This window comes from Haliotis rubra, unplaced genomic scaffold (assembly GCF_003918875.1).
Source record: "Haliotis rubra isolate DU_JTF1 unplaced genomic scaffold, ASM391887v1 Scf559, whole genome shotgun sequence".
NCBI lineage: Eukaryota > Metazoa > Mollusca > Gastropoda > Lepetellida > Haliotidae > Haliotis > Haliotis rubra.
This window is the reverse complement of record NW_025767256.1, coordinates 69237-189463: the sequence shown is the minus strand read 5'-3', so window position 1 is coordinate 189463 and position 120227 is coordinate 69237. Positions and strand designations below refer to the sequence as shown.

Here is a 120227-nt window from a genome sequence, read left to right as displayed (position 1 = left end):
AGTGATGCGTATCTCGATCCTGGGGTCACGATACAATGCGTATCTCGATCCTGGGGTCACCATATGATGCGTATCTCGATCCTGAGGTCACGATATGGTACATATCTCGATCCTGAGGTCATGACATGGTGCTTATCTCGATCCTGGGGTCACGATACGATGCGTATCTCGATCCTGAGGTCACGATACGATGCGTATCTCGATCCTGAGATCACGCGATCGACGAGGTCGCGTATCTCGATCCTGAGGTCACGATACGATGCGTATTTCAATCCTGAGGTCAAGATATGATGGGTATCTCGATCCTGAGGTCACAATATGGTACGCATCTCGATCCTGAGGTCATGATATGGTACGTATCGCGATCCTGAGGTCACGATATGGTACGTATCTCGATCCTGAGGTCAAGATATGGTACATATCTCGACCCTGAGGTCACGATTGGATGTGTATCTCAATCCTGAGGTCAAGATAAATGCGTATCTCGATCCTGAGGTCACAATATGGTACGTATCGCGATCCTGAGGTCACGATATGGTACGTATCTCGGTCCTGAGGTCATGATATGCTACGTATCGCAATCCTGAGGTCACGATATGGTACATATCACCATCCTGAGATCACGATATGGTACATATCTCGATCCTGAGGTCATGACATGGTGCTTATCTTGATCCTGAGGTCACGATATGGTACGTATCTCGATCCTGAGGTCACGATATGGGACGTATCTCGATCCTGAGGTCATGACATGGTTTGTATCTCGATCCTGAGGTCATGATATGGTACGTATCTCGATCCTGAGGTTACAATATGGTCTGTATGACGATACTGCATTTCTGACATTTTGAGTGGAACAAGCAGCCATTTCCTGGATGGCAAGTTGATACGCTGTGGCAACCATAGTTCCAATCCCCACATGGGTACAATGTGTGAAACCCATTTCTGGTGTCTCTCCCTCCTCCTTTCTCTCTCTCTTCCCCTGTGGTTTTTATCAGAAGAGAATGGATATGTAACATGCACATGAATATGCAAAGGCCTTGACATATGGAGCAGCCGATGCTGAAATTTGATATATGTGAAACTATTGTTTCAGGTCGCCGAGACAAGCAGCTAGGAATAATTGTTGGTGTCACCATCGGCATCGTCTGCATCGTCATCTGCATTGTGGTCATCGTTTTTCGCAACAGGTAGGCACGCAAGTCTTTTGGCAGCAAGTTAGAGCTGTGTCACGACATGACAGATAAAACAGAAATCATCTAACATCTGGATCACTGGGTGACATGTGTCCTGTCATGTTGCCATGACATGACATGATGACAAAACTGAAAAACCCTTCAAAGCAGCATTAGCCCATTCAATACCATAGGAAGGTAAACCAGCCAAGATCAAGGCGAGATTAAACTGACTCAGTCAGTGTATCTCGTCAGTGTATCTCTGTTCCCTACACCTGTGAAGATCCGGGATCAAATTGGTCTTCAGCAACCCATGCTTGTCTCCCCATGAAGATCCGGGATTTAATTGGTCTTCAGCAACCCATGCTTGTCGTAAGAGGTGACGTAAAGGATCGGGTGATCAGGCTTGCTGATTTACTTGGTTGACACATGTCATAGTATCCCAGTTGCGTAGATTGATGCTCATGCTGTTGATCACTGGATCGTCTGGTCCAGACTCCATTATTTACAGACTGCCGCCATATAGCTGGAATATTGCAAAGTGCAGCACAAAACTAAACAGTCATCAACAGCATGAGATTTTGTAAGAATATCTGACTATTCTGCAGTATAACATTTCTTTGTGTCAACTTTATTTACATTCCTCACTGACTGGACGGTTTCTTTAAAGGTGTTTCAGATCCCGTGAACCTCCGCCCATTTACCATGGTAACGGCCACCTTCCAGGCCATGGCAATGGTCATGCTGTTCACGTGACGACCAACCGCCTCTCGGTGCAGAGTTCGGACATCGAGGCGCTCACGCCCATGTTGAACTCACTGCAGGAGAACACAGAGTCAGATTCTAAGGTACGATCAGGAAGTCGGGCAAGTCATTCAGTGGGTTCCTAAAGATAGTTGTCAGGACGGCAGCATTTTATGTCTCTCACATTTTGGACAGGCTATGAAGATTAAATGTCATGAAAGCATGATGGTTCCATTTTAATGATCTGCACAACAAGCACTGTTATTGGTGAATAATAGTGACACACATTTCATGTTCTGTGAGTAACGTTGCTCTTTGAGAGTGGACCCGTGAAGATCCGAGTTGGAATGGATCTTCAGTAACCAATGCTTGTCGTAAGAGGCGACTAAAGAGATCGGGTGGTCAGGCTCACTGACTTTGTTGACACACATGTCATCGTATCCCAATTAAGTATATTGATGATCATGCTGTCATCACTGGATTGTCTGGTCCAGACTCCATTATTTACAGACTGCCGCCATATAGCTGGAATATTGCAAAGTGCAGCACAAAACTAAACAGTCATCAACAGCATGAGATTTTGTAAGAATATCTGACTATTCTGCAGTATAACATTTCTTTGTGTCAACTTTATTTACATTCCTCACTGACTGGACGGTTTCTTTAAAGGTGTTTCAGATCCCGTGAACCTCCGCCCATTTACCATGGTAACGGCCACCTTCCAGGCCATGGCAATGGTCATGCTGTTCACGTGACGACCAACCGCCTCTCGGTGCAGAGTTCGGACATCGAGGCGCTCACGCCCATGTTGAACTCACTGCAGGAGAACACAGAGTCAGATTCTAAGGTACGATCAGGAAGTCGGGCAAGTCATTCAGTGGGTTCCTAAAGATAGTTGTCAGGACGGCAGCATTTTATGTCTCTCACATTTTGGACAGGCTATGAAGATTAAATGTCATGAAAGCATGATGGTTCCATTTTAATGATCTGCACAACAAGCACTGTTATTGGTGAATAATAGTGACACACATTTCATGTTCTGTGAGTAACCTTGCTCTTTGAGAGTGGACCCGTGAAGATCCGAGTTGGAATGGATCTTCAGTAACCAATGCTTGTCGTAAGAGGCGACTAAAGAGATCGGGTGGTCAGGCTCACTGACTTTGTTGACACACATGTCATCGTATCCCAATTAAGTATATTGATGATCATGCTGTCATCACTGGATTGTCTGGTCCAGACTCGATTATTGACATATAGATTGTGATGACAAGAGCTGAGGTATATTTCAGCGGGGTGGTACCCTGATTGTGATGACAAGAGCTGTGGTTCGTTTTGGAGGGGGGGGAGTGTTACGCTGATCGTGATTACCAGTGCTGTCATTTGTTATTACATGCCAGGGGGATATAGTCGACGCCTCATCTGTTGCTCTGTCTGTCCGATCTTCCGTAATAATTTTGTTTTGAGCAACTCAAAATTTGATAGATACTAAAGTGGTGCCTTTTGCTATTTTCAGATTTTTGTCATTTGCATTTTTCTTGGTTTCCATGTCAACGTTTTGGACTTAGTCTCAAAAGGTAGGGGTGGGCTTTGTTTAGGGTCCTACCCTAAGCATGATGATGAAAGCTGTGTTTTGTTTCAGGGGGGCGGTACCCTGATCGTGACGCCAAACGGAGTGCGAGTGAACGGGATCAGTCACAGTTTGCAGAACGGACATGTGGGCAATGGTCATGTGATTAGGAGGGACGGTAATGTGCATCTTGGCAATCGAGGCAGCTCAGAAGTAAGTACCCCAATTACTTGCAGAGGCTCTGTTACTATGGTTGTGAAGCACATCGTCCCTAATGTCACACACACTGCTGTTGTGCAGTGTTGCCCCTTTAGTGTGCTACAAACCTGTGATTGGTTCGAATCCCAGACAACCCTGAGTATTTTTCTTGGTTTACCAGTACCATAGCCATGTTTGTTAGTTTCTGCAAGGTGTAGATATCTGCTACAGATATAAATCCAGCTTTCCAATCACACAAAGCTCACATGTTGTATATACTATCCAAAGATGCGTTTGGGAAACTGAATTGTCTAAAAATGTCACCCAGTTTCCTTTAAACTCAAGATACAGTTTGATCAAAATCATTTGCTAATTCATGATTTGTTGAAGTTTATGATTCCTTTTCCAACAGTGAGATTTATTTGATTCAGACTTGCTATATTGGAACTCTAATGTCGACAGGAGATAATGTCTTCCTATCTCTCAGATCAGTTTGTGGAGGGGGACCAATTATGTTAGTGCTCCTAGTGGGATCTTCTTAGCAGGAAGATCGGTTGGTGGAGGGTGACCAATTATGTTAGTGCTCCAAGTGGGATCTTCTTAGCAGGAAGATCGTTTTGTGGAGGGCGACCAATTATGTTAGTACAAGTACTGGGATCTTCTTAGTGTGAAGATCGGTTTGTGGAGGGGCAATTAGGTAAAGTAAGTAATGCTTATTACGATCTTAGTGGGAAGATCGGTTTGTGGAGGGGCAATTAGGTAAAGTAAGTAATGCTTATTACGATCTTGTTAGTGGGAAGATCGGTTTGTGGAGGGGCAATTAGGTAAAGTAAGTAATGCTTATTACCACGATCTTAGTGGGAAGATCAGTTTGTGGAGCGGCAATTATGTAAAGTAAGTAATGCTTATTACGATCTTGTTAGTGGGAAGATCAGTTTGTGGAGGGGCAATTGGGTAAAGTAAGTAATGCTTATTACGATCTTGTTAGTGGGAAGATCAGTTTGTGGAGGGGCAATTGGGTAAAGTAAGTAATGCTTATTACGATCTTGTTAGCACTAAGTTTGCTTTGTGTAGGGGGACCAAGGTAATGTCATTAACTGGAGTAAGATCACCTTGGCACACAGGACCCTGGTCCATGTGGTTCCTAACCTGTGAAGATCTGCTTTGTGTAGGGGGACCAAGGTAATGTCATTAACTGGAGTAAGATCACCTTGGCACACAGGACCCTGGTCCATGTGGTTCCTAACCTGTGAAGATCTGCTTTGTGTAGGGGGACCAAGGTAATGTCATTAACTGGAGTAAGATCACCTTGGCACACAGGACCCTGGTCCATGTGGTTCCTAACCTGTGAAGATCTGCTTTGTGTAGGGGGACCAAGGTAATGTCATTAACTGGAGTAAGATCACCTTGGCACACAGGACCCTGGTCCATGTGGTTCCTAACCTGTGAAGATCTGCTTTGTGTAGGGGGACCAAGGTAATGTCATTAACTGGAGTAAGATCACCTTGGCACACAAGACCCTGGTCCATGTGGTTCCTAACCCATGAAGATCCGGGTTAGAATTGATCTTCAGCAACCCATGCTTGTCGTAAGAGGCGACTAACAGACTTGCTGACTTGGTTGACACATGTCATTGTATCCCAATTCTGTAGATCGATGCTCATGCTGTTGATCACTGGACTGTCTGTTCCAGACTCGATTATTTACAGACCGCCGCCATATAGCTGGAATATTGCTGAGTGCTCACTCACCCATGTGGTTCCTATTAACAATCTGGGACTTCAGTTGCTACAATGTGTCTGTTTGTTTCAGGAGCATCACGGGCTCATCGCTGCGGTCCAGGCCTCATCTGGGAGTAGCCCTGGCTCTGCGGGTCGAGAGATGTCCACATATGCAGGGGAAAGTCTAGAAGAGATTGATGGGAGTCTGGAGGACGAGAGTCACATGACCTCTGTTGTCAAGGCACCCAATGGGGAGGCAGCCATGTTGAAGGTGACCCCCAGTGAAGGAGGAGACACAACCCGGATCTCTCCATCTCGCCGCGGGGGCAGCAGCGGCGGCGACGACGCGGCGGCATAGGGCCAGCTCAGGCAGCATCTTCATCCCCAACCCTCAGGAACAACGGCAGCGGCGGCAGCAGCAGCAACGCAGCTGACAGCACTACCTCATCTCACCTGCCAAGCAGCAACACAACCTCGAGGCGGGATCAAGGTCAAGGTCACAAGGACCTACCTCCCACCCCTCCTCCACCTCTCGAAAGCAGCAGCAGCACCCAGAGCAGTACCTCAACTCAGGAATCTCCGGTGGGAGCCGGGACACATGTTGACAGTCTGCCCCCTAGAGTCGGGGCAGGGAAATTACCTCATTTGTTTGTACGTGATGGAACATGGGGAGGTTTAGAGCAATCGGACTCCGTGGTGTAGTGGTGCTACACCACACTGCTAATGATAAACTTGTGTTGTCTACAAACTGACCTCATTCATAGCGTGGCTGCTGCCCACACACCCACTTTCCGTCTCTCCGTTACCTGCAGTGGCAGGATACATGAACAGACGAATGGAGCGATGGATGGTGGGTGTGGTGCCCTGGGGCCACGATGCGGTGTACTACTATCTTCCTGTGATGCGGGTATTATATACACTTTTTTACTTCTCCTTTTAAGAGTGATCAAGTGGCAAACGTGAACAGATGATACCTCATTTTTAACTACCAACAACTTCTGGAACTGTTGCTATGGAAACAGATCATCTCCTCAGAGACTTGTTTTATATTGTACCTCTTTAGCTGTTTCCATGACAATGTGTCATGGTTCGGCCAACAGCAATTCATTTGGACTGAGGTGCAAAGGGTAATGTTGCCAATGGTGTTGCTATGGACATGATGGGTGTTGCTAAGCTCAGGTCAACTGTTGCCATGGAGACTGAAGGTATAGTGTGGACTAAGTGATGCATGAGGATGGAGAAAGGCAGCTCCTCCTTGACACAGCTACATGTTTATGGATCAGGACCAGCACTCCCCGTGGTCAAGGTCACGGGATGTTCAGGGTCAAGGTCACAGGATGTTCAGGGTCTGTGGTCAAGGTCACTGAAAGTTCAGGGTCTGTGGTCAAGGTCATAGGATGTTCAAGGTCTGTGGTCAAAGCCTCGGAATATTCAGGGTCTGTGGTGTCCACACTACACAATCACCGCCAGGACCACGGTGTTCCCATGCCACACTACCATCGGACTCAAGCCACTGCTGCTAGGATCTGCAAAGAGACGTACGGCGGCAGCTAGCGATGTCGTATCCCATGTGTTTTTCGTCAACGGTTATAGGGAGAGGATGCTGCCACTGATCCCTCTCCTCCAGACAAGACGGCAGCTCATTGGGGGACTCAACTCATAGTTGTAGTGTATTCCATTTTTGCTATATGACAGTATTTTACTAAACAAATCATGGTTAAATAAGGTCTAGTTGTCGCTGCTCCCGTCAGGATTGATTCTGCTCTGTGTCGTCGTGTGCGAGGACTCGTCAACCTAGGAGCCATCATTGTGTTTTATGTGTCATGTCACTTCTCAGGATGTGGCTGCACTTTTTTTTGTGTATGATGTCACTTCCTGTGTGGAACTGGTACTACTTTTTGTGTATGATGTCATGACTTCCTGTGTGGAAGCTGTTTTATGTGTATGATGTCACTTCCTCCAGTGGGACATGCTAGTTACCTCATAAGTATCTACCTCACTTCTGCAGTGGCGGCGATGTACAACGGGCGAGCGGGGAGGGAAAGCAGCGATGGTGACAAGGTGGGAGCGTTGTCTTGAACTCGGTCTATCTCAGGGAGTATCTAAGTCACTATAAACCGCGAGTCAAAATTTGACGCCTCACTTTGTCCACAGCTGCAGCTGCCACAGGTCGTCGCCATGGCAACTTGGCTGATTAGTCACCGTGCACCTGATAAAGGTGGAGGTCAACTAATAGCCAGTGTGTACCTCGAAGAGACTGACCTGCATCTGGACGCCGACCATGACGGATGACTACAACATCAACAGCAACATCTCCGGCTGACGCTGTTGTGAGCTGTCAAGTCAACCGCCTGCTGATTTAACCGGAGTGGGTCAGAATCGCTAACTATACCTCGGGAGGGGGCGGAATGTTAGTTTTCATGGTTTATGTACTGTCATACCAATCTGTATCAGCGTAGCCATCATAGGGGGACAAGCACGAGGTGGGAGCCAGGGTGGGGATGGGGTTTGGTCTGAAGCAACTACCTCTGGCATACCTACCGGTTTATTTACAACCATGGTATGCATGCTAAAAACCACATGCAAACTCACTATAGAACCCAACATTTTTCGAGTTAGATACAGCTAACACAGACGCCCTCACCATGTTGGTTTAGCGTAGAAGATGAGGGAGACTGTATGGCTGCAGCATCGGTCAGGGCAAGGGAGGGTGGGTTTGTGTTGTCAGTAGCGGACGGAAGACTTGCTGTTGTTGGCAGAATCGGTGTTCCAATCGGATCATTCATGCTCAAGAAAACTACCATTAGTGTCTTTATATTAGATTATGAAAAACTAAAGTTTTATAGAAAACAGTTTTCTAGTTTCTATGGCAACTGTATTTTAGGGGGAAGCTATCCCTGGGGAAACTGTAGCAACAGCAAGGCATTCAGACTGATGACCGACATACAGACATGGCCATATATGGCTCTCAGTTTCCTTAAACATGGCAGCATTTCTCATCTTCAGGTCTGTGTTTTTAAACAAACGGCGATGCAGTTTTTAATTTTTTTTAGAAAACTGATAATTTTCTAATATGTTTACCATTATATACCTCATCACTACTCGGGTTTCATAACCCTTCACCCCTTGGCTATGTTACTGGTACAGTCCTGGAATATTAGAGGGAGCGTACACTCTAACATAGAGGGGTGATAGGTAACTCATGGCAGGAATTGTTGGTTATTTTCATTAATTTATGATTTCACATCAGTGATCCCTGGCTCCGCCCCTCGTGTGATTCTGTAAATAACCTCGTCCCCCTTGTGACGTTGCTGACGACAACGGAACTGCACCTGATATGCATGTGTTGTGTGTACTGTGCAGCAGTAAGGAGAGTGGGCGTGTCTTCCGATCTCTTCCTCCACACACTACCCGCCCCCAAGGGTAGGTGGATGGGAACAGAGAGGGGCTGCCGCCATTCATACCTCAGCTGGGAAAGGGAGGCAACTCTATATGAACTGAAATGTACATGTTGTATGAGAATATGCCAATATCTTCTTCAATTTGTGTTTTCACCCTGTTTTTGTCCAAGCATATTATTCCAATCTGACAAATGTTGGTTAATTAGATGCAGTTGCCTCCCCTGCCAGAGATCCGAATTTAAATGTGTCTATTGTAGGATTTCTATGTAAAGTGTGTACGGTGTTTTAACATATTGTACAGGCACTTGCTAGGATGATTTATAATAATAATAATAATAACAATAATATTGAACTATGTACGTGGTAAGACAGTAATATATACATTCTTCTCCGTTTTCACAATCCCTTCTGTCTATTGCTTGTGATAACTCTGTGCGAGACCGGTGAATTCTCTGTACCATTTTTCCCTTGATAACAAGCGTAGTGAAGTTCTGCATCTGATGTATTTGAACAAGTGACAGGTAGTTATCAGTGTGGTCGAGATGGTTACACGTTAAGAAATGTTTGTTGTAGGTAAACGCCCCGTGGAAAGCATCCAATATTGTCTTGCCACCAGTGTGTGTTGACCGTGTAGGGGTTGGCATGACTCCAGTCAGTGGCTGTAATGGTACATCATGGTGGGTGCTGCCCCCTGTTGGTGGTTGAGAGAGTTTACGGGGCATATATCATCTGCACTCTGCTGAATTGTACTGTGTCTTCAGAGCTTAAAACATTATAGTTCCTTCCCGTGTTATAAAAAAAAAATATATACTGACACATTTTGAAAATGTATGGTTGATGTTATTTTAATAAGGCCACATAAACTATGTTCTTATTTCTCATCACTTTTTAACAAAAGTATTGGTCAGGCAGGCGGGTTCTATTTTTACATTTTATTTTATTTAATTTTTTGTCCAAAACCCATGATTTCTGTGGAAATATACACCTTTCCTCCGATAGAAAATCAAAACATGGAAGTGTGAAAAATTCATGCACATTCTGAGAGTCAACGTTGCATTTTCTTTAGTGTAAAAAATAAAAAAGAATCTTAGGGCCGAGTTAAATTTAGTGTTGGGCGGTAATGAGAAACAGAAATATTTTTATATATGGCCTAACTGGTAAAATAGTTGCAGTTTTCAAATTAAGTTGCTCTGTGTACTTAGATATGAAACAATCACAACAATGCTGTTCGGTTCAAATCTCATTTGATGTGGTTCATGATCAACTAGAGCAAAAACAACACATCTTGTCAGAAGCTTGAAAACACCATGATTCGAGCTTGGTGTTGGTATAGAGCATAGAGGTTGGTAATCATTAACTAAATATTGATCGATCATCGATAAATATCGATCATCGATAAACTTTCAGCAAGAATGCTAAAAACGCCTGAAAGGAATTAATATATTTCTCATCACTGGTTGTGACATGTTTATGCATGGAGTATCTCGTTCGATGTGTTCCATGATCAACCAGAGTGAGTGAGTAAGTTTAGTATTAGGCCGCTTTTGGCAATATTCCAGCAATATCACGGCAGCGTGACACCAGAAATATGCTTCACACATTTGCCCATCTGGGGAATTGAACCCAGGTCTTTGACGTGATTAGGGGCAGTGGGGTAGCCTAGTGGTTAAAGCGTTCGCTCGTCAAGCCAAAGGCCCGGGTTCGATTCCCCACATGGGCACAATGTGTGAAGTCCATTTCTGGTGTCCAACGCCGTGATATTGCTGGAATATTGCTAAAAGCGGCGTAAAACTAAACTCACTCACTCCCACAATTCGACGTGATTAGCAAACACTTTAACCACTTGGCTACCCCACCGCTCCTGATCAACCAGAGCAAAAACAACACAGGTCAGAAGCTTGTAAACACAATGATGCATTTTCATCAAGTGTCAGTATGTTTATACATCAGATTGAAAATGACAAAATGAACAGCAAACCAGAAAACAAAAATTTATAGTCTCATAGCATGGAGAAGAGTTTGGTTTTGTTTCGACAGAATAAGAAATCTATTCACAAGTGTCAATTATTTTACAAAGGTATTAGGTACCCTCAGCTTAACTTTATATGAATCAAGAAGTGTGTTTTTCTGTCTGATAGCATCTTCTCTACCCAACCCAACTAGACCTACATGCTCTGAGGAAACTTTGTTTGAATGGCATCCAACTCTATGATGTACCTGTTGTCATGGTTACATTTCAGCAAATACAGTTTTAAAGAAAAAAGAAAAAGCAACATTGAAAACCTGTCCAAGGGTTACTATGAATTGATTTTAAAATCTCTCTTCAACTGATTTTAGTGTTATAATGAACTTTTTAATGATGCTCCGCTATTGGGGCTTTTTTTATACACATGCATTTGTACGGGATGTTTTGGCATTGAGCAGTGGATGCAGAGTACCTGTTTCTATGGAGACACTTGGATCAGTCCATGGAAATAATGGACTGATCCAGTTGGATCAATGGGGGACATTGTTACTCAGATCATCAAAACATAGTGCTATAGATATTTAACTTATACGAGTAATAGTTTTAAACTATTATGTTGATATTATATTATGGAACCTTTTTAACTATTGTTCCCATGGTCCTCTGTTTGATTATGTGAAGTTATTGTTGATATTTGTCTTCAGGAAGATATTGTTGAGCTAAGATAAACTGTCTAGCTTGTGTCTATGTTATTGTAACAAGTATTGACAATTGATATGGTCAGAGTTGTCTCCCTTATCTGGTTTCTACAATGTCAAGGTTACTAATGGATTTTGAATCAGTAGTACAGGTTTTGACTAAATAACTGCATATTTGTGTGACTATTTTTGAAACAAAAGAGCATTTACTCTTTGTGTGGGCAAACCTACAACAATCAGCTGGACAACACGTTTGGACAAATGTGATACTACCTCCATTAAATACTTGTACTTTATTTTGTTTTGACTCGGGAAACCAGAATCTTGACTTTGACTGGACTTTATATACATATGTCTTACCTCTGCTGGTGACATATACAACTCAATGTTTGCTAAGGACCACACATTTGACTGAATATGACTATTTTGTTCCTTGGCAGACACCGAGTTGTGTGTCTTGCCTCCAGAACTCTCCTATCCAATTAGCAAAGGAAACAATTTGAAGACTGACTTTTGTTAGAGTATACAATGTGCCATATTGTTGATGTCTTGCAGAGAGGAAATCAGGATCTGTGGTTGAATGATTGTTTGTATGCCAGCTGATAGTATTCCGGTGAATTCTTCCCTCAAATTCTTCCATTGTAAGTTGTTGAAAGTCTCCCAGCAAAGCATACACTGAAGTAACAGATGCCTTGTGTGTCACCCTTAAGATATGTCCATATGGACAACACTGCTGAACCTGTTCCCTGCTTTCCTCTCTGTTAGAGATAAAACACATTAAGGAGTAGAACCACTGGTGTGATACAGGAATTATCGATCTTGTATCGTCCAGTGAACTGCTGCTTTATTTCTAGTGCTATAGAGATGTTTAAAATGAAACTTAGCTAAACGGGCAATTATATTTTGCTACTGTGGAGTGAGTGAGGGAAGGGGATGCTCTGCTCTTATCTATATCAGTAATGTGTCTACCTACTACCTCCTCTTGCTTGTAACTATTTGGTTTAATCTCACATGCACTGATAAAGATAAGGGCTCGGCATTTGCTGGTGCGATCGAGGCCAGTTTAATAATCTTTTTCTTGTGAAGGAAGGAAACGTAAGATATTCTTCTGTTGTCGGGTGGTTTAAGGAATTTATGCAGCAATAATAATGTAAGTGTGTGAAACTGATGATACCAGATTTGGCAGGGAAACAGGGATATTTCCACATTTCAACACTGAGTACAGTTTGTCGAGTATCATTTGCTGTGACTTGCCATCAGATCCTATTTATCAAAATGAAACTTTTACAACTTAAAAAAGTAAACAAAGGCTCAACAAGTGACCTAGTTCATCTGCTAACAGAAATTTCCTGATGAGTTAAAGGATATTTGAAACATGTTGGCAATAATTACTGGTACTAAATGCCGAGTTACACCTTGAAAGGAATGTCATTAATCATATGATTGTGGACAATAACCGGTCTTGGCATGAGTATAATAAACGTTCCTCGCCCATTCCACAGAAAGCTCTCTTCCAGCTCTCCCCTTAGCTCCTCCACAAAATGCTGATTTATGTTCTAGTTGGTGGTTTATCTCCCTTGAATATGTCAGGACTGATCGGAATTCTTCTCAACGCATTTATTTGAAATCGTTAAGTGATACATTTCTAGCATTACCTCTGAAATCGGCAAACAATAAAAAAGCTGGAACCTCCCTCTGTTGTCCTTTATTGTACAAGGGGAGATAAGCACGCTTGTGTTCAAGTGGGGAAGCCATTGCCTCTATGTAATTTCTTCAAACCTGTACCTCAGGCAGTCAGCGGAGGCTGAAGTGCTGAACCTTGACGGACGGACGGACTTACGTCGACCGACTTCAATTTGTAGTCGTACCTAAAGAAGGTGAAGTTGCCGGTGACGTCGTGACAGAACTGGACTGGGACTCGGCTATGACTGTGTGATCAGCCCACCTGTTACGTCGTTACCGGAAGCCATAAGTTCCTGTATTAAAGGAATACTCACGTACACAAACACTCGTTCTGTTGTCTTTTTCAATCAGTTTATCGGCTCCAGTACACACTTTCCGTATATACTGTCGGAGAAAGGTTAAGCCCATTTCTGGTGGGCCCCGCCGTGATATTGCTGGAATATTGCTAAGAGCGGCGTAAAACCATCCAAACTAACTCACTCACTCACTGTCGGAGAAAAAAAACTGTGCTTACTGTGAAGAGTCGTGAATGTTTGAATCTTGGAAATGAGTGAGTTTAATTTTACGCCGCACTCCAGCTATATGGCGGCGGTCTGTAAATAATCGAGTCTGGACCAGACAATCCAGTGATTAACAGCATGAGCATCGATCTGCGCAATTGGGAACCGATGACATGTGTCAACCAAGTCAGAGAGCCTGACCACCCGATCCCCTTAGTCGCCTCTCACGACAAGCATGGGTTACTGAAAGCGAATCTTGGAAATGACTTAAAATATTTTGTCTTTCGTCTGATCAGTGTATCATCGTCACAAATTCATCGGTAAACACGCATCTGGTAACAGAAGAGAGGCCGAGATGTACAACATTCCACAGTAAGTTCCTCGAACCGAGGATCAGGGAGAGTTCCGGTACCTATGGCGACCGTTTCCAGGTTAGCCATAAGATACAATCAAGAACACACTGCTATTTAAATATCTAGCATATTATGTAACAGTTTGAATAACGTGGTCTTACCTGCTCTATAAACTTACTTGAAACGTCCTTCAAAGGAACGGCCACTAACGCTGAAGGGGTCGTTGTCGGCACCCAAGCCCAAGAAAATGGCTTCACACTTGGTGCCCGTGTGGGAAATTTACCCGATTTTTCGGTGTGACTGGCGAACGCTTTAGGCTACCCCTTGTAATGGGGCACGAAAATGGGAATGGTGGCACCATCCTGAGCTACGTCATACCAGAAGACGTTCAAATATGGCAGTTGTTGTTACCTTGCCCTGGGGCTCAGATAGGACTGGACACTTGAGTCCAGGTAATAGTCCGTCAGTGAGGTTCACATGTTCATTTGAGAGCAACATGAAACCCGCATTAGTCAAGACCAGAACGAGTGTCCAGTGAAAACAGACACACACGTCACTATTTAAGTGCAAAGACGCTGAACAAAAAATTGTTTAACTCCCGTGTTACCTCGCTGTCGAATCAGAGTGAGTGGGTGGTTTTAGTGACATTTTTGCAATATCAAGACGGGTGCACCAGAAATGGGCTTCACTTTGTGTCCATGTTGGAAATCGAACCTGGTTGATACTTTTCGTCTTTTGTTATTGTTTTTCCACCGCGTCTACCCGGATGATATCACAGAACTCTTGACTGGGTTGCGATCTCTGCTGCGCCACCGCAAGCGCAGTTTGTAGTATAAGTGTTACACGCATATCCTTACACTGATCAACAGAGATGAAATCTTTTCTACTCATGAATAATTTCGTGCTTTCAAGTTTACACAGATTCCCGAACGTTGGTTGGTTGAGAGAGCGGTCATGTGATCTAAATTTCAAGGTTCATTACTCTTGAACCCCTCTAATCGTTCATACTTGTGTAAACACCGACAAACGTGTGTGAACGTTTTTCGCTTCGGTTTCAAGGACCCCCAATAATTGGTGATACCAATTTCGCGAACGAACCTGTTTCAAGTCACCCCAAGTTTGGCAATGTCACTACCAAACGGATTGCCGAACATTGTTCCTTTTCACAGGAGTTTAATGTCTCGCAGTTTGCGGGTTCATCCGGCGGTTTTCTGCCCCGAGATCTATTTAACAACTGCTCAATAAATTTCACAATAAACAATCACAAATAAATAGAATACAACAAGCTCTGTTTCCTATTCGCCACGCCGCACAACTTCGAAGTCGGTCAGTGTATTATTACGCGGTCAAACAAGGTATTTACAAGTGAAAAGGTACAATGCCAGTTTGTTAAAATGGTATTGTTATTGCTTCTGATATTTGTTTCTGTTTGATACTGTTATTGATTATACTTATTAAAGCAGTTTCAAACCTCATAACGAATTTGTTGTTATATTTTAAAGATCGAATACTTTGAGAACTATTTCTTCAAGGGTTGGGATACATGTAAAAGAAAAATCGCTGTGTATACAAACATCGCTGCAATACGTACGTTCTTGAACCGAATGGCATTACAACATTTTACAGGTATTAAAACACACTAAACAATGATCATCTACAAGTGGGTGGAAAACGTATGTGTAAACTTCAAAGTGTGAATTATAAGATTGAATGTCAGTTTGTTTGCTTAGACTGAAAATGAACGATGTCAAAGCGTTGTTCAAATTCGCGCGTGAACTCGCTCGTAAACTCGCTCGTTCACACGAGTTTGAACACCGCTTTGACATCGTTCATTTTTCAGTGCAAACACACAAACTGACATTCAATTCTTAAATATTTCCTTCATCATTATTATGATTACAAATGAACACAATTTGAAGTTTAACTTCATCTGCCAGTAATACAAAATATTAGGACCGCAGTCAATGTAAGTCTATATATTTTTGTCTTATAATTGTAACGAAACATTATATTTTCATCTATTTGAGAACTTCATAAAAAAGGACACGATCTGTCCAACACACGCTCTAAGTGCGACCTAGTGTATGTTGTCTGTCTCCTCGAACTTATCGGCTAACCAAAATGAAGTGGAATGATTCTGCTGAATGCTACAACAAATGAGTAAAAATGAAATACAAATATTCAAATGAAATCCGACTAAAGTTATAGCAACAATGTATACCAATGTATAACCTGTTCCATGTCATGTCCCTTTTAACAGCCTAGTGTGGAAAGATTGTTTATAGCATTAGAACTAGTGATATTTTATCAACTAGTCACATGACTTTGTTTCAGGTTTTTCACATTGGTGTATAGCTTCAAAACAGCACACTAGACAACTTCTGCATGATGTCCACCATTCTTTAAAAAGTAAGTTAGTTTGACAGCAATGAGAAATTAATCAACGTATTGGTGATTGATCATTTGAAAGGAAGTACAAGTTCAGAGTCGGAAACATGAGTTGTGTATTTCGTATAAGATGCAGGTACATGGCTTAACACCAGAGTACTTAACAAGATTAGCTCCACAAGACGTGGGCCACAAAACTCACTATTGCCTTCGTAATGCCGGAGATATTCAGCCAGAAAAAACTAGACTAGTACAACACTCTAAATCTTCTTCCATCAGTCATATAAGCCCGGAATAATATTGACGAATCTGTTAAGTCGGCAGAATCATTGTCTAAAATATAAATTATATCTTACTAATTACACTCTTAATACCAGAGCTATTAAATACTTTGACTTTGGCACGCGCTTTTACCAAATCATCATGTCAAAACTGAGACTAGGATGTAGCGATTTAAACTTACACCAATTCGAAAGACCTATAAAAGAAAATAGTTCATGCCAATGTGGCTTTTTAACAGAAGATATCTCACATAAGAAAATAAATGCCCTTTAAAGATTAGATATCTCACACTTCTTTATTTTCTGCCCGCTATAATAGTCATATCAGACATAACCAGTACTTCTACCGCAATGGATTCTCTGTTGCCACAGACAGTTTATTCTCAAGAGAACCCACCAACGGTGGTACATGAGAAAAGCCATTCTATGGCAAAGACATATCCAATACTGACACAGAATTTCTTCTTAAATCCATTTATCATTTCATAATTAACTCCAAACGTTTTGTTAATAACACATAGAATACAATAAGTACTAACTCGTTTTGTTCGGTTTGAAAATTGCCTCATTGAATTTTATATCCATTTTGCACCCTCTTAATTTTGTGTAATTCGTTTAAGTTGTTTTCTCTCGGGAGAGGCATCAATACAGGCCTTGTTCGGTCTGTTTGCCAATCCTTTTTGTTCGTTCTGTGTTGTCTTTCTAATGTATTGTCTTTATTTTGAATAAATACTGTTTAGAAAAGAGTCTGCAAGTCAGTTAAAAGTGAATCCAAATTACTCGCATCTGAAATGTTCCAGTTATGTGGCGTAACCGTACCGTGGACGATGACTAGAGTTTTTACGTGTGATTTCCGCGTAATGCGTCTCTCGCACTGGGGCCCTCCATGTGGTTTAAACATATTTTTATTTCGCCAAAGCAGAAGCCTGGGATGGGCGAACAAGCCTAGTGGCTTGTATAAACGTCGCTCCAGTACATTGTTCAAATAGCTGGATACATAAATGAAATAATTTGGCAACAAAAGAATAATACCATAACGTTTATATGACTGAGTAACAAATGTGTTCGTTGTGGTGTTGGTTATGCCTGGCAACGAAATGGGCTGCTGCGGAAAAACACCTTATATAAAATTTGTCTTACACTGAATATACATGGGTGGATCCAGGGGTGGGGGTGTCAGGGGTTCGGGGACCCCCCCACCCCCACACACTTGAAAATGAGTTAAGACCAAATTGAAGATTTTTTTTGCGTTGGCGGATCCAAGAGGGGGTGGGTGGTTCAGGGGTGTCCTCCCATTACGCAGACAGCCAGTTCGCAGACACCTTAAAACAACAACATTTACGGTTCAATGAACAGATGAGCAACTACCTGTTACCTACACATTATAATGGAATAGTCAAAATAAAAACACAAGAAAAAAATCTAATATTTATTTGATAACAAGAATATAATATTTTTCAAATAACAATGCATAAAAGTAGCACAGTAGCTTCAAGTAGATATATCTTTGACATAGAAATATTTTATCTGTATTAATAGATCTAATTAAAGCTTAGTTATAGCAAGTCCAGTAAAGTTCATGTCTTGTTAGCCAAGTTTTATGAGGTTGGCCACCGCATCTAGGAACAGAAGAGGAGTCTTGAACCTGATCTTGTGGCAATAAGGCAAAAAAAAGATGTAAAACTCTCTTAAGATCTTTCCTCATACAAAGATCAATTGATACTAAAAACAAAGTGAGGAGAGAAGACAGATTATCATTAATCGGCGACCAAGTTCTGTGTAAACACAGTGACAAACCTCTATTCGATAGTAATTGATAGTAAAAACAACTTCGAGAAGAGAAAACAGATTATCGTTTAATCACAACAAAGTTTTATTTACACTCAACCAAACCAAGCTTCTCAATAACGAACCTCAGCCTCCTCCACTCACTAGACTGTGGACTGTTCCATTATACCCGTAGGTGTTACCCTAATTAACCTTCTTGCTCAGTGTCTGCCAACTGGGTGTCTGTCAAATGGGTGTCTGTCAAATGGGAGATAACCTTCTAGCACAACTTTGGTTTTCGCTTTACCGGGAATAGGGAATGTTGAGTTTTCGCTTTCCCGGGCCGACACCTTTTCATTTTACTAATTGATTCATGGAAATAGCGTTAATAGCTCCATCGGGCAATAAATTCCACGACATAATCGCGCTCGGTAAAAAAAATGATTGAAAATATCTTTGCGTTCTACAATTAATAGTTTGAATGGAAGTACTATTTCTAAGATTATAGTTGCTTTGTTCAAGTACTCTACCTGGTACAAGATCGTTCAGATAATCAGGAGTCAGACGATGATACATTTTGTAGAAAGTTATGAGATTAGAGCGATGTCGTCTTTCTTTCAGTGTGCTATAATTAGTTTTCCTGTATATTTTATCGTGACTGGTGCCACGAACCGCACAGCTTATTGTTCTTAAGGCGTCTAAATGTAAATATTCCAGTAAAATCGCCTGTTCCATCGTACAATTGTCCCATATATGACAGCAGTAATCAAATGTGGTAAGATAAAGGAGTTGTATGAAGTATTAAGCATTTTCCGAGATCAACGATATTTCAAACTTCTCAGACAATTAATCATTGGACTAATTTTCTTTATCATGTCACCTACCGTCTCTATTAAGCGCCGGGCCTCTAATAACCGCCGGGGATAAAGCAGTGCTATAAGAAATAGGCGCCGGGTCTCTAATAATCGCCGTGTATAAACCTTTGCATTTTTTCGCAAATGTATTCTCCATTGGTCTAAAAATAACTATATTAAGGAATGGTCCCTTAAATCATAACTTCATGTACTCATCCCCGCTTTTGAAAATACAGGGTATTTTAATAAGCGCAGGGCCTCTAATAAGCGCCGGGTCTGGAGGTCCGTTGAAAAAATAAGCGACGGGGGCGCTTATTAGAGGAAATACGGTATATGAACTTTCCAGGAACAATCGCTTTGAAGTGTTATACCTAAGAGTTTATGGTTATCCACTTCTTTAATAATTTCACCATTCATGAATAAGTTCGGTCTGACATAGGATTGCGTTTTTCGAGTGAATGTTATACTCTCAGTTTTACTAGGATTAAAGCTAACTTGCCACTTTTTAGCCCAATCTGAACTTTTTGCCAAATCATTGTTTATAATTGCTGCTGCTGTAATATGATCATCTATTATAGCATATATCGATGTATCATCCGCAAAAGGCGGATGTGACTATCTATACCATCCACAATGTCATTAATATAGTTGATGAACAAAAGCGGTCCAAAACGGAACCTTGGGGCACGCCAGCTTCCACAAATTTAATATCTGAACTGTATCCATTTATTACCACTCTCTGCATTCTACTATCTAGATACCTTTCAAACCATTCCAAGAGTTCACCCCTTATACCGTAAGCATGAAGTTTATGAGTAATGCCCCTATGCCAAACTCTATCAAAGGCTTTACTTATATCGCAAAATACGGCTCTAATTTCCTTTCCTTGATCTACTGCACCTGCGATGAAGTTATAAAGATAAGTTAATTGCTTTACAGTAGAATCGCCAGGCATAAATCCAGATTGTAAGTTTGACAGAATATTGTTATCTCTAAAGAAGTTGAAGACGTATTTAAAAACGCATTTTTCAAAAACCTTAGCGACACAGCTAGTTAGCGCAACTGGCCTATAGTTTGAACAGTCGTGCTCATCGCCTTTCTTATGAAGCGGATTTACCCAGGCTAATTTCCACGATGAAGGGAAAGTTTTATTACGAATGAAGATGTTAAATAACTTAGCTAACAACGGCGTTAGAGAGGCCCGCCATGTCATTTAGTGTTTGATCGAAAGAGTGAGTGAGTTTTGTATTTACGCCTCTTTTAGCGAGATTCCAGCAATATCAGGGCAGGGACTTCAGAGATCGGCTTCACACCTATGGGGGAATCGAACTTGATCGAAAGAGGGGTGATTTGACCGACCGAATATTATGCAGCCTGAAGGGGGGGTTAGGGTTCCACATACCAGGGTTCCAAACAAGGAAATATTCTCTTTGATAAAAACTTTGGATCTAGATTTTGTCAAATAATCCGTGCTCGCCTCACGTTGGGTTGTAGTGACTTGAACGCTCATTGTTTTGATAGACATATTTCAAATAATCCGAATTGTACATGTGGGCATCCACAGATTCGCTCCATTACTTCTTTTTTTGTCCTTGTTATGACTTAATAAGATCAGATAACTCGGATATCTATTTGCAAACTTCTAAGTTGACAGAAATGACATTTTGTGTGTATTTAAAACAAGTACATGATGGTTTTGCTGTGCATCTACCCGCTGCCTATAATAGAATGTTTGAATGTATAGATGCCGGTTGACATCAGTCAGTACAAACAGGCAGTGGGGACATTTGCAGTCGGGCTACGCTCATGTGCAGCTTGTAAACTAAATATTTTCACTTTTCTATCCCGACATCTTTGCGTTTTCAGCAAATCGGTTAGTATTCTCGCATCTCTTCTAATACTCTGTTGTGGAGACGTACATCCTAACCCCGGCCCAGTACTAAATACTTTAAAGATAGTCCACCTAAATGTTTGCAGTCTCAAAGACAAATTGGATGTCATAGAAGTTGAATTTAATTCTTTTGATATCATTTGCATAACTGAAACGTGGTTGCATAAAGACATTCCGAACGATGATATTCTTATACCGGGATTTCAACCTCCATTCCGCAAAGATCGAGGGAGTCGCGGGGGCGGTGTGGCTATATATGTTAAAGACAATTTGTATGTGGAGCATATGCACCAGCTGGACATTGCTGGACTTGAAGCCGTATGGGTTCATGTTAAATGTAAACATCGTACCTACGTCATAAGTACCTTCTACAGAGCTGACCGGAGCATTGCGTACTGGGAACTAATTGATCAGTCAATTGGAAACGCTGTTGATCTTAACTTATTTACAGTTATTACTGGCGACTTTAATGTAGATATTTTAAATGAAAGCAATCGTAAAATTCAATTATTGGAATCCTTACACGGACTAACCCAAATTATTGACAAACCAACTCGAATCACCCCGCAATCCAGTACTTTAATTGATCTCATATTTATATCCTCTATGCAAAATGTGCAGGATCGCGGGGTGTTAGACCCTATTTGCAGTGACCATTGTCCGATATATGTTGATATCAAATCTGTTAGTGAGTGAGTGAGTGAGTTTGATTTTACGCCGCTTTTAGCAATATTCCAGCAATATCACGGCGGGGGACACCAGAAATGGGCTTCACACATTTTACCCATGTGGGGAATCGAATCCGGGCCTTCGGCGTGACGAGCGAACGCTTTACCCACTAGGCTACCCCACCGCCCCTCAAATCTGTTAGACCCAGGTGTAATACATTTAAACGTAAAATACATGATTATCAACATATAGACGTTAATGGTATGATTTCTGATATTAATAATCTTGACACTAATGCCTTATTCTTAAACAACCACGTGGATGACATAGCAAATAAATTAACGACTATAATTAGGAATACTTGTGACAAGAATATCCCAAATAAAATTGTTGCTATTCGACCATCGGATCCACTTTGGATGAATAACGAAATTAGATCGCAATACGTAAGCGCAATAGACATCATCAGCTCGCTAAGATGAAAAATTCTGTTACCCGTTGGGCTCGATACAGACAAGGTAGAAATAGAGTAATCTCGGCTATCCGAAAAGCGAAAAGAGCGTATGCAAATAAACTAGATGAAACGATAAATCGATCCACTACGGACAAATGTTGGTGGAAATTAGTCAATAATTACGTGAAGAGAAATAAAAACAACTCTAATTTTCCCCCGTTGATTTTGAATGATGTCGTAAGCGATGATTTACAAGATATAACTGATTCTCTAAATGATTATTTTACTCGACAATCGCAAGTAGAAAATCCGGATTCAACACCCCCCAATATCAATATAAAGACAATAAATAGTCTATCAGAAATTAATCTTATTAACAGTGAAGTATATGATATCTTAATGAGTGTTAATACTGCGAAAGCAACCGGCCCCGACGGCATTGGAAATAGAATTCTTAAATTAATCGCTGTCAGTATTTCACCCCTTTTAACGGGACTTTTTAACCTATCACTTCAACAACGCGTATTCCCGGCAGTTTGGAAAGAAGCAGGCGTTATACCGATTCACAAAAAGGGAAGTGTAAATGATTGTACAAATTACAGACCAGTAGCCTTAACTAGTTGTGTATCTAAAATATTCAAACATGTTTTCAATTATCTCAGAGGCAATAACATCTTATCCAATTTACAGTCAGGTTTCATCCCAGGGGACTCTTGCGTGAATCAGTTGACATATTTGTATAATTTCATAGCCAAGGCAATGGAAGAAGGTAAGGAAATAAGTGCAGTATTTTGCGATATCAGCAAAGCTTTTGATCGATTATGACACAAAGGTCTCGTGCCTAAGTTAAAATCATGTATAATCGATGGTTCACTATTACAATGGTTTAAAAGTTATTTAGAATATCGATCCCAGCGTGTAGTAATAAATGGTTATAGTTGTAATATTAAACCTGATAAAAGCTTGCGTCCCGCAGGGTTCTGTTCTAGGACCACTTCTGTTTTTGGTCTACATAAATGATATTGTTGAAGGCATTGACAGTAATATACGATTATTTGCAGATGATACTTCTATCTATGTAATAATAGATGACCCTTACGTAGCGGCGTTTAGTCTGAATAATGATCTACTAAAAATAGCAAACTGGGCAAAAACAAACCTGGAAAATCGATTTCAACCCATCCAAAACTAAAACAGTCTTATTCAGTAGGAAATCAAATTCAAATCCTCATCCAAGCTTGTTTTTTAACGACGTTCGAATTGAAGAAACTTCGAGCCATAAACATTTAGGTATAACTCTTCAAAACGATTGTACATGGGATATACATATAAACGATATCGTTAAGAGAGTCAGCCCCATGATAAATTGCTTAAGAAGCCTTAAATATCGACTAACGTGAAACGCCCTCAATCGTATGTATACGTCCTTTTTTACTTCCGATCTTTGACTACTGTAGTTATATTTATGACAATTGTACCAAAACTCAAGCAACAATTTTGGAAACAAGCACTTAGACGCGTTATGTACGATATGTGGAGCTGTTCGCGGCACCAGTCACGATAAAATCTACGCTGAAACATCATCTGTTTCTCTTCGCGAAAGAAGAAGAATAGCTAAACTAATCACATTTTTCAAAATGTATCATAACAGATTACCCCACTATCTAAACGAACTCGTCCCTCCCTTCGTCTCTCAAGTTAAGAACTATCCGTTACGTAACGCATCGCATTTGCAAACTATTGCCCGCCGTACTGCTCTATATGACAATTCATTTCTACCGGACGCTGTAAGTTTATGGAATGCTTTACCGCAAAATATTAAATCTCTTACAGACATTCAATGATTTTAAATCTGCTTTAAGCCATAGAGCTAAAGACATTCATTTCGATCCAAATATAGGTTCAAGAGTTTGTCAAATCCTCCACTGTCGCTTAAGGTTAGGATGTAGCGATCTCAACGCTGACAAACACAACAGACATATATCAGAGAGAGCAGATTGTTTGTGTGGCCACCCTACTGAAGATGCCCGTCATTATTTCTTTGTATGTCCCAGATTTGATGCTGTAAGAATAAATAAATTTTATTATACTAATGGCTTTTCATTAGAAACAATCTTATACGGAACGTCTTCCATGGACCCACAAATTCAATCACATATCTTAAAATCAGTCCATCTATTTATAATTGAAACTAGGCGCTTTAACTGAGCAAGTCATACACTAAAACCTATAATTCTCAAAGCTATACTACTATGGATCCCGACTGCAGATGCCATGAATGTATACAACCATCATGATTTTAATTTTCCGACTACATGTCATACCATCTACTTTCATTTTAGATATCATCTTTTCTTGTCATGATACTGTTTCATATATCTATGTATATTGGAGCGGTCTTCATATAAGTTCTTTTGAGCTTGTTGACCAATCCAGTTCATGAAAATTCTGTCTTTGCTATTTCATGAAATAAATATGTTTAAACCAAATCAGCTTATTTTTGACTCTGTTCATAAATACATACTACTTTCAAATAGATTCAAATTATTCTAAACTCTTATGCATGCAATTACTATGAACCAATTAATGTAAATTTAGAGACTTTTTCCTGTTATTATGTATTTCATGCCTTTATGAAAATAATTGCTTCTGTACTTTGTTTGAAATTAATTATTGATTGTATGGTATTATATTCTATGGCTCGGCACTCATATAAGCCGTTGGCTTAATCTGCCAATCCATATTCATGTCCTGTTTATATTTTATGAATAAAATATGTTTATAACACATTCATTTTTGTATGGAATGTGAAATTTGACAGAAGTAGGGTGTATTCAGAAGCAGGGTGTATCCAGAAGTAGGGTGTATCCAGAAGTATGGTGTATCCAGAAGTAGGGTGTATCCAGAAGTAGGGTGTATCCAGAAGTAGGGTGTATCCAGAAGTAGGGTGTATCCAGAAGTAGGGTGTATTCAGAAGTAGGGTGTATCCAGAAGTGGGGTGTATTCAGAAGTAGGGTGTATCCAGAAGTAGGGTTCCAGAAGTAGGCTGTATTCAGAAGTAGGGTGTATCCAGAAGTAGGGTGTATCCAGAAGTAGGGTGTATTCAGAAGTAGGTGTATCCAGAAGTGGGGTGTATCCAGAAGTATCCAGAAGGTGTATCCAGAAGTAGTAGGGTATCCAGTGTATCCAGAAGTGGGGTGTATACAGAAGTGGGGTGTATCCAGAAGTAGGGTGTATTTAGAAGTAGGGTGTATTCAGAAGTAGGGTGTATCCAGAAGTGGGGTGTATCAAGAAGTAGGGAGTGTTCAGAAGTAGGGTGTATTCAGAAGTAGGGTGTATTCAGAAGTGGGGTGTATTCAGAAGTAGGGTGTATTCAGAAGTAGGGTGTATCCAGAAGTAGGGTGTATTCAGAAGTAGGGTGTATCCAGAAGTAGGGTGTATCCAGAAGTAGGGTGTATCCAGAAGTAGGGTTTATTCAGAAGTGGGGTGTATCCAGAAGTGGGGTGTATTCAGAAGTAGGGTGTATTCAAGTAGTATCCAGAAGTAGGGTGTATTCAGAAGTAGGGTGTATTCAGAAGTAGGGTGTATTCAGAAGTAGGGTGTATCCAGAAGTAGGGTGTATTCAGAAGTAGGGTGTATTCAGAAGTAGGGTGTATCCAGAAGTAGGGTGTATCCAAAAGTAGGGTGTATTCAGAAGTAGGGTGGTAGAGTGTAGGGTGTATTCAGAAGTAGGGTGTATTCAGAAGTAGGGTGTATCCAGAAGTAGGGTGTATCCAGAAGTAGGGTGTATCCAGAAGTAGGGTGTATCATTGTTTAGTAGGGTTATGAGCGTGTGTAGTGTTTGGTGTGTGCTTGTGTCCAGTGAACACCATTATGAGTACAGTATATAGTAGTTTGGCTGCAAAAGTTGTATGATCCCCAGGGAGTTGAGATTGCCGATTTGCCTTTGAGATTGACATCCATTGATCGAGGGAAAAATACCAGCGTCTTGAGCATGCACTAGTGCGTGGATATGTGCGCTACATAAATATCCAAAGTAGTGGTAGTATACAGTAGTATGTGGGATTTAATTGTGTATGTTCTGTAATGTCGTCTTCGTCATGTCTGTCATTTAGATCTCTTTTCTAGTTTTAGTTTCAGTGGCTTTTGGATTAGATGTTTATAATAGAATTTGAATTTTTGTGGTACTTTGCCAATTTTGGAAAATTCTTTGTTTTGATGGGCTTTTGATTTTGTTTTTAGATGGTACGTTTCAGTTAGCTGTGAGTTTTAGAACCGCTTTGGCTGCTTGAGCGGTGTTCTCCTACTATGCCAGTTTCACTGTCAAGCAATAAAGTTAATGCTGCAAGAAAGGGGATTAGTAGGAGATTAAAACTTAAGTCAGTTCAACACTTTACCAATATATTTTTTCTTACAAAATTTACAAAAAATATATGATTCATGTTATAGATAAAGTTACAGATATACAAAAATAAACAAATTATACATATATATAGTCATGTAATGTTTGTGTAACGTTTTCATCATTTTAAGCAGATGAGCAGTGTTGGTTGAGTTACAGATAAATAAATGATACACACGTAACTTATGATCTGTAATATCATTTTAATGAAATACAAACACAATACAAATATTTAACACCCCACTAAATGGAAGACATGCAGCATCCCCATTCTGGATGACGGTAGAAAGTTCATTTTGAAGGCACCGCTTTTCTTCTTTCTGGGTTTGATACAGGCACCAGCAGCAAGCTGTTTCGTTGTTTCTTCGAAACAGAACTGTTCCTGCTTTATAAAATTGATAATTGAAGCTGCAAATTGTGAACATTTATCATTGAGCTTGTTTTGCATGTAGTGAACACTGTTCATGGCTCACCACGCTCGACAATACCCCGGCCTTGCTAATTAGGGTGTTAATTATACAGATATATATTCGTTAACGGTGGCCGGATTAACTGCTGGCACAGTGGGAGTGAATCAGTTTAAATGCTCCAAGGCAACAGTTGATCAGCTTTACTGAAACAATAGCGTGTCATTTCAGCCATTTTATGTGGACCAAATTGGGAGAGTCATTCAACACTACAAACTGCCAGTTGGATGTTAGGTCAGCTGTAATAACATCAAATTAATGTGAAGTTTATCAATGCTCACAACAAGGCCGCCGGTGAGAGTACTTCTGTTATACACACTCTTCTAACCGGCTTAACAAGATTACAGAAACATGTCAATAACGGGTTTCCATAAACGTCCAATTAACGTCGATTCATGGTCTGCTCTGCTGGTGTCACAAACAGCTTTCCGTACTCGAAGCCGCTCCAACGTCTCGCGTGATTGACTCTCAGCCAGACCACGCCCAACGCTCACAGTACGACTGTTGTCGTTGGAGGGAGGACGGGTCATAGGTCATGACAGAACTCGAACGGGAAACTGGTCATTCAGTACAGACGTAATAAATCGGCGGTAACCTGTGCGACCATGGATTTCTGATTGGGAGACACTAGGAAGGAGGCCACACTCAGGTAAAGTGATCCACCTGTATACGTTGTACAATATCATTTACAGTGTCGTACCGGGTAGATGGTGGGTATGCTACCCGACCTAGTTAGCTCACTTGCGTCTACCCACAAGAAGCCATGCACATGTACAGTGTCTCGCGTCGAGTTATGCTGCATTGTCACGCCGCACGGTCACACGGGCTGGTCCCGGGTAGTGTTATCTGGGGAAAGACTTCCACCCGTAATCCCTCTTAAATTTCTTCTAGTATATTATTTATGTATCTTTTCCAGCATCGTTACAAGTTAGGGGCGATAAGTCTGAAGTCTTACCATATCTGGGTCTTTATACATGTCAGACCTGTGGTATTTTGACCAGTACACGGGTAGATTCTGTTAGATACGGGTATAGTGTGATATAGATCTGCTTATATATGTCAGACTTGTGCTATTTTGACCAGTACACGGGTAGATTCTGTTAGATACGGGTAGAGTGTGATATAGATCTGCTTATATATGTCAGACCTGTGGTGTTTTGACCAGTACACGGGTAGATTCTGTTAGATACGGGTAGAGTGTGATGTAGATCTGCTTATATATGTCAGACTTGTGGCATTTTGACCAGTACACGGGTAGATTCTGTTAGATACGAGTAGAGTGTGATGTAGATCTGCTTATATATGTCAGACTTGTGGCATTTTGACCAGTACACGGGTAGATTCTGTTAGATACGGGTAGAGTGTGATGTAGATCTGTATACATATATGTCAATCAATCAGTTTATTGCATGAAGGCCAGAGGCCCATATACAAAATAAATATGTATGATATGTACAACATATACAACATGCGACACACACGTTACATTGAATCTCTTCTCAATATAAGCGCGTGATAAATAAACAGAGCTACCTTATATTGTAATAGGGATGCTTTACATGAAAGTATTGAATACAGTTTTGTAGCATTAATATTTGATTGTAGCCATTGTGGAAAATACAGTTGCCTTAAAGGTCACATGCAACGTAAAACACAACTTTGCAGATTCTGATACCTTTCGGTATGGACATACCGAAACAAATCGTCAAAAATGCAAAACGGGTTTCAACAGCTGGGCTGCGCTCATAGGACGTGCGCAAGTAAATAGGTTCGCGCAGCTTGGAAGCGGGTTGTCGGGTGAATACTCGGTGAAGGCTTTGGTGTGAGCTATTTTTCTAATGTTTTGTTGATATCTCACAGGCGCGAGCTTTTTATATGTTATGACAGTAAATTAACTGTTTATATAATTTCATTTGTCTATTTCACCACACGTTCTTCTTACCGAGACACTTTCTCAGTTCGATACTTAAAAGCAATGTCATTATTTAGCGTTGACAGAATTTCTAACTGTGATATAGATATGTCGTTGTCACAGACAAAACTCAATGTCTTGTTTTATTGACACCTGTGTGTCTGCCTGCCTGTCTGCTAATGACAATATTCAATACACAGCTGCTATCACTGACCACATGCAATTTGAACTTAACACCAATCAGGCTATACACCATAAACAAAATGCATTGATTTACGGCCCGAGTTCGGTCTCTGTCACATTATGTAATTACACAGAAAGGCAGGTGTGATATTTGAACACATGACATGTTATGATGTCTGTTGATTGCAAAATGTTATACACAAAAATGAGCATGTATTTACAAAACCCATCATCTCTATATATATACACACACAATGAGCCGTGAGGGAATCTGCAAATGAACCAGCCGTTACACTTGAGTGCACACCCACCCGCTCTGACTGGGTTCGGTATCCCGGCTGCTTCGTTTCTTGGGAAGTAAACCGAAGTACACAATTTTGCACTTTCGATTTGCGATTGTACGCTTATAATTTTGTATATATATTTTTTCATAACCAGCAGTGTATATTATATGTCATGAATAAGTGATAATTGTGTTTTAATTATGTTTGATTTTTTGGTTGCATGTGACCTTTAAATAAATAAATAAATAGTGTAATTCATTCTCTACAGTATTACAAAATGGACAGAACCTTTGTGATTTTATAATAGATGAATGTCTTCCTTGATTGATATATAAATCATTTAGGCCAAGTCTCAGGCGTATGAAAACATTACGAAGCTTTTTACTACGTAAGTTGTATAGATACGACTCAGGTTCAAGTAAAGATTTAAACTCACGATAACAATCATATCTTGAATTTTCATATAAAGATGAATGCCAGTCTTAAGCTTGTTTAAAGATATCGATAGCCCTGGTACGAAAGAGTTTGATAAATACATTAACGCCGCCCAGGGTTTGGGATAGCCAAACAAATCCAAAGCCCTATCTAAACAAAAGATTACAAATACGGGTTGCCTAAGTATATTTGCCAATATCATCAAGATGGACAATCATATTGTAGGGTTTTTTGGGCAGACGATGTTCTGGCATATTTATTACTTTATACCAGTACTTTAAACAGCGAGAGTAAGAAATTATGTACAAAGGAAATCCCCCACATTCACCGTACACCATATTATTAGGGGTGGACATCTCAACATTTAAAACCCTTTACATGCAAGAAGGTGAACCTTTTCAATGGCATAAAAATCCTTATTCCCTCAAATTTCAGATGCATAAAGAAGAATAGGCTGTACTTGGGAATCAATTTGAAAAATATATTGGGTCCAACAACCCCCAACTTTGGTATAACAGAGAGCAATTGAAGTAGAGCCCTTTTCCCTCTACTTGCCAAATTGATAATGGATCTATTCAGATTTAGTAGGGTAGATTCTGTCAGAGATACGGGTAGAGTGTAATATAAATCTATTTATGCATGTCGAATGTTTTGTACCGTGTTATATTTGAGATAATGCTTTCTCAGTAAAGTATAGATTGTAGTATCTTTACCTCAAACAATGACAGCGAAGCTCAGATGAGATAATTATAATTATACAATGTCTGTGTAATAAGTAGGCAGCTTGGTTGGAACAGTGAGATCATTAGCTTAGCCATTAAAATACTAAAGGTATGTAATGTAGAAGCTATGTGGAATATATATAAATATCACATGGTGGGCCTCTTTAGTGTAGGCCATTTAGTCGGTGCATATAGGCCATTTGGTCGGTGTGTAGTCAATGTGTACACCCTATATGGCAAGTGTATATAGAAGCTATAATCGGTGTATGTAGGCCATGTTTGTTGGAGTAGACAGTATATAGTCGATGCCGTGCCCTGTTGCCTGCCGAGTACACCCAACTACCCGTGTGAGACACCATGGACCACGCCCACATCCTCACAATGGCGACTCAGTAGTATGGATAAGTTGTGGGGACATAATGTTGTTTCGCTGGACAAGTACCCTGTCGACTTACAACGAGGAAACACGATTGTAAAACAAAATTTACACCCAAACATATTCACGACAGACCAGTTCAGTAGGCTTGTGGTCAAAGCGTTGGCGGCACCTCAAGTCGAAGAATCGTGGTTGAATACCATCGATGGTAACCACCTGCTCCGATATATGTGGAATCAAGTTCAGATGCCAAATCTCACTTTTAACCATAAGCCTTAATTTAGGAGGTGCGTCAGTAGTTCTGTAGGCGTAGTGGGGCTGCACGGTATTACCGATATATCGAAATACGCTTTCAAACGATACGTGTTGCAATATTTTTATGAAAAAAGGCATATAGGGTAAAGAACATATATGAAATTTTTGTGATTATCTATGGTTTAAATTAAAATGTACCGTACACACACTTTCATTCACAACAGATGTTTTCCATCGTTATTCAATGACAAAACTGCATACTGTAACACTATATATTGTATAAAAGAGAAAATCCATGACTATGCAACCTAATTTTCAGATTGCTGTTATCAGAACCATAACATATATGTTTAGGGACTTATAATGTAGAAAATAGGATTGACATGCACAATTAATGCCACTCACTGTCAAACACTAAAGTTCCCAATACGTATCGAAATACGGGTGCCTAAATCGCAATATATTGCAATACAGTTTATTTGCCATACACAGCCCTAAGGCGTAGTAGTCTAGACCCGTCGGTCTCCTTGGACATGAGTTCGAAGGCGGCTTCAAGCCTACTCAGCTGTATTGTTATGAAAGGTAGACATCAACCGCTACACAGAGAATACAGAGCCAAATGTACATGTGACCTACATACGGCATATTGGAAATGACGCTTGCACACGTCACTACGAGCATGTATTTATTCCCATTTTTTCTACTTCCAGGCGTCAAAATGAAGAGACTGGAGGGCAGGTGTTGTTGCTGATGGTGATATCCGCCTTTGTCGTCGTCATCTTCGTAAACCACGTGACCAAGAAAGACCATGTTTCCGTTCAAAGAGATCTGAGCATGCGTGAGCTCAAACAGCTGATCAAGGAACAGATTCAAGCCGAAGAGAGATATTTGTCTCAGGACGGACAGAAACCATCCTCCCAAAATGTGGTCAACATACAGACTGACATTGTACGTCGTAAAAAATCAAAAGAAAAACGCAAAACCACTAAAGAAAACAACACGGGGCCTAAAAAACATGATTCATCAACCGACATCATTACATCTCAACGTTTACGTGGAAGCAAGAAACGTTACATTGTTCATCTATGTGACAGCAGTCGCGCATGCGCTGGTTGGGGCGACAGACAAAGGGGCGTGGTTGCTGCCTACCTGCTTGCCATTGTGACAAACAGAGTGTTTGTTCTTAATATGACGTCACCATGCCCAGTTCGCAACTTCCTTCAACCACACAAGTACGATTGGGAAATCCCCGATTCAGAATTGGTGGGAAAATCTGCCATAACAGTTGGCGGTGTTCGCGCAACAGACTACCACAAGGTTGCTCGCTTCCAGGATTTCAATAAGGTGTATGATTACGACGTTATCTATTTGAGATCAAACAGCGACCTCTTGAACATTATCAAATCAAATCCCCTGTATAAGAACAGGATTCCCAACTGGGCTAAAACATATCGCCACAGAGCTTTCAAGAACGGCTGGGAAAAACTAATGACGCCAACAAATCACATGACGAAACAAATAAACGTTCTCCTTAAAGGCGTCGATCTACAGAAACAGGGGGACCTCGTGTGTGCACACGTGCGGATTGGTAAGAACGCGCAGCTACCAAACGACTCTCCGAACCGGAACTCGATCGAGTCAGTAGATGCATTATGGGAATTCCTTGACCCGTATGTAAAGAATGCTACTCGGATTTTCATAGCAACTGACTCTATGGAGGTTAGAGAACTCGCGAGGAAGAGATTCGGAAAGAAAACTCTGGACAGTGGTGGGACAATCATCCACATTGACAGACAGAGGAAGAGTGGGTCGGCATGCGATGGCTTCGAGACGGCCATCTTGGAACAGCTGATCTTGACAAAATGTCACGTGCTAGTCGTCTCCGCAAGTAACTTCAGCATCAGGGGGGCGTTTCTAAGGGGGACCAATGACAAGCTGTTCATGTTCAGAAACGCAACCGTCAAACCTTTCAACATGGGCACATGATGGGGATTTGTGTAAAGTCAGTCTGTCCAGCTGTCATGTTCCACGTGATGCAATCGTGGGTCTTTATGCATTTTATTTTGATTCATGGTGCGAATTGAACACAATTTTCATTTCTTATAAGGTTTACAATTATTGTTAGTGAAAACGACCATTACAATTTCTGAGGTGAAAGCATACCGTGAAGTGTTATTGAAGGAAGTCCTTCAGAAAAGACGGCTTTGAACAGGTCATTGACATTTATACACGCTGTCCAGGCAGTATTGGAGACATGACGAAGAGTCCTTACATCATGTTGTATCAGGGTATTAAATACATGGAGTAAGGCAGTCGGTATTGTAAATATGTCGGTTTACAGGCAGTACTAGAAACTCCGACCCGTGTGGAAAATGTGTGTCTGTGTACGGACGTGGGTATTGCTGGGATTGTACATATATCTGTTCTGTATCATACATGAGATGGGTCTGTGTATAATGTGTATATATGTGTATATATGTGACATAAACATTCATAATGGACACGTTCCTGTGCAACTGGCTGCTGACGAGTCTCATGACGGCCCGGGGCTGGTGTATATGTGAAATTATAGCATGCTTGGAATGGTTGTATTTAAAATAACGCATACCTGTCATCTTGTGTTTGTCTCAAAGCCTCTTGACTCTAAGCGATTTTTAATTACCCAATCGGTTCTACTCGGTTGATTCCGTGAACTGGACCGAGGTAGACCGAGGTGAAAGTGTGATAGTGATTGCATTCGGGGCATTCTGTGTATATCTTGACTAACTCGTCAGTGGTGACGATCTTTGTCTCAATGGGGAAGTTTTGAAGGAGATGGGTGATTGCGACTACCACTACGACAGCTCTCCACTCCATGTGACGACTGGCTGGACTCAGTTTTGGGAAGAGCACCGCGTTGCACCATCTTTGCACACATTCAAGCCAGTGAGAACCAATGGGTATTTATTGCGGGTTATATTTTATTATAATGAATCATGTGAAATGAAACCCCCGTTTTGTTATTATTTGACATGATATAAAAACAACAACATTGCTTTCACATGGCATCGGTGGGGAGGTGGGGTAGCCCAGTGGTTAAAGCGTTCGCTTGTCACGCCGAAGGTCCGGGTTCGATTCCCCACATGGGTACAATGTGTGAAACCCATTTCTGGTGTCCCCCGCCGTGATATTGCTGGAATATTGCTAAACGCGGCGTAAAACCATACTCACTCACTCAGTATCAGTGTACCATGGTTATGTTGTACAGACAGTATCAGTGTGATAAAGAGGTTTTTTCCTAGCACACACCAATTACCGTCAACAGATGCGATCTGTTTTCAGAGGGGCGGTGGGCTGTTGCGTTTCTTTTGCCCTTGAGTACTGTTCTTATTTTTCTGCGCAATCAAAACCAGCAAGAAGAGCCTTTTATGTTGGAATGATTTATTTGAAGTCGTAGTTGATGGCCTATGGCAGGATGGTGTTGGTTTCACACCTGCAGATGGGGCATCCCTGGGAATCGTGAGCCATCCTCCCTGTTGGGCAATACAGATCGCACAATGCCATCTGGGGGTTGAAGCAGATGGCCTTCTTTGCAGGCTCGGGGGCGTCAGAGGGTTCAGGCCCTGGAAGTAGATGTCATCATCATCATCATAAAAATCACCACACCACCACATCGTCGTCGTCATCATCAAAACATGCAATCATCATTGTAGCACCCCCTGTGTGTGTGTTTGTGTGAGACAACACTCTGCAGTATTCAAGATTTACTACCCATATGGTGAAACATTACCAGTGTCATATATATTATATGTGCACATTTCAGTTTTGCCTAGCAACCATTGTTTCTGTATTTCGTCGTCTATGACGTCATTAAACAATTGAACGTGACGTCAATGAAGAGGGCCGTCACAGCTGCTTACCGTGTTTTACTGCACAAATGTACATGAATAAAATGGATGATAAAGAAATTATTACAGCAAGTGTGTCATTACGACGTATAAGAAGCCCGTGCAAAATAATGTATTATGTCGCTCGGACAATACAAAATTTCGCACTCGTTTGACACACTTACTCGTGTAATAAGCAAATGTACGATAACTCCCCAGTTTTCCCGATATAAGCAGTTCAACATCTGAATTATTCATCCTTTCAGCTCTATCAGATTTCGCAATCGTTTTGAATTTTCAGCAAATTACTATTCGTTTTAAGTTTTTCTTTTATAACTACTTACCATTTTATACCGGCCACTTAATAGGAAGTGCTGTTGAACCATTATCGGTAGCTAACGAGTACTTTAATATATTAATGATAATTTGTTATTTTCAGGCATCAATAACTGTATAATGTCAATAAAATTCAAATAAATTAAGGCTGTTTTGTAGAAGTAAGGCAATACATGTATTTGTTTCCAGAAATCATTATTTTTGATAATTTGTCAATATACTTAATCAACCGTTTTCTGATACCCATAGTAGGTACAGCTTGTTCCAGCTTCAATGAATTATGAATGTCTTTAACTCACCTCTGACTCTATATTTTTATTACATGTTATTTGTTTGCTTGCTGTTTTACGCCGCACTCAGCAATATTCCAGCTGTATGGCAAGTGGTGAGTGTAGTTTTACGCCGCCTTTAGCGATATTCCAGCATTATCACGGCGGGGGGACACCAATAAGGGGCTTCACACATTGTACCCATACGGGGAATCGAACCAGTGTCTTTAGCGTAACGAGCAAAGGCTTTGACCACTAGACTACCCCACCGTCCCTCACAGTCATATACACGTCGGATCAACATGCGGACGTCACTCGGTAAAATTATTGATGTGATGAATTGAGCTTTACATTAAATGCTTGTTTGTTTTATGCAGATTCGTGTCGTTTTTGTAATTCTTAGGGAAGCAACTTGGGTCTTGATTCAGTAGTCCGGACTATTCGCAATCCGGACGAATTTACTGAGAAACGCAACCGTCCGGATTAACGAGGCTTCACTGTACTCACAGTTACACTTGCAGGTGGGGCAGCCGCTGCTGTCGAGGACGTTGCCAAAAGGACAGTAGATCATGCAAACAGGTCCACAGATCTCACTTGGTGCGGCTGGAATTGACAGAAAAACGAAACAAAAGTAGATTTCAACGCTGTGTGTAAGACCTCTACCATTTGTCACTATTTGGGGAAGAAGGAAGAGGGGTTTCCGTCAGAACATGGACTCCGACGTTGTGTGTAAATGCACACAGAGACGGACACACACACACGCGCGCGCGCACACCCACCCGCACACCCCTGCTCACGCACACTCTTCGATTTACTCGTCTGGTAGCTGTATTTGCAAATGCGATACATGATCCGCAACCTCACCTACAAGCATCTTATACTGAGCCGTGAAACCTTTTTTGCCTCATTTTCTCCTTCGTCTTCTCCCAATCTCGTTGTCCCACAATACTCGCCTTTCGGTATTTACCGTTTCCCCACCTTTCTCTGCCTCAATTACCCAAAACTTCATCATCCCCCAAAAAAAAAGCAAAAAAAAAACAAAGCAAAACAAAACAAAACGAAAAAAAAAAACAATAAATAACGTCGAACAAACAAACCAAAGCCACCATTCTCCCCCCTACCATGTAATGTATCTCCATCTCTACCAAGTCCTTCTCCTCATTCCCTATTTTCGCCTTTTTCCATTTTCACCCCGGTCCATCTCACTTCCCCCCAACCAAAAAAACCCTCAACTCAACCCATCCCGCCCTCATCTTACCGGGGCGGTGGGGTAGCCTAGTGGTTAAAGCGTTCGTTCATCCCGAAGACCCGGGTTCTATTCCCAACATGGGTACAATGTGTGAAGGCCATTTCTGGTGTCCCCCCGCCGTGATATTGCTGGAATATTGGTAAAAGCAACGTAAAACTAAACTCACTCACTCACCCACCTCATCTTACCCCACTACACTTGCATTACTTACCAGAGACCGCGGCGACAGCTAGGAGGAGACATACAACGACCTTCATGGTTCTCCGATGTCAGAGTTAGACTACTGGTCGCTGTGATGTGTCCGAGATATAGAACTACCGCAACTACAGCTTAGCACACAAACTCGTTACACTTATTTCACCAACATGATTACTAAAATCGGTTGTCACACTTATACTTCGTAGTTTTTCCATATGATTGTCTTCTTCTTCTGGGATCGTGGGAGCAGGTTCGTGTTACCGGACTTGGTTCAAGCGAATTCTGATGTTTAACTAGTTTGAACAAGTTACTTCTTCACAAACCTCCCAGAATATTTCTTTCCAAGGTATAATTTCATAATTATAAACATTCATCATTGATGTTCTCTCATCAGAAAGGATTTCTAGATTCCTAGCCGCGAAGGCTTCATTGGCCTGAACAGCTTTGCGAGGACAGGTTATTTTTGCCCAGCCCTGTAGTGCTCCACGGCATCAGGTGCCGCTCTCACGACAATCCCTGACAAGGTAGATAAGACCGAAACGTACATGTTTTAGAATACGCTTTTATTGAAATCCTGCCTGTAACATTATCTTCTACTTAGTACATAATGTGTCAAAGAAATATTTATGGACCTTTATCTATCCAACACATCCCTTCAGCAGTATAGATTTAACATTCACACTTTCACAGTCACAAAATAATATTATACATGTTATTCAGTCTTGATCAAACTGAACAATCATCTTACAATATGTTCATTGGAAATGAATATGGTAGAGTATATCATCGAATCATCGATCACTGAATGCGTCTTACATGTGTGACACAGTTTATACTTTTTTCAAACGTCATACAATTTCTTCTTCTCACATGTGACACTGTTTATACTTCTTACATGTGTCATATAATTTCTTCTTCTCACATGTGACACAGTTTATACTTCTTACATGTGTCATACAATTTCTTCTTCTCACATGTGACACAGTCCATACTTCTTACATGTGTCATACAATTTCTTCTTCTCACATGTGACACAGTTTATACTTCTTACATGTGTCATACAATTTCTTCTTCTCACATGTGACACTGTCTATACTTCTTACATGTGTCATACAATTTCTTCTTCTCACATGTGACACAGTTTATACTTCTTACATGTGTCATACAATTTCTTCTTCTCACATGTGACACTGTCTATACTTCTTACATGTGTCATACAATTTCTTCTTCTCACATGTGACACTGTCTATACTTCTTACATGTTCATCTTCTTTTTTCTTCTTCTCACATGTGTGACACAGTTATACTTCTTACATGTCATACAATTTCTTCTTCTCACATGTGACACAGTTTATACTTCTTACATGTGTCATACAATTTCTTCTTCTCACATGTGACACTGTCTATACTTCTTACATGTGTCATACAATTTCTTCTTCTCACATGTGACACTGTCTATACTTCTTACATGTGTCATACTTCTTCTCACTCACATGTGTCATACTGTCTATACTTCTTACATGTGTCATACATGTGTCTTTCTTCTTCTCACATGTGACACTGTCTATACTTCTTACATGTGTCATACATGTGTCATGACACTGTCTTATACTTCTTACATGTGTCATACACTTCTTCTCACATGTGACACTGTCTATACTTCTTACATGTGTCATACACTTTCTTCTTCTCACATGTGTGACACAGTTCATTCTTTTTACATGTGTCATACAATTTCTTCTTCTCACATGTGACACAGTTTATACTTCTTACATGTGTCATACAATTTCTTCTTCTCTCGTCTGACACTGTCTATACTTCTTACATGTGTCATACAATTTCTTCTTCTCACATGTGACACTGTCTATACTTCTTACATGTGTCATACAATTTCTTCTTCTCACATGTGACACTGTCTATACTTCTTACATGTGTCATACAATTTCTTCTTCTCACATGTGTGACACAGTTCATACTTCTTACATGTGTCATACAATTTTTTCTTCTCACATGTGACACAGTTTATACTTCACATGTGTCATACAATTTCTTCTTCTCACATGTGTGACACAGTTTATACTTCTTATATGTGTCTTATGGTGCACACATCTATACTATCCAAAAAAGAAAAGAAACGCATGGGCATTTTGTACTTTTAAAAACAATTGTCAATATGTAACAGAAGTGTTGATAACATGATTTTACACAATTGCACAAGTAAAAAATCGGCTTTCGGAAATCGGCATTTGTTTTGAAGGAGTTTCAATGTCAAATCACTACGCAAAGTCTTGATGCTGCGAAAAGGAACATCGCCATTGAAAGAATGCATGCTGGAGATTACCAATCTTCTGTTGCCAGGCGTCTGAATGTTAGTCTGAGCACGATATCACGGCTTGCAGCTCGTTACAACCAAACAGGTATAACAAATGACCGTTTACCTACAGGCAGACATCGAGTCACCACTGCAGCCCAAGATTTGTATAGCCAGGTACTACATTTGCGTAATCGTACTGCCACGGGTGAGACCACAGCAGCCAGGGGGCCTGGACTTCGGAGGATATCCGGTCAAACTGTACGGAACAGGTTGAGAGAGATTGGTCTGAGAGCAAGGAGACCCGATGTCAGGACCGTGCTACGTTGTCACCATCGCGCTCAACGTCTCCGTTATCTAAAATTATCCACGTGGTTGTATAGACATTTCCTTCTTCTAAACTGATGTAAAAGTTCATGCACTAAAGTCTATTTGTGGAGGAGTTATACATGTTTGAAAATACAACATTTTTGCAACAGATTTCTGGCCTATGCGTTTCTGTTTTGGGATAGTAAAGTACGTGAAATACTGGGCAAACATCCAGCACGTGTGATGCTGGGTAAACTACTCTGTTGTGTGACAACTGTGATACTGTGTATATCTCTAGCACGTGTGAAACTATGTATGCTTGTCACATCTGTACTTTTAACACACATGCTTTTCTGATAGCCCCGAGAATGAATTATGACATTTGAAGGAGCAGATAAATATCTTTCCAAAGAAGTTCACCAATTGGATAAGCTGTTTTTTCGTTTTAGTTTACACTTTACATTTTTTTGGGTGGAAATGATGGATGGAAATGGGACAGTCATGTCATTTTGTGAATATTTGTTTTAGAATTCGAATATAATAACTTTGATAATAACGAACTGAAAGCGACCACTTATTGTTGTAGTGAGTGAGTGAGTATGGTTTTACACCACCTTTAGCAATATTCCGGCAGGGGACAGCAGACATGGGCTTCAGACATTGCAGCCCATGTGGACAATCGAACCGGGTGTTTGGCATGCCAGCTTATTGTTGTAACAGTAGTTCATTATGTGCATTTCATCTGAAATACTAGTATACATGTTGCCAAGAGCGAAACAAGTCGTCTATTTGAGTCAGTTTGTTATTACCGAGTTCCTTAGATGTAGCTTACTGTATTGCCCACGCTTTGAGAATACCATGGCTGTCTGACCTGCATATGTGTGATTGGCTGCTTGGAGAGCATCGCACATTGTCATGTGATTGGAGCATCTCCAGTTTCAGTTAAACTTTATAAACGTAAACACACATTCATTGCAGAATATCACACCCAGAACACGCAACAATCATATTTAGCAAAAGAACATACTTTATTTACAATCTGTTGTCATTGTATATATGAAATCCATTCATCAAATCACAAAGTTAGGACTCACCTAATGGAAGATTCATGCCCAATGACAACATGTTTGGTGTGGAAACACTGACCCCGTGGGAAGTCTTTACATATGGCAGAGGGAAGCACCAGAAATGGGCTTCACACACTGTACCCATGTGAGGAATCAACCCAGGTTTTCAGGATGATGAGCAAACGCTTTAACCACTACCCTACTGCCCTTCCTGGTCCTGTAACATTTACAAGGTCATTACAACTTCTAGTTGAAAAACACTTGTTTGGAAAAATATTTTGTATACACACATCTTATAATGCAGGTCATTAAATGCATTGCATACACGTAATTCATGTCACAGACTAGCAATGTGTCCAGTGTACTTAGCCTGGTCTCCCCTAACTTTCTCAGGCTTGTCGGATTGCCAATATCCATAATATAGAAAGTTGCAATACTTGGCATTCATACCCTTGTGTCTGAGTACCAGCGTTTGTTTGTTTGTTGTTAAATGCCTCACTCATTAGGCCACTTTGAAATTTAGTTCTACGGGTAAAACTTCGCTATTTACATTTAGAAAATGCAGTAAACTGGTTAGTTGGTTTCGTTGCTTACCGCTGCACTCAGCAATAATGCAGCTATATGGCAGCAGTCTGCAAATACTCAAGTCTGGACCAGACAATCCAGTGATCAACGCCACCAGCATCAATCTACGCAACTGGGATACAATAACATGTTTCCACCAAGTCAGCGAGTCTGTCCACCTGATCCCACCTGTCGCCTCTTACGCACACAGCTATGAAGACACAGTCACTGTCTGTGATGTTGACGGAACAGGGGTCTTTTCTCTCTTCTTCTGCTGAAGAGCTCTCTGTCCCTCTAACTGCTGTGAATAAGCATCTCGTAAACACCGGAAAGCTTGAAGTGTGGAGTAGGGGGTTTGTGTGATAGGATCAAAATACTTTGCAGGTTGGCGTGTGATTGGACAGAGTTGTTTGGCAGGTGGGCGTGGCCTCTTCTGGGGGAACACATCCTTGTATGTGCCTTCATCTGTGAAGGTAATAAATGTCCGTTCACATCGTTCCCCCGTCCTCACAACATCCACCTTCCTGTGTCCTCACAACATCCACCTTCCTGTGGGCATCGGAACTGAAGACAGAATCGTTACAGTGAGCAGTATTTCAGGTATTTCATCGGAACTGAAGACAGAATCGTTACAGTGAGCAGTATTTCAGGTATTTCATCGGAACTGAAGACAGAATCGTTACAGTGAGCAGTATTTCAGGTATTTCATCGGAACTGAAGACAGAATCGTTACAGTGAGCAGTATTTCAGGTATTTCATCGGAACTGAAGACAGAATAGTTACAGTGAGCAGTATTTCAGGTATTTCATGAGGACGGAAAACCCAAAGACAATGTGATGTAGTACCATTTTCGCAAAAGCATACTGATAAATCGAGAATCATTAACAGAAAAAATAGGGAATTAAATCTTTGATCAGCAGATGCTTGAATAAGCAAAGGGGGACAACTCATAATCCTTCCCCTTGTCTGGAGAAGTCTTATGAATATCGTATTTCTTAATGAAAATCTCACACCAGTTTGCGATTTTAGCCACAGGTTCAATACATTAGTCTTGAAAAATCCAATTCTGGATAACACTAAAAATTTGTAGTCATCACAAATGGCTAAAAAGTGATGAAATTGTTGACGCATTTGTTTTGGGCACAGATTGTCAGAAATCACTGGCAATGTTGGAGTGTTTTAAGTTTGGCGAAATGCTGATTTAAACAGTATCGTTGTTACATCACAGCATGTCACCTTCGTTTGAGAGCCTGGAGATACTCCAAGGTATCATGGGTTTCTGAAAATATGTCAATCGACACAACATTTCAGGCCACGTAGCCACTGTAAGTGGCACTGAATGACACAGGCCTTTTGCACAATTACATCAGATCATGGCCAAACATTTTAACAAAAGGAGACATGAACTTGATCGGCCAAGAGTGCCATGCCTTTTACAATAATCTCATATTACGGCAAAACATTTAAACAAAAGGAGCTGTGACCATGACGATCTATGTAACCTCTGAATATCCAACCTGTCGTCATCCACGTTGACGTCTGGCTCCGTGACGATCTCCTCCACAACAGGCATTGCAAGAGACTGGTATCTGATGATCGGACCTCGGTACGCCTGCTTTGTTACCCGCTCACTTTCTTCTTCTCAGATTCCAGACGTTCGTACGTTTCTGACAACATAACAGGTGATTCTGAAGCAATGTTTATGTCATGATAGATTGGAGACATAGTACCCTGGATAAAGATGGATGGACAGTGAGCAGCAATGGGCAACTTTCCATGGTAGTTAACACGATAGACTGGAGACATAGTACCCTGGATAAAGATGGATGGACAGTGAGCAGCAATGGGCAACTTTCCATGGTAGTTAACACGATAGACTGGAGACATAGTACCCTGGATAAAGATGGATGGACAGTGAGCAGCAATGGGCAACTTTCCTTCAAGATTGAGAAAGGGCAATCATGGCGGGAAACAAAACCAATACTCGTGTTAGAGGTAATCCATCAGACTTGTCACATACTTTTTCCCCAAACGTTTCCATCACACCTGAAAACAGCTTCGGGAAACGCCACAAATTCACATATTTCAGTAATTATTTTGACCAGCAAATTCTAGAAACAAGTAGGGCTTCCACGGGTACTCGAGCACTCGAGGACGAGTCGGGTTCAGCTGGACTCGAGTCCATTTTCAAGGACTCGAGGACTCGAAAAGGGGAGATAACTCGAATTATTTGACGTTGACAGACTGTCTGTCATGTGCTAAGCACGAGCGACCGTTAACGTCTAATATTAAGATAAAATGTAACTTTATTATCCCGGAGGAAATTCTTATACATCCAAACTGTCTCAAAATGAATATATACACAGTTCACAAAAATATACACAATAATTACATGCTCAAAACGAATGTTATTTACAAAAAAAACTGACATGATATAATTCAATTAACCACATAGGTAAAGAGGCTGAATAATTCTAGTTCTAATCATATGATGGTGATTCAAAATATTTGTTGCATTCACGAATACTTGATGGTATGAAAGACTATCGAGCTCTGTTTGTTTTGAGGGAAGGTAACCTACAGCAGCGTCCAGAAGGGAAGTAGTTCAAAATGGTGAGATCAAATATATCAACTATCAAATCTCATTTTAGCTGCCTTTTTGACAATCTGGCGCTCATAGATAAAGGGAATATACTCGAAAGACACTCCAGAAATTTTGCAAGCAGTATTAACAATTTTGAAATGTTTGTTTTTGTTGCGATGAGACAGATCCCCATACCAACATAGAAAATTGTAGGTCAACACACTTTGAATAAAGGTTTGATAAAAAACTGTCATTACTGTTTTGTCAATGCCTTGACGATAATAATGTTCAGAATCAGAAATTAGGCCAGTAACAGTGGCGTCATCTGCGAATTTCACAGAAAACACATCATTTAATGACAAGTAACAGTCATTGGTATACAAAACGAAGAGTACGGATGAAGGAACACAGCCATGTGGAACTCCAGTAGAGGTTGAGAGAAAAGAAGATTGATAGCCATTGACACTGACATACTGAGTTCTATGTACCCTGAATTCTTTAAGCCATCTGATAATGTTTTCATCAACACCTAGATTAAATAGTTTACTCCTCACACGGTGTGGCTGTATGGTATTAGTTGTTACAAGTCTGCAGATGAGAGTAAATATTATACATCGTTTTAGATTTCACTTCTTAAAATGATTAGGCAACTATCTTGACAATTGATAGACATAGAGAAAGGTAAAAAATAAAATTTATGGGCGTATCTTGATCTGGATAGTGAAAAGAGCAAAATAACCAAATGCCGCCTGTGCGGTATATCACTGCGTTTTGCAGGCAGTACAAGAAGTACGAAGAAAAAAACATTTGTCAAGTAAACATCCAAATACTGATTCTGACCAATAGGAAATGTTAGTCACATGACGATATGAAGTCGGAAAGAAGTAAGTGTTCACTTGTGTGATCGGAACAGGTCATGCAATTTACGCTATCGTTTGCTTGAAAGGTATGAATTTCGAGTACTCGGGTCCGAGTCGAGTCTCACCCCTCAAGTACTCGAGTCCAAAAAAATGGACTCGTTGAAGCCCTAGAAACAAGCAATCTTTAGTCCTTCATGAGTCTGTTAAATTGTCAAAGAAAGATTACATAGATAAATTAAAAAACACCCCCCAACCCCCAACTACCACACCATACATGCTGGTTCTAGGCACTTGAACTTAACTTAGTTTGTTGATGAAAGAAGAAGATTAGGCACTCACTCACAAAATGCAGTGCCACATCAAACCAGCTCAGAATGCCTACAGTCCTATGTGCAGTGTTTATGTCTAGACACGTTTAGCAGTGAGACAGATTCCAGGTGTTTCTGAAGTTTAAAGCAGCAGATGCTTGGGTTGGCAGCTACTGAATGGATGATGTTCACGTTTACTGTCCCGGTGTACTTTCTGGCATTGTTTCCCTACATCACGATTTATCAAATTCAAGACTGGATTAGTCCAAGGCCATTGTCACACACCGCGAAAATATAGACAGTACGAGAATAAACACCAACAGATTCTGTCAAGCACAACTGACTATGCTAAGCACAACTGACTATGCTAAGCACAACTGGCTATGCTAAGCACAACTGACTATGCTAAGCACAACTGACTATGCTAAGCAAAACTGACTATGCTAAGCACAACTGACTATGCTAAGCACAACTCACCCAGACTCTTGAGATTCAACTGTTCTGTGATCTTAGCTTCAGCCAGAAGTTCGTCCTGCGTGAGTCGTCTGACGGACGTCACATTCTTCTTGGCCGCAATCTCCTTCATCATCTTGTTCTTCTGTTCTCGCTCCTGCTCACGCTTGGCGGTCGCCTGGGACTTCACAGCTGTCGAATGGCGCAGCGATTTCCTCTCTACAATACACACAGGCCAGTGGTTTCATGAGTATTTCAACTATAGCGTAACACTGTTGTGTCAAACTTTGACAGGTCCAGTTCACAAGGGTCTGGAGGTAAAACCTTAGTCGTTACCTATTACCTAACTAGCTATTATGTTACATTTATGTTGAAAAGCATCTTAAAATATTTCTGAGGTTCCTCCTGGATAAGGGGCGGTGGGGTAGCCTAGTGGTTAAAGCGCTTGCTCGTCATGCCGAAGACCAGGGTTGGATTCTCCATATGGGTATAATGTGTGAAGCCCATTTCTGGTGTCGCCGACCGTGACATTGCTGGAATATTGCTAAAAGCGGCGTAAACCCATATTCAGTCGGTCAGTCAGTCCTCCTGGGTAAAGCATAGATTGAAGTACTTGGGTTTAGTACCATCAAGGATTCAAAGCCACACTCTCAGAATGAAGCATCTAATCGCCAGCACACAAAGTCAGCAACTGATCCCACTCAACCACTGCACCTTCAGTATGCTATGTTTAGAATTACACTTCCTCGTATCACAGTTACATTGATCGATACTCGTGCTGTTTATCACCGGATTGTCTGGTCCAGGCTAAATCATTCATAGACCGCCATAACATAGCTGGAATATAGCTGAACGCCACAATGAGCACACTTGCCCTTATTATTATGTTTTACAGATAACAAATATCAAGCAGCAGAGAGGGTTAGGGTGATCCTGGCACAGTCAGGCTGATAAGGCTCATCATCAGCTCAGGGCCCTCGCCCCCTCTACACCCAGCCCAGACAGCAAATGGGAGTGTTGTCATTATTGTAATTAATACACAATTACGCAGAAGTTTTTACATGGTCAGTGATATAAAAATATTCTGGGAAGGTGTATCAATTATTTACAACCCACAAACACTGTCGGAGTTTCTTTAAATGGCATTTAGAAGCTGGTATGATGAAAGCGAACGCTTTTATGGATAGACAACTTCTTTATCACAATCGATTTGGCGAGGATGCTAAGATCATCGTTTCTTGTTAGTATCTGCACTGAATATATTGGAATAAAGATGTTGTCTGTCCATAAAAAGTGTTCCTCTTCACTGACTGAGTTCTGTGAGGAAAATTCTACCGTTTGAGGAGTAGATCTGGACGGAAGAAATCTCAGACTTGGTTTTGTGTTTCCTCTTCTCTGTTGGCTTCTTCTCCGTTGTGTCCCTCTTCTCCGTTGTGTCCCTCTTCTTCACTGGTTCCTGGAGAGGAAGGAATGTTCTTCATGCTGTTATAAATATTTTGCCTGTGATTCTGTTGTATTGGATTGGCTAACTATGCAAACGTAACGTCATGCTATATTAACATGTTATATTTGGGATTACACATTCTCAGTAAAGCACAGATTAGTGTTGGTAATTGGTTAAAATCTCATAATTGATGATTGGTTCATTACAATAATGGTTATGGTCATTTATGAAATTTGTTAATGCACATAAAAATAAGGAAAAAAACATAGTTCTTTTGGGGCTTTTTGGCAAAATTTCACGTCTTTAAAGGATGACTAGTATGTTAGGAACATAAATTTCTTGGAGCCTTTAAGATAAATTCAATCATGACTTGAAACGAGCTTGTAGTGCTTACAAAATGTAACAGACAAAACCAACCATGTGAAAAATATTGTTAATGAAAACAAGTGTTCCAAAATTGGTTGTGTTCGATTATGAGAAATTGTGATCGATTGCTTGGTCGTCTAGTCACTACGACCAATCTTCAATTATTTCAATTAATCGGACCACCACTAGTACAGATACTACAACTTTGTTGGTTTAAGTCCCATGCGAGATTTGAACCCATCTCCTCAGAGGAAGGACCTAATCGCCAGCACACAAAGTCAGTTGTCTAACTCATTCAGTCACCATGGTTTCCACTCATGTTAAGGTGAGACGGATAAATTAGATCCTGGGTGTGGGTTTGAATCCCGCATGGGACTTAACCCAACAAAACTACTACAATCAGCATTGTAAACGATAGTTGTATAGGCATCGCTGTCGAGTAACAGACACTGCCTAAGTGTATATGCACTTCAGTCACTGAACAAAGGGAGGTAACAACATTCACCCAGCTAGTGAAACAATGCAAGGATAGTCGATACTGGTTTTCAGATTTTAATTACAAGAACTATTCTTTATCTGAAAACTTTCATATCCAAGCCCCTTTTTTACGCTGTCCTTACCTCAGAAGCCTTCGGATCCATGCCTCACTTTTTACGGAGTTTTTACCTTAAAAGCCTTCATATCCATGCCTCACTTTTTACGGAGTTTTTACCGTATAAGCCTTCATATCCATGCCTCACTTTTTACAGAGTTTTTACCTTATAAGCCTTCGTATCCATGCCTCACTTTTTACGGAGTTTTTACCTTAAAAGCCTTCATATCCACGCCTCACTTTTTATGCAGTTTTTACCTTATAAGCCTTCATATCCACGCCTCACTTTTTATGCAGTTTTTACCTTATAAGCCTTCGTATCCACGCCCCTCTTTTTTCGCAGAGGTTCGTCATCTTCCAAGTCACTTCGGGCTTCGTCATTTTCATCAATGTCAATGTCAGAATCTGTTGCCTCGGACTCTGAATCCTCAGACTGGTAATCATTGTCTTCAACTTCCTGAGAGTAAAACAAAGCATTTCATCATAACGCTCGTTTGAGTAATAGCCATGAAGACCATGGAAAATAAATTCAGAAATGTTACCATGGTTATTAAAATGTTCGGAAAATGTTGATAAACTAATCACAACAAAAATAGTCTTTGGTAATATTGCATACCATAATTATAACATTTACAATACACATTTATACATATTTGCTAAGCCTCTTTCATGCAGTTTCATTTAGTGATCTATCACTCACTGGGTACACTGCTTGTGTCAGGATTTTACAACACTAGGGATCCAGATAATTAATCATAATAATAAATGACAATTAGTCCATTTACTGACAGCATGCTCATAGTGCAGGATTATCATTATCCAAGATAACCCAAGCTGTCAAGGAGGTGCTTGAAGGTTAATAGTCAAATGACATATCCCATCGGGTACCCACTTTCTGCTGGGTGTTACAGAGGCAATTTTGAACAAATTCACTTGCCTAAGGTGAGACCACATGTGTCACATGTGCTTTGCTGTGGGGGGAGCACTGAAGTCCTAGAAACTCTCCGGAGTCAAGCTGCCATAGTGCCAAACACAGCCACACATCCAAAGACTCCCCCCGCTCAACATACCTTAACTTCAACTGATTTGTGACAAGGGCCCCGTTTCACAAAGCTCTCGTAACTTTTCTCGTAGCATTCGTACCTCCTATACTGTAACATAGGGAGTATAAATGCTACGAGAAAAGTTACGAGATCTTAGGCTTACGAAAGTTTTGTGAAACGGGGCCCTGACCTCTGTGCAAAGGACCACAGGATAACCCAAATTACTAGGGGTGTCACGATACACCAATCTCACGATACGATACGTATCACGATTTTAAGGTCACGATACGATACGTATCGCGATACATAATTATCGCGCCTTTTCATACCATTACCTTACCGGCAACGTACGCGTTCGCTGACTGGTCCATCAAAATAGTCTAGCCAATCACAAAAGCTGTTAGTTTCCAACCTATTTTTTAAGTAAAGCTAGCTACATCTATTTATCGGAGCGGTCTGGTATAATTTTACTATCAAGACTTTGACGGAGATGGATATAGCATAAAAATTTGAATCGATAAAGTTTTAAAATAGGAATCGATACACGCAAGCATGTATCGCGTATCGTATCGTCAGTAAACATGTATCGATGTATCGATACATTCGCGTATCGCGACACCCCTACAAATTACCAATTCCATGGTTCCTTACAGGGGGGTTTAAGGGTTCTGTCAAGAAATAACATAGTAGTGTGCTGTACATTAAGATGTAAGATGTATGTCCATAACTAAAACTTTACATTTCTGGCTGGGAATTTGGTACAATGAATGTTACTACTTATGAGCCCCTTTGAACACAATAAATACAGAATGTGAAATAGTTTCCAAATTTTGGTAACCATTCGGCTAGCTGTGACTGAAAGTTACTAGCCCACAAAATAATTCAGAAGCCTGAAATTTGAATGTAGAACCTAAGCCAAAGATTACAAAAGGGTAAAATACCATCAAATACAAATAACAAAACACATGTCTGAATTTCTGAAATATTTTGTTTAGGCTCAAATAACTTAGGTAAGTCACACAGGAATCAGTCCTGTATGTAAAAATAATTATTACTCAAAAAGTTGGAGAGAGTGACATATTTACAAAATGACACTATGAAAGTTCACGAGCCAGTCGGGCCAATGACTGCTGAGATTTACTGGCCCAACTGGATTTCCACGGGTTAACGAGCCAGCCGCTATTTCACACACAATAAACATATTATCTAGAACATTAAATCCCCATACAGGTATTTACTAAGAGCCTTTTTTGAATGGTGATGCAGTTCAAATCTAGAAGTAGAACATTAAATCACCCTACAGATATTTATTAAGAGCCTTTGTTTGACAGTGATGTGGTTCAAATTTAGAACATTAAATTCCCATACAGGTATTTATTAAGTTCCTTTGTTTGATGGAGATGTGGTTCAAATTTATAGAAACCCCATACAACTATTCATAAAGTACCTTTCTTTGATGGTAATGCGGTTCAAATCTAGAACATTAAATCCCCATATAGCTATTTATTAAGTGCCTATTAAGTAAATTCTGAGACCATGAGAAATTTGTAATTGAACATGGGAAATGTAAAATTCATTAGCTGTATGGGGCCAAATAGCTTCCAGGGGCGGATACAGCTTTTTGAGAAAGGGGGGGTGCACACTATTGAGAAAAGGGAGGGTGCACACTTCATTTTCACCCGAGTTCAATGGTCATTTAATAAACTTTCAGGACAAAAGGGGGGGGTGGGTGGGTGTGTGTGCGCAACCCCCTCTGGATCCGCCTATGGCTTCCCCTGAGAAGATGTTGGGAAATCATTCTCGTGATCTTTGATCACTGCTTCGTTATTTCAAGAATGACCGATTTCCACTGCTCCTGTTGCTAATAAATTGAGAAATTCTGTGCTCAGTTAATTTCCCTTGACAGCTGCTGGTAGTGCATGCCATACGATTTAATTGTGTTAACATGAGGCACTGGCGGAAAGGATGTACATCATATACTCATCAAATTTTCTCTCTTAATGTTTGTATTGTAATGTAATGGCGGTGTGTGGTCCTGTGCTCAAAGCTCAGGTCACAAATCGGTGAAGTTAAGCAGCGTCGAGCTCGGAGAGTCCTTGGATGGGTGACCGTGTTTGGCAGCTTGACTCCTGAGAGTTTCTAGGACTTAAGTCCTGCCCCACAATGAAGCACATGTGACACATGTGTTCTAACCTTAGGCAAGTGAGTTTGTTCAAAATTGTCTCTGTTCACCCAGCAGGAAAATGGATACCCGGTGGAAAAAGTCATATGACTATAACCTTCTAGCTCCTAACAGGCAGCTTGGGTTATCCGGGGTAATAATGTGCTGTGCCTTGATTGTTATCGCTATGAGCATACCTAGTGTGGTGTTTGGCGCTATATAAATGGACACATTATTATTATTATTATTAATGTTTCCCATATTATGAGAGATGTAGGTTGGCATGACATACAGTGGTTGGCCATAACTGAGTCATCATTTGTGGAATTTCCATAGACTTACATGTTATTTAACTGTTGCAAGAATAATTTTCATAAATTGAGTAGAAGTCATTTTATTTTGATATTTTGCAAACATCTTGGAAATCATCTTCAGCTACGTGTACATAATTTTCTTTCATCTTTCCATGGATTAGCTATCGAATGACACCTGATTAAGCAACATAAGTACAACTTAATTTTAAACCATCCCATAGAATGATAGCCATGTTAAACCTGATTGGTATGTCAAATATAAGTTGTTTAAATAGTTGCAGTTTTATTAATAATCATTGGAAAATTGAATGGAAATTATGTGTATGTAGCTGAGATGATTTCCCAGCTGGTAGATAAGTATTGAAAGCAATTTGACCAAAACTAAATTTATGAAAATTATTCTTGCAAGAGTTAATTAAGATGGGAATTTCACTAATGACGATTCACTTATGGCCAACTACTGTATGTGTGCATTTGTACTCGACATACCTTCATGGTGCATGTTAATTTCACTAATGACGACTCACTAATGGCCAACTACTGTATGTGTGCATTCGTACTCGACATACCTTCATGTCATTGCATATTGGTACCCTAGAAATTGTACATGTCAGTTCACACACTGGACATTTAAAAAGATTACTCAAGAGCAGATAAAACAAGTGAAGAAAAAAGCAGGTGGTAAACAATCCAACCAATACTGTCTAGGTTACCATGGTTACTGGGTGAACAAACATCAGACATGTGAGATATCAGAGATATTGACATACTTTTCACATTTACAAGATATATAAACATAATGAATTATAATGGAAAGCTCACTTCAGTGTTTGCGTTTGCCTGCTTCCAAGACATTCAAAACAACTTCAGGGTTATACCTGAGCTTTCACTGTTTCAGTATAATCATTGGCAATTTGACCAAAAAACACATACCAGTGATCACTAATAGGCTAATTTTCAAATTCAGTTCAACAGTTAAATATAAGATATTTACATTTACAACATACAGTAAATGAAGCCGAGAATGGCAAACTCTTCACGTGTCAAACATAGAGAGATTTACGAAGTATGAAATTCTTAGCGGTCATTTCACCAATTGTGCTTTGCCTAAATAATATTATATATTATTTAGCACTTTGAGCATCCACTTAGTGATTGGATATAAATTTCAGCATTATTATCATGTATTATTATATCAAGAAACAGAGAACTGGGGGAAATATTAATCCTTTTGGCATCCAGGGACTAATAAAGTTGAGATGATTTGGGTGATGATTGTGGAAAGTTTGATTTAGTATACTGTGTGTTTAGTCTCTGCAGAAAGGGTACATTTCCCTGTAGAACCAAAAGGGTTAAATCTCAGCTGTAATCAGCTACACATGTCCATTCTTCCTTTGTTAAACAATACCAAGCACATGGTATTTGACAAATACTGTTTGTGTTGTATGGCATGAAGCCAGCGTAGTGCTGCTCTGTAATATACTCAAATTAAATGATGAAGTTCTTGCTACTGTGCATTGAGCTGCAAATCACTTAAGTCTCTGAATTTTTGGTCCAGACTTATTTATTCACTGGCTGGTGTAACAAAAGCTGGAATATTGTGTGACAAGTGAGTATCAGAGCACTGAAAGATTCTGTGCAGGAAAGTGAGTAGTCTCACCTCTGTGAAACCCCCGTAAGTCGTCTTATAGAAGTCATCTTCCTCCTCATCGTCAAGGAGACGAGCCATTTTTGCACCAGCATTACTCCTCTTCTCTCGGGTTGCTGCCATTGTTACCTGAACAAATGCTGAAAATGAAGATTTCTCGTAAGTATTTTTTAAGCATTCAGCTATAGTCTGTTTGCAAGAAATATATACAGATGAATTTCACTTTAAACAAAAAAGTAAATCAAATTAAGTGAAATTAAGATTGCGAATCCTCATAATTTTAACTTGCCAAATAAACATTTAAATCTCAGAATTTTATTCAACTTATGATGAAAGTTGTTTAACAAACAATCATTGATTCAAATCGCCATTTGTATTACAAGGGGGTTAGCGCAATAGTTGGAATAGTGAAACAAATGCACGTGCGGTTCGTGATGAGCGTGAACTTAGACCAACCCTACTTGTTCTTGTTGTTTCATTTAAAGTGCATTCCCCCTTGTAATACAAACCAATAATAGTGATTTGAAACTATAATCGTTTGTTAAACAAACTAATGTTTGACAGAAATATATAATTAACTTTTCAACTTGCAGAATACAAGATTCATCCTCGTGATCTCTGTAGACAGGGCTCGGTCTTGTGCTTTGTTACTTGCACTGGTGCAACACAATCTTACAAAGTGCAACCTAGTTATTAGTCTAACTTGCACCAGGTGCAAGTCACTTTTTGAATGGGTACACTTCTTAATAAAACATCTAAATAATGCAATAGCGTATTTCTTTCAATCCATATTGCAATAAAAGCACTTTGCAAATGGAATTTAGCTGGTGCAACTAGGTTTTTTATTTTAAGTTGCATCTGGTGCAAGTAGGTTAACATCTCTTAAATCGAGCCCTGTTAGAGCAAATGACGATAGTGTTGTGTTTATTCACGACTGTCAAGCAACCACCATGCGTGGGGATTTTACAGGAAACTTTAATCACCCTGTGCTGTGTTCACATCCAAATTCCAATCGAGTTGGTTTCAAGGTGATTGATTTAATAAGGGTCAAGCGCTTCACTTAGTTCAAGAGACAGTAGGCTGTCTCTCGTACATGTTACGTCTCTCACTGATGGGGAGGAGAATAGCAGAGGTAATCTGTATGAAGGATGGCTACACAAGGTATTCCATGCCAGTGGTGGTTCATACAATCACAACAATTAATATTGATTGACAACCGTGTGACGATCAAATTGGTGTAGATATGGTGATCATACCTTCAAGCACTGTTAATAATTCTCTCTAATTGCAAGTAAAGTGTTAGCAAATTTGAATTTCAATCTTGTATTTGTAATTTTCAGAGTAAAATATGTCAGTTATGATTTAACAAGTGGCGAACATATTGTAAATTTGTTTTTGCAGCTCTCGGCTATCAACTTGTCAAAGAACACAGTTGTTTGTGTCACATAACAATTAAATTAGAAACCATATACCTTACTCCTTTTCAAATAACTGACGATAGCAACAAGTGGTGCATCAAGGTAATGCTTCTCGTCTAGAGCAGAGGTTAGACTTAAGTCAGTGAATGAAATTGACAAGCAAGCTTTGGCCTTAAATTCTAGTTTAAAACCTCAAAACTAGCCGAGAGACATGATGCGGTCCCATACACAGGTTGGGGAAACCTACCGATAAGCCTATAAATTAGTATTATAGGCCGTTCTGCCTATTTTGCTATAGGCGGATCGGCTATATTTGAACATTTTTCTAATTATTTCATAAATTATCAATTTCCGCACGAAATGGTTATATATGATCATAAAAATGAATAGCTTAAAGATGTCCTCAGCTTGAAAAAAATAATTTTTTGGACAAAATTGACATTTATATCATTTTCAGGAAAAGATGTTTAATTAAGAACACAATTTTGCATAGATTTTCCTTTTGAAAACTAAAACTGAATATCTATGTCATTAATTTTTAGTTAAAATTGTCAAAAATATTATAGACTTATATTTAATTAGAAATTTCAAAACTCCTTTATTATGTGATGAACATTCACAAAAAAGGGTTTGAATGAAAACCTTAGGACATTTATGATTGATTTGATAAATATCATAATTATAGAAAATGGGCAGAACTGCATAACCCGTTTGGGCTATCACAGGCCGATCGGTTGGTTTCCCCAACCTGATACAGTCCACTCGAGAGCTGCAGACAGTGCAGTGCGGTTCATCGGTGCATCGTGATGGGTTAGTATCGCTGCTCTGTGCTACCCCAAAACCACTGAGATCGGAACACTGCAGTCAACATATAATAACACGAGCTCTTGCAACACACCTGTCTCCAGCAATCTTTCTATTCAAGAGATATTTCTACAAATCATCAACACACCCAACACAACACAACCAATGCCGCCACCGGAAGTTTACACTTTCATTCCCTCCACAAACAAAGAGTAATGCTGATTATCTCCCTTGTCTCGTTTTCCAACAGAGTCCCGAGCATCGTACCCCGGGGACAAAGCTGAGGAGAGTCTAGAGCGTAAGGTCATGCAAGAAAACCGAAGACAGTTTCTTGTTTTTATTAAAATGGCCAACACACGAGATGTACAATAAGTTTTCCCCAAAACTTGTTTGGGTAACACCGATATCTTCCTTAATTGGCATTTAGAAGCTGGACTGATAAAGTGGAACACTTTTTATGGATAGACAACTTCTTTGTTGCAGTAGTAAAGAAGTTGTCTATCCATAAAAAGTGTTCAACTTTAACACCGATATGTTTAATACAAATGAACACACAACTCACTGTGAGTCAAAACGTGACCTTAATACTAACCTAACTCTGTGGGAGCGGTGGAGCAGCCTAATAAGCGTTCGCTCGTCACGCCGAAGACCCGGGTTCGATTCCCCACATGGGTACAATGTGTGAAGCCCATTTCTGGTGTCCTCAGCCGTGATATTGCTGGAATATTGCTAAAAGCGGCATAAAACCATACTCACTCACTCACACACTTTATAATGTGATATAGAAACTATGCAGTATTATAACTCACTCAAATGCGAGTTATAATCTACAATCATAACATAACTCACTATTTAAACTGTAGGTTACCACCATATAACATATACACACATAATAGATAATGGATACTGAAATTGAACATACTTTAAAGTATAGCCGATATAACTACCAATTGCATTGAGTGAGTTTTACGCTGAACTGAGCGCTATTCCAGCTACAGTCAAGTCTCGCTAATCCGACATCGTCCGCTGCACATCAAATTGTCGGATTAACGAATATGTCGGATTATCGAATTCTGAGTACAGATCACGTTCATGGTATAAAACAGGACAATTATGATTCATATGAAGCATGTGTATGTGTGTATGTGTGTGCGTGCGTGTGCGTGTGTGTGCGTATGCGCGCCGCGCACAATTAGTGTTGGGAATCGACCTCCAAAACCATAATGGATTATCGACTTTAGATCACAAGTTTTACAGCTAAACAACTCGTACTTCAAAATATTTGTGAGTGTGAAAACTGAGAAAGTAGAACTCCAGATCTACGTGTCGACTTCGATGCAGAAATCAGAATAGATCGAACGCCTAAAGATCTAAGAGTAGATGTAACAAGTATCAATAAATCTATTATTTCCAGCAACGCCTCAGTGGAGTAATGGTTAGAGCCTCCGCCCGGAGAGCGGAAGGTCGCGGGTTCGATCCCCGACCGCGTCATACCAAAGACGTTAGAATGTGGTACTTGTTGGTCCCTGCCTGTCGCTCGGCATTAATGGGTACAACAAGGACCGGTCGGCTCGGAGTCAGTATAATGTGTCTGAGTGGGATATTCATGCTTAACTGCGGCATGGTATCTCAGTGAGCTAGCCCTTCTGCACGTCATCATATGAGCGAAATATTCTCAAGTACGACGTTAAACCCAATTTCACCCCACCTCACCTATTATGTCCAACTGTGTTCGTGAATTCGATGAGAACTGAGCCTTTCGCAAATACAAAAATGTTTTCTTGAAGCGATCACGTGCGGAGAAGCAGGCATTTATTTTGTTGACAGTCTTGTCAGCCAATCAAAGTGCTTGTTTTGATCGTATATGGCGGCGGTCTGTAAATAATCGAGTCTGGACCAGAGAATCCAGTGATCAACATCGTGAGCATCGATCTGCGCAGTTGGGATACGATGACATGTATCAACCAAGTCAGCGAGCCTGACCACTCGATCGCGTTAGTCGCCTCTTACGACAAGCATGGGTTACTGAAGATCAATTCTTCACGGGTAATTGCAGTGAAAAATGCATGCAGTGCAAATTCATTCTGATATTGATTGCGATTTGGCGTCGGTCAATGTGGCCAAAAACAAATGAGAATGTGCTCAAATGCAAACAGGTGAACTGTCAACGGGAGTGTCTCTGCAATGGCAAAACATGCATGCACGTGCATTTCGGGAACTTGGGGATAAGACTGCACCCATGGGTATAAAGCTGACGTTGCTAAAAATTGGTCTGTGTTCCCCTTTTGATTCGGTATGGTGCGTCGACCTCTGAGTACTGAAGATCGTGGAACAGCTATTGGGTGGCGTCAAGATGGAGTTAGCTTCAGAGAAATTGGAAGACGCCTGCAGAGGTCCCCATCTGTAATTCGTCGTCTATGGGAACGATTTCAGGCAACTGGAAGAGTCCAGGATCGATCACGCCCAGGTAGACCAAGATCAACGTCAAGGGCTGATGATCGCTATGTCGTTTTAACGGCGTGAGGGGTTCATCACCGCTAGTGCTCTACGACGACGTCTTCAACAGGCAAGTTGAAGCAACACATGTGAACGTCAGCACACAAACCATTCGGAACCGTCTTCGTGTCGCTGGTATCCACAGTAGACGTCCTGCTGTGGGACCAAGTCTTCTTCCGCATCACAGACAAGCTCGGCGTGCATGGGGTCGTGCCCATTTGCGTTGGAATCGCGTTGGAATCGCCAAGAATGGGGTCGAATGTTGTTCACTGACAAATCCCGCTTCAGTTTAATGTTCCGGGATTGCCGCGTTCGTTTGTTCAGAAGGCGCGGTGAACGCTTCCGGGATGCCAATGTCTGGAAGCATGACAGGAGGGTCGGTGATGGTTTGGGATGGCTTCTGTTTGCCCCACAGGACTCCCCTCTATCACATTCAAGGCAATTTAAATGGTATTCGATACAGGGACGAGATTGTTGGACCCTTGTGATTCCGGCTCTTAACGCCATTGGACCTGGTAGTGCACTTCAAGATGATAATACCAGGCCTCATCACGCACGTGTTGCTACTGACTTTCTCAACCAAAGAGGTGTTCAGAGAATGCAATGGCCGGCTTATTCCTCTGATCTCGCCCAAATTGAACATTTCTGGGACATTTTGGGCCGACGTGTTCGAGAAAACTACCCTCATCCTGCTTACCGCCAACAGCTGGTTACATTTCTTCAACAAGAATGGCAGGCAATACCACAAGCATCACTGCATTTGTCAGATCCATGAGATCTCGCTGTGACGAATGCTTCCAATACCATGTACGGGTCTCTCTCAGTTCATCTCAAATCTAAAATAGACAAAATTGTTAACACTGCAAGTAAAATCGCTGGAGTCAGATTTGAATGTTTATCATCAATATATGAGCTGCAAATCGTGAATCAAGCGGTCAAAATCATATCTGACCGTACTCACTATTTAAATTCGGAATACAACCTTCTCCCTTCAGGCCGCCGATACAAAGTTCCAATTGTGAAAACTAAGAGAGCCCGTACATCCTTTTATTCCAAGTACCATATCTCTCTTAAACAAATGTGAAGATACCTAAATCAAAGAATTTATGTACACATGTATATATGTTTGGTATCTCTCTAATGTGTCAGTAGCTCTGCTGATGTAACACAAATTCCTGAAAAGGCATTAAAGTATTATTCTATTCTATTCTATTCTATTCTATTCTATTCTATTCTATTCTATTCTATTCTATTCTATTCTATTCTATTCTATTCTATTCTATTCTATTCTATTCTATTCTATTCTATTCTATTCTATTCTATTCTATTCTATTCTATGGTGGGCACACTCATTATTAACAGAGTGTTATGACCTGTGACTTTTAAAATGACCTTCTTCCCTTGAAAATCGCTGTACGGATATTGTTTGATGATTTGGTTGTAACTGTTATTGAAAACGGAATCATTAAATATCTTACTACATGTGTATTTCCAATTATACAAAGTTTCCGAGTTGTTTTTAAAGTTAGGAAGATATTCTGGAAATATTGGGTGTCCCATACTTGTTTGAAGGAGTATATGACTTTTCGCTCAAGATGAAGCCAGGAGTTTTCGTTTGTAACGAAACTTCGTTCATTTGTTTCCTGAGCAATGTGAAATATACTGAGGAACAAAAGTAACTATACCTCTCAGATGAATGTATCTCATGTTTTGGATTTTCAATTGAAAATATCTTAAGGGAGCGATGTTATATGAGTCTGCACTCAAAGAAAACTACTTCATGGTTTTATTTTTTAATAATGTAATTTGATTTAAAAGTTTAACAACTTTAAAATGCTACCTCACTGCTGTATGAACGTTTTTGAACCGCGCAAGTTAAATCGTGTAAACGTCGAGGCTTTCGACATGATTAAGTAATCAACATATAGCTTACACTTTAAACAATGAGTTCTATCGCCATTAAATAGTTAACACTTTCAAAATAGTATTTCGTTTTGTATAAACCTTGTTTCGGACTGCAATGTAATTCACGATTTTTCACTTTGCGACACACATACATTATAAATACCCTTATGTTGGCGTGTTTTAAGATCAAGTTGTCTATCATATATGAATAAAATATTGAAATTTTTCATGAGGCTAGCGAGATTATTTCGAATGTACCTTGAGCTTCCTCAAACCCATAATACCAGGATACAGTAAGAGTATTTGCAACGAAAGAGAATTTAGATGTTAAATAATTGGATAGACAGACACATGTTTAAACATATCTAAATAATTTTTGCCTCATGACCTTTTTTATGTGAGGATTCTGACATATTTTAGTTTAAACGCCAATATTAATGTCAAAATATTTTAACTCAGGCCGTCACGTTGTCTTACGTATTCTGTGCAGTTCCCGGAACGATTTTCATAACGCCAGCAAATAGATAACACTGTGACGTCAATGGTATTTTGATCCACCGCAGTTACCTCCCTTAGGTACAGACACAACCAGCGATACGGTCGAAACAATTCGCAATCTCATACGAACGCTGCACGTGATTTATCTCGCGAGGTGTATTGGAGGTACACGCGAGTATATGGGACGGTTTTTTATGCAAGTATGGATCATATGACGGGAGCGTGTTGCATGTACCAAACCCTGTTTAGATCTGATTTATTTTGTTGACGAAGTATGGATGCTTCTCACACACTGATGTTGAGCAATCAGGTCACTGTTATGTCACAGACGGACGAGGTGAAGCCAGGGAAGTTGAAGTTGGTGCTCCTCGGCAACCAACACGTCGGCAAGACGTCGTTGTTGCAGCGGTATGTGAACAACGTTTACAACACGACATATACTCACACAAGAGGTAGGCCAACCGATTCAATATCACTAGCATATCAGATTCCCATGTACTTCCGGGTTAGAATTGGTCTTTAACAAGCCGTGCGTGTCGAAAGAGACGACTAACGGAATCGGGTGGTCGCTGACATGTTTGACACATGTCATCGTATCCCAGTTGCGTTGATCGATGCTCATGCTGTCAATCACTTTATTGTATGAGTGAGTGATCTGACCTGAGGACTTGGTGTCAAACGACCGCGAGTGAGTATAGTTTTACGCCGCTGTTAGCAATATTCCAGTAATATCACAGAGGAGGTCATCAGTAATGGGTTTCACATATTGTACCAATGTTGTACCGATCCGGGCCTTTTGTGTTCGGGAGAACGCTTTTACCACTGTGCTATCCCATCTCCCCTCAAACAGAAATTGCTGTGTCCCCAGCTGTGATATTGATGGAATATTGCTTAAAGCGGCGTAAAACTAAACTCACTCACTCACTTAGACTAACAACTAGTCTCTGAAATGAACATATTTTACTGAAAAAAGTTCATAGTAAAAAAACAAACAAATATAATGAAAAGGAGCCCTGAGACTTTCTTCATTTTCAGAAGCTGAGGAAATCTAGACTTGCCACATTTTCTAGACTTGTGTTGGCTTTCTTGGATATATTTGCTTCAGGGTCTGTACGAGAGACTATCACTCACTCAAACTGAAAAGAATCACAATAGGAAATAGAACAGCACAGCTGTTCATAGTCACTCACAACACGAGGCGTTCCCAGGGCAATTCTCATCAGTTTAGATCCCCAGACAAGGTGGATTGCATGGCCATGGGTGGTGGATTGGATGTCCGGGTTCATTGTGACCGCGCCGTCCGTGTTGGTTTCACCGGGGTAACATATCATGATCGTACATGCGGTTTACACGCTTTGTAAAACCATCGTTCATCGCGCTGTAGTTTGTTGGTCGTAAGAGGCGACTAACAGAATCGGGTGGTCAGACTTGCTGACTTGGTTAACATATGTCATCGTATCTCAATTGCGTGGATCGATGATCATGCTGTTGATCACTGGATTGTCTGCTTCAAACTCGATTATTTACAGACCACCGTGCTTTAGCCATAATATTGTCTCGCCCAGACTCAAAACCATACAGCTGTCATATGACAGGGTTATTGTTGATAGACTAGGGTGCCAAGTTGCACATCGGTTATAAAAAAAAATCACCGGCCGGCTCCGCTTTGCAATAGTGAGGCAAAGTAAATCACGCAAACAAAACTATTGATGTACACAAAAAAGAAGTCTTAAAATAAACAAGAATAACCAAGCCAAAACTGCAGTGGACAAATTTAATATTTGTTTGATAAATGTAAGGTTTTAAAATTAAAACGGTTGATAAGGATAATATCGATATTTCTGGTCACTAAGCTATTTGAATCCTGGTAAACTAGGGCGGTGTGGTAGCCTAGTGGTTAAAGCGTTCGCTCGTCACGCCGAAAACCCGGGTTCGAATCCCCACATGGGTACAATGTGTGAAGCCCATTTTTGGTGTCCTCCGACGTGGTATTGCTAGAATATTGCTAAAAGCGGCGGAAAACTAAACTCATTCACTGCTAAACAAAACTTGGCTCCAAGCCCTGGTGATCGGCCTACCTTTGGCAGACCTGTCAGTGTTGTGCTCCTAGTCTGACAGACCTGTCAGTGTTGTGCTCCTAGTCTGACAGACCTGTCAGTGTTGTGCTCCTAGTCTGACAAGAGCAGATTAGCTTTACAGTATCTTGTGCTTCAAAAACCTATAAATTATACATGTTTTTAAACAAGTTTTATTGTTATCGGACAGAGTGTCTTTTAAATAGGTCTGTTCGTAGAATATGTGTGAAGTTCATTTATCTCTATGTTTGTCTCCAATTATAAGTGGCTGAGGGGATGGTGTAGACCCACCCAGGGTCCATGCAGGTAGCAAAGGCACTGTAGGTCCCCAGTAGGGTGACTTACCTTCAGTTGATCTCCAGCCCGTTTTATATATTGTATTGTCCATAAAATTTGTTTAATTTTACAGTTACATGCTCATGCTAGTTTTAATTCTCTATCTGTGAAAATCTAGGCATTTTACTGTCCCTCGTGAACAGGTTTTCATAGTTTAATTGCGTCATTATGAATTTATAACTTTTATGTCACGATGTGGCCGATGTGACTATTGATCTTAAGTCACTCACTCACTTTTAAATATGACTTATATAGCACAAAACTACTACATGACCGTCGAGTCATCGTTATATTTTAACCCACTCACTCACTCATAGTAACACGTGCCAATCACCGGGGATCGTCTACGTGAGGAGGTTTGTGTGGGACGACGTGATGTCACCCTGACTGACTTTGTGAAGTAGTTCCTACCTGAATATTTCGTGATGATGTTAGTTAAATCTGGCAGTTGTCACAAACCTGCAACTGATTATTCACAGACCACGTGGTCGTTACACTCAAATACTAAGTTGGGCTGGATTCAGCGCACCCCGACTGCGTGAATTGTTGTTTTTAACATCAACCACTGGATTATCTGGTCCCAACTCCATCGTTTACAGGCCGCGACTGCCGTGTTCGAAATAGCTGCTGGCCCGCTAGCCAAACACTAGCTGATTGTGAATCGGGCCAGTAATATATTGTCAAAGCTATCCCGACTGGCTAGCTGAAAATCTCAGATAATTTGTTCTTTATTTAATGCACAGGAATAATATTAAGTCAGTTATTAAAATTTAGTCCGCAAAGGTTCCATGATATTTATTATATCTTGTCACAGGAGGATCGCCATATAAAAAATGTTAATAAAAGAGCAAAGAGGCTAGGAACTATTACAATACAAATGTAACGTTTAATTTGATAGCATTTCGACATTGATACTTGGCAGGACCAGTGACGTATGATGTAAGCTAGCAACATTGTAACTTAACTAGTCCTCCTGGACTGTGACTTTTCAAAATTAATTCACACAAAATTTAATTCACAGCAACCCTTACTTGGGTCGAATAAATGAATCGTTGGTCAGGCTCACTGACTCGGCTGATGTACGTCTTGGTGACTAGTTTTATTTACATGTATAGATGCTACTGAATCAGTCACTGGATTGCCCGGTCTATACCTGGTTATTTTCTGGCACCGTCATTAAGCTGAACTAATTAATGTCGTGTTAAGCTGCGTGTTAGAGACGATAAACTAGGGAGCGTCAGTAATGTACTCACTGATGCCCCTCTAATGACATGTGTTCACGATATCACGGATATATCACGTGCACCCTGGAATTCCCCCGGTGTGCCGGAACAGCGATTGTTCTAAATATAACCATATGCACATAACACCGAAATTAGCAATCGGTATTTACGTGAAGTAAGCAGAGTTTTTATATGTTCTTATAATAAGGGATTGGACATTTAAACCGAAATAAGCAACAGGTATTTACGTGCAGTAATCAGTGTTTTTATATGTTCTTATAATAAGGGTTGGGCATTTAAACCGAAATAAGCAACAGGTATTTACGTGAAGTAAGCAGTGTTTTTATATGTTCTTATAATAAGGGATTGGGCATTTAAACCGAAATAAGCAACCGGTATTTACGTGAAGTAAGCAGTGTTTACGTGAAGTAAGCAGTTTTTATATGTTCTTATAATAAGGATTGGGCATTTAAACCGAAATAAGCAACCGGTATTTACGTGAAGTAAGCAGTGTTTTTATATGTTCTTATAATAAGGGATTGGACATTTAAACCGAAATAAGCAACAGGTATTTACGTGAAGTAAGCAGTATTTTTATATGTTCTTATAATAGGGATTGGACATTTAAACCGAATAAACAGGTATTTACGTGCCGTAAAAACCCGTTTTAATGTGTTATTTTTTATTATAACCATTGGACACGAAATCGAAATAAGCAACTGGTATATGTATTGAGTAAGCAATGTTTTATATGTTCTTATAATAAAGAGTGGGAATGAACCGAAATAAGCAACTGGTATATGTATTGAGTAAGCCATGTTTGATATTATAAGGTCTAAAACTACATCCCCACGCGATGATCTGGGTTAGAATTGGGCTTCAGCAACACATGCTTGTTGTCAGAGGCGACTAACGGGATCGGGTGGTCAGGCTCGCTGACTTGGTTCAAACATATCATCCTATCCCAGTTGCGTTGATTGATGCTCTTGTTGTTGATCACTGGATTGTCAGGCTCAGACTCGATTATGTACAGCCTGACACCATATAGCTGGTATATTGCTGAGTGCGGCGTTAAGCAAACCAACCAAGCACGGGTCTGATGCTGGCGATCCTGCAGGAACGTAAGGACAAAGTCAGGAGCCACGATCTCCCTCCGAGCACTGATAACATTAATCCAAGGGATGTAATAACAACTATAATATACTTCCCATCAAAAGTTTAGATTCGCTTACACTCACAATGTGTTATGTTATGTTGTGTGTGTGTGTGTGTGTGTGTGTGTGTGTGTGTGTGTGTGTGTGTGTGTGTGTGTGTGTGTGTACACATCGAATATATACATATTGTATATTACATCGAATATTGATTTCTCCACTAACTTGGGGGAACCGTCTACAAACCTTATGCAGATAAATTGCACGAGTATCATGCATCAAATTCCTGAAAAGCATGTGCAAATATGGTGCTTGTGAACAGCTGAGTTTTGGTGTACAGTCTTGTTAAGAATTCGCCAATTTCCACTGATTTTTATCATTTATTGAACTCATGACAATAATCTTTTCACCGTTACGTTTTACAAATACATCAGTTCATGTGTAAACAATACCTTTAAACAGTAGGAAGTATTTTGAAAAATTTAGTTGCCTGAAGTAAGTGGTTGTCTTTAAACTAGTGAGTCTAAACTTTTGATGGGAAGTATATGTAGAAATTCATTCTCCCCTTGCCTACACTTACTGTCACATAAAGTATGAACTATGTGTTTTGACAATCATTATGAATATGTCCGTTCTGTGTAACCATTCCACAACCAGTCATATCCGGTGTTCGAGACACGTGACATCAGCCGAGTAGAGTTGTGTTCGTGTGACTATCCTGAGGCCGGAAGTGAGAGGAAAGTAGCACAACTGATTATGAAATACGAAAACAAATGTTTAGAGGTGATTATATGTCAGTTGATTGTGAGGGATTGTATGTCATCATGCCTCGCCACCCTACCCTTATTCCTCCCCCCGTCAGCCTCTACGGTATGTGACGTCACGGGGTATGATACAGAGCCCGCATTGTCACTTCCTGTTCATCATTTACCGTATGTATCCATTCATACAAAACCCAGTAACTCGTGTTTATCAGAAATTTATTATAAAGTACAAGTAAGACTTTAAACAGCGATGGCTTAAATGTGACAAACTGAATACTTCGGGTGTTAAACATACAAATAACATTTAGATTCATAGTAAAGTCAGTCTCAGCTGGTCATGAGGCAGTGTGTAGCCTAGTGGTTGAAGCGTTCGCTCGTCACGCCAAATACCCGGGTTCGATTCCCCACATGGGTACAATGTGTGAAGCCCATATCTGGTGTTCCCCGACGTGATATTGTTGGAATATTTCTAAAATAACGGCTTAAAAAAATCTCAGTCTCTCATTAGGCCAGTCACGATGAGAGTCAGCCTTGGATTCGCCTTGTTTTCACCATTGGCTCCTGTAGGTTTCTACCGTTGATAGTGACCCCGCATTCAGCATGGACAGAGGTCAATAAGCGAACAGATCACCTGGTTACTACAAATGTTAGTGAGTGAGTGAGTGAATATTGCTTAACGCCCCATCAGCAGTTTTGCAGATATTCGACAGACAGATCGATAACTGATTAAACACTTCGATCTACCCTCAAAGAAAATTTAATAAAGCGATGCACGGGTCTTCTGAGACCACCACAGTCGCTGTGCAGGGTTGTCTCCCTTATCCACGCCAGGCTCCTCTAGTTAAAGATTTTCATCATGATAACTGTGCTCGGGGTCTGAGACTCTATCACCTCGGACTTTGTTCCCAGATATAACTGGAATACTGCTGAAAGGTGCGTAATATCCCACTCACTCACTCATCCGTACACTCACCCCCTTCCTCACTCTTTCTTTCAGTCACTCACCACTCACTCAACTCAACTCACTCACCCACTTAACTCACTCACCACTCACCCACTCACTCAAAATCATTCACTCATTCACTTAAAATCATTAACTCAATCACCCACTCGCCAAAAATCATTCACTCACTCACCCACTCACTCAAAATCATTCACTCATTCACTTAAAATCATTAACTCACTCACCCACTCAACAAAAAAAATCATTCCCTCATTCACCCACTCAGTCAAAATCATTCACTCATTCGCCCACTCAACAAAAATCATTCCCTCATTCACCCACTCAGTCAAAATCATTCCCTCATTCACCCACTCACTCAAAATCATTCCCTCATTCACCCACTCACTCAAAATCATTCCCTCATTCACCCACTCAGTCAAAATCATTCCCTCATTCACCCACTCACTCAAAATCATTCCCTTATTCACCCACTCACTCAAAATCATTCCCTCATTCACCCACTCAGTCAAAATCATTCCCTCATTCACCCACTCACTCAAAATCATTCACCCACTCAGTCAAAATCATTCACTCATTCACCCACTCAGTGAAAACCATTCCCTCATTCACCCACTCACTCAAAATCATTCCCTCATTCACCCACTCACTCAAAATCATTCCCTCATTCACCCACTCAGTCAAAATCATTCACTCATTCACCGACTCAGTCAAAATCATTCCCTCATTCACCCACTCAGTCAAAATCATTCACTCATTCACCCACTCAGTTAAAATCGTTCCCTCATCACCCACTCACTCAAAATCATTCCCTCATTCGCCCACTCAGTCAAAATCATTCACTCATTCACCCACTCACTCAAAATCATTCCCTCATTCACCCACTCACTCAAAATCATTCCCTCATTCACCCACTAACTCGAAATCATTCACTCATTCACCCACTAACTCGAAATCATTCCCTCATTCGCCCACTCAGTCAAAATCATTCACTCATTCACCCACTCACTCAAAATCATTCCCTCATTCACCCACTCACTCAAAATCATTCCCCCACTCACTCAAAATCATCATTCCCTCAAAATCATTTCACCCACTCACTCAAAATCATTCCCTCATTCACCCACTCACTCAAAATCATTCCCTCATTCACCCACTCACTCAAAATCATTCACTCATTCACCCACTCAGTCAAAATCATTCACTCATTCACCCACCTCACTCATTCAAAAAATCATTCCCTCATTCACCCACTCACTCAAAATCATTCCCTCATTCACCCACTCACTCAAAATCATTCCCTCATTCACCCACTCACTCAAAATCATTCACTCATTCACCCACTCACTCAAAATCATTCCCTCATTCACCCACTCAGTCAAAATCATTCACTCATTCACCCACTCAGTCAAAATCATTCCCTCATTCACCCACTCACTCAAAATCATTCCCTCATTCACCCACTCACTCAAAATCATTCCCTCATTCACCCACTCACTCAAAATCATTCACTCATTCACCCACTCACTCAAAATCATTCCCTCATGCACCCACTCACTCAAAATCATTCACTCATTCACCCACTAACTCGAAATCATTCAATCACGCACACTGTTGTACAGGCTTGCAGGTGCTACTGACATTACAAAGCAAAATGCAAATTATCAAGCATGCGTCTTTGATACCTATATGGCAGAATATATATCTGCAGTTTACTGAGGGAATGTTGAACAGAAATGTGTAGGGCTATTTAAATAATATGAAAATTTATATTTGTTGTAACGTTTCACGTGAAAATAAATGACAAACTGAAGTGTCAACATTACTGACCCGGAGGTGGCCTAAAGTAGTCATTTTATTGGTTGGCAGCGTTTCCCTTTGCTCCGTGTATTCTCCCTGTGTGGGTTTTTAAAGGCACTATGTCACACCGCACTTCTCTAACAAATAAATAATGCATTTCTCTCAATAATACCAACTATCACCCATCAGGGGAGCTACCATAAAACTTATTCCAAAGACAATTGCGTATTTTAATTACCATATTAACTTAATAATTTCAAATGAATTAATGCAAAGTTGCATTAATTCGACTCTCGTGCCCTCATTCGTAACTACCCACCTCTTTCCGTGACCTACAACGCTTGCCGGAATGACACGAGTAGCTACGTGTGTCGCGCCCTCAACCACCCGAACCATTCGTAACTACTCGTGTCATTCCGGCAAGCCGGATGGCGTCTCTCGTACCCCTCTCGTGGCCATGTTTATGACTGGGCCCTGTCTAAGCGCAAACGGGCATGGAGATGAAATAGTCTAGCATGGAGGAAAAATAGTCTAGCACTATTACCAAGGAAAGATAACTCTGAATTTCCAAACATGGCTCCTAGAATATCCTATATCCCGTGGGCAAAACAGCAATAGTCATTCCCTTTGTAAATGTTTCAGTGCTTCTGGTCCTTTCGCTCAAAGTTTATGTTTAAATTGTGCTTTGCATAGTTTAGCGAAGTTTCAAACTTAAACGGTGCCGCCATTTCCATGCTTCGAAATGCGTTTTACTACGCGCGATTTGATTGGTTTGCCACGATTCTTGGCAAAAATGGCGTACGATAGGGGTACGAGTCTTCTTGTAGGTCACGGAAAGAGGCGAGTAGTTACGAATGCACCCGAACATCATTTCAAGCCATTTGACGAACTCGTGTTATTCCGGGACAAGCCGAATAGCGACTCGTGCCCCTCTGGAAGGATTTCATATTGGCTCATGAACATCAGACCTACAAAAAAACCCTAGTACTTTAAACAGGAACGATAACTCTATTCCTGTTTCATTCCAATGGTACTTAACACCACCGAAGCAATCTTAAATCGTATTGCTGTTTTTGTTTATTTATTTTAAAGAATTAAACCTGTTTGATACAACCAAAAGGAGGAGAAAAACATATTTGTTAAAGACATATTCTGACGTAATTATTATCAGATGTTCACCTTATATTTCCAATTATATTAGTTTTCTAAATAGTGGTTAATAATAACAAATGGGAATTGTTTTATTGAATATGTTAATAATATTCACAAAAAACCAGCTACATTAAATCACAAAGCAGAAACTCAAAAATGACTTAAAAATATTTCTCATGCTGAACATTTGTGTAACCTTGCTGTCATACCCCAAGTTGAATTTTAAATGAATTCACTGAAAAAAATATGAATGACAAAACAAAGCCAGACTAAAATATTCCCAGAGATAAGAAATGTATGCCCAGTGTTAAAGATTAAAGTTCCTTAGTTACATACAGATATAATATTACTGTTTTGAAACTCTTAAAGGTCACATGCAACGTAAAACACAACTTTGCAGATTCTCATACCTTTCGGTATGGACTTACTGAAACAAATCGTCAAAAATGCAAATTCAACTTATAAAGTTGAAAAATAACGCGATGAAAAAAACCGCGCGAAATCGGAGTTCAAACGTTTCACTAATTTTCCCCACACTTTCTGGGGAAAACGGGTTTCAACAGCTGGGCTGCGCTTATAGCACTTGCGCAGTGAAGTAGGTTCGCGCAGCTTGGAAGCGGGTTGTCCGGTGAATGCTCTGTGAAGGCTTTGGTGTGAGCTATTTTTCTAATGTTTTGTTGATATCTCACAGGCGCGAGCTTTTTATATGTTATGACAGTAAATTAACTGTTTATATAATTTCATTTGTCTATTTCACCACACGTTCTTCTTACCGAGTCACTTTCTCAGTTCGATGCTTAAAAGCAATGCCATTATTTAGCGTTGACAGAATTTCCAACTGTGATATAGATATGTCGTTGTCACAGACAAAACTCAATGTCTTGTTTTATTGACACCTGTGTGTCTGCCTGCCTGTCTGCTAATGACAATATTCAATACACAGCTGCTATCACTGACCACATGCAATTTGAACTTAACACCAATCAGGCTATACACCATAAACAAAATGCATTGATTTATGGCCCGAGTTCGGTCTCTGTCACATTATGTAATTACACAGACAGGCAGGCGTGATACTTGAACACATGACATGTTATGATGTCTATTGATTGCAAAATGTTATACACAAAAAATGAGCATGTATTTACAAAACCCAACATCTCTATATATAAACACACAATGACCCGTGGGGGCATCTGCAAATGAACCAGCCGTTACATTTGAGTGCACACCCACCCGCTCTGACTGGGTTCGGTATCCCGGCTGCTTCGTTTCTTGGGAAGTAAACCCAAGTACACAATATTGCACTTTTGATTTGCGATTGTACGCTTATAATTTTGTTTATATGTTTTTTCATAACCAGCAATGTATATTATATGTCATGAATAAGTGATAATTGTGTTTAAATTATGTTTGATTTTTTGGTTGCAAGTGACCTTTAACGATATATAATTACATTTCCTAAAACTGTTGGAAGCGCACGTACAATCACCACAACAAGCACGCAGGATCTTCAGAAATACACACAGTAGCACCCAAGAAAGCCGTTATGTCAACAAACGCACGTTCGTGTATTGGATCTCGCACCGTAAATCGCTTGATTCTTATCAAAAACTTCACATGAGACAGCACAATTCTGTTAGCTTCGTTCCTGGTACTTTCAATATAAACATAATGCCATAAACAATTTTAGTAGTCGGGATTATTTTTGTCAAAGGACCGCAACCATTACACGCGTTCTGATTGGTTTGTCGTATTTTCGCACATAACAAGCATCGAGACGGGGACGAGTCTTCATGGAGGTTACGGAAAGGGGCGAGTGGTGACGACTGGAGTCTTCATGGAGGTTACGGAAAGGGGCGAGTGGTGACGACTGGAGTCTTCATGGAGGTTACGGAAAGGGGCGAGTGGTGACGACTGGAGTCTTCATGGAGGTTACGGAAAGGGGCGAGTGGTGACGAAAGAATTTCAAGCGTACCTCATAGAGTTACCTCCATTGGAGCGGTCCTTACGAATATCCTATAGCTCCTTTGGCCACAGAAACCAGTATTCTCCGACAACACCGCGTGCGACAGTTTTCGATGTACGGAGAAATCGTTTTCATTCCATAAATGGCAAGTGTTGTCTCTTTGGAAGCTATTCGCCCCGGGGTTTCAATTATCGATTTCAGGGATAATAGGGCTTTTATTGCATCAATAGGCAAGTAAAGTTAGTGCATATGCCCCCCATATGTATAATATAGGCCAGAATATTGTCGAAAATGTGACATAGTGACTTTAAATTCTTTTCTCTGTGTATATATTACGTTTCTTGGGTTTTGAGAAACTAAGTCAGGAATATACCTTGCCTTTTAGAAAGTAGTTACTTGTAATATCTTATATTTTGTATTGCATTTTTTCAGAAAATCCCCCAAAGTGGAGAAAGTGTAATCCACATTAGACTGAGTGAGTGAGTGAGTGAGTCGGGTTGTACGCTGCATTTAGCAATCCCTATGTCATATATTACAAAGATTGGTCACTTTGTTTCTTGTGTGACGGTTTTCACATAGCTATCCCTCAATATCTCCTGCAACCAGTTTAACGTTTCCGGTTCAATCTAAGACATATATTCCTTTCGACCATTTAGAACAATAAACCTTGTGTTAAATTAGTTAAAGACTAATTATATATCGTTAATAAAATAAATGTCCTGTAGACGTCCAAAATCTTGGAATTTATAAGGGAATACATTTCACGTTGACCCGAATGCTATGTTCCTTTAGTAGCGAATGTAGTTACATTTTCTGAAAACCCTTGATAATCATGTAAAGTAATAAATTGCCAAGATTTTCATACATTTTTCATAATGAACTGATATATTTTAAAACATATTTAAATAAATAATTGTATCATAAAACGTCGGCATTCTGACTGGGTTTCCCGATGCACAGAAGAACGTTGCTGTTTTATCAGCAAAAAGTAGACACATATCTAAAACACTGAAATGGCCTACTGTGACAGACAATTGATATAACAGAAACTTCATTCATGGCCACAGATAATTCACAATCACAAAAATGGAATTGATGGGACATAATTTGTAAAATCTTGTTCATTAATCGGAATTGGACGTTTCAATTAATGTACCTGTAGCGTCTATAGATCATCTGAATGTTTCAAGTTATAATGCGAGGTGATTTAGACTCAGTACGACATTTTCAGTTTTCATCTCTCAACTGTTCCATGTCAGGACAATGTTGACTAGAACATCATAGGTGGTCAAGTATAAAGAGTTGATATTTGTGCTTTTAATTACATCATGAAGCGTATAGAATAGTACAGAATCGATTCACTTTGGTTGAAAGTCTTCTGGTAATATATATATTGCTGTAAGGCAGACCTGTCACACCTTCCCTTTTCGCATAGTTTTTCTCTATCCTTAGATTTACTTCAATACTCCGGAAACATGTGTAGTTCAGTAAAAACAAATGTAATAAATGCACTTATGGGATTGAAATGGCCAAATGGTATATTACTCAAGCCTGTAGTGTTTATTCAGATATTGTGTTACATGAGACAACACTTTACATTTTAAAGTCTATTTATGATTGACAAATAATCACCACTATCTACAACAATGTGTAGATCACACTCATCATCAATCTCATCATGAACATTGACTAAATTGTCTTGTGAAAACAATTGTTTTTGTACAGACCATGTGAGTTAAGCATTGTGATTGGGGCCTTGTACTATCTAGCTGTATGTGTTCGATAGGTACTGATATTGTGACTTGCAATCACTTGCAGGTACTCATTTAAAATGTTACACAGACATGCTTTAAGAATGTAAAAACTGGAGAACTGTACATGATGCGCACCAAATATCCCTTAGGATAAAACTGAAATCATCTTATCTTATGACTTGTTCATTTGGGCGACATGCAATTACATGATGCACACCATTTCTTGGCCAAGGAAGTGTTTATATAACAGAACAACTGAATTGCCTTATCCTGAATGAGCACAAAATGATACAAGTTTCCGCTAACATTACCTTTCCATTACAAATTCTCCATTACCCGCGTTTAAGACTCTGTGACATTGCTAAAATATCATTTTTGTGAAATTGATGTTGAAATATTGATATAAATGACACAATTTTAGGTGGAAAACTTGACATAATTCGCTGTGAATATTTTGTTCTTCGTTTATCATCGAAATGACTTTCATTGCAAATTATATTATGATAAAAATGCTATCTGTGCTAGATTTATTAAATTAAATTACAAAGTTGCAAGATGCTATTTTGTGTTGATAGGGAAATTTATAGTCTTTAATACCACAAACTATAGCTATAATTACCATTTTTTATAAGCACATGTCATTGCAAAGACTGAGACAAGTCACAAAGACTCCACTCTCACTGTAACCAAGTTCCCATCCAGTGGTTGTGGACAGGTACGTGAGATAGGGACAGCTACTGTCAGCACAGGTAACTGACGCGAAGGACACGTTTTTCCTAAATATAGATACAGTTATCTGATATCGTGATATGTGATATTCACATATTTCTCATGTTGTCACGTAGGTCATGTTGCGGTTAGTCACCTTTGACCTATGACGTCACTGCATCCATCACGTGCTCCCTCGCCCCATCAGTCTTTCCAAGTAAATAGCGTTTTGATACATAGAGAATACTTAACTGACGAGGCCGTTGTATTGAAAGGGGAGGGAGAGTGATTTAGTTTCCTTAGGAGTTGAAAATGATAACATATGCATGTATGTAGGTAAAACAAAATACCCGAAAGAATACTACTGGAGTCCAAATATACCTCGTGACCTTGATTGGCTAGAAGTATGACGAGACGTGAAGGCGCACGTGAAGGCGCTACTGAAGGCGCACGTGAAGGCGCTACTGAAGGCGCACGTGAAGGCGCTAGTGATGGCGCTAGTGAAGGCGCTAGTGAAGGCGCTAGTGATGGCGCTAGCGAAGGCGCTAGGGAAGGCGCTAGTGAAGATGCAAGTGAAGATGCTAGTGATGGCGCTAGTGAAGGCGCTAGTGATGGCGCTAGTGAAGGCGCTAGTGAAGGCGCTAGAGAAGGCGCTAGTGATGGCGCTAGTGAAGGCGCTAGTGAAGATGCTAGTGATGGCGCTAGTGAAGGCGCTAGAGATGGCGCTAGTGATTGCGCTAGTGAAGGCGCTATTGAAGGCGCTAGTGAAGATGCTAGTGATGGCGCTAGTGAAGGCGCTAGTGATGGCGCTGGTGAAGTTACCCTGCGAATGGGGTCGACATACCCGTGACATGTCTGCAGTTAGCAACATCAGCAACCTACACAGAGTCTGGACCATATAATCCAGTGAATCCAGTAACAACGGTCCACGCCGTGTACGATGGCGAGGTCACATGGTCTGTCTATCAGATCTGAGGACACACAGAAGCTCCCAGTCAGTGTTTGATAGGGGTTTAGGGCCCTGTTTCACCAAGCGATCTTAGCGCTACGGCGGTCGTAACTTTATGTTAAAATATAGGAGAAACGAAAGTCGCAGCGTTATGATTGCATTAGCGGATTCAACGGGGTGTTCAGGGGGTTCGCCGCCCCCTCCTCTACAAACATACGGCATAACGTACCGCAATTCTTTTTGCAGAATTATATCCCTTTGGTCTTGGTTTCAGACCCAGGATCACTCCTGTTACATTTCTAGATTTGTCAGCACCAACGAGGTGAACTAATAAGACCCGCATCACTTCGGGTGTTCCTCTCACATTAGGCAGACCTGTCAAACGCGGCGTTAACCACAACTCACATATTGTACATGTGTGAAGATTTATTTTGGATCTGTTTCTTTGTTGCAGGTGGCGACATATTCGAGAAGGAATTACTGGTAGATGGCCGACGAATTCAACTCAACTTTGTGTAAGTTTCACACATGCGGATGGCGTTGCTGAGCAACACTTTTAATTGTCATTTCTCCCTAGCCCCGATATTGGCATGGCATTAAGTATGCATTCATGGTACCGTTTTGCTTATGTGATTTACTTCTATTTTCAAAATCTTGAGATATTGAAAGCTAAACAGACAAGAAAACGGCCACTTTGAACGGATTTTCATGTCTATATTTTACGACATCAGCGGCATATCCTTGATATATGAGCAGACACTTAGGATTTATGAGCAGACACTTGGGATATGAGCAGACACTTGGGGATATATAAACAGACACTTGGGATATATGAGCAGACACTTGGGGATATATGAGCAGACACTTGAGAATATATGAACAGACACTTGGGTTATTGAGAAACACATAAATTTGAATTCCACTTATATGGAACTCATTGCAAGAAACAAGTTGACAATCAATAGAAGTTGGTTTTCCTTTATATATAAACTGGGTGTTACAACCCATATCCGACCACAGTGCTAACTCAACACATATAAACTGGGAGTTACAATCCATATCTCACCACAGTGCTAACTCAACACATATAAACTGGGAGTTACAATCCATATCTCACCACAGTGCTAACTCAACACCTATAAACTGGGTGTTTCAACCCATATCTCACCACAGTGCTAACTCAACATATATAAACTGGTTGTTACAACCCATATCTCACCACAGTGCTACCTCAACATATATACACTGGGTGTTACAACCCATATCTCACCACAGTGCTAACTCAACACCTATACACTGGGTGTTACAACCCATATCTCACCACAGTGCTAACTCAACATATATAAACTGGGTGTTTCAACCCATATCTCACCACAGTGCTAACTCAACACATATAAACTGGTTGTTACAACCCATATCTCACCACAGTGCTAACTCAACATATATAAACTGGGTGTTACAACCCATATCTCACCACAGTGCTAACTCAACACCTATAAACTGGGTGTTACAACCCATATCTCACCACAGTGCTAACTCAACACATATAAACTGGGTGTTACAACCCATATCGCACCACAGTGCTAACTCAACACATATAAACTGGGTGTTACAACCCATATCTCACCACAGTGCTAACTCAACATATATAAACTGGGTGTTACAACCCATATCTCACCACAGTGCTACCCCAACACATATAAACTGGGTGTTACAACCCATATCTCACCACAGTGCTACCCCAACACATATAAACTGGGAGTTACAACCCATATCCCACTACAGTGCTAACTCAACACATATAAACTGGGTTTTACAACCCATATCCCACCACAGTGCTAACTCAACACATATAAACTGGTGTTACAACCCATATCTCACCACTGTGCTACTCTCAACACATATAAACTGGGTGTTTCAACCCATATCCCACCTCACAGTGCTAACTCAACAATGTGTCTGTTGTTTACAGGGACACCGCCGGGCAGGCTGACGTCAAGCTCTCTCATTCGGAGTATATACAGAAACGCAAACGTAAGTCCAGTTACATCTCACACCACAGTGACACCTCCTTAATCCGAACGGTTGGATTTTTCCATGCAAGAGGCGACGGTCAGGTTTGCTGATTTTGGTTGACATATGTCAGAGAATAACACTTTGCGTAGATCGCTTCTCAAGCTGTTGATCACTGGATTTTCTGGCCCAGACTCGATTTTTTACAGACCTCTGTGATATAGCTTGAAAACTGCTGAGTGTGGTGTTAAACAACAAACAAACAAAAGAGTTTAACACTCTAAGTTAGATGCGGTATTAAACAACAAAGAGTGAGTGAGTGAGTTTAGTTTTATGCCGCACTCAGCAATATTCCAGCTTTTATGGCGGCGACAAAGAGTGTGATTCAGCAGATACGGATGCCCCTGTTTGGGATTCGACAGAGAAAGTACCTGGCGTCTTGGAGGACATAAGTCTGTCCGAACAAGTCTGATATGTTGAATGTTGTTTTGTTACGCAGGGCATTATGGTTGTGTTCGACATTACGAACCAGAAGAGCTTCGACACGGTTGGTGAATGGATGGAAAGGGTGACACAGGTGGGTGTTTAAACAGGACAGGATATTAAAGGCGACTGTGGACAGGCGGTATAGGGCTGGGGTCTGAGAGGACTAATTGAGCTAATTCGGGATATAGTTAGCGTTAGTTGGTCAAAAATATTTATCTTGTTGAGAGAAAATGCTTTACGACTCCCACTTTAAATAAGTATGTGTTTATTGATGGTAAATAACTACAGTGTCGTCTAGAATAAGTGTGTGTTTATTGATGGTAAATACTCAACTACAGTGTCGTCTAGAATAAGTATGTGTTTATTGATGGTAAATACTAACTACAGTGTCATCTAGAATAAGTATGTGTTTATTGATGGTAAATACTAACTACAGTGTCATCTAGAATAAGTATGTGTTTATTGATGGTAAATACTAACTACAGTGTCGTCTAGAATAAGTATGTGTTTATTGATGGTAAATACTAACTACAGTGTCATCTAGAATAAGTATGTGTTTATTGATGGTAAATACTAACTACAGTCATCTAGAATAAGTATGTGTTTATTGATGGTAAATACTAACTACAGTGTCGTCTAGAATAAAAGTATGTGTTTATTGATGGTAAATACTAACTACAGTGTCATCTAGAATAAGTATGTGTTTATTGATGGTAAATACTAACTACAGTGTCGTCTAGAATAAGTATGTGTTTATTGATGGTAAATACTAACTACAGTGTCGTCTAGAATAAGTATGTGTTTATTGATGGTAAATACTAACTACAGTGTCATCTAGAATAAGTATGTGTTTATTGATGGTAAATACTAACTACAGTGTCATCTAGAATAAGTATGTGTTTATTGATGGTAAATACTAACTACAGTGTCGTCTAGAATAAGTATGTGTTTATTGATGGTAAATACTAACTACAGTGTCATCTAGAATAAGTATGTGTTTATTGATGGTAAATACTAACTACAGTGTCGTCTAGAATAAGTATGTGTTTATTGATGGTAAATACTAACTACAGTGTCGTCTAGAATAAGTATGTGTTTATTGATGGTAAATAACTAACTACAGTAAATAACCTAGAATAAGTATGTGTTTATTGATGGTAAATACTAACTACAGTGTCGTCTAGAATAAGTATGTGTTTATTGATGGTAAATACTAACTACAGTGTCGTCTAGAATAAGTATGTGTTTATTGATGGTAAAATAACTACAGTGTCGTCTAGAATAAGTATGTGTTTATTGATGGTAAATACTAATCAACTACAGTGTCGTCTAGAATAAGTATGTGTTTATTGATGGTAAATACTAACTACAGTGTCGTCTAGAATAAGTATGTGTTTATTGATGGTAAATACTAACTACAGTGTCATCTAGAATAATGTGTGTTTATTGATGGTAAATACTAACTACAGTGTCATCTAGAATAAGTATGTGTTTATTGATGGTAAATACTAACTACAGTGTCATCTAGAATAAGTATGTGTTTATTGTGTTTATTGTGAAAAGTCAACTACAGTGTCGTCTAGAATAAGTATGTGTTTATTGATGGTAAATACTAACTACAGTGTCGTCTAGAATAAGCATGTGTTTATTGATGGTAAATACTAACTACAGTGTCGTCTAGAATAAGTATGTGTTTATTGATGGTAAATACCAACTACAGTGTCGTCTAGAATAGGTATGTGTTTATTGATGGTAAATACTAACTACAGTGTCGTCTAGAATAAGGTATGTGTTTATTGATGGTGAAATACTAACTACAGTGTCATCTAGAATAAGTATGTGTTTATTGATGAAAATACTTAACTAACTACAGTGTCATCTAGAATAAGTATGTGTTTATTGATGGTACATTAATACAGTGTCGTCTAGGAATAATTGATACTAACTACAGTGTCATCTAGAATAAGTATGTGTTTATTGATGGTAAATACTAACTACAGTGTCATCTAGAATAAGTATGTGTTTATTGATGGTAAATACTAACTACAGTGTCATCTAGAATAAGTATGTGTTTATTGATGGTAAATACTAACTACAGTGTCGTCTAGAATAAGTATGTGTTTATTGATGGTAAGTACTAACTACAGTGTATCTAGAATAAGTATGTGTTTATTGATGGTAAATACTAACTACAGTGTCGTCTAGAATAAGTATGTGTTTATTGATGGTAAATACTAACTACAGTGTCGTCTAGAATAAGTATGTGTTTATTGATGGTAATACTAACTACAGTGTCATCTAGAATAAGTATGTGTTTATTGATGGTGAAATACTAACTACAGTGTCGTCTAGAATAAGTATGTGTTTATTGATGGTAAATACTAACTACAGTGTCAAGTGTGTGTTTCAGAATAAGTATGTGTTTATTGATGGTAAATACTAACTACATTGATGGTAAGAAATTAACTACAGAAGAATGGGTATGTGTTTATTGATGGTAAATACTAACTACAGTGTCATCTAGAATAAGTATGTGTTTATTGATGGTAAATACTAACTACAGTGTCATCTAGAATAAGTATGTGTTTATTGATGGTAAATACTAACTACAGTGTCATCTAGAATAAGTATGTGTTTATTGATGGTAAATACTAACTACAGTGTCATCTAGAATAAGTATGTGTTTATTGATGGTAAATACTAACTACAGTGTCATCTAGAATAAGTATGTGTTTATTGATGGTAAATACTAACTACAGTGTCATCTAGAATAAGTATGTGTTTATTGATGGTAAATACTAACTACAGTGTCATCTAGAATAAGTATGTGTTTATTGATGGTAAATACTAACTACAGTGTCGTCTAGAATAAGTATGTGTTTATTGATGGTAAATACTAACTACAGTGTCATCTAGAATAAGTATGTGTTTATTGATGGTAAATACTAACTACAGTGTCATCTAGAATAAGTATGTGTTTATTGATGGTAAATACTAACTACAGTGTCGTCTAGAATAAGTATGTGTTTATTGATGGTAAATACTAACTACAGTGTCATCTAGAATAAGTATGTGTTTATTGATGGTAAATACTAACTACAGTGTCGTCTAGAATAAGTATGTGTTTATTGATGGTACAGTGTCATCTAGACTAAGTATGTGTTTATTGTGGTAAATACTAACTCAGTGTCGTCAGAATAAGTATGTGTTTATTGGATGGTAAATACTAACTACAGTGTCGTCTAGAATAAGTATGTGTTTATTGATGGTAAATACTAACTACAGTGTCATCTAGAATAAGTATGTGTTTATTGATGGTAAATACTAACTACAGTGTCATCTAGAATCAGTATGTGTTTATTGGATCGATGGTAAATACTAACTACAGTGTCGTCTAGAATAAGTATGTGTTTATTGATGGTAAATACTAACTACAGTGTCATCTAGAATAAGTATGTGTTTATTGATGGTAAATACTAACTACAGTGTCATCTAGAATAAGTAATGTGTTTATTGATGGTAAATACTAACTACAGTGTCGTCTAGAATAAGTATGTGTTTATTGATGGTAAATACTAACTACAGTGTCGTCTAGAATAAGTATGTGTTTATTGATGGTAAATACTAACTACAGTGTCATCTAGAATAAGTATGTGTTTATTGATGGTAAATACTAACTACAGTGTCATCTAGAATAAGTATGTGTTTATTGATGGTAAATACTAACTACAGTGTCATCTAGAATAAGTATGTGTTTATTGATGGTAAATACTAACTACAGTGTCATCTAGAATAAGTATGTGTTTATTGATGGTAAATACTAACTACAGTGTCGTCTAGAATAAGTATGTGTTTATTGATGGTAAATACTAACTACAGTGTCGTCTAGAATAAGTATGTGTTTATTGATGGTAAATACTAACTACAGTGTCATCTAGAATAAGTATGTGTTTATTGATGGTAAATACTAACTACAGTGTCATCTAGAATAAGTATGTGTTTATTGATGGTAAATACTAACTACAGTGTCATCTAGAATAAGTATGTGTTTATTGATGGTAAATACTAACTACAGTGTCATCTAGAATAAGTATGTGTTTATTGATGGTAAATACTAACTACAGTGTCGTCTAGAATAAGTATGTGTTTATTGATGGTAAATACTAACTACAGTGTCGTCTAGAATAAGTATGTGTTTATTGATGGTAAATACTAACTACAGTGTCGGTCTAGAATAAGTATGTGTTTATTGATGGTAAATACTAACTACAGTGTCATCTAGAATAAGTATGTGTTTATTGATGGTAAATACTAACTACAGTGTCGTCTAGAATAAGTATGTGTTTATTGATGGTAAATACTAACTACAGTGTCGTCTAGAATAAGTATGTGTTTATTGATGGTAAATACTAACTACAGTGTCATCTAGAATAAGTATGTGTTTATTGATGGTAAACACTAACTACAGTGTCGTCTAGAATAAGTATGTGTTTATTGATGGTAAATACTAACTACAGTGTCGTCTAGAATAAGTATGTGTTTATTGATGGTAAATACTAACTACAGTGTCGTCTAGAATAAGTATGTGTTTATTGATGGTAAATACTAACTACAGTGTCGTCTAGAATAAGTATGTGTTTATTGATGGTAAATACTAACCTTCACAGTGTCGTCTAGAATAAGTATGTGTTTATTGATGGTACTAACTACAGTGTCGCCCAGAATAAGTATGTGTTTATTGATGGTAAATACTAACTACAGTGTCGTCTATAGAATAAGTATGTGTTTATTGATGGTAAATACTAACTACAGTGTCATCTAGAGTATGTGTTTATTGAGTAGTGTCGTCTGCTGAATAAGTATGTTTATTGATGGTAAATACTAACTACAGTATCATCTAGAATAAGGAGTATGTGTTTATTGATGGTAAATACTAACTACAGTGTCGTCTAGAATAAGTATGTGTTTATTGATGGTAAATAATTAACTACACAGTGTCGTCTAGAATAAGTATGTGTTTATTGATGGTAAATAATTAACTACAGTGTCATCTAGAATAAGGTATGTGTTTATTGATGGTAAATACTAACTACAGTGTCGTCTAGAATAAGTATGTGTTTATTGATGGTAAATACTAACTACAGTGTCAGTTCTAGAATAAGAGTATGTGTTTATTGATGGTAAATACTAACTACAGTGTCGTCTAGAATAAGTATGTGTTTATTGATGGAAAATACTAACTACAGTGTCAGTTCAGAATAAGCATGGTTTTTATTGATGGTAAAATACTAATCTTACAGTGTCGTCTAGAATAAGCATGTGTTTATTGATGGTAAATACTAACCACAGTGTCGTCTAGAATAAGCATGTGTTTATTGATGGTAAATAACTAACTACAGTGTCGTCTGAGAATAAGTATGTGTTTATTGGATGGTAAATACTAACTACAGTGTCATCTAGAATAAGTATGTGTTTATTGATGGTAAATACTAACTACAGTGTCATCTAGAATAAGTATGTGTTTATTGATGGTAAATACTTAACCACAGTGTCAGTCCAGAATAAGTATGTGTTTATTGATGGTAAATACTAACTACAGTGTCGTCTAGAATAAGTATGCGTTTATTGATGGTAAATCACTAACTAAAGTGTCATCTAGAATAAGTATGTAGTTTTATTGATGGTAAATACTAACTTCACAGTGTCGTCTAGAATAAGTATGTGTTTATTGATGGTAAATACCAACTACAGTGTCGTCTCAGAATAAGTATGTGTTTATTGATGGTAAATACTAACTACAGTGTCAGTCTAGAATAAGTATGTGTTTTATTGATGGTAAATACTAACTACAGTGTCATCTAGAATAAGTATGTGTTTATTGATGGTAAATACTAACTACAGTGTCATCTAGAATAAGTATGTGTTTTATTGATGGTAAATACTAACTAGCAACAGTGTCATCTAGAATAAGTATGTGTTTATTGATGGTAAATACTAACTACAGTGTGTCTGGTCAGGAATAGTATGTGTTTATTGATGGTAAATAATTAACTGCATGTAACATCTAGAATATGTGTTTATTGATGGTAAATACTAACTACAGTGTCATCTAGAATAAGTATGTGTTTATTGATGGTAACAATTAACTAGTGAGTCATAGTCTCAGAATAAGTATGTGTTTATTGATGGTAAATACTAACTACAGTGTCATCTAGAATAAGTATGTGTTTATTGATGGTAAATACTAACTACAGTGGTGTCATCTAGAATAAGTATGTGTTTATTGGATGGTAAATCACTAACTACAGTGTCATCCTAGAATAAGCATGTGTTTATTGATTGGTAAATAACTAACCACAGTGTCATCTAGAATACCAAGTATGTGTTTATTGATGGTAAATACTAACTACAGTGTCAGTCTAGAATAAGTATGTGTTTATTGATGGTAAATACTAACCTACAGTCATCATCTAGAATGATGGTAAATAATGTATGTGTTTATTGATGGTAAATACTAACTACAGTGTCATCTAGAATAAGTATGTGTGTTTATTGATGGTAAATACTAACTACAGTGTCATCTAGAATAAGTATGTGTTTATTGATGGTAAATAATTAACTACAGTGTCGTCTAGAATAAGTATGTGTTTATTGATGGTAAATACTAATTAACCGACAGTGTCGTCTAGAATAAGCATGTGTTTATTGATTTGGTGCAAATAACTACTGGTGTCATCTAGAATAAGCATGTGTCTTATTGATGGTAAATACTACAACTGCAGTGTCATCTAGAATAAAGCATGTGTTTATTGATGGTAAATACTCAACCACAGTCCAATCATCTAGAATAAGCATGTGTTTATTGATGGTAAATACTAACTACATATGTCACTTCTAGAATAAGTATGTGTTTATTGGATGATGGCAAACACTAACTACAGTGTCGTCTAGAATAAGTATGTGTTTATTGATGGTAACAATACCACTACAGTGTCATCTAGAATAAGTATGTGTTTATTGATGGTAAATACTAACTACAGTGTCATCTAGAATAAGCATGTGTTTCTTATTGATGGTAAATTAACCACAGGTCATCCAGAATAAGCATGTGTTTCATTGATGGCAATACTAACTACAGTGTCATGTAGGAATAAGTATGTGTTTATTACGGTAAACTACCAACTACAGTCGTCATGGTGAATAAGCATGTGTTTATTGATGGTAAACACTAACTACAGTGTCATCTAGAATAAGTATGTGTTTATTGATGGTAAATACTAACTACATGTCGTCCAGGAATAAGTATGTGTTTCATTGATGGTAAATACTAACTACAGTGTCATCTAGAATAAGTATGTGTTTATTGATGGTAAATACTAACTGTAAGTGTCATCTAGAATAAGTATGTGTTTATTGATGGTAAACGCACTAACCACAGTGTCATCGTAGAATAAGTATGTGTCTATTGATGGTAAATTAATTAACTACAGTGTCATCTAGAATAAGTATGTGTTTATTGATGGTGCAAATACTAACTACAGTGTCATTCTAGAATAAGTATGTGTTTATTGATGGTAAATACTAACCACAGTGTCATCTAGAATAAGCATGTGTTTATTGATGGTAAATAACTAACCACAGTGTCATCTAGAATAAGTATGTGTTTATTGATGGTAAATACTAACCACAGTGTCATCTGTGAATAAGCATGTGTTTATTGATGGTAAAATACTAACTGACAGTGTCATCTAGAATAAGTATGTGTTTATTGATGGTAAATACTAACTACAGTGTCATCAGGAATAAGCATGTGTTTATTGATGGTAAATACTAACTACAGTGTCATCTAGAATAAGTATGTGTTTATTGATGGTAAATACTAACCACAGTGTCGTCTAGAATAAGTATGTGTTTATTGATGGTAAATACTAACTACAGTGTCATCTAGAATAAGTATGTGTTTATTGATGGTAAATACTAACTACAGTGTCGTCTAGAATAAGTATGTGTTTATTGATGGTAAATCACTAACTACAGTGTCGTCTAGAATAAGTATGTGTTTATTGATGGTAAATACTAACTCAACAGTGTCGTTCCAGAATAAGCATGTGTTTATTGATGGTAAAAATACTAACTACAGTGTCATTCTAGAATAAGCATGTGTTTATTGATGGTAAATACTAACCACAGTGTCGTCTAGAATAAGTATGTGTTTATTGATGGTAAATACTAACCACAGTGTCGTCTAGAATAAGTATGTGTTTATTGATGGTAAATACTAAACTACAGTGTCGTCTAGAATAAGTATGTGTTTTATTGATGGTAAAATACTAACTACAGTGTCGTCTAGAATAAGTATGTGTTTATTGATGGTAAACACTAACTACAGTGTCATCTAGAATAAGTATGTGTTTATTGATGGTAAATACTAACTACAGTGTCATCTAGAATAAGTATGTGTTTATTGATGGTAAATACCTAACTACAGTGTCATCTAGAATAAGTATGTGTTTATTGATGGTAAATACTAACTACAGTGTCATCTAGAATAAGCATGTGTTTATTGATGGTAAATACTAACCACAGTGTCATCTAGAATAATTATGTGTTTATTGATGGTAGAAAATACTAACCACAGTGTCATCTAGAATAAGCATGTGTTTATTGATGGTAAATACTAACCATTACAGTGTCATCTAGAATAAGCATGCCGGTTTATTGATGGTAAATACCAACCACAGTGTCATCCAGAATAAGCATGTGTTTATTGATGGCAATCACCAAACAGTCATCATTCGAATAAGTGCTGCGTTTTTATTGATGGTGAAAATACAAACTGTGTGGTGTCTAGAATAAGCATGTGTGTTTATTGATGGTAAATACTAACTACAGTGTCGTCTCCAGAATAAGTATGTGTTTATTGATGGTAAATCACTAACTACAGTGTCGTCTAGAATAAGCGTAACGTTTTGTCTGCATGATGGTTCCTGCATGTTGGCGATGGATATTGGCAACTGTTTTCGTTACTTTCAGGAAATTGAACCCTGCAGCCACATGTGATACTGGTCGGAAACAAACAAGACCTCACAGCCCACAGGGAAATACCCATAGGCCAAGCCCGTGCGGTAACTATACACGTGGGGGGTCAGGAAGAGGGTGGGTCAGTGATGAGAGTGGGAGGGACAGAAGGAACAGGGTGGAGTCAGTGAGAGGGCGAGGCAAACAAAAATTTCAGGAGGGGACAGGATGGGTCCAGGAGAAAGGGAGGTCAGTGGTGGAGGGGACTGAAGAACGAACAGGGTAGGAGAGGGTCAGTGGAAGTGCTGGGACAGAAAGGAAGGCAATGAGGTCCAGAGTGTGAGGATAGGTGGCCAGGGAGGAGGGGGACAAGCGGTTAGGGTCAGGGAAGAGAGGGGACAGGAGGAAGAGGAGGGCCAGGAAGAGAGGAGGACAGGAGGAAGGGGGAGAGGGGCCAGGAGGGAAGGAGAGGACAGGAGGAAGGGGAAGGAGGGTCAGGGGAAGGGAGGACAGGAGGAGGAGGAGGGGTCAGGGGAAGAGGAAGGGAGGGCAGGGAGGAAGAGGGAGGAGGGTCAGGGAAGGGAGAGGACAGGAGGAAGAGGGGAGGGGTCAGGAAGACAGGAGGAGTCAGTGTGAGGGGATGGAAGGGTATCAAGAAAGGAAGACAGTGTTCAGGGAAGAAATGGGACAGGCTTGACAGACCAAACAAGAAGGAAGACACCCGACTTGACAGACCCAAACTGCCCTGATAAGTATATATATGTTTCCCTGACCATTTAGTGTAAAACAGGCTTCCTTCCTTCCATTCAGCCAGTCCTAACCATCCTTTTAACATATTTCCTCCACATCATATGTATCATAAATACATACACCTTTTGTTAATTTATTACATTAACAAAACATTGATATATGTAACGGAAGGTGTTTGTAACTTGTGTTTTCTCCTGCCACAATGTCACATAACACAGCAGATACATCTGATAGAGTGTAACCATCAAATATATACTCTAAGGCAGAGATGCTAATGTTGAAGCTAATGAGTGGAGCTATACTGCCTAGCACCGACTGACCGAGTTGGGGGTGATCAGGAGCTCGACTGTGGGGTTCAGGAAAATTTATAGATTTAGCATGATACAAAAGGAAGAGGGTTGGGCGGAGGGGAAGAACGATTTGATATGCCACGAGTGGCGCTTAAAATGTTGAATTAAATATATTTTACGTGAGTAATAATTCAATATGAGGTTGGAAATCTGAGAGCACAACGCTGTGAGGATGGTGGCGATATTCTATTTTGACATAAAAATATTTTTCGAACCGAAGCGAGGGAAGAACGTTGTCAACCTTTGCTCATTTCGCTCGCAAACAGGAAGACTGGTAATTTTTCTCTCTGTTGCACAATCTTATTTGCGCTTTAGTTTGCCTGCGGTTGAGGTGTCAGCAATTAGGGTGGTACACTGCCTAAGATTAGATGCCTTTGTAGACATTATTATCTGCATCACAACAGACATGATCCGTGTTACGTCATTTCTTACAGTGGCAATATGTGGTGGGACATTTCGCACTGGGGAGCAGCGGACTTGTCTGACATTTAAGTCAATGTAGGAATTGTGACTGTGTACAGCCCAATATATTTCAGTACGTATCTTCGTCTTGTGTTTCCAGAAAGGAGATTTTACAGTACTGTAGTAGTTAGCCAATATATCCATATTATGACGTCAGCGCAAAGACAGGTGACAATGTCAAGGAGGCATTTGAGACCTTCATCCGTGAGACCTGGCGGAATATACAACCGGTAAGTGGAGTGAGTGAGTGAGTGAGTTCTGTAGTAGTTAGCCAATATACCATCGGTAAGTCTGACGTGGGACAAGTGAATCGTTCTGTAGTAGTCAAGTACCACCGGTAAGTCTGACGTGGGACAAGTGAAATATACCTGTAGTATTAGCCAATAAAGTCTGACCAAGTAAGTCTGACGTGGGACAAGTGAATCGTTCTGTACTGGTTAGTCAATATACCACCGGTAAGTCTGACGTGGGACAAGTGAATCGTTCCGTAGTAGTTAGTCAATATACCACCGGTAAGTCTGACGTGGGACAAGTGAATCGTTCTGTAGTAGTTAGTCAATATACCACCGGTATGTCTGTGGGACAAGTGAATCGTTCTGTAGTAGTTAGTCAATATACCACCGGTAAGTCTGACGTGTCTGACAAGTGAATCGTTCTGTAGTAGTTAGTCAATATACCATCGGTAAGTCTGACGTGGGACAAGTGAATCGTTCTGTAGTAGTTAGATCAATATACCACCGGTAAGTCTGACGTGGGACAAGTGAATCGTTCTGTACTAGTTAGCCAATATACCACCGGTACGTGTCTGACGTGGGACAAGTGAATCGTTCCGTAGTAGTTAGTCAATATACCCACTGGTAAGTCTGACGTAGGGAGTCTGACGTGGGTGAATCGTTCTGTAGTAGTTAGTCAATATACCACCGGTATGTCTGACGTGGGACAAGTGAATCGTGAGTGAGTAGTAGTTAGTCAATATACCACCGGTAAGTCTGACGTGGGACAGGTGAATCGTTCTGTAGTAGTTAGCCAATATACCACCTGTAGTAGTTAGTCTGACGTGGGACAAAGTGAATCGTTCTGTAGTAGTTAGTCAATATACCACGGTAAGTCTGACGTGGGACAAGTGAATCGTTCTGTAGTAGTTAGTCAATATACCACCGGTAAGTCTGACGTGGGACAAGTGAATCGTTCTGTAGTAGTTAGTCAATATACCACCGGTAAGTCTGTCGTGGGACAAGTGAATCGTTCTGTAGTAGTTAGTCAATATACCACCGGTAAGTCTGACGTGGGACAAGTGAATCGTTCTGTAGTAGTTAGTCAATATACCATCGGTAAGTCTGACGTGGGACAAGTGAATCGTTCTGTAGTAGTTAGTCAATATACCACCGGTAAGTCTGACGTGGGACAAGTGAATCGTTCTGTAGTAGTTAATCAATATACCACCGGTAAAGTCTGACGTGGGACAAGTGAATCGTTCTAGTCAATAGTAGTTAGTCAATATACCACCGGTAAGTCTGACGTGGGACAAGTGAATCGTTCTATGCTGGTTAGCCAGAATTCGGGGCGTTTGGGTAGCCTAGTGGTTAAAGCGTTCACTCGTCACGTTGAAGACCCGGGATCAATACCCCACATAGGTGCAATGTGTGAAGCCCATTTCTGGTGTCCCCCCGCCGTGATATAGCAGTAATAATGCTGTGGGCGGCGTAAAACTAAGCTGACTCACTTTAAATCTTCCCATCTATCGTTACACTGTCAGTTACAGAGTAACCACTGGCTGATCAAGCATAATATTTGAAAACTACCAAGGTGAATGTTTACGTCAGAATTTAGTTACTCCTGTTTATTTAAAAATACATTGATAGTCTCACTCACTCACTGTTTCAGAATTCGGACGCGGGATTTGAGAGATCTATCCACATTGAAGAAACCGATGGAGAGAACAAAGAAAGGTGTTGTACTAGCTGACGGCGCCGGGATCACTGTGACCTTCACCTTCATTCCACACACAACATCTCACCGGGAACCGTCATCTGTTGGTGCAGTGGCTTAAATCAGAGACGCGATCAGAGACATTGCACACCTTCGAGCAGGCTCGTCGTGAAACAAACAATTTTAGAGCAAGTGGACATCATGGTGGCAAATCCACACTGTCTGCACGTGCAGACCCAGTCAAATTAGCTAGTCTGTTGCGGATGGTTTACAGTCACAGAACACCAACAGTTGGAACACTAAACTGTCAAATATGCAACACCCATGTGAAGTTAAAAATACCGGATCCTGGCTTTACGGATCTGCTGCAGTGATGAATGAGTGAGTTTAGTTTTACGCCGCTTTTAGCAATTATCTAGCAATATCACGGCGGGAACACCAGAAAAAGGGCTTCACACATTGTACCCATATAGAGAATCGAACCCAGGTCTTCTGCGTGACGAGCAAACACTTGAACCGCTGCCCCCGCAGCAATGAATTTAAATTAAGAATCACGTGATCAGTAACACCTTTGGGAAATCGATGTTGCCCTCCATTACAAACTGACCTATTAACTGTGTTTGTTTCTTATTGCTGTTCTTCCTTGGTAATTTCTCCACCCGATGTTGGCAAAGTATCCGCAGTAATCTTATACCAGTGAGTCTTAGCTGACAGTCGTCTTATCATGTGATAACGTTTTTGTATGTATAGGTTAAAGCCCTAAATGCCTTTCATTTGATAATATGTTGCACGAATGACATCGTCACGTTTTGCTATGTCAATTCGTTATTACTACAACACAATAAAGTATATACCTTGTCAAACCTCTTCGATGTACAGTGACTTCTTTATTAATGCGAGTCGGTAACAGTTTCACTCTCCGAGGCGTGATGTATTGGTTATCAGGGCGAAATTATATTTATCATCAGCCATATAGAGCCGTTTTAGTGTTTATTACCCACGAGGGCGAAAATATCGGTGTTCATATTTTTTCATACAATGCCCTAGGGAAAAATATCACTTTGTCATGGTGACGTGAGGTCATGAACAATGGTATGACGTCACGTTTCTTCTATGACGTTGCGTGCTTCATGATGCGACGGCGGATAGCCAGCCTATGTTTGAAAGTAGATTTGGGTTTATTTTTAAGCACTCGTGTCGTAAAGATAGTATGACATGGACACTCATATGATATCCTCTATATTTAGGCCGATGTGACGATAAATTTGAACTCACTCACTCACTCTCTGTATATAGGGAAGGTCTTTTAGCATGTCAGACCAGACAAACCAGTGATCAACATCATGAGCATTCATTACTATACATGTATATGCACAACAGGGTTGCTCAGTCAGCCATTCTAACGCTACAGTTTTGTTTGTTGTCTAACGCCGCACTCAGCAATATTCCAGCTATATGGCAGCGGTTTGTAAATGATCGAGTCTGGACCAGACAATCCAATGATCAACAACAAGAGCATCGATCTACACAAATGGGGTACAATGACATGGATCAATCCATGACATGGATCAATAAGTGAGCCTCACCACCCGATCCCGTGAGTCGCTTCTAACAACCGATCAATTCTAACCAGGATCTTCACTTGATCGTAGTGTCATGGTAGCCCGTGACGTCATAGTGGTCTGCAAAATGGTTCCTAACTACTTACATGGACATTCATATACTATTGCACCCCCTCGCAGGAAATAAGGCAACACAAGGTTTGATACTCACACAACCTCATAATACTTTGGGGCACCCAGAGCACTGACTGTACTCTACTCAATATCAAGAACGCATTTTATAGAGTGCGTACCTTCTAGAAATAAATAATTTGATTGTGTTGCGTATTTGTGACATTATGGGATCCGGTGTTGTGTGGTCCTGTGCACAGAGCGCTGGTCACAAATGAAGTTAAGCAACGTTGAGCGTGGAGAGTCCTTGGATGGGTAACTCGTGAGACTTTCAAGGACTTCAACCCTCCCCCACAACGAAGCACCTATGTGGTCCTAAGGCAGCTGCCTCTGTTCACCCAGCAGAAAATGGGTGACTTTAAACCTTCTAGAGCCTCACTGGCAGTTCGTATTATCCGGGGTAATGATGTTGTGCTCTGAGCATCCACGTTGGGAATGGAGTTTAGCGCATTATGTATGCACTCATTAGCATTATCAGGGGCGTAACTAGGAAGATATCAGTTTTAGGCACAGCTTACGGTTTTGATGAACGATTACCGCAAACTGACTAAAACATCAGGCGAACCAAACGAGCAGGTTCTAACAAGCATTATCTGGAATAATAATAACGCAGTGAAACAAATGGTAACTATTTCAAACACTGATGAGCATGAACCGATAAAGTACACGTACAATAAACCACAAAACAATAAACCCGGAACTCTCAGAAATACATGAACGTTTTAAAGGGAAGAAGAACAAGGAGAGCTAAATCAATTATGAAATTGATTGAAACAGTCAGGAACAGTTACACCAGAGAAAAGCAGATGAAAGGTACATGATACGATCTGGACATTGAAACTAAAACATCAATGACAACAAGTAGTTGATATTATGTCCAATGCTGTGACGGTATTCAACTCTGTTACCACCAGTAGCGTGCTTGCCTGTATTCTACACTATCCTGGTGATAAATGTCTTGATAAAAAACTTCAGGTATTCAATCAATTTCTCAGTGTTATATGCAGAAGATCAACATAACAACAGTGAACGTTGTGTCTGACACTGTGTATGTGGTAATGTCTGTACAGCTAAACAGGTTCACGGGAAGCCTGCAATTCCGAGAATCGCCGTATTGTTAACGTATGTTTGTAGTCACATCTATAAATACCCCTTCCTCTGTTTAGTTATTTATTCTGTACGATCAAATGCTATATATAAAAGCATTATTACTGAAAGTATTGGAGATATACATGGTTGACGAATAATAACAACACGGCCATACATTCAAGGATAAATCAATATTACAGGGTTTTGTATTAACATCTCATTTAGGTACGACACACATGACGTCATATTCATATTTAATACACTACATTATTAGCAGACCGTTGTCTGTCGGCCTATTGTGATATTATAGAACTCTGTGACGCTCAGAAGGTAGCCATTTTGATTAGTGACCAAGACCTGTAAAATCATTTTAACTGTTCGCACTCTTCGAATATTAACATTTTAAATGTGCTGCCCGTAGCCAAGAGACAGAAATAAAATGTAGCATCACGAATATTAACATCTTAAAAGTGCTGCTTGTAGCCAAGAGACAGAAATAAAATGTAGCGTCACGAATATTAACATCTTTAATGTGCTGCCCACGAATATTAACATCTGCCATGTGCTGCCCGAGCCAAGAAAAGAAATAAAATGTAGCATCACGAATATTAACATCTTTAATGTGCTGCCCGTTGCCAAGAGACAGAAATAAAATGTAGCATCACGAATATTAACATCTTAAATGTGCTGCCCGTAGCCAAGAGACAGAAATAAAATGTAGCATCACGAATATTAACATCTTAAATGTGCTGCCCAGAAATGAGAAACGGAAATGTAGCATGCCAAGAGACATTAACATAAAATGTGCTGCGTTGCCAAGAGACGAAAATAAAATGTAGCATTAACATCTTAAATGTGTGCTGCCCGTTGCCAAAGAGACAGAAATAAAATGTAGCATCAGAAATAACAAATGTGCTGTAGCCATCACAAGAGACAGAAATAAAATGTAGCATCACGAATATTAACATCTTAAATGTGCTGCCCGTAGCCTTAAATGTGCTGCCCGTTGCCAAGAGACAGAAATAAAATGTAGCATCACGAATATTAACATCTTAAATGTGCTGCCCGTAGCCAAGAGACAGAAATGAAATGTAGCATCACGAATATTAACATCTTAAATGTGCTGCCCGTAGCCAAGAGACAGAAATAAAATGTAGCATCACGAATATTAACATCTTAAATGTGCTGCCCGTTGCAGAAATAAAAAGAGACAGAAATAAAATGTAGCATCACGAATATTAACATCTTAAATGTGCTGCCCGTTGCCAAGAGACAGAAATAAAATGTAGCATCACGAATATTAACATCTTAAATGTGCTGCCCGTTGCCAAGAGACAGAAATAAAATGTAGCATCACGAATATTAACATAAAATGTAGCATCACGAATATTAACATCTTAAATGTGCTGCCCGTTGCCAAGAGACAGAAATAAAATGTAGCATCACGAATATTAACATCTTAAATGTGCTGCCCGTAGCCAAGAGACAGAAATAAAATGTAGCATCACGAATATTAACATCTTAAATGTGCTGCCTGTAGCCAAGAGACAGAAATGAAATGTAGCGTCACGAATATTAACATCTTAAATGTGCTGCCCTGTAGCCAAGAGACAGAAATAAAATGTAGCATCACGAATATTAACATCTTAAATGTGCTGCCCGTTGCCAAGAGACAGAAATAAAATGTAGCATCACGAATATTACTACATAACATGTTTGTCTTACACTTTCTGATTTTCTGACTTTATAAGAAAACAGTTGTTGATATTCTAAACAAGGGGGTATTTTCAGTTATGATATATATATGGTATTGCACAGATTATTATACCACTCGTCAAGGAATGTTATATCACCCCTCTGTGTGGGTGATACAAGTATGCAGTATTTACCATTAAACAAGGAGTATGTGATACACAAACCGAGTTAAGGAACATATAACATCTTACCTAACATCCGTACGGCCAACTGTCAATGGAGTGGAAATGACAGGAGACGCCCTTCATGAGTCACGTGACCGGGTTGCTGTTGTAAATGTTTTGAATGGCGTACACTTGTCGACAGTTGATAAACAAACACTTTTTAGTGGCGTTGTAAATCTCCTTTAGCAATTACAGCTGCGGATATAATGTAATCGTCAGCTGTGTCGTTTGTTAACCAGTACCTCCTGGAAATCACAAAGCACTAAGGTGATCGTATGTCACTAAGGTAACCTTAGTGCAATGTTAAAGAACGGGAGTTAAGGTTTAACCTTAGTAAAGACTTGTGTGCTTTGCTTCGTAAAAGGAGCCCCAACTACTGCAAGTTCAACTTTGACCCGTTAAAGATGGGAGAAATAGGAGAATATTGTGCCCTGTTCAATGATGTGTTCAGTCATAAAGCCAAATTGTTTGGTTTACCGTGACATTGTGGCAAGATTTAGACATTGTGTCGTGATGAGAATCGTTAGGGTATACAACACCCAATCTGCAGTTCACTTTGACCGGGAGGAACTGGAATATTGTGCCCCGTTGTCTGTCAAAGCGATCGTAGACGCTACGACGATCGATAAGTCCCGTTCCTCAATACTTTAACATAGACTTAAGACTGTCGTAGCTCTACGATCGCTTTGAGGAACGGGGCCCTGGACGTATAGTTGAGAGCCGACGTGTGTGTGCGTGCGCATGCGTGTGAGCGTGCGTTTCGGCTCAGCACTTCCGGTGTCCATTGTTTACAGTTGTTACTGAAAGGTCTAGTTGATAGATCCTAGCTGATACTTTGCTGTCGGACATGTGACAAGGGGCAGGGACACTCCCAATGACAGATATTACTTATCCTGGGTTGCCATGACGATGTATAGAGTGCGGAAGGAAAATAATTGACGTCTGACCCCTGTTGGCGAGTATTTTATTACGAATTACGAATTTTGCCGACACCTCCACTTCTGTGTTACAACACCATTCTAGAAATTCAAACGTATCAAAAAGCAAATCGTATTCGTGTGTAATTAATGCGAATAAATCACTTGAAGCTCTGGGAACTATTTCATTAATTCATAATAGTTTCCCTAAAATAGTAAGTTCACCAAATAGTTTCAAAAGCTATGATCGTGCATATATTTTTCTTATGTCATTTAGGGCAGTGGGGTAGCCAAGAGGTTAAAGCGTTCGTTCGTCACACCGAAGATCCGGGTTTGATTCCCTATATTGGTAAAATGTGTGAAGCCCATTTCTGGTGTCCCCCTGCCGTGATATTGCTGGAATGTTGCTAAAAGCGGCGTAAAACCAAACTCACTCACTCTTAACACTGCACTGAGCAGAAATGATAAGCATATGGTTGTCTGGCCTTTAAACATGGACACTGCTTGCCATTTTTCTCGAAAGTAATGCTTCTTGCCCATTTCATGCAATTGGATCAAGAACCTGGTTACGTTTCTTGGACCATTTCAACTCACTCTTTCCCTGGTTCAAACCCAACAATTCATTTTCAAGATTCCCAATAAAAAAATAATTTCACAATAACTGTGCCTCTGGGTTTAGTTGGCTGGCGTACCAAGGGACCGAACTCCGCGCAACGAAGTGCAATGTCTGAGACGAATTCCTCAGACCTTCCATGCTCCAAGACGTCATCTGAGAGTGAGGAGGCAATAAACTACGTCAGTGATTACTGTCAGGCAATACTGAGACAACGCTGCTGTGAGTGATGGCAGCCTCGGGAATCCGCTTAACTCCCAGTCCGTAGATCCCCCCTCGACCTCCCCACCACGGTAACGTCGTCCTCTCACGACCGAGCTCTGTCTACAATACATATGTGTAAGGCGTTGTGCGCGCAGAGAAATGAAATAACCCGTTGTTTCACAACACACGCTAGATTCCGATTGCTCACGACTTGGACATATTGTTATCGACCAGCATCTGAACATTGTCTCCTGAGGGTGACACCAGCAGGTGCGCGATGCCGCTCCCCCGGGCTGCCTCCAAGTCCTCCTTCTCCACCACACGTACCTCCTCCCTGAGCAGTATCCGCACCCCCTCACAGGCGAGTCTTAGAAGCCTAGGGTCCAAACAACAGAGTTTTGCAAGGTCAGTGACTTAAAATGTTTAAATTTTACATACTGAGTTTCCTTTCGCGTCAACCTTCGCATCTAGCGTGTCACAAGAGGTATGTGCGCTCTTCTTATATTCTTCTTTATATGTTAGAGAATCAGTTTCCCTTAAAAGTTTTAAATCCCATATAAGCTCGCGTAAGTCAAAAGCACCAGGATATTTCTCATTTGGTAATAGAAAACTCAATGTAATTAATACCCAGCTAAGATATTCGAATAGTAGATTAAATGGTGATCTATATAGGATCGGTCTCATAGGAACCCAGAATGTAATTGTAAATTTACCTGTGAAAATTCTCAACATTATTTTATGGAATGTTCTTTGTATTCTGTTATCAGACAGGAAATGATTATAAAATATTAGCAGAATTTGTAACATTAAAGCACCAACAAACCTAGACGTACTATTAAATGGCAGTGCAGATCTTCCGTATAGTGACAATATTCACATTTTTAGAGAATTTCAAAAAATATATATCAAATTCCAAAAGGTTCAGTGATTGGATATAATGTGTATGATCTAAATAATTCATGTATTCATTGTATTGTATATATCATTTTGTATATATCTTTCTATCCCTGTACATATAGTTTGTTTCACTTTTGCATGTAAGCACTGTAAATAGGAGAGGGTTTCACTAAGTTGGCATAACTTGTACCCAATCCATTCTCTTGAATAAATATGTTTAAATCAAAATCAAATCTTCTTATACCTCCATAAAACTCAGCTTTGGACGCACAAAACCACGTTTAGCCCGATGGTACTGCTGAATCTGACCGTGTTTCAACCTAGTTATAAAAGGACTAAAAACGAATGAAAAGTGTCAGAAAGCAGCAGTTCGATTGAGCTGAGGTTATCACGTGACTTTGACTCGGGAACGCTTTTTTATTAGAAGCAGGGTGCTCCAAGGCTGTACTGAATGCTTAGCCCATGGATGTATAGTAATTCAAACTCCCAGAGAGGCAAGTCTATATAAGCGGACAATACAAACAAGTAAGGACGCCAGTATGTTTGAGGAATATATATATGTTTTAGAAATTATCATTTAAACTATTAATCATTCAGTATAGAATTCTGCAAGTCTAGTTACAAGGGATTTATTGAAGAAATGCATTTCCCTGCCGAGAGGGGCAGATAGTTATTGTGCAATGATATTTTGAATCAATCACGCCTCAGCATTCTAACGTCACGATATGGCTGAAATATTGCCGATGTGACGTTAAATATTAACTCACTCACTCACTCAGCATTCTAACATGGTGGTGTGGTTATTATTTGATCGTCAGTTTAGATTTGATCGTCATTAATGTAGTAAGTAATTTACGTATATATTCATAATAGGACATTGGACCACATTGCCCGTGAAGATCCGGATTAAAATTGGTCTTCAGTAACCCATGCCTGTCATAAGAGGTGACTAACGGGATCGGGTGGTCAGATTCGCTGACTTGGTTGACACATGTCATCGTATCCCAATTGCGTTGATCGATGCTGTTGATCACTGGATTGTCTGGTCCAGACCGCCGCCATATAGCTGCAATATTGCTGAGTGAGGAGTAAAAGTAAACTTGACTCACTCACTCACTTGCATCTCATTAGCGGCAGCTGTGTGTAGCCTAAAGAAGAGATGTGACATTAAGCAGTCGATTGTCACTGCAATTCGGAAATATTTGACTTGACGTTTAGCATGTATTTAACTGTATCTTGTCTACTAGTCTGTCTCACAGTCCCCGAACTACATTATTTATCCCTCTGCCCAACCCTTTCTGATGAAGCAGGCCACCAAGCGGACACATCCAGTTTTGGGGACAGAATATTTCAGTCTTGTCAGAGGTTACACCTGTTTTATTTGGGATTACACTTTTTCAGTAAATTACAGATTTTAATGTTTTTGTCGGGTTGAGACTCATCACACTCAGAGTCTGGCACCTAATCGCCAGCACACAAAGTCAGCCGTCTAACCCACTCAGCCACCACAGCTTCCACAACAGTGGACTGACTGACTGACACCAGAAATGGGCTTCACTCATTGTACCCATGTGGGGATTCGAACCCGGGTCTTCGGCGTGACGAGCCAATCCACAACAGTGGAAGTCGGACTACTGGGAATCTGGACCTCAGACTGTGTGCACCCCTCTGATGAGAGTAAACTGGCACGGTGGACAGCTATGGACATACAATGTCATTTAGGAAATGGTCAGATGTAACACATATTATATTTGGGAGTACGTTTTCTCAGAATTGTGTGTTCTTGTCAGATGTTCGCGATGGGACAGGCGATGGGGCACCCATGGTTCGAAGCTGAACAGATGTTTAGTATGTTTTCCTTCCTGAGAATATTTTGCTTCATAACTGTAATGGATTTAGGACTTTCGTAGGAGCTTCGAGCCTGGTTGTCCACACCCAGTTTACTAATAAACGACAAAAGGCGACGTAGAACGAGTAACTTGTGAGTGAGTGAGTTTAGTTTTACGCCGCATTTAGCAATTGTCCAGAAATATCACCAGAAATGGGCTTTACACATTGTACCCACGTGGGGCCTCGAACCCGGACCATTGGCGTGACGAGCGAACACTTTAACCACTAGGCTACCCCATCGCCCCCTTGACTTGAGACGAGAAATAATTGTATTACACAGTGAAGTCTCGGGCTGTTCTCGTTACATGTGACCGTCACCGTGGTGTAGTGGCTAGAGCGTCCGCCCGGAGAGCGGAAGGTCGCGGGTTCGATCCCCGACCGCGTCATACCAAAAGACGTTAAAATATGGTACTTGTTGGTCCCTGCCTGGCGCTCGGCATTAATGGGTACAACAAGGACTGGTCGGCTCGGAGTCAGTATAATGTGTCTGAGTGGGGTATTCATGCTTCACTGCGGCATGGTATCTCAGTGGGCAAGCACTATAAAACCAGCTTCAGTCTGGGCTAGTACAAGCAGCCGCACATACACACACACACGCATGCACGTCGTCATATGAGCGAAATATTCTCAAGCACGACGTTAAACCTAATTTCACCTCACCTCACCTCGTTACATGTCGACAAGACGTTTGACACAAGACAAATGTCACGTTTTTTCTGGATTTGATGTCACTTTGAATTGTAACGGTACAGCACTTCTCTTACATGAAACTGATACCCTACTCTCACCACTCTCCCACCCTCATGTCCTGTGACTCTGGTGAGTTAACGAACATTTCACGATATCAGGTTGATATGGAGGAAGACAGTTATTACTTCGTTGAAAGCCGAGAGTATGGTGCTGAGACGGGATGCAGTCCCACGCCACATGTCCCTAGGACGCCCCGGGGACTATCTCTTCAGCCAGTAACAGAGCGACACTTAATGCGCTGGGCGAAGGAAAGTATACAATTTAAGATTGTATTTGACCAAACAAAAGAGTTACCAGCATCCGAAACATTGTAGACTTCAGATCCAAACACACAACAAGGGTACCCTGTTCACATATGTGGGTGAGGTTGAAGGTTGTGTGATCTTCTGTGATCACGCCACCTTGAATCAGCTTGACTACCTGAACAAGTCGGACATGGTCGTTATCGAGACTCGAATCTCATAAAGAATCGTAATTAATCACCACTGTTGTATTGTGTTAAAGGTGTGCGTGCATATCGATTATCAGGTGCGTGGTTGATTTACAAGTGTACACCACGGTGGTGTGGCCGTGGACTCAGTGTAGCGTACAGCACAACTACTAGAGATCTAATTTGTTAATGTGAGTAGAACAAGAGATCGAGGGGGTATTTTCTGCTTGTTCTGGTTGTTGCTTAACGACACACTCAGCAATATTCCAGCTATAGCGGCGGTCTGTAAACAATCTAGTAATCAACAGCATGAACATCGATCTACGCAACTGGGATACGATGACATATGTCAACCAAGTCAGCGAACCTGGCCATCCGTTCCCTTTAGTCGCCTCTTACGACAGGCATGGGATACTGAAGATCAAGTTTAACCCGGATCTTCACGGGCAATGTGATCCAATGTGCTATGATGAATATATACCTAAATTACTTACTAATTCAATAAACTGACGGTCAAGAAATTATCACACCAACATGTAGAATGCTGAGATGTGATTGGTTCACAAGATTGTTGTAAAATAACTATCTGCCTCTCGGCAGGGAAACGCATTTCTAAGTGAAATGACTATATCCCTTATAAGTAGAGGTAATAATTGATAGTTTAAATGATATTTTTACACGGGTTCATATCATGATTTAAACCCAAAATATGAAGATTTCCGTTTCATGTAATGACGCTGCAATGTGCTTTTAGTATAATATACTGATGTGCAAAAGAAAGTACACACTTGGTGCTTTGAGACTATCAAAACAACGTAAATATTTTGCAAGCAATGTTCCAATTGGGTACGATATCTATGGTGTTATTGCAACACGTACACAATGTTTGTGACTTGTGAGTCGCAATCAAAACACTTTTCTAAATATTACGCTGTTTTCAGGAAAATATTGTACCAACGCATCAGGTGTGTACTTTCTTTTGAACGTCAGTTTAGTATAATGGACAACACAGATACAGGAAACCTCATTTGTAATTCTGAGTGGAACTAGGGATCCAGAGAGTATACCTATGTAGTATACCTATGTAGTATACCTATGTAGTATACCTATGTAGTATACCTATGTAGTATACCTATGTAGTATACCTATGTAGTATACCTATGTAGCATACCTATGTAGCATACCTATGTAGCATACCTATGTAGCATACCTATGTAGTATACCTATGTAGCATACCTATGTAGCATACCTATGTAGTATACCCATGTAGCATATGCATACCCATGTAGTATACCCATGTAGGCATACCCATGTAGCATACCCATGTAGTATACCCATGTAGCATACCTATGTAGCATACCCATGTAGCATACCTATGCCTATGTAGCATACCTATGTAGCATACCCATGTAGCATACCCTATGTAGCATACCCCATAGCATACCTATGTAGTATACCCATGTAGTATACCCATGTAGCATACCCATGTAGCATACCTATGTAGCATACCCATGTAGCATGCCCATGCATACCCTATGTAGCATACCCATGTATGCCTATGTAGCATACCCATGTAGCATACCCATGTAGTATACCCATGTAGCATGCCATGTAGTATACCCATGTAGTATACCCATGTAGCATACCTATGTAGTATACCATGTAGTATACCTATGTGTTTTATACCTATGTAGCATACCTATGTAGCATACCTATGTAGTATACCTATGTAGTATACCTATGTAGCATACCATACCCATGTAGTATAGCCTATGTAGTATACCTATGTGTATGTATACCTATGTAGCATACCTATGTAGCATACCTATGTGCATACCTATGTAGTATACCCTATGTGTATGTAGTATACCTATGTAGCATACCTATGTAGTATACCTATGTAGTATACCTATGTAGTATACCTATGTAGCATACCTATGTAGCATACCTATGTAGTATACCTATGTAGTATACCTATGTAGTATACCTATGTAGTATACCTATGTAGTATACCTATGTAGTATACCTATGTAGTATACCTATGTAGTATACCTATGTAGTATGCCTGTAGTCATAAACATTATATGTACCCGTGAAGGTCCGGGTTAGAATGAACCTTCAGTAACCCATGCTCGTCGTAAGAGGCGACTAACGGGATCGGGTGGTCAGGCTCGTTGACTTGGTTGACACATGTCATCGGTTCCCAATTGCGCAGATCGATGCTCATGCTGATGATCACTGGATTGTCTGGTCCAGACTCGAGTATTTACAGACCGCCGCCATATAGCTGGAATATTGCTGAGTGCGGCGTATAACTAAACTCACTCACTCATTCTATGGATACAGGACAGGTAACAACATTTCAAACCATAATGGTTTGACAAGACGCAAGTACCACCTGGTGTTGATGCCCGTCAGTGAACCAGCCTCAACACAATCACGTCACAATACCTTATGACGTAAGTTAGGAAATGTTCTACGAGATGCAAAGGCGAAACAAATTCGTGTGACGTCATTATAGCTTAGATATTAGATATTCGAGTTTGGGCCAGACAAGCCGGTGATCGATGTTGTGAGTTATAACGGCGCGCACAACCAAATGTTCTATCTCGGCTTTTTGATCAGTTCGATTGCTTCTCTGACCGCCACGGGTTATAACGACGTTCAATAAACTGCGCCATGTGTCGAATTAGACTGTTACGGCGACACCGCTTATCTCGAGGATCGGGCACCTGACCCCGCCCATCATAGGCTGAAGGCGTGGCACCGAGGAACAGTTCATTATTGATACAAGCGAGTAATGAAGCCATTGTGTCCACACTAGAATTAATTAATACAGATCAACGGTTGATTAACTTCTGTTATATATATACCTGATTTGTTTTGTTGCTTGAGTGCAGAATTCCCTTGATTTGATTGCCCCGCCTCGGCCCGTTTCCTGTGTTTTCGTATCGGGTTGGCAAGCTCTGGACTAGATCTCTGTCGCGATATTTGTAAGGAAATCGTAGAAATCAATAAACTAAAAGACCACACATTTACAATGAATAAACCGGAGGGCAGGTTATACTGACCGTTTGACGTCATCACTATTTGATAGAAGTTCATGAACACATGCTTGTGAAATATTTAGAATAGTACGATGGACGTTCAGAGGATTATGTTTATGAGGGATTTGTCTCTTTATTTACCTGTTCTTGAAATATACAAGGATTGACACCCCAAATCGGCATAGCGTGTTTTCCATTATTCTTTGTGACTGTGGTAAAGAATCTTATTTTTGTTTGTTTGTTTGTTTGTCGCCCTTTAAAACATTCCAGCTGAACAGCTGTCTATAAGTAGTGGAATCCCGGTCAGACAATCGCCGTTTTAAGAATAAACAAGCTGTAGAACGTGCAAGATAAAGGTCTTTGCTAACAATATTGACATTTTCACAGTTTATTAGTTTGATGTTGATTTAATATCTAATAAAACAGTTTATTACTTAATTATACGTGACGTGCATACTCGGTGTAACTCTAAACTGTGGTGTAACTCCTGTGATCGATAATCAGCTGATGGGCACAGGGCACGGATCGATATATGATCAATATAGGCTTACGATCGTATTGGTAATGTTACTACGACAGGCGTTAACAGGGCGGGGGGAGAGGGGGAGATGGGAGTTACACATGCACTTTGATTCTATAACCATTCACCGCCCTCCTAACCCGCACACCCGAGTCGTTTTAACAGTACTGGCTTAAAGCGCCAATGCGATAAAATATTTGATATAAAGATAACTGTGTACATTTCATACTGAGACAATGCAAATCAATCATAGTGTTGAAGCTTTTGAATGATTCAGAGCGATACTGTGAGGTATAGTTTTACAAGCTTCTCATTAATCATGTATTTTCTGCATCAAACCTTGCCTCTTCTTGTGTAACAGCTAGATTCTTGCGGACTGCAATAGTTGGCGCGCACCTGCTATACCCGGTTCGGGGAATAGGCTCTTTCCTCCCGAGATGATCTATAGACGGTAAGTGATGTGTGAAACATGAGCACCGATGAGGCGGGGACGTGAACGACGTTCATCTACAATAATGGATTATATTTAGAGCTCCTGATTTAACACAGGGACGACGGACATGGCCAGGAGTTGTTGAAGGCGGGAGCATCTAGGGTTGCAGGTGCGTACATATGGATACGGCTGACAGAAGGGCGAAAGACAATTGTACTTATTTATCAGCGATGTGAGGATCATATACGAACCTTTTCATCTGATATACGAACCTTTTCATCTGGTATACGAACCTTTTTGTCTGGTATACAAACCTTTTCGTCTGGTATACGAACCTTTTCGTCTGGTATACGAACCTTTTCGTCGGCTATACGAACCTTTTCATCTGGTATACGAATCTTTTCGTCTGGTATACGAACCTTTTCATCTGACATACGAACCTTTTCCTCTGGTATATGAACCTTTGCATTTGATATTCTGGACCTCTTCATCTGATATTCTGGACCTTTCGAGTAGACGGATACCGTTCAGGAATCGTGGATTACTTTGCACCACACCACATCCAAGCCTGTCGTTATTTTAGCGTCATGAACCACGGGTGTAGAAATACTTGATTCTTGTGTTGGAATACTGAAGTACGCGGGCTCCGTGAACTACTTGTGCCGGAATACGCGTTGGGGTACCCTAGCCTCCTTGGACCACGTGCAGGAATACTCCGTACCCTAGCCTCTTGAACCACTTCTGAAGGAATACTGGACCGTTGAGCCTCATTACCAGGCACCCTAGCCTCTTGGACCACGTGTGAAGGAATACTGGACCTTTGACTCATTACTAGGCACCCTAGCCTCTTGGACCACGTGTGCAGGAATACTGGACCTTTGACTCCCCTTACCAGGCACCCTAGCCTCTTGGACCACGTGTGAAGGAATACTGGACCTTTGACTCTCATTACTAGGCACCCTAGCCTCTTGGACCACGTGTGAAGGAATACTGGACCTTTGACGTGTGAAGGAATACTGGACCTTTCACTCATTACTAGGCACCCTAGCCTCTTGGACCACGTGTGAAGGAATACTGGACCTTTGACTCTCATTACTAGGCACCCTAGCCTCTTGGACCACGTGTGAAGGAATACTGGACCTTTGACTCTCATTACTAGGCACCCTAGCCTCTTGGACCACATGTTGGACCACGTGTGAAGGAATACTGGACCTTTGACTCTCATTACTAGGCACCCTAGCCTCTTGGACCACGTGTGAAGGAATACTGGACCTTTGACTCTCATTACTAGGCACCCTAGCCTCTTGGACCACGTGAAGGAATACTGGACCTTTGACTCTCATTACTAGGCACCCTAGCCTCTTGGACCACGTGTGAAGGAATACTGGACCTTTGACTCTCATTACTAGGCACCCTAGCCTCTTGGACCACGTGTGAAGGAATACTGGACCTTTGACTCTCATTACTAGGCACCCTAGCCTCTTGGACCAGGTGTGCAGGAATACTTAATTCTTGACAACATGCATAAATGCTAGCATTTCCTTAGGTCACAGGGTCAAATACGCATATTTAGAGACACGCCTTTCAACATACTTCTCGTGGCGTCGGATCGATGGAATGTCCAACGAGGCGCAGTAGGAGATAATCACAGAGTAAAATCCTTACCTGGATGTTCTATTAAACACGTGATGCTACAGAGTCTTCACACACGTCACATGCTTATGATACGCTGGTGTACATGCGGTTGAGAGAATATCAGATATCGGTCTGGAGGTTATTGTTACCAGATAATCGGAGGATAGCAACACCTGGCTTTACTATCAGGAGTGGGATTACTCAGTATCGTGATGGCATCTGGCGAGAAGCCCAACATGATGTGGACAAAGCTGGGGTAAGTTGTTTAAGATGAAGGGGGGTGTTTGGTGATGTATAAGTGAGTGAGTGAGTTTAGTTTTACGCCGCACTCAGCAGTATTCCATCTGCGGTCTGTAAATAATCGAGTTTGGACCAGACAATCCAGTAATCAACAGCATGAACATCAATCTACGCAATTGAGAACCAATGAAACGTGTCAACCAAGTCAGCGAGCCTGACCACCCGATCCCGTTAGTCGCCTCTTACAATAAGCATGGTTTACTGAAGATCAATTCCAACCCGGACCGTCGATACTGATTATTTGTGTTTTGTATCATACAACTAATTTTGAATGTGGTGAAACGTGACAAATGTTATGTTTCTGATGACAATCTGTCAGTAAAGTACAAACTAGGGTTGAATCCCATTCGCGTTACCAAAATAATTTGTGTGTCAGTCAGGAAGCGGTAGTATTTTATTTGTGTGTGTGATTGTGTGATGCAAGACAAGTCTTGTGGATAACAGCTTCTTTATTTGTTTACCATGACAACTGTGAGGTTTTAACTCATCACTCAGCAATATCCAAGCTATACGATACCGACCTGTGAATAACCGTACATGAACCAGACAATCTAGTGATCCATCTAAGCATAGTTCCACCCTCTTGCATTGACACGATATCAGTGAGTGAGTGAGTTTGGTTTTAAACCGCACTCAGTTATATTCAAGCTGTATGGCGGCGGTTTGTAAATAATCGATTCTGGACCAGACAGTCAAGTGGTCAACATCATGAGCATCGTTCTACACAATTGGGACACGATGAGATGTGAAATATTGCAGACTACGTCACAAGACACTATCCATGCACTCGCTCTGAACGCGAGGCGCAACTTCCGGTAATAGATTTCCGGTGACAGGCATGTATACAAGAACCAGTTCTGGTTCCATATTGCGCGACCGCAATATATGACTTCACTAGACTGGACCAAGTGTACTACCACCCTTGGCTGCTTGAATATACCCCTTGTAACAGTGCTATCGACATTGCCGTAAAACCTTGTTTGTCACCGGAAGTACTAAAGTCTCGCAAAGTGCCGTGACCTATTTACGGGCTCTAAAAGGCCTTGACACAGGAATGGGATCTGTGAGGCGAGGTGAGGTGAGGTGAAATTGGGTTTAACGTCGTGCTTGAGAATATTTCGCTCATATGACGACGTGCATGCGTGTGTATGTGTATGTGCGGCTGCTTGTACTAGCCCAGACTTAAGCTGGTTTTATAGTGCTAGCTCACTGAGATACCATGCCGCAGTGAAGTATGAATACCCCACTCAGACATATTATACTGACTCCGAGCCGACCAGTCCTTGTTGTACCCATTAATGCCGAGCGCCAGGCAGGGACCAACAAGTACCATATTTTAACGTCTTTTGGTATGACGCCGTCGGGGATCGAACCCGCGACCTTCCGCTCTCCGGGCGGGCGCTCTAACCACTACACCACGGAGGCGGTCATGGGATCTGTGACGTCAGTAATGTATCAATTTTGAAATCTTTTGTTTGGTGTTTAACGCCGCACTCTCCAGTTATAGGCTTTGTGACGGCAGTCTGTAAATGTTCCAGTCTGGACCACTCCATCCAGTGATGGACATTACGAGCACCGATCTCATGAACTGCAATAAGAAGACATGCATAAATAATGTCACCGCGTCTGACCTAGCTAGCCTCAAATCTCAACAGTCGTCTCCTACGACAAGCATGCTGAAAATAACTTCATCTTCAGGGGTTATTTTGAACATTATTTGAATTGTATCACGACAAGTCACTCTGGCCAGTTGGCCCGAATGAGTGCATGGCAAGGTTGTGAACGTGTGCCTTCTTGGAGTGTTGAGTTCTGCACACTGGCGATGCTTGGGTAGTCGGAAGAAAACATTTCTAACTCGACTGTTTTCGTGTTAAACTTGCGGTCCGTTTGTCTAGAAAAGAGAACGATGTACTGACAAATTACTTAAAAGTGCTTGTTCGGGCTAGTCCTCCTTACGTTGTGCTCCATCCGCTAAACATGTCAACTTGTCCACATAACAGCATGGTAGTTTCTAAAACAACTTGTTTCAGTGATGGGTATAAAATAACAAATCGCAGATATTATTGGTTATACAGAGTATTCCTTGACCCGTACCGTTCTTTACGATTATGAGTTATTTTGTAATTCATCGGCCTCATTCACAGACAAAACGGGCCGTAGTTAGGACTTTAACGTGTGCCGTAGAGGTGTGTTTTGTTTACCTTCTTTGTTTCAAGAGTCGTGCATGGTATTCAACTGTTGGTGTTTTTTCACATTTTGACTCTTGTATTTATTTTTTATACATGCTGGGTGGGCCATATCATAAAGAGGTGTCCTTTATCATTCATTCCCATGACTAATCATTCACAACAATTTATTAACACAACTCTATTTTCAATTTTCGTAATGAGCGCTGGATGTTTTCGAAAAACAATTTCATGATAACAGCGTTTGAAGGAGCACTTCTTCGGAAATGAACGCTATTCTCCTTTCGGAATTATTTCAAAATATTCTTGGTTTAGTTCAATGCAATCTTGAATCGAATGTTGGGTGTACCTATTTATCAGAGTAAATCCTTCTTCCTTCATCTGATGTAGGTATTCTTTGTCAGAGTGAGTGAGTTTAGTTTTACGCCGCACTCAGCAATATTCCAGCTATATGGCGGCGGTCTGTAAATAATCGAGTCTAGACCAGACAATCCAGTGATCAACAGCATGGGCATCGACCTGCGCAATTGGGAACCGATGACATGTGTCAACCAAGCCTGACCACCCTATCCCGTTCTTACAACAAGCATGGGTTACTGAAGGTTCATTCTAACCCGGACCTTCACGGGTTATTCTATGTCAGAAGTGGAGGTATGTGCAAATGGTCTATCAGGCGCGGGTGGTCAGACTCATTGTGTATCTCAGCTGGATGCATGTCGTATTTTCGGACATAACAAGCATCGAGACGGGGACGAGACTTCTTGGAGGTTACGGAAAGGGGCGAGTGGTGACGAATGCCGTGGTATGCAGCACGTCGCCTCTCGTCTCTTTCCGTGCTTGTCCCGGAATCACACGTGTTGGCCCATTCGTCACCACTCGCCCTTTCCGTAACCTCCAAGAAGACGTCCCCGTCTCGATGCTTGTTATGTACGAAAATACCACAGAGCAATCAGAACGCGCGTAATGGTTGCGATGCTTTGATAAAAATAATCCGAACTACTTAAATCGTCCCCGGCATTTATGTTATTGTTTAAAAATGATGAAAAATATTTATCGTCTTTTGAAAGTATTAAGGACGTAGGTAACAGAATTGTGCTATCTAATGCTTTGAAATAATTTTTATCAGAATCATGCGATTGACGGTGAGAGATTCAAATACACGCATATGAGTTTATTTGACATAACGGTCCAAATGAGTGTATTTCTGCGGGCTTGTGGTGATTGTACGTGCGCTTCTAACAGTTTCTGGAAATGTAATTATAGATCGCTACGACTTTCAAAACAATAATATACTGTAAGCCATTAAAAACGCTATAAATAGCAGCTAAATTCCCTCATTGTGTGATATTATTTCTACGTTGAACACGTATGCTTAGTCTGTCTCACTGTCCCTGAACCACATTATTTTCCCTACTGCCACATGCCCTCTCTGCAGTGTTAAAGCCCTAAATATAGCAAGTCTAGATGTCCTCAGGTTCTGAACCTCTGGTGTCCTTAGGGCTCCTTTTCAATTTAAATGGGCTTGTTTGTTACTATCAAAATTATATATATATATATATATATATTTAGAGACTATAAGCATTAGTCTAACGTTTGCTGTGTGAACACTCGAGTCGGCAAACTCATAAAATAATAATCACAGACCACTGAGGTGAACCTGAAGGTCACACACACCCGGGCCGGAAATTAAGGGCCAACGTAATAAGCATAAATAAGGGCGATATTCCTTTAGATGTACATTAGAAATTTAGTATTCAACATCCAGTAATGACTTTAATGATTTTGTAATAAGATAAATGTGCTGATTCATTTATTTTGCTAAACATATTTTGCTTTGCAGAATCTACAAGTCTTTGTTTAAACATAAATACAAAATCATTTACACTACCAACTTCTTGGCTTACCCACACAAAACCAAATCCATACGTGTTTAACAATATTCTTATATAAGATGCCCAAGTAATTCTGCTACAATCATCAAGCTTTTTCAAAAGAATATAAGATTGCTTGGGGTAACATGTGGCTACATGTACACTAGTGAGTCCAAACTTTTGATGGGGAGTATATGTAAAGGCGTATAAATATATACATATAAACATCTTTTGACCCACCGTAATGGCCTGTATGTCGTCAGTTCGCAGACAAACACCTTTTGTAGAAACAGAGGACATGGTTAATTGTTCCAACGTCAAGTGGCTGATTATAGCTGTGTCGACTCCACACAGAGCGACACAAAGTCTAAGGGATACAGTCGGGTTCAGCTCCTTTCAGGGGCTATTGATACCGTTCCATTGATTCCACTTGCTATTCAAAACGGAACAAGCAGATTCATTTACGGCAAATGGAGCGGGATATCTACATTGTCGTTAACATGTGCAGGCCTTGGAGTGGACGTAAACACCCCGTACATGTTAGGGGTATAATCTATGGAACGCTTACTGACTTGAGGGAACCGCTCAAAGAGCGGGTGGAAGCAAAGCGTTAAAGGGGGACTACCAGAATATAGGTTGTTTGTTGTTTAACGTTACACTCTGCCATATTGCAGTTATATGACAGCAGATATTCAAGCCGAGTCTTAGACGAGACTATCCAGTGATTGATATTATGAGCGACAATCCACGCCGTTAGGGCACTATGATGGTCTGGTCACCTGATTCATTAACTTGCCGTCATTATAGCGCTCGCTCGTCCGCCGAAGACGCACAAGGGTACAATGTATGAAGCCCATTTCTGGTGTTCCCCGCTGTGAAATTGCTAAAAGCGGCATAAATTTAACCTCACTCACTAAGACTGTCTCCGTTGCCTTGTGGTCTGAGTGTGTGCCCCGATAGCGGAAGGTCTCTGGTTCGATTCCCGGACGCGTCACACCAAAATAAGTTATAAGATGGTCCTTGTTGTTTCCGTGTGTGTCACTCGACTTTGATTGAGTGAGTGAGTGAGTTTAGTTTTACGCCGCTTTCAGCAATATTCCAGCAATATCACGGCGGGGGACAACAGAAATGGGCTTCACACATTACATCCATGTGGGGAATCGAACCCGGGTCTTCGGTGTGACGAGCGAACGCTTTAACCATTTGGCTACATTTGGCTATCCCCACACTCGACCTTGAGGGGATACAACCATTGCATGATCGCCACGGAGTCGAATACGATGTCTGAGCCGGGTATCCATGTTGTAGGCTCAACCGACATTAGTCCTCACAAGTACACATACGCACACACGCACGCACGCAATGGGGGCTGACATGAAATGCACAAGAAATAGTTATTGATCGATATTGGCGTGTTTGATACAGGCATCACAGGTGTTGTTAGTGAGTGAGTGAGTGAGTGAGTATGGTTGCGCTTTTAGCAATATTCCAGAAATATCACGGCCGGGACACCAGAAAGGAGCTTCACAGTGTACCCTTGTGGGCAATCGAACCCGGGTCTTTGGCTCTTTAACCACTAGGTTACCCCACCGCCCCTTGTTTTTTGGTAAGCGTTTTGACGATTGTTTTCAGTCTTATATTTCCTGGCAACGATATTTATTTATTTATTTATTTATTTATTTATTTATTTATTTATTTATTTATTTATTTATTTATTTATTTATTTATTTATTTATTTATTTATTTATTTATTTTAAAATCCAGTTTTCAAGTGTATACTTTAATGTGCCAGGCAGTTTAGCTTTAATATTGCTAAGTAAGACTTTAAACAACAAACAAACAAACCAAACATGCCTTTTCTACCAGCCCGAAGTTGTGTCGCTCGATCCTTTGATATGTGTAAAAGGCCTCACTGTCTGTAAAAGGCCTCACTGTCTATGAAGGTCCGGCAGTGGGTCTTTCCTACTCTAGGCATTCAGCCGCTCTGACAGTCATAGAGCTCGGACAGAGAAGGGTGTCTTTAGACACAATCCACCCTGCATACCACGGTGACAGCTAGGTGAAATATAGGCCCGACCGCTGACATGGAGGGAGGGAGACGCGTCAGTTTCATCGACAATATGGCCGAAATGGGTCTCAGTAGTCTCTCGATCGCCGCCAAGAGATTCAAGAAGAAGGGAGCTAAAGATGAGGAGGGGGGATATCGCCAGCTCGCGCTCTTGGGGTAGGTGTTAAAAACCGCAGTATTAATCTGTCCAAACAGACGTATTTCGGTGAATGGTTGGAATATTCCCAGACACTGGCGGCTTAAACATGTTGATTCTGACATCCATTTTATACTTAACGATAGGAATTAATCAAGAAAAGTAATCATCGAAAGACGAAGGCACGGTTACCATTGGCTTGTGGGTTTCATCTTGGCTTAACACTCCAGTGAAACCTTGATGTTACCACGTACTTTGCTAGATATTTGAGACGTACTGAAAGAAAAGGGAACTTAATATTTTTGACTACCCTTAAGCATGTATGATATCACATCTTCTAAGTACCACTTAAATATATCATAATACGAAGATTACTTTCACAAATACTCAAATATTTGTATTTTACAGAATTGATAAATATATCGACCTTTTACTACACAAAGTAATTATTCAAGTTTGAATGTATGATTACAATGATATAAACATTTATTGTGACGAACTGAAGCCACTAACAAACATAAGCAAATATAAAGTCCGACACTACAAATAAATCGTTCCACACAACAAATATAAGGTCCGGCACTACAAATAAATCGTTCCACACAACAAATATAAGGTCCGACACTACGAATAAATCGTTCCACACAACAAATATAAGGTCCGATCGACCTCACGAATATATACTCATTCCAATAATGGTTGTCACACACACACCCACTCCACCCACCCCTCAAAAAATTGAAGGGGGTGACAACCATTATTGGCATGAGTATATAAACTCACGGGCGAAAGAAACGTCTACAAAATAATTTTTTAATCTTTTATCGTACGCTATGTGATTATTCATGTCTGTAGTTTACACTTGCATCATTCAGAATATTGTAAATCCATTACTTTTCCACATATGATTGTTAAATTTGCAATGACTGAGTTTGTTGTTTTGTGACATGTTAAGCAAGCGAGATGACGTTTCTTTCGCCCGTGAGTTTATATATTCGTGAGGTCGATCTGACTTTATATTTGTTGTGTGGAATGATTTATTTGTTGTGTCGGACTTTATATTTGTTGTGTGGAATGATTTATTTGTTGTGTCGGACCTTATATTTGTTGTGTGGAACGATTTGTTTGTTGTGTCGGACCTTATATTTGTTGTGTGGAACGATTTATTCGTTGTGTCGGACTTTATATTTGTTGTGTGGAACGATTTATTTGTAGTGTCGGACCTTATATTTGTTGTGTGGAACGATTTATTCGTTGTGTCGGACCTTATATTTGTTGTGTGGAACGATTTGTTTGTAGTGTCGGACTTTATATTTGTTGTGTGGAACGATTTATTTGTAGTGTCGGACTTTATATTTGTTGTGTGGAACGATTTATTTGTTGTGTCGGACTTTATATTTGTTGTGTGGAACAATGCGTTTTAGGTGGTGTGGGACTATGTATTCGAATTTGGGACATTGGAATAGCCCACTGGTTAAACCGTTTGCTCGTCACACCGAAGACGCGGGTTCGATCGATTCCCCATATGGGTACAATGTGTGAAACCCATTTCTGGTGTCCCCCGCCGTGATGTTGCTGGAATATTGCTGGAAGCGGCGTATTCGAAGACTTTATATTCGTATGGAACTATGTGTTAGTGTTGGACTGTACTCTGGGTATGTTTGGTAAATGGGTGCTTTGTTTGGAACTAATTATACTTTATTAGATGAAAGCAAAGCAGAATTATTCTTTTGCAAATTCACATTTTTCAACGGGCTAGATACACAGTAACATCCTTGGAGGGTCAGTTATAAACATAATATTTTCATCAGGAAACATATCAAAGCGATGAATTGTGTATTGGTGTAAAAAAAGATTTGGTTCCCCCATGGTAAAGGTTCCGTTGGAACTTTTCATTCCAATATGTGTTCCTGTAATAGTGCATGCGGAACAATTATTTAGTTCCGTATACAGAAAATTTATTACGGGTTAATAGGAACTTTCACACACATCCTAAAGTGTCTAAAAGAAGGTTTTGTCTGTTGGGGTGGTCTTAAAATTGGGGCGCGGGGGAACGGAAAGGAAAAAAAGGATTTTTCCATATGGAACAAATCATGTGGCTATCAAGGAGCAATTATCATGTGTGAAAGTTCCGTACATTTTTTTATGAAAATAGATTCCCCAGAATGCGAACTGATGATTCTAAATGATTCTTGTGTTAAAAAGAGTTCACAGTCATTATGTAACCAAGTTACCTTCATTAATCAGGTTACAGTCAATATGTAACCAAGTTACCTTCGTTAATCAGGTTACAGTCAACATGTAACCAAGTTACAGTCAGTCAGTATCCAGGTTACAGTCAAACGCTAACGAATTATTTTCGATGATTGATTGGTTGTAATGAACCAATCATCAATTGTGAGATTTTAACCAATTCCCAACACTATTGCAAACGTAAGTTAAGATAACATACTACAGTACAAACATAATGTTGTTTGGTCCCTCTAAGTGGTACCGTGAAGATCCGGGTTAGTATTGACATTCAGTAACACATGCTTGTCGTAAGAGGCGACCAACGGGATCTGGCGGTCAGGTTCGCTGGCATGGTTGACATATGCCATGGTATCCCAATTGCGCAGATCGATGCTCATGCTATTGATCACTGCATTGTCTTGTCCAGACTCGATAATGTACTGACCACCACCATATAGCCGGAATATTGCTGAGTGAGGTGTTAAACTCACTCACTCTATATGTGGTACCGACAACCCCTATTTCAGGGGTCTGGTCCATGGACTGAAGTGTTTGTGTTTTGCGTACATAGCGACTGTAGTTGGCCCCCACCAGGACAAATGTTTGAGAGAAGTGTCTCATAAAGCGTCAGGCTTCCATTCCTCCCTGGTGGAGGAAATGGCTGTTTAAACCCAGTTAAGGTTGATATGTAGTTTCTCTATAATATTTCATAATGACCTGTACTGGAGCTGTGACGATATATCGTAGTATCATTGACCTTAAAATTGTTAATTTTCACTAGAAATTGACGGTTATGTCAAAACTGACACTGTTTCTTGCTATCAAATTATACGTTTTTAAAGAAAATAACTAGATAACATATCATGATATGCATCGAATTGAATCGTATCGTTCCAAGATATCGCGATAGGTATCGTATCGTGTAAAACTTTTCTTGTTTATGCATATTTCTAGAATGACCAGTGAAATCAGAGTTGACCGCAAGAACAATTATGTGATGTCATAAGGGTTTAAAGTTAAATGATGTCTGATGACCATTGTTGTCGACCTTGACCTTTTGAACTTATGATAACGAAGGGTTAATATGCTGTGGTGTGAAGGTCACATTGTCTCTACATCAAATCTGATATACACAGTGTTTATGACATTATATCATGTCTCCTGGATTGTAACCATGGCAACTCAGCAAAGCCACCTTTGTCTTTCTGTTATAATTGTGGTAACCATAGCAACTCTGACATATTCAGGGATTTATATAGCACTGGTAGTCAAAATGGTTAAAAAATGTAGTTTTGTTCAAAATTGGGATTATAATTTACATAATAATTACCTTGTAAATTTAGTGTTTTTTAACATTTCATTCAATGTAAACATTTAAGACTGTTGTTATATGTTGCTATTGTCTGTCAAGTGAGTCACCATGTGGAGAATCGAACCCAGGTCTTCGGGGTGACGAGTGAATGCTTTATCCACTAGGCTACCCCACCACCCGTGTCTGTCAAGTACATGTGACAGCTGCAAAAGCCTTAAGTTCTTACGATAGTAACTGGTATTATTATAATAACGTAGCTTGCCACTTCATTGATGGTGTGTCAATCTATAGCCTGTTTTTATATTGTATTATCAGTTATAGTTAAAATATTTTAGATTTAATTACTAGTCTTAAAATTATTTTCTGTGATAATCTAGTTGTTTTACTGTCCTTTGCAGACAGGTAAGTATATTATATAAGTTTGTTTTTATTCATTATAAATGTACAACTTTCTTAGTCACGATATGGCTGAAATACCGCCGATGTGACTTTAAATTTTAACTCACTCACTCATTGATGGTGATGTGGACTAAAAGTTGGCTAGTAGCCAAACTACATCAGATTTACACAGACTGGGGCGTTATGTTATCTCCTGGTGATTTCTGATTGGAGATAGTGGCAAAGTTGAAATGGAAGTTATACTCATGTGCCAGATAGAGAACTAGGGGAAGTAACTCTCTTTCATAGGTGAAGGACATCACAAGCATGAACATCATGTGTGCAGGAAAGCAGTCGGCCATCTTGCCCTACCCAGAAGACACTGTAACCAAAGCCTGAATAAATATATGAACCCTTAGTATTTGGTAAATGGCAATTTTGGAACTTTTATTGACAAGTGCCTCAGGCCTTCTTTGTTTATCACTTGGTTTACGGATCCGCTACCCGAAATGTGTAGAAAGTGGGAAAAAATAATAATTGCTTTTACCCTTTTCTTTTTTTTCGATTATATGACTTCGACCTGAGGCCAAATATATATGTGTGTTTAGGGTAACATGAAATTATAAAACTAGGTTTGTAGGTAGGGTTTATCTTTTGTTTCTTACATTTTTTTTTCATGAAACCACATATTTATGTAATATCAGGCACCAGTTTTGAAAGAAGAGAGGGGAAACCAGTTTAAAAGTTTAACAACTGAAGCATCAACACTTTCTAAATTCAACATTTATGAAAAACAAGAGTAAGTGAGCACAGGTCACATATGGTCGCCCCCAACATTGGGGAGGACATACTGTTGGAAGAGCAAAATGTTTCGCCGTCTTTTGAAAAACGAAAAAAGAAGTTTTAGGGTTGGGAAGTTTGTGATGGGGTCGGTTGGAAAACCGTAAACACACATGCTTTTTGGGGGGCCTGATAAAAAACAAAGAAAGTGAAATGAAAGAATACAAAATAGCAAATTATACCTTTCAAATATTCCCTGAAACTATTTTATATTTACAATAAACGAGAACAATAAACACGAACATTGAATGAGTAGTGCATTCTCCATGTAGGTTGTAGCCACATATAACAGTAAACAACAGTAAACAATGCATGTAATAACCATAAAACCAGGCTCTGCTGTTCTGAGAATAAATTTGCAATTATGGGTAATTTATGTGAATATTTTCTATGGCATACATGTTCAAATGTAAATTTGTTTGGTGAGGGAAAATGGGTTTTACCGTGGCATGAATGGCTGTTGGTCTGATGCTTTGTCACTTGGTTTTGTCTCGCGGTGATGGCCCTCTGAGATACAATGCCACTGTTTATATTTGGTACTTTAACCCACACATAGGTCAAGGTTTGCACGGGCTTGAAAAATCTTGAACATTTGGACATTTTACCCTGAAAAAGTGCTATATTCGTTTTAGCCTTGCCAGTGATTTGCCCCCCAAAAAACAAACATAATTAACAAAACTTGTCAAGTTATGATTTTGCAGGATAAATAAATACACATAATAAATATACTTTGAAATGAGGGAATATGGTTATTATGAAGCTTTTAACAATATTCCAGTAATATCACAACGGGGGACACCAGAAATGTGCTTCACACATTGTACCCATGTGGGGAATCGAACCCGGGTCTGCGGCATGACAAGTAAACACTTTAACCACATGGCTACCCCACTGCCAATTTCAAATGAGGGAGTATGGTTTTTATGACGCTTTTAACAATATTCCACTAATATCACGGTGGTGGACACCAGAAATGGGCTTCACACATTGTACCCATGTGGGGAATCGAACCTGGGTCTTTGGCATGATGAGCGGACGCTTTAACTATTAAGCTACCCCACCAGTCCCTTGAAATGACAGTGGGTGTTAAGTAATCTCCATCGTGAAACAAAACAATTCAGCGATGAAGCTAGGAGTTATTTCCCTCTGATGGTCGGCCCCACTTCTGACCAACCTTGAGTGTACTCAACTACAAATGTGTTAAGTAAGTTGCTATAGTTCCTTAAAATTGGTGATTGAGCCTTGAACTGACTGACTGAGTTTGGTTTTACCTCGCTTTTAGCAATATTCCAGCAACATCACGGCGGGGGACATCAGAAATGGGCTTCACACATTGTACCCATACGGGGAATCGAACCTGGGTCTTTGGCATGACGAGCGGACGCTTTAACCACTAGGCTACCCCCCGGTCCCTTGAAATGACAGTGGGTGTTAAGTAATCTCCATCGTGAAACAAAACAATTCAGCGATGAAGCTAGGAGTTATTTCCCTCTGATGGTCGGCCCCACTTCTGACCAACCTTGAGTGTACTCAACTACAAATGTGTTAAATAAGTTGCTATAGTTCCTTGAAAATGCCCTGAAATCTGATGCCTGACAAATATGTACGAACCCTGTAATTTTACTGATGAATATCCTGGTTAGCATTGGTCTTCGACAGCCAAATAGCAAGAGGCAACTAACGGGATCGGGTTGTCAGGCTCGCTGACTTGGTTGAAACATGTCATTGTATGCCAATTGCGCAGATCGATGCTCATGGCGTTGATCACTGGATTGTCTGGTCCAGACTTGATTATTTACAGACTGCCACCATATAGGTGGAATATTGCTGAGTGCTGCGTTAAACGTTAAAGAAACACACATGGTTTACACAATCGACCAGTCGTTATTCTGTTCCACTAATGTACAGAGCAACACAAGGTTACAACAGGCACTATCTGTCTACTTTTGGTTTGTTCCAATTGTTACTGCGCATGTATTATCCTAATATGACAACACTACAACTCCTATGTCCGACAGTCTGGTGTCAGGATCAGAACTTTTAAACTGTTGAATGTTACATGTTTAAACTTGGGGACCGTTCATAATTTATGGTTGGGGTGATGATGATTTTTATGGAGAAGCATGTACAATGTGAATGACCCCTCCTAAAATTAAAGTACAAAGTAAGTGACCCCCTGCATGTCATGTACAAAATCAATGACACTCCCATTCCCTTAATTTTTAGCCCTTAAAATTTAAAATCATCATCACCCCCCAAGCCATAAATTATGAACGGTCCCTTAGTATACAGATCAGTCTGGTGGTGAACTGGTGACTTCCGATGATTTAAGTTTGTTGTTTGTATGAGAATATGTGGGGATATAGTATTCAGCTTGTCTGTCCGTCCATATGTCCATCTGTCTGTACATCTGAACGTCTGTACTAATTTCTTGTCCAGACTACTTCTGTTAAACGAATAGGAACTCATCCACAAAACTTTGCACACACAGAGAACATGTTATCAACTGGTACATTCAGCTTTTAAGGAATTTCTAGAATTTTTATTTTTCCCATGGCAACAGGTTTG

The 120227-nt window shown here is 40.1% G+C and overlaps 5 protein-coding genes and 2 long non-coding RNA genes across 7 annotated transcripts; 4 read left to right on the top strand and 3 right to left on the bottom strand.

Moving 5' to 3' along the window:
• The first annotated feature begins 503 nt into the window (after positions 1–503).
• On the top strand, positions 504–9717 carry LOC124253922. The gene is made up of 6 exons (XM_046687770.1): positions 504–537; positions 1097–1190; positions 1855–2010; positions 2589–2766; positions 3559–3699; positions 5497–9717. Exons 1-6 carry the CDS (start codon positions 504–506, stop codon positions 5761–5763), a joined length of 870 nt encoding a protein of 289 aa, XP_046543726.1. The 3' UTR covers positions 5764–9717.
• Positions 9718–27657: 17940 nt separating this feature from the next.
• Positions 27658–34334, top strand: LOC124253928. The gene is made up of 2 exons (XM_046687777.1): positions 27658–27828; positions 32057–34334. Exon 2 carries the CDS (start codon positions 32097–32099, stop codon positions 33330–33332), a length of 1236 nt encoding a protein of 411 aa, XP_046543733.1. The 5' UTR covers positions 27658–27828; positions 32057–32096; the 3' UTR covers positions 33333–34334.
• A 415-nt stretch (positions 34335–34749) lies between these two features.
• Positions 34750–37404, bottom strand: LOC124253929 (BPTI/Kunitz domain-containing protein 4-like). Its single transcript, XM_046687778.1, has 3 exons — positions 37278–37404; positions 36325–36420; positions 34750–34948 (listed from the first exon to the last, which is right to left on the bottom strand). The coding sequence occupies exons 1-3, from the start codon at positions 37321–37323 to the stop codon at positions 34791–34793; spliced, it is 300 nt and encodes a 99-aa protein (XP_046543734.1). The 5' UTR covers positions 37324–37404; the 3' UTR covers positions 34750–34790.
• Positions 37405–37810: 406 nt separating this feature from the next.
• On the bottom strand, positions 37811–38505 carry LOC124253940. The gene is made up of 2 exons (XR_006892349.1): positions 38402–38505; positions 37811–38142 (listed from the first exon to the last, which is right to left on the bottom strand). It is a non-coding gene; the product is annotated as an uncharacterized LOC124253940 (long non-coding RNA).
• A 2390-nt stretch (positions 38506–40895) lies between these two features.
• Positions 40896–55710, bottom strand: LOC124253937 (vacuolar protein sorting-associated protein 72 homolog). The gene is given in 8 exon segments (XM_046687782.1): positions 40896–42039; positions 43018–43142; positions 43145–43182; positions 45745–45939; positions 47056–47176; positions 48427–48579; positions 53301–53428; positions 55605–55710. Coding segments are annotated over 7 exon segments (1056 nt in total). The 5' UTR covers positions 53412–53428; positions 55605–55710; the 3' UTR covers positions 40896–41726.
• Positions 55711–60484: 4774 nt separating this feature from the next.
• Positions 60485–77846, top strand: LOC124253941 (ypt/Rab-type GTPase ypt7-like). The gene is made up of 4 exons (XM_046687785.1): positions 60485–60861; positions 75706–75766; positions 77224–77285; positions 77764–77846. Exons 1-4 carry the CDS (start codon positions 60684–60686, stop codon positions 77817–77819), a joined length of 357 nt encoding a protein of 118 aa, XP_046543741.1. The 5' UTR covers positions 60485–60683; the 3' UTR covers positions 77820–77846.
• A 10623-nt stretch (positions 77847–88469) lies between these two features.
• Positions 88470–91126, top strand: LOC124253933. Its single transcript, XR_006892346.1, has 2 exons — positions 88470–88560; positions 90215–91126. It is a non-coding gene; the product is annotated as an uncharacterized LOC124253933 (long non-coding RNA).
• The last annotated feature ends 29101 nt before the right edge of the window (positions 91127–120227 follow it).

Excerpts from the sequence above, each read along its gene's own strand:
- LOC124253922 (XM_046687770.1), top strand. The coding sequence starts at position 504 with ATGGTACGTATCGCGATCCTGAGGTCACGATATG. Across the intron at positions 538-1,096 it reads GATCCTGAGGTCACGATATG|GTCGCCGAGACAAGCAGCTA; the intron begins GTACGTATCTCG and ends CTATTGTTTCAG. Across the intron at positions 2,011-2,588 it reads TCACTGCAGGAGAACACAGA|GTGTTTCAGATCCCGTGAAC; the intron begins GTCAGATTCTAA and ends GTTTCTTTAAAG.
- LOC124253928 (XM_046687777.1), top strand. The coding sequence starts at position 32,097 with ATGGTGATATCCGCCTTTGTCGTCGTCATCTTCGTAAACCACGTGACC.
- LOC124253929 (XM_046687778.1), bottom strand. The coding sequence starts at position 37,323 with ATGAAGGTCGTTGTATGTCTCCTCCTAGCTGTCGCCGCGGTCTCTG. Across the intron at positions 36,421-37,277 it reads AGCTGTCGCCGCGGTCTCTG|CCGCACCAAGTGAGATCTGT; the intron begins GTAAGTAATGCA and ends TGTCAATTCCAG. Across the intron at positions 34,949-36,324 it reads CCCCACCTGCAAGTGTAACT|GGCCTGAACCCTCTGACGCC; the intron begins GTGAGTACAGTG and ends ATCTACTTCCAG.
- LOC124253941 (XM_046687785.1), top strand. The coding sequence starts at position 60,684 with ATGGATGCTTCTCACACACTGATGTTGAGCAATCAGGTCACTGTTATG. Across the intron at positions 60,862-75,705 it reads GACATATACTCACACAAGAG|GTGGCGACATATTCGAGAAG; the intron begins GTAGGCCAACCG and ends TCTTTGTTGCAG. Across the intron at positions 77,286-77,763 it reads GTATATACAGAAACGCAAAC|GGCATTATGGTTGTGTTCGA; the intron begins GTAAGTCCAGTT and ends TTTGTTACGCAG.